The sequence below is a fragment of the Coptis chinensis genome, chromosome 6 (assembly GCF_015680905.1).
Source record: "Coptis chinensis isolate HL-2020 chromosome 6, ASM1568090v1, whole genome shotgun sequence".
Classification (NCBI taxonomy): Eukaryota; Viridiplantae; Streptophyta; class Magnoliopsida; order Ranunculales; family Ranunculaceae; genus Coptis; species Coptis chinensis.
The window spans coordinates 20,944,320-21,088,498 of NC_141461.1; the positions used below are offsets into that span (position 1 = coordinate 20,944,320).

General features: G+C 37.2%; 10 protein-coding genes, 2 long non-coding RNA genes and 1 pseudogene across 14 annotated transcripts; 5 read left to right on the plus strand and 8 right to left on the minus strand.

Annotated features, from left to right (window-relative positions):
- Window positions 1–32,086: 32,086 nt before the first annotated feature.
- LOC147492047 (uncharacterized) lies at window positions 32,087–38,121 on the minus strand. Its single transcript, XR_015198055.1, has 3 exons — window positions 38,024–38,121; window positions 37,861–37,909; window positions 32,087–32,439 (listed from the first exon to the last, which is right to left on the minus strand). It is a non-coding gene; the product is annotated as an uncharacterized LOC147492047 (long non-coding RNA).
- Window positions 38,122–38,785: 664 nt separating this feature from the next.
- On the minus strand, window positions 38,786–40,742 carry LOC147492048 (uncharacterized). The gene is made up of 3 exons (XR_015199237.1): window positions 40,659–40,742; window positions 38,923–38,976; window positions 38,786–38,841 (listed from the first exon to the last, which is right to left on the minus strand). It is a non-coding gene; the product is annotated as an uncharacterized LOC147492048 (long non-coding RNA).
- Window positions 40,743–45,622: 4,880 nt separating this feature from the next.
- On the plus strand, window positions 45,623–47,882 carry LOC147492049 (cytochrome P450 93B2-like). 2 transcript variants are annotated; one of them, XM_086566117.1, is made up of 3 exons: window positions 45,623–46,183; window positions 46,303–46,649; window positions 46,987–47,882. In XM_086566117.1, exons 2-3 carry the CDS (start codon window positions 46,317–46,319, stop codon window positions 47,290–47,292), a joined length of 639 nt encoding a protein of 212 aa, XP_086422243.1. In that variant the 5' UTR covers window positions 45,623–46,183; window positions 46,303–46,316; the 3' UTR covers window positions 47,293–47,882. The 2 variants fall into 2 exon arrangements, with proteins under 2 accessions (XP_086422243.1, XP_086422242.1); XM_086566116.1 differs by having other exon boundaries at window positions 45,625–46,649.
- An 11,156-nt stretch (window positions 47,883–59,038) lies between these two features.
- On the minus strand, window positions 59,039–75,486 carry LOC147492050 (caffeic acid 3-O-methyltransferase 1-like). 2 transcript variants are annotated; one of them, XM_086565627.1, is made up of 5 exons: window positions 74,396–74,955; window positions 73,987–74,297; window positions 73,782–73,846; window positions 73,283–73,669; window positions 59,039–59,067 (listed from the first exon to the last, which is right to left on the minus strand). In XM_086565627.1, exons 1-4 carry the CDS (start codon window positions 74,821–74,823, stop codon window positions 73,370–73,372), a joined length of 1,104 nt encoding a protein of 367 aa, XP_086421753.1. In that variant the 5' UTR covers window positions 74,824–74,955; the 3' UTR covers window positions 59,039–59,067; window positions 73,283–73,369. The 2 variants fall into 2 exon arrangements, with proteins under 2 accessions (XP_086421753.1, XP_086421754.1); XM_086565628.1 differs by lacking the exon at window positions 59,039–59,067 and adding an exon at window positions 75,347–75,486 and having other exon boundaries at window positions 73,285–73,669; window positions 74,396–74,726.
- LOC147492051 (uncharacterized) lies at window positions 59,182–59,586 on the minus strand. Its single transcript, XM_086567384.1, has one exon. It carries the CDS (start codon window positions 59,584–59,586, stop codon window positions 59,182–59,184), a length of 405 nt encoding a protein of 134 aa, XP_086423510.1.
- Window positions 62,137–62,667, minus strand: LOC147492052 (uncharacterized). Its single transcript, XM_086567385.1, has one exon. It carries the CDS (start codon window positions 62,665–62,667, stop codon window positions 62,137–62,139), a length of 531 nt encoding a protein of 176 aa, XP_086423511.1.
- Window positions 64,968–68,257, plus strand: LOC147492053 (uncharacterized). Its single transcript, XM_086567386.1, has 5 exons — window positions 64,968–66,668; window positions 66,770–66,900; window positions 66,973–67,006; window positions 67,147–67,685; window positions 67,877–68,257. Exons 1-5 carry the CDS (start codon window positions 64,982–64,984, stop codon window positions 68,255–68,257), a joined length of 2,772 nt encoding a protein of 923 aa, XP_086423512.1. The 5' UTR covers window positions 64,968–64,981.
- Window positions 75,487–75,775: 289 nt separating the features above from the next.
- LOC147492054 (SUMO-conjugating enzyme SCE1-like) lies at window positions 75,776–79,514 on the plus strand. The gene is made up of 5 exons (XM_086565629.1): window positions 75,776–76,346; window positions 76,414–76,497; window positions 78,697–78,849; window positions 78,970–79,083; window positions 79,184–79,514. Exons 1-5 carry the CDS (start codon window positions 76,275–76,277, stop codon window positions 79,244–79,246), a joined length of 486 nt encoding a protein of 161 aa, XP_086421755.1. The 5' UTR covers window positions 75,776–76,274; the 3' UTR covers window positions 79,247–79,514.
- A 2,978-nt stretch (window positions 79,515–82,492) lies between these two features.
- Window positions 82,493–83,455, plus strand: LOC147492055 (uncharacterized). Its single transcript, XM_086569259.1, has 2 exons — window positions 82,493–82,768; window positions 82,846–83,455. Exons 1-2 carry the CDS (start codon window positions 82,496–82,498, stop codon window positions 82,984–82,986), a joined length of 414 nt encoding a protein of 137 aa, XP_086425385.1. The 5' UTR covers window positions 82,493–82,495; the 3' UTR covers window positions 82,987–83,455.
- Window positions 83,456–92,036: 8,581 nt separating this feature from the next.
- On the minus strand, window positions 92,037–93,776 carry LOC147492056 (UDP-glucosyl transferase 73CC6-like). The gene has a single exon (XM_086565693.1). It carries the CDS (start codon window positions 93,650–93,652, stop codon window positions 92,165–92,167), a length of 1,488 nt encoding a protein of 495 aa, XP_086421819.1. The 5' UTR covers window positions 93,653–93,776; the 3' UTR covers window positions 92,037–92,164.
- A 1,516-nt stretch (window positions 93,777–95,292) lies between these two features.
- Window positions 95,293–97,356, minus strand: LOC147492057 (scopoletin glucosyltransferase-like). Its single transcript, XM_086566571.1, has one exon. The coding sequence runs from the start codon at window positions 97,270–97,272 to the stop codon at window positions 95,818–95,820; it is 1,455 nt and encodes a 484-aa protein (XP_086422697.1). The 5' UTR covers window positions 97,273–97,356; the 3' UTR covers window positions 95,293–95,817.
- A 15,044-nt stretch (window positions 97,357–112,400) lies between these two features.
- LOC147492058 (ethylene-responsive transcription factor ERF010 pseudogene) lies at window positions 112,401–113,125 on the plus strand (annotated as a pseudogene).
- A 1,778-nt stretch (window positions 113,126–114,903) lies between these two features.
- Window positions 114,904–125,320, minus strand: LEJ2 (Cystathionine beta-synthase (CBS) family protein). Its single transcript, XM_086565647.1, has 8 exons — window positions 124,982–125,320; window positions 123,982–124,069; window positions 123,831–123,895; window positions 122,575–122,623; window positions 120,862–120,914; window positions 115,717–115,832; window positions 115,549–115,606; window positions 114,904–115,447 (listed from the first exon to the last, which is right to left on the minus strand). Exons 1-8 carry the CDS (start codon window positions 125,198–125,200, stop codon window positions 115,373–115,375), a joined length of 723 nt encoding a protein of 240 aa, XP_086421773.1. The 5' UTR covers window positions 125,201–125,320; the 3' UTR covers window positions 114,904–115,372.
- Between the last annotated feature and the right edge of the window lie 18,859 nt (window positions 125,321–144,179).

Consider the following 144,179-nt stretch of genomic DNA (forward strand, 5'->3'; position numbering starts at 1 on the left):
CCACAATTCTAATTTAATTATGGATAAAATACAACATAGACTTCTGTAATTATGTCAAAATCCCATGCGATCTATTTTTTGGTAATATTACAAATTTGTCATTTACCCCATCTTCGCCAAACATGAAATCTAAATAGATCGAAAACTTCATCAAAACAAAAAAAAGTTCCCCCAAATTGAATTGCAATGTGGAAATCCAAAATAAAGAAATTAATGACAATTCATCCGATTTTGTGCAACAAAAATTGAGATCTATTCAAAACAAACGACAACCAACTACTAAAAAGGTGAGAAACTAAATTTTAATCTTCATACATACGTTTAATTTCATTGCATTTAGTTAACATTCAACCCAGTGATAATTTCACACTCTACGGTTTAGATTAAAGCAACACTGCAACAATGAGATAGTGATGAGAGTGTTGGGTCGAATGCAACATGAGTGTTACACTGAAAATCAACACTACAAATTGGAAATATATTTACACTAGTCTAATATGTTGGTTTATGTTTAATTTTGTGCTTTGGTTGAACTTGTTACTTGCGTAGATGAACATGAGGCTTAATTGTACATTTATTCTTGTTGTTTGATTTTATATGTTGTTTTCCACTTCAACATGATGTTGCAGTGTGTCAATTATTACTACAACTACTACTGTTAACTCCCACTGCAACATGGATGTTGTACTATCTAGTATACTGCAACATGGATATTGCAGTGTCAATTACTATTGCTACGACCACTGTTAACTCCCACTGCAAATGTTGCAGTGTCAACTCTACTACAACATGGATGTTGCACTATGAACTGCTATTGCAACATGGATGTTGCAGTGTCAATTACTACTGCAACAACCACTGTCAACTCCTACTGCAACATGAATATGGCACTGCCAACTCTATTGTAACATCCATGTTGTATTGTCATTACTACTACAACAACCACTACAACATAATGTTGTACTGTCAACTCTACTACAATATGGATGTTGCACTGTGAATTACTATTGCAACGTACATAGATGTTGTCTGTAACATGGAGTGTTAATTACTACTACAACAACCATTATCAACTCCCATTGCAACATGGATGTTGCACTGTGAATTATTACTACAACATGGAAGTTGTCGTGGTATATCTAGTTATATTACTTTGTATTAATTTTTTTTATAGGCATTGTTTGATGGTTGAATGAGACAAGGGTTACTCGTGCCCTAGAGTAGTATATATGAATATGTTGTACTAAATGTTTTTAAAAAAATTATGTGGCAGGGCTGACTGTTCATTCTACGTTTGTCTCTTCATGGAAGTTTTGGCAACCAAGGCAAAAATGTCAAATGTGTTAGATAAAAAAGGCTATGGGATTATACTTGATGTTATTATGAAAATGAGCTATATATATGTTGCTGATTCATACTTACGAAGACCCCCACCACACACACAGACTTGAGGAATTTTGATTATCTAATTGGAACGTTGATACATATTGAGCAAGAAATGAAATTAAGAACTATCAATCCCTTGATAGTAAATGAAGAATAACGCTTTGATAAGAACAAAAAGAAAATTATAAAGGTCAAAGATCTAACAGATTTACACCATGATTCGATACATATCTTCCAATAATACAAAGATAACCATTAAACTATATTTATTTTTTTACCTAGAACTCACATTGACTGGATCCAGATGGATTCGAACCATCATATCAGCCTCTCACTTAATGAGCGCTCTTCCATTTTAAGCTTATGGATCATTTAATTAAAACCAAATACTCTGGATATCTATCATCTAATAATGCATCTTCAAAAACTTATTACGAACCACAACTCAAATATATTTACTCTTTACCAATTACTAACAACAGTACAAACCTTTCTCTCTTTTGTACCAAGTATGAAAATTTCAATCTGAGCTTAGTGAAGATTCACTATGTCCTTAAGACAGATTTTTCCCTTCACGGTGCTTCAAGGTTGGATGAGAAACTATCTCCCAAGATAGAACGGATTTTTCCTTCTATGGAAAGAAGCACTTCAATTCCACAGAATCAGCAAACTCAACATTGTGTTTTGACTAAGAACAGGAGAGAGTTTCAAAGAGATGTCTCTTTATGCAAAAATGATTGATATTTATGTGAGAATGGTGCCTTTTCGAAACAACATAGTGAATGTTTGAAAAATCACACTTTTCGAAAAGACACACCTTTTCGTCATAATGCAAAATTTCAAACCATTGCATCTTTCGAAAGGTCGCATCTTTTTGGCATAATGCAATGTTTAGAACCGTTGCACCATTTCTGAATGATTTTTTTCTCTTTATTGTTTCAAGTGAAACTGTTAAGCCTTATTGGCCCAAACAGATTGGGCATTGTTAAGAAATTGGTTATCCAAAAAGAATATACACTACACACCACCTAACCATGCCCATGCCCAAGCCCGGCCGGTCGGACGGATGGCAGCAGCACGCGCGCATGTGTTTCTTGTTGAGTTTGATTGTATTCTGTCTCCACAGAAAATTAGTGGTACCCCTTGGGGCCTAACCCAAGTAGCCACAATTAGGCCTTATAAACTCAACAACTCTTTGGTGTTCTTCCCATGTGGGACTAAGTGTTTTTCACACTCATTTCTCAACCATTTCATCTCAAGTGGGATAATTTGGGAGACAATTCAAATTACTTATTCATTTTTTAATGGATTTGTGCAAATCCAAGTTCCATGTGTTCACTACACTTTGAACTTTCAATTGCACGTCCATTTTTTCTAACAAAACTCTCCGCCATTGTTGTTGTCTCCCCAAAACCGTAAGTTGAAAAAATCTCAATAATTAACTCAAGAGTGTTTGTTTGGACAAAAAGAAAGTGTTTATTCTTAGCTGCAACACCAAAATATATTTCAGTTCCAACGTGTAACATTATAGAGTAGGTAGTAACAATATCAAATATTCAAAACAAAGAACAAGTAATCATATATTAAATTAAACAATTATATTAATATATAGAAGCCGCTTAGAATCATAAGAATATATGCAATAAAACTAATCCACACAAAAAAGAAATGTTTCATTTGTAATGAAATCCAAAAGGACAATCAATGCCAAATTTTAAAGGTTATTTTGAAAACAAAAATCATAAATAATAAAAATAATAATAAAAACACCCATTTTTAGGAATAATTAGAGGAAAAAAAAAGAATGGGAAGAAAAGAAGATGAAGAGGCAAGGGGATTACCTTGATTGTGGGAGATGCGAAGGTGTGTACGTTGGAGTGCGGTGAGGAAGATGTATTTTGAGAGATGTGCTTGTGAGGAAAAGCCCGAAAAGGGTAAAATGGGTATTTTGAATAAATGAAATACAATAAAAGACTTCAACTCTAAACTTACCGAAACAAGTAATTGGGTTGAGAGCCCAATTTTCCCAAATATTTTCACCCTAAGTCCACTTCAATTTTAATTTTGCCATAAGTCTTATGTAAATTTAAATTTGCATATATAAATTTATATTTGCATATGCAAATTTAAATTTACATATGAAAAGAAAACTATGTAAATTTATATTTTCATATGTAAAGTTAAATTTAGATAGGACTTGTGGCGAAATTAAAATTGAAAATGTGTCATTGAGCCGAAATTATAAGTAAAAAATGATGACGTCAGCCCAGTTTGAGACTTATGGCGAAATGAAAAATCAAGGTGGACTTATTGTGAAATTATTATTGGGCTTTGTCCTTTGGGCGTAATCTATGTTACCAAAACCAAATCCTTTATTTCATATTTTGAAAAATCTGGTAGGCTTTAGCCGTAATTCATAAAATCAATGGGTTTTAGGTTAATAAAGACCTGAATCAGGGTTTTGAACCTAGTTTTATGTTGTTTTCAATTGTTGCAATGTTTTAGCGTGGGTAGTTTGATGTCAATTGTCAAATGGTGTTCTAATTATCAAGAGGTTCTAGATTGATGATGCTCTTGGAGTCACAAAGAGTCCTCGAGACACAAACACCATTTAAAATAAGCATGGTATTAAGTTTTAAGTTTTAACCACAGCTCGTCAAGTTTTAAGTTTGAACTGGCCTATTTAAACTGCAGTTAAACTGCAGTCAGATCGGAGCTCCTGATAAAACAAACTTTCATACACATTTATTGGTTTTCAGTTACTTATTTTCTTAAGTCCGAGGTCCACAGTCCAAAGACCCAAGTCCAAAGTCCAAAGACCCAAGTCCAAAGTCCAAATTCCAACGTCCGTATAGTCGTACGTTTTAGTCAAGTTACCTTACTCACGTGGGTTTGGTAGGATAGGTCGAGTAAGGGATCGTCCAAACCTTAGGGCTCGGATAGGTTCACAACTGGAATTACAACTTTTGGTGAGTAGGATTTTTAGGTTTCTTTTTAGTTGGTTTTAATTAAATTAACGGTAATGCAAATAATGTAAATTACTACGGCGATTATATGTAGGTAAACAAAAATAAAGAAACAGGGAGAGAATTAATCATATTCATACAAGAATCATTTTTTAACAGTTATATTACCAAGTCACTACATCTCTACTTCGTCTCGTTTTCGGAGACGACGTCGAGTATTGATCCCTAGCGCATGCCCACATCTCTAGGTTGCATTTCACTAGCATAAGGAGTTTCAATAATACCTCATCTCTGGTATATTATTTCAGCTCCTGGCTCGATTTCACATCAGCTGGACGAATTGGAGAGTTGTCGACACTGAGAGTCGTCGCCAGATATATTTTGGGTCACGCCAGACCGTCCCGAGCATCAGCAGTCTAACTTTGTACAGTCTCAGTCATTTTGGGACCGGATGTCAATTCTATGCCTAATTCCTAAGTAGTGATTCTAGAATATTAACGAGTCAATCTGGATTTTCACACGAGCAGCATAACCCTCCCCCTGAGGGGGGGGGATTAGCTCATGGTCATAGAAGGAATAATAAAACTTGCTGTATACATTAAGTAAATAAATGCAGGGGCCAGAATTAAACTAGAAAAGAAATGACTGTTATTAAGGGTAAAATAACTTACGATATTTAAGTTCTTTGGAATGGAAATGAGAATGTAAATCTTGAAGCAATAAACTAACTAGGCGGAAGCTAAAGCATTAATATCTTTGAAGGGGTAATAATGAAAGCCCCCCCTCATATATATAGGGTGGAGGAGACTGAAGACCCATTTAATTGAGTTTTGTTCGGTAGCTAATTGATTTCTTCAAAACTTTGAGAATCAAAGTTTTGTTTTGATCTTTTTAATTTTTGTCTTTTGGCGATTTAAGGTTTTGTTTGTTAGCTCATTTCAATTCAAACCACCGGGTTTGAATTGGCGATAATATCTCTCTCTTGCCGGGTGGTATCAAATTGAAACCATCCTTTGCCACCTGCCTATCTTTGACTCATCATGCCTTCGGGCCCGCAGAGTGGATCCACCTAGTGTGTCCGATGGGTCCAGCTGCCGCCCGTTTTGGCGTTTTTACGACTTTTTGTCCTTTATACCGAAGTTAAATTCGCCGGTCGTTATGGCAACTTCACTAGCCAACGTCGGCATCTAGATTTATCCGATTTGAGCTTCGAAGTTTGCTTGCTTCTTTATATGTGGACCCGCTCTGCACCGGTTTTGTTCTTTTGGAAACTTCGGCTCTAGTCAGGCTTTGTTGGGCTTCACGGGGATTGAGTGGGAAACTCCAAATATTCCCGTATTCCTGTACTTGGCAGCTTCACTAGCCAACGTCGGCATCTAGATTTATCCGATTTGAGCTTCGAAGTTTTGTTGCTTCTTTATATGTGGACCCGCTTCAAGACCGGTTTTGTTCTTTTGGAAACTTCGTCTTTAGTCAGGCTTTGTTGGGCTTCACGGGGGTCGAGTGGGAAACTTTAATTATTCCCGTATTCCCGTACTTCGATGCATGTTTTATCACTATATTTATTTTAATTGTGGAATCCTGCAAAAGTACGAAAATATAATTATTACATGATTATTAAACACATAATCGACCAAAATGCTATGTCTCTCGGGGTTTAATATTACAGTTTTGGGTGCTTATCACACCACCCCCAAACAGCACTTTGCTTGTCCTCAAGCAAAGAAGAGACATTAAAATGATAAATGGTCAAAAATGTGTTGTCCTAAGCTAAATCTCATTTCGCAGAGTGCGGTTACATTGACCGTATGCAACAAGGCCTTGAACCACTAGGAATTCCCTAGTGGATGAGTTATAGCCTCGTGAGAGTTTTCCAGAGAAGATACTCACAAACTTCATTTATACTACAACGACTTCAAGAACAAAGGCTTGTTTCCTTAATTAATCTCAGGTATCTAGACATCTCACTAGCAGGGGAAACAAGGATTTGTCTTTCGAAATTCAAGTTAATATACATACAATAATTGAAACATCTACGTATGAGTATGCATGCAGTAATCTAATAATGAAATGTACGAGCAGGGCCGTTTCTGGATCCTTTGGATAGCGTCCTTAATTAGGTTCTCACAGGTATGTGTCGAAACACAATTTCTCTCTTATTTTTCCACTCAAGCTTTGCTATCTCCAGTGTGCAGTGGGCACACGTTTCCTCACATACACAATGACAGTTAGAGGAGCCGAGGTCGAGAAGTCACAACTACTACTTATTATCACACTATCCTATTCCTAATTGAGCTAGAGGTCTTTATTAGGTGTTATGGGGCTTAGGTGGTAGTGTAGAAGAAAATGGAATGGAAAGTTCAAAAATGATAAGTATGAGAGAATAAGGTCTTCGAGATATTTATACTAGAGAATCCTTATTTTCTTTCTTGCTTCTAACATGGGTTTCCATACTTTGAATTTTCAAGCTTTTGTATTCCCTTTTGATTTGATTTTTTTTGGGGGGGAATTCTAAGCTTGACATTTCTTTTGATTTTTGGAAACATATTTCCATATATATATATATATATATTTAAACTGAAACAGATAACTAAATTTGATTTGTGACAAGGTTTTTCTCTTCATTTTTCTGCACTTCATCCTATTTCTCATACTCATCATCTAGGTAGGCTTATTTATTTGTGGTTACTAGATAGGTAATGATTTTTTTTTGGTGAAGTAGAAAGGATTAATGAAAGGTTCAGTGGGGCGACTAGCGGTAAATTTTTTTTTTACAGATGTGAATTTTTGGCTATATCGATCCAAAGAAGGCCTAAATTTTCACCTAGGATTTGGGTAATGATCAAGTAAGTAGACATGTGAACTTCTCTATTCGGAAGAACTACTCCTCTGTGTCATTACTCATATATCATACATTTTGAGGTTTTTGGTTAGATTCTTACAGGATATGGAAACTAAGTTGTCTAACCGTGGGTCCCAGAAACTTACTGTTGTGTACATTTAATGATAGTCAGTGCATGAATGCTCATGAAAAGATGTAAAAACTATTTTATACGTATTAAATTAAGTTTCTAAGAACAAGTCCTAATTTTGATGCTAGGGTGAGATTTCTAAATATTTTTCATCATAGAAAGAGAAACGAGAATTTGTCACTAAATACGTTTATTTAGACATTAAGTAAACTATATACAACTATGCATGCCTAATTTTTGCAAAAGGTTCTCACCACCCCAAACAGGTCGGACAATTGTGTCCTCAAAGTGTTAAGAGGAAGAAAGAGTATACCGAGGGCTTTGAGCAAAAAAATAAAGTGACATTTTCCACAGAAATTTATTGTAACACACTATATATTATACATCATAAAAGTAGAAGCACACTGTTAGGTTATTTATTTATTTCACATCAAAACATAAAACAAATATGTACATGCATCAACTCACATTGCCCCATCCTTGAACTGGGGGATAGTCCCTCCTTGCCTCGTCCCTGTAGAAATGACATTCCTTTGCATCCCGCCAATCTATCATAGCTTTCCAGACTTCACTCCACTTCCTCTTCTTTGCATTGTCTAGATGAGCTATCATTTTATCATCATCAGGGAAAGAACGAACTTTCTTAAGATACCTTGCAGGGCGTGTCCATGTTCGAAATCGCAAAGAATGAATTATCTTGTTTGTTGGACCCATAGAGTCGACCTTTACCCAGTCCTGAAGGTGGCCGCAAACTTCGAGGAAAATACGTCCTCACTATCACGCATCTTTCTGTGCTGGCGGGGGTGATATAGTGTTGCCGAAAAAGACCGAGCCTTCTTAAGATTCTCAATTACTAGTTACGTAAATGTCGAAGGTGGTATGTTCTTTGGGCCAATGCATGGAATGTCTTACATGCTGATTTTGATGCGATGGAAAAATGCCAATCCCCATGATGTTGAGAAGAATAAATAGCATGGCGGTTCCAACATTCATGGTCATCTTGGCTAGTGGAATAGTGAATTCTGGCCATCGGCCAGCTTCGACACGTTCTTTGACGTGGGCAAGGCCATCGCCATACCGGGCAACAAAATCTTCCCTAGAATAGTCATTAAGGTCATTCTCTATCATGTATTGAATGGGGAGATCTGGCTGAAGAGGCGGAAAGTCTAGAGCCATAGCCACCGTTGGCTCATAAAAGCGTGTCGGGTGTTACCAATACGTAGTGTAAAACCATTTAAAGGGAAACCCTGGACAGCTGGTAGATCTTCCATGTTATCATAAAAATAAATTGCCAAACCTGGGGAGTATGTCTGCTCCAGGTGTAGAATGAGAGAGTTCCAACCAACTTGAGTGATGTAGTCTCTGAAAAGATGTCCATATGCCGGAGAATTCAGCAATGAATGGAAAGATTGTTCTGGAATCATCTTTGGAGCTTCCATTGTGAAAAAATTGTGACCTGTTTAGACAAGGATAAACAAATATTAGAGTATGATGAGAATAATTAAGTAAAAACAAATTACCATACAAAAATTAAAAACTAAAAAGAAAATGATAGATAATATAAAATTGCAAAATTTAAATGGTTTCATTGGCCCAAGTAACGGCGAGGATCCTTTTGTGGGAGGGATCCGTTTATAAGATTTTCTATGCCGTCAATCCGTGCAACAGCCTGTTGCAACATTTTGTTTTCTATCTGGTAAATCTCGGCATGGTTCTCCATTATGAGAGTGTGATTTGCCAAGAATTGGTTGTGGCTGTGCAAGAATTGTGCTTGTTCCTCTTCGTTTATTGTCCGCAGGTCCTGAAATTCAAGAAGGCTGGTGATAATAATGTTCTGGCATTTGAATAATGTCATCAGTCCTTGTTGAATTAAGCGAAGCCCTTCCATGGGATTAAATACATTGCATAATGCATTTTCAGTAAAGATGTTGTCGATGGAACAATCTTCGTTTGGTCCTGTACCGACATGGTTCTTTGCAACGTCGGGGTTCCAGAATCCGTTCCTACATACTGAGTGAATGGTAAGAATGTTAGCTGTTCAAAGAGGTGTATGAGGAGAAGTACTAGAAAAACCCCAATGTATCATGATAAGTGTCACAATGGTTGGTAAAGGAGCTGCCTTTTTCCTGGCACGTGCGATCGCATTCCAGAGAAATTTAATAATGCAAAAATCATTGCGGTTACTCTGCAAAGACCCGAGAAGTAAATGGAGGAGGGTTTGGTTATTTCGAAGTCTTAGACGTGCCTAGGACATTATGAGCTACCCATTGGATCACAGATAATTGGTTCTTTTGTAAAGATCGCTGATAAACAATACGGTTTTCGGTTGTATTATTCGCCGTGAAGGATAGTTGCAAACATCAGATGCCGGATATTATCGAAAGGTGAATCCTGAAGGTGTAATCCTTGGTTTGTAATAGGAATTTGAAGTACCTCAGAGATGATTTCCATAATCAATTCATGTTCGCATCCGTTAGCACGGACAAAGAATTGTCCGTTTTGGAAATAACCGCTTTTGTAAAATAACAAAACCAATTCTCTTGAATAAAATGCTTGCTTATGGTATAAAAGAGGGTACCATCCTCGACATAATATTTCAGTGTCAAAAAAAGGATGAAAAAGACCATTTTGGAAATTTTCCATAAAATTTTGCTCGGGCACGAAACTTCGAGTGAGGGCCATTAAAGATGGAGTGGTGAAAAAAATGATTATTTTGGAAAAAGGGAAGTTAAATTTTTGAGGTGTCTATCCTTGTTATAAATAGGCACCCATCCGAAAATGTAAAAGATACGTTTCGAGGTGTCACAGGGTAGTTAGACCACGTGTATCTTCTAAGATATGCACAAAAGTGGATGTAGTGTGGATGAGAAGAATGGGGCATGTGACAAGGAGTGCACCCTTTGTTTTTTTTTTTTTTTTAGAAAAACGTAAGTAGAAGGACAAGGAAAATGTAGGTATACGATTACAATAAGATGTAAGAACGTACAACGGTATGGAAACACAACATAATGATACGATGACTTAATTACAAACCTAAATGTTAGATGGAACTATATGCCACATGAACAACATGACTATAATAAAACAACCGAGCATGAAGACTTGAGTAGCATATTCAATCTGCTACTGCTCAAACTTTTCTAGTGCATCCATGAATCTTGAGCTTGGAGTGATCTAAAAACGTTTTTTAGAATAAGAAGTGTAGAGGGAAGAATATGAAATGAGTGAATATGGAGGAAGAGTTGAACTTATTTATAGAGAGAAAATTGCCATTTTCTGACCGTTTTCTAGATGTGGTCATGACCATTTTCTGACCGTTTTTTAGATGTGGTTCATGACCGTTTTCTGACCATTTTTTAGATGTGGTTCATGACCGTTTTTTTATGCGTTTTCATTATCGGTTTCTGAACGTTTTATAAAACGTTAGTTACGTTAAAATTTGTTGTCTAAGTATGACCTATAAAATATATATTTATATATGTATATAATTTATTATTACCAATATATGTTCCTACCTATATACTATAATATTAGATATAGCTAATATATCAAGATAGAAATATTTAGGAACCATCTACTATTAAGCTGGAAAATGCAAACACGTAAATAAAATATCTGATATAAATATTATACAAGACCGGAAAAAATAAATCTAGCTCTCGATGATCCTCGGTCTTTGTAGCGAGAATCCTCGGGGGCTGCAGAAGAAGAACCGAGGGAGTCTGCGCGACGTCATGCAATCCGAGCTCCGGTGGAGGCTAACTGCTCTGGATATCACCAAGAGTATCCATCACCGAGCACGAAATCCGATCTTTGGCTCGCCATGAACATTCGGCTGAAACTGGTTACGGCGAGTAAGCATATTGTCTGAAATCACGATCATGGAGGCTCTCATTTCCTGTTGGAATTAAGCCCATGTTGTCGTCATCATCGACTTCGTGGCGAGTGGTCATATCTGTCCTTAACTTCGCCCAAAGTGCGTCTCATCGATACCGGGCGAGTGTACATGTCTCTCGGACCGCTCCGCGGCACGTAAAAGGCCTCTATGGGTTGGGTGATCTTACTCATGGCGTCTCATCAAAGTATGGTGGGTGAGAGGATCCTACACTAAGCGTGCTTTCGGCAGCCCTAGGTGCTTGTGGGTTCCCAAGGGTCCTGTATGCATTTCTTGAAGACAATCATATTCTCATATTGTGGTATAGGGAGTAGTGGGGTGGCGCATGAGAAAACCCAAATTAATCATGACTTGCGTTTACAAGAACGGCAAGGGGCTGACCTAAGAGTGGCATGTGTGATAATATCAAAAAGAAAGGTAACGATGCGAGAAGTTACCCTTTCGCTCTGGAGGATCCGAGAGAAGGTGGAGGAAGGTCTTGTTGATGTCGGAAGGCTTCGAGGTGCCAATGACGCGTTCGATCCCGACCATTGAGTCACTGCTAGCTGGTTCTCGTCGCGACCGAAGTTGTTGATACGCGCATTTCCGTCGATGTTGTACTCTCCCTCGATTAGCGTGTCGAGCATTAGGTCATAAGTCCGTGGGTACCGGGACTGCTGCCGAAATCGATGCATTGGTTCGACCCGGAGGAATGCCCGTGATCCCGGGAGAGCAACACAGGTGTGACTTAGGTGGCGCACACCCTCGACGGTGACCCAAAAATGGTCGCCATTAAAGCTCCCATTGTCGTAGAATTTCAACACCAAATCCTTGGAATAAAGCCCTCCATTGGCATATAACAAACTCTCCCATCCTCTGGAATGAATTTCGTGATCAAAGAATGGAGCAAACATCCCGTTTTCAAACAAATTTCCAAAATTTCTTTCCACACAAATCCGTCTGTTTCCGGCCATTGCTGGTCTTAGAGAGAGGATGGCTATTGATTACTGATGAGGGGAAGAAATGGGATGATCTGACGGAAGGAAAACTTGGTCGGAGATGTGAGGGTCTCTCGCGAGACCTGGTTTTAGTGTGGGCCTGTCTCGTGCGAGACTAAATCGAAAGGGGGCAAGATCCGGTTTTTTAGGAAGAAGAGTAATGTAAATGTGACGCGTGTTATTGGTTTTTTTGGGTTTAAATGGACCGAGAAATCGATATTTTGGTTGGGCCAAAAAATTTCTCGAAGCCCAAATCAAGCCTAAAGCCCGATTTAAACCTAAAAAATCTAAATGCTTACCCATGACTCGTTTGGACTCCGAATTGGACGAATGAGATACCGAAACGATCGGCACAAAAAATTCTATCCAATTGTATGAGTCATTCTTGAAAGTCACAAAATTTTTTTTTTTTTTTTTTTTAAAGAAGAAGAAGGAGAGTGTTTTATTTATAAACAAAGGTTTTATTTACATACAAGGGAGATATACGTGAAAAACACTGGATGTCCAGGGGAGTCACCATCTTAAATCATAGACAACTGTCATGTCGGCTCTGGAGCGAACCCAATCCAGCCAGACTGTGGCTTCACCTCTATGTATTATGGGGTTAGGGGCAGGACGGTACCATCCTAGACCGTGCGCGCTACGGTCTAATAAAATTGCCCTTATTACATACGGCTATCCTTAAACCGCCCCAAGGGACTCAAAGTAACCAATTCTAGGGTTGGTCTGGTGGAATCCATTGCTCGTTTGTGTTCCAAGTATGCAACATCTGAGGTTTGACACGAATCCCATGTGCAAAACTTAATGCAAAGGGAAAAGGCAACAATATAAACATATTTACAAGGTGAGTCTTTTAACGTCAGATCCTCAAGACGAGTTGAGTCTTTTAACGTCAGATTCTCAAGACGAATCGAGTCTTTTAACGTCAGATTCTCAAGACGAATCCCAACCTGTGGGAGAAACGGCGCGGCGACAAAGATTATCTGCGCAGCTGGTGTTAGACAAAAGTATACCTTAAACTGGCTAGTATCGGATAGGAAGTCAGAGCCTAGACAGAAGGGTGTTTGGCAATGCATACATCAGCCCATCCTTCACGCACGTCATTTACAAGCAAAAGAACTATGACCATTCCCTATTCGTGATGAGTGAGACTTACACCAAATAATTAGCTGAAGTTTGCGAGGTAGAGAGTAGAAAAGGGAAGAGAAGGAAGGAGGTGAAATTTTAGGTACCCATCGTTTACCGAAAGGTACGTTTGCTTGTGTTGTAGAAGACATTTATACTCAGTTCTAAAAAAGAGTTTTCGTGGACTAAGGTTCCGGCGCTTGCAACCACACACTTCAAAGAACTTTGGAGATCATAAGATAGAAGATGGCCCGACTACCAAAATGGCGTACCCTCTATAGAAACAAGATTGAGTGCGCCAACGAAAACATCTAGTCGGTGTATCTTTGGATTATGAAGAAGAGTCCGCATTCAACATCGGTGGCGTAATTAATTGGTAATGTTTTAGGCGTTGTCCATTGACTTGAAATTCAATTGTTATCTTTTGGATTAAGCAAAGAGATTGCCCCATAATGTTTCACAGGTGACACAATGAAAGGACCGGACCATCGTGTTTTCAATTTACCGGGAAAAAAATGTGTAATCTGGAGTTGTACAATAAAAACTTTTTGGCCAATTTTGAAATCCTTACGCAAAAATGTGCTTGTCGTGCACTCTTTTCATATTAGCTTTGTAGGATTTGAGAGATCATAAGCATCACTCGAATCTCCTCCGGCTCATTTAATTGCGGTTTTAAACTTCTGCCTGCCTCGATGATATTGTAATTGAGGCTTTTGATGGCCCAAAAGGCACGATGCTCAAGTTCAATTGGCAGATGACAAGGTTTTTCAAAAACAATGTGGTAAGGAGACATCCCTATATGTGTCTTAAATGCTGTTCGGTATGCCCACAAGGCATCCGACAAGCGGAGAGACCAGTCCTTTCTTGAGGGGTTGACAGTTTTCTCCATAATAGACTTTATCTCTCTGTTGGAGACTTCCACTTGGCCACTCGTTTGTGGGTGGTATGGAGTAGCAACCTTGTGAGTAACTCCATATTTCTTCATTAAAAACCCAAAAAATTTGTTACAAAAATGTGTACCCCCATCACTGATGATAGCTTTGGGAACACCAAAACGAGAGAAAATGTTTTCTTTTACAAATCTCACGACAATCTTGTGGTCATTTGAGCGACATGCGAGTGCCTCAATCCATTTGGACACATAATCTACAACGACTAAAATGTATAGAAAACCTTGAGAAATAGGGAAGGGTCCCATAAAATCAATGCCTCAAACATCAAAAATTTCCACAATCAAGATAGGATTTAGGGGCATCATATTTCGTTTGGTAATTCGACCTAGGTGCTGACAACGAATGCAAGCTATGCAATGTTCGTGCGCATCGCAAAAAAGGGTAGGCCAGTAAAAACCACATTGTAACACCTTGGCCAGCAGTTTTCTTCCCCATGAAATGACCTCCATAAGATTGTTCATGGCAAAGGATAATACGTCGGTGTGTTCCCGGTCGAGAATGCAGCCACGAATGAGTTGGTCGAACAATACTTAAAGAGGTAGGGTTCATCCCGAAATAATATTTTACAGATGGATAAGAACTTTTTATGATCGGGGCGTGACCAAAAGGAGGGGACTTCCTCAGTAACTAGGTAGTTAACGATATCCGCGTACCATGGGGATGAGAAAATAGAGTACAAGTATTCGTCCGGGAAGGAATCACCGATAGCTTCAGAATCACTATCGATGTCACCAACCAATCTTGATAAATGGTCGGCTATGACATTTTCGGTTCCTTTCTTGTCTTTGATTTCCAAGGAGAATTCTTGTAAGAGAAGGATCCAGCGGAACAATCGTTGTTTTGCGTCCTTTTTCGCGAGTAAGTACCGAATTGCTGCATGGTCAGTATATACGATGGTCGATGTTCCATCTAGGTAGGGGCGAAACTTATCCAAAGCATAGACAACAGCTAGGAACTCTTTCTCAGTTGTGGTATAATTACGTTGAGCGTCGTTAAGAGTTTTACTAGCGTAGTAAATGACAATGGGTTTGTTGTCACGTCGTTGGCCTAGCATGGCACCAATAGCAAAGTCGCTAGCATCACATATCAGTCCGAATGGTTGAGACCAATCAAGGGGTTGAATGATAGGAGCGGTAGTCAGAGCGGTTTTTAGAGTATCAAAAGCTTGTTTGCAATTTAAATTGAAGTCGAATACTGCATCCTTAAGTAGGAGATTGGTTAAAGGGTCGAGCAACTTTAGAAAAATCTGAATGAATCTCTGTAAAACCCCAACGCGGCCTAAAAGGCACGGATATCCGCGAACTATGCGTGGGAAAGGTAGCGAAGAAATTTTAACAATTTTAGCTTTATCAACCTCTATCTCGTCTTTTGAAACAATATGACCTAGAACAAGTCCTTTGGTAACCATGAAATGACACTTCTCCCAATTGAGTACCAGATTTTTCTCTTAAACGCGTTAATACTTTAGAAAGGTTGGATAAACAGTCGTTAAAGGAATTTCCGTAAATAGAAAAGTCGTCCATGAAGACTTCCATATAACGTTCCACCATATCACTAAAAATGTGAAGCATGCAGCGTTGGAAAGTGCCTGGCGCATTACAAAGACCAAAAGGCATTCATCTGTATGCAAAGGTTCCAAAGGGACACGTGAAAGTTGTCTTTTCTTGATCGGCGGGATCAATGACAATTTGGAAGTATCCGGAATAGCCATCAAGAAAACAGTAGTAAGCATGACCGGCTAAACGTTCTAGCATCTGGTCAATGAATGGGAGAGGGAAGTGATCTTTACGGGTCTGGCATTAAGTTTGCGATAGTCAATACAAATTCTCCATTTCAAAGGAATGCGAGTGGAGATGCACTCACCATTTTCATTTTGTACAACTTGAATCTTTGGACTTTTGGGAACACCGTGGACGGGGACTAACCCGATCACTATCCGAGATAGGGTATATGATACCCACATCAAGTAAACGTAAAACTTCCTCTCTCACTACTTCCTTCATGGCGGGATTAAGGAGGCGTTGTGGTTCTCGCGATGTCTTTGTGCCGTCATCAAGATGTATACAATGCATGCATATTCTAGGGTCTATTCCCTTGATATCATCTAAGGACCATCCGATAAGCGGGCGGTGTTCACGAATGACATGAATCAAAGCGTGCCTCTTAAGATGCGTAGTCAAGTGAGTAGAAATTATTATAGGGTGACTACCATCGAGATCGAGATGCGCGTCTTCAAATCGGAGGGTAGAGGTTTTAAATCCGAGTTTGGAGGATTGGGGATCAAGGATTCGTGAGGGATCATCTCTTCAATGGAAAAGAGCGAATCCGGTTCTTACGAATCGGTTTGCACCCGAAGCATTAGGGTCAAATAGTGGTCTGCGACTCTAATAATGCATGGACATCCCTTATGTGCGAGTCATCGTCAAACTCCGGATTATCAAAAGAAAGAAATTGGTGTATCTCGTCGAGGGAAAAGGGTTTGTGAAATAATCATGTTCCGGACTATCAACCAAGCTAATCTAAGCCCTCCATTATAGGATCGGAAACTGTTTCATTAATTTGAACCGTTGAGTTAAATGAGAAAGGTTCCCCGAAAAGACAATGTCATTGAACCGTCCCGACAATTTATGAGAGTGTTAGCAGTTGCAAGGAAAGGATGTCCCAAGATGATAGGGATAGAGTCACAGGCTACTTCAGTATCTAGAATGACAAAATCCACTGGGTAATAAAAATCTTGGATCTTTACTATAACGTTCTCTACTATGCCTTTTGGGTACTTGATGGAGCGATCCGCGAGTTGCAAAGTCATATTGGTAGGTTTTAATTCATGAAGACCTAACTGCTTAAATAAGTAGTAGGGAAGTAGGTTAACACTGGCACCTAGGTCTAAAAGTGCGATGCTTGATATACTTGTCGCCCAACGTGCATGAATACGGTTAATTCGACACTGAATCCTGTACATTACCACACCATTGGTAGTGGTAATCGAAACCGCTTTCGATGAGGAATGCTTGTTGAGGTACATTACATTAAATGCGTCGTTTGGTGGTGCACATGTCCTTCAAAAACTTGGCATGCTTAGGCAAATGCTTTAGCGTATCTAGGAAAGGTAAGTTTATGGTCAAATTTTTGAAGGTTTCACGGATCTCATCAAAATGTTCATCATGTTTGTTCTTTACCAAACGGGCAGGGAATGGAGCTTTTGGACGAGAATCACGTATAAGGATCGATTAAAGCGTCTTTCCCTAGGGACGTAGGTGTAGATTTTGAAGGTACAACTTCGTCCGTTATAGGTTGCGAGGTAGGAGTTGGAAGGACATCAGTCGTGACTTTCGTCGATTCCTCGTCTGGCATACGTATATTATTGTCGATGGTTCGGCCAGAACGAAGAGTGGTAATGGCATTTACCTCACCCTGGATTGGATTACTAGGTCCTGGTGCATTATTGAGTTCAAAGGCGGTGTTTGTAGGCTTAGGGTTTGAAAGCTGCTTGGCGGGGAACACGCCCTTTAGACTTTTATCTTGAGCTAACAGCTGAAGAGACTGTTGGATAGAAGCTAGGATTTGATTCTGTTGATTCATGTATGTCAGGAAAGTTTCAGCCATTTTATCGGCTGTGGATTGTACCAAGGGAGTAGTAGGAACTAGTTCACGGTTATTATTCACGGGTTGATTTTGGTAGCCATATCCTTGATTACCGGGAACAAGGTTGCGGTTGTTTTGGTACCCTATATTTGCATTGTTGGGAAAATTACTTTGCCCTTGCTGGAATTGTGGAGGATTTCCTTGACGATAGGAATTGTAGTTCGCGGGTGGTCGTACATGAACGTTGTTGCCACCTGAAGGAGCTTGTTGTTGGACAGGGGGTGCCCAAGCTAAATTCGGATGTTGTCGTCAAGGTGCATTAGGGATGTTGAAAGCACAAGCCTCTTCAGAAGGTTGGGGAGGACACTCGTATACCAAAGGACAATAAGAATCGGCGTGTTCAGGACTTAAACAAAGAGGGCATGGGGAAGCGTTGGCAGCCATGACCTGTTTAGGTTTTTGTTCATTTACTTGTACCGAAAAAGCATCGACCTTTTTGTTTAGGGACTCGATTAGAGTTTTTAATTCCGGATCGGGTTTGACCTCGAACATAGACGTAACTTTGGTAGGAGTGTCTTTAGAAGATCTAGAAGAATCAGTGTTTCCCCAATGGGTGCCATTGAGGCCCTGTTTCTCAAGAAAAGTATGCTTCAAAGAATACCCTTGTCCATGAAACAACCGCCGTTCATGATATCTAATGTTTCCTTTTGATGGTCAGAGAGACCATTAAAGAATGAACGGACTAATACAGCGGTGTCGAGTTGATGATGGGGACATTCAAGAAGTAGATCAGTAAATCTGCTTCCACGCTTCCGAAAAGGATTCCTGGGGGTGTTAGCGAAAGAATTGAATCTTTTGAAGCATTTCTGTAGTTTTCTTCTGAGTATAGAACTTTATCATGAATGCTTGTACGAGTTTGGCCCATGTGTCAATGGATTGCGGCGCTTGTCTGGCGAGCCAAACTGAAGCTTTATCAGCTAAAGTGAAAGGAAACAACCTAAGCAAGACTTGTTCGTTGGTAACGGTCGGATGGCGGAAAGTGGTGACTACTTGTTGCATCCGACGAAGATGATTGTACGGTTTTTCATGGTTGATAACCATAAAAATGATAGAATCCAAAATATTAATGTTAACAACACTAATACGTAATCCTACCGTTCTTACGTTTAAATCAATTCTTCTTACTCTCAAAACATATTCATGCAATATAATGAGTAAGGATTCGTCCACTCTTAACTCTCTAGACTTAAATCGAATTCAACTAATCAAACCCAAAAGGAACAATAGTGAGAGTAATGATTTGATGTGAAATTTCTATACTACCATTCCCAACACAAGAACAATAATAACAATAAGACATAATTAAATTAAACTGAAATTAAAACTAATTTAGAACTAAGATTGTGAATAACTAATTATGAATTTAAGACAACTAAATCTAAATAAGAATTTAAGAAATAATCTAAATTGAAATGAAGAACTACTACTTTATTCTAAAAAATAAAATATGATTCTAAACTAACTAATTGAATGAATGTAAAAAAACTAGATCTAGATCTAAAAACTAATCTAGATCTATCTTTTTCTAACCCTAAACTCTATTAACATTAGCTTCCTAACCTAACTGCCATTAACAAAGAGTAAAGCTTTTGTTTTTATACTTTCAAATCCAAAAATCGTGCACGGGCTTGGAGCCATGTTTTGGGCGGAAAATCGGAAAACCCAATTTCTTTAGTCCAAAATGGGCTCTTCAGCTGTAGTTGGCTTCGACAGATGTTTCGTTCACTTTTGCTCCTCTGATTGGGCCAAGGCTTGGACCATTGGAAAGCTCTTTTCGAGCTGGTCGTTTTGACATAAGGTAGGCCCAATTCCGAGGTCTGAGTCCAAAGATATGGTCTTCGGAAGTTCTGCTGACTTTGTGCACTGTTTCTGCCCGCGTGGACTTTGACTTTTCAGCTTTTGACCGGGCTTTACAAAGGCTTTGTCTTCTTGAAAATTGGCCTTTAATCACAGAACTCCTTAGCAACCGACTTTTGCTCTTTTATCTCGCTAAAGTGGCACATTTCTGCACATAATGGACTTTGAAGCCTGAAATGCATAAAAACACATAATCAATATTAACTCTTACTTATTATTTACATAATTGGTCTAAAAGTACGATTGTTAAGGGGTTAAAACTAGAGTTTTGGGCTCTTATCAAACCACCCCCAAACAATATTTTGCTTGTCCTCAAGCAAAGATGAGAAATTAGAATAAGTGACCAAAAATGGAGTTCTATCTACTCTCGTTTCGCTGAGTGCGATTGCATTGACCATATGCAACAAGGCCTTAAACCACTAGGAATTCCCTAGTGGACAAGTTATAGCCTCGTGAGAGTTTTCCAGTGAAGGTACTCACAAACTTCATCTATACTACAACGACTAAGAAATAAAACTATTGTTTTCTTATTTATGTCTCAATTATCTATACATCTTACTAGCAATGAATACATAATAATCATGTCGAAACCTAAGCTAATATATGCATAATAATCAATCATCTACGAATAAACATATATACAATGAGTAATGCTATGAAATGCAGTAACATGTCCGTTTCTGAAACTTTGGAATAGCGTCCTTAAGTAGGTTCTCACATAAAAGTCAAGACAAAAATCACTCTTATTTTTCCACTCAAGTTTTGCTACTCCGATTATTACTTTGGGTATACTTTACCTTACAATCTCAATGACACACAAGGAAGCCGAAGTTGATCAAACACATCTGCCACTTACTATCCCACTAACCTATTCCTAATTGAGCTAGAGGTCTTTATTAGGTGTTCATGGGATTAGGAGATGGTTTAAGAAGGAAGGAAATGGATATTCAAAAGGGACAAGTCTGAGATAATAGAGTCTTCATATTATGTAACTAGAGAAAACCTTGTTATTTACTTTTGCTTCTACACTTTGTTTCCATCCTTAGCCATATTTTTTTTTTCTTTTTCTTTGGCTTTTGACTCCTTTTATTTATTTATTTTTTTGGAGTTTTTATTTTATTTCTATTTTTCTTTTTCTTTTCTTTGGATGGAAACTTCTTTTCTTTATTTTCTGAAGCAATTAACTAACTTTTGTTTACACAGGTTTTTCTCTTCTTCTTTCTTCCTTATTCTATTCTCAGACTTATCTAAATTGGGTAGGTTGAATTTTTTTTATTTTGTTTTGTTTTGTAACGGGGTAAAGGATTTGTGGTTTATGAAAGGGCTAATGAAAGGCTCGATTAAGGCACTAGCGAGAAAAATATACTTAGGTCGAATTTCTAGCTATATCGATCCAAAAAGGGCCTAAATTCTCTCTTAGGACATGGTATAGTGGTCAAGCAAGTGACGTGTGATTTCTCTATTCGAATATACTTCTCCCTTGTGTCATTTCTCAAATGTTTCACTCATATAAGGCTTTAGGCTATATTCTCACAAGATTTGTAGAATAAGTACTCTAGCCTAGATTTGAAACTTACTTGCCAAACAATCATAGATACTCATGTAATATATTTATAGATAGATGCAAAGATTATTACCTACATATTAACCTAAGTTTCTAAAAACTATTCTAATGCAAAAGCTACATTGAGACTTCTAGATTATTAAGAGCATAGAGAAAGAAACAATACCAATATTCCTAAGTGTATAGCATAAACTTTTTATTTTTATTTTTATTTTTATTTTTATTATTTTTAAGACAAATAATACGTAATATACAACCTAATATGTGCTTAACATTTACATCGTGTTTCTATACCACCCCCAAACAATTTGGGAGAAGGGGTTCATGAAACAATTCAATAGCACAATTAAATTATGTAACTAACTAATTTTTATAATTTTTAACATTTTATAAATAAAAGTGCGTAATTTACATCCTAAAAGTGTCTAATTTTTGCAAATGTTTCTATCCCACCCCCAAACAATCGAACGCTTTGTCCTCAAAGTGTAAAGAGATAAAGAAATAATTTACCATAGAAACGTGGCAAAACTTGGCAGTACCTGTAACAGAAATATTATAAAGATGATATGATAATATGAAGCACAATTAAACTAGTACGTACTAACTAACACAAACTCTACTGAAGTAAACATGACAAGCTTAGGGTGGCAACATGATTTAAAATGAATACCAAAATACGCCACCCCCAAACAAAATTGGAAAACTCTTTTTAAGTTTGAAATTTTGTTTGGCCTATACTCGAAAAGTTGGTATTGTACGAAAACTTGGGTCTTTTAAAGTCAGATTCCCTAGACTTACTAATATATATGTATTAAAATGCAGTTTACCATATATCAACAATCGAAAAAGTTGTGGGTCTTTCCACAAATAATTAACATGGAATGCACCATCAAACAGAATTAAGCACCAAGATTTCCTATGACGTAGCTTAGTGGAATGAGAGCAAAGCCTTATAGATCTAAAACCTAATTGAGCATACAGTTTCTTCTTTGTCCTCTTATGAAGGGGATGCCAAGTAAAGGAACGTGGGAAAATTGATGGTTGTGGAAGATGCGTAGGATGTGGATAATTTTGAGAAGGAAAAAATGGAAAAAAAATGAAAATGTGTCAGGTGGCTTGTCCTTGGGTGTTACTTCTTCACCAGTTGGTTTTAGATAGTTATGAAGCATAGGAGAAACGCCAAGGTCAAGTACAAACTCAATGGTTCTTTGAAAAGGTAGAGGGCGAAGAACATTCGTGATGGAAGGTGAATGAGTGACATGAGGATGTGAGGTGGGTGAATGGTGTTCAACTAGTGTTCTTAGGTCTATATCATCAGAGGCCTTGAGATATGCAAGACATTCTGCAATAGGTGGGTAAGAAGAATCACCGGGATAGAGGCTTAAAAATTCTTCTTCCGTCATGGCGTCCAAGAGATGAATGGATGTCAATAGGAGAGAACTTCGCTGAGAAGCGGACAAAGAAGGGTTGCAAAAGAGTCGAAGGAAATCCTCCTTGATGTTATCTACGTCTAGGGAGTAGAAATTGTGATCCTTGTCTTCTTCCATAAGAGGGGTATCTACTAGTGTGGGGACTAAAGTGTCACCCCGCACTAATGTGAGGTACAAAACTCTCAATGGACTTCACTTCCCCCTACAGGCAAACCTAGTTGTCCCTGTTTTTGTCTAAACATGTTAACTTCTACAGAAAGATTTCCAAAAGAAAGAGTCATTGAGCCATCCCGACAATTGATTTGGGCATTGGCGGTTGCCAAGAAAGGACGCCCTAAGATGATGGGAATGGAATCATCAGCAACTTCTGTGTCAAGAATAACAAAGTCGGCTGGATAGTAAAAATCCTGAACTTTAACGAGAATATTTTCAACTACACCCTTGGGATACTTAATAGAACGATCGGCTAACTACAAAGTCATTTTGGTTGGTTGAAGTTTTGTTAGACCTAGTTGTTTATATAAATAAAAAGGGAGTAAGTTAACACTTTCGCCCCAGTCTAATAAAAGCGTTATGAAGGTATCACCTAAGGTGCATTATCTGATAGGGGACGACCGGGTCCTTGTACTTAACAATTCCGTTATGTTCAGATAAAGAGGGATATTGTTCAGTTAAGAATGTTTCGTGGGGTATGTTGGTTTTCCTCTTCTTGGTGCACAACTCTTTTAGAAACTTAGCGTGTTCAGGTAGACTTTTTATAGCTTCTAGAAAAGGTAGGTTTATAGTCAAATTTTTAAACACTTCCCTAATCTCATCAAAATTCTCGTCCTTTTTAAACACAACTAATCTTTGGGGATATGGTGCTTTATCGCTATTTTTAGCAAAAGGGATAAAAGTTTTATTAGTCTTTGTTTTATCTCTATCCGTTTTCCATCTAGGTGTCCATATTGAAACCTCTACAGGTGTAGGGTCTTCACTTTCTATTATTGGGCCTTGTAATGTTTTCCCTTTTGGTTGTGGTTTAACTGGTACTTCTACAGTTGTAGGGTCTTCAGTTTCTATTATAGTATTTGGTATGGTATCATTTTTAGTTTGCGGGTAATCTTTAGGCATAGTCACTTGGTTATCAACTACTACCTCTGACGAAGGGTAGTGACTGCAGTAGGTCCCCTGGTTTATATTACCATTACAAGAAATATCTTTTTATTTCAAAGGGGTGTTTGTTGACTTAGGATTAGGCCTTTGCTTGACTTGGAAACACGCCGGTTTGGTTATTATTTTGGTTAGAAGACATGTCAATAACCTTTTGGCACAAAGACTGCATCATTTGCATTGTTTGTTTCATTATATTAGAGTTTTCATCATCTTTGATCTTTCATCAAGTTGGAGTTTTGTTGCATAATTTGATTTTGTTTCTCCAACAAGGTCACTACTACTTTGTCTGTAGATGGTTGTATTGGAATTAAAGCTTGTTGGCGTTCATGTCTTGATGTTGGATAGTTCTGGGTTATGGGTACTAAACCTCTATTCTGGTCACCTAAGTTCCCTTGTCCTTGATGTTGAGTTAACTGTTTGAAGTGTGATGGTTGTGGTGGTGTTTGTGCATAGACAAGAGGACAATAGAAGTCGGAATGCTCAAGACTACAACAAATATTACAACGAGTAGAGTTAATGTTCATGACTGGAGTGGGTTGTTGTTGAACAGAGATGGCATCTACCTTTTTAGTAAGGGCATCGATAAGAGTTTTAAGCTCGGGATCATGTTTAACCTCAAGAGAAGAAGGAGAGGAGCGGGAGGAATCGTTACCTCCCTAATTGTTGTTCTTCTTAGATTGATCTTCTAAGAATTTATAAGCCTCCAAGGCTCCTTTACTAAGAAAACTACCCCCAGTCATGATATCTAGAACCTCCTTATGATAATGTGAAAGCCCCTTGAAGAAAGCACGAACAAAGCGTGTCTTTCGCAAAGATTATGATCTTGGCATTCATTGAGAAGATCGATGAAACGTTCCGTGCCTCCTGAAAAGGATTCATGAGGATTAAATTTGAAGAAATGAATCTTGTGAAGCATTTCATCTGTCTTTAGTGGTGGGTAAAATTGTTCCATGAACAATTGAACAAGTTGAGCCCATGAGTCCACAGAGTTTGGCGTTTGGGCAGTTAACCAAGATGCCACCTTGTCGGCTAGGGTGAAAGGAAACACCCTAAGTTTAACTTGATCTGGACTTACGCTAGGATGATGGAATGTAGTGAGAACTTGGTCTATCCTACGCATGTGCTGGTAAGGCTTCTAGTGGTCTAAACTATGAAAAACCGGTAACAAGTTAAATATATTAGGGGGGATTCGAAAATCCCCCACTAGGTCTGCAAGAACGATGCACGACTTAGGGCCATTGTTTAGGGCTTTATAAAAATTAGAGAGATGAGTCTCTTGTTCTTTAGCCATTGATGCAAGTGTAGTGTGTGAAATTCTAGATAGGCGTGTTGTATTTATTTCTATGAAAAACAAGCCTGATTATACTAGAATTAAAACTCCTCTGACAGAAGAGGCGAGGAGTGGAAGAAGGAGTACCTGAATGCCTCCTTGCTTTGCAGCGTTTGAATAAGCGTCTTGTATCACGCAATCTCAGTGTATTTAACAAGTTAGAAACACTGAATAACTTGAAGAAATAGAAATTTGAACTAACCTGTGAAAATTGGGCTGTTCACGCTGAATTTTCCTTCGAGGGCGCGGGTGCCCTCTGTTTGGGCGCAGGTGCGCTCAGGGTTTTCGAATGTCCAGTGTTTTGGGCGCTTGATGGTCAGCTTTCGGTTTGGGTCTTGGTCGTGCTTCAGGGTTTTCGAGTTTTAGGGCTTTTATCGTACTCCAAAAAATTTGAAATTTTTACAGTAATTTTCTAAGACATCTATCAAGTAGCCTATAAAATTTCAGATCAATCAAAGCTATGAAAGTCCCTCTACTGCCCTACAAAGTTTGCAAAACAGTTTTTAGACACAATACAAACAACCGAATGGTTAACCCATCAAAACAAAACCAAAAATTGCCAAATTTTTACTGGAGACTCCTGACAGATCCTACTTGTTCCTGTAAAACATTTAGAGCAATTGGAGTTCTACAACCTCTCCTTATCGGCTGGTGTTCCAGATATTAAGTGTTTGCAACACTGCAGAAACACACTGGAAACACTCTACTATTTAGGTAGTCAAAACAAATCAAAAACTCGTCAAATTTTTACTACAAACTCCTGACTTAGGATACATACTCCTGTAAAAATTATAGAATTTTTAGAACTCCCTAAGTAACCTTACTCGTCTGTTTTTCAAGAACATACGGTGTGAAAACTGAAATGCAGCACTGTAAAGATCGTATTTTTTTCACAAGGTAAACCAACTTTGAAAAATCTGAAAATATTCCAATAAATCAAAAACACATTAAATATTATGTCTGAAAATTTTCAGAATTTTCGAAAATTTAGAAATACCTTCACCGCAGTGTTTTTCTCTGTGAATCCGCAGCCCCTATGCCTAAAACAATGAACAGTTCCGAAAATTCAAGAAATAAGAATGAAAAATTAAAAGGGTGGGTGGGTAGAGAATGGGGGATTGCCCCTTGGATTCAAGCAATTGAATTCTTGTCTAGAACGAGATTAAGATGGCAGCGGCGCCATTTGATAACCATAAAAATGATAGAATCCAAAATATTAATGTTAACAACACTAATACGTAATCCTACCGTTCTTACGTTTAAATCAATTCTTCTTACTCTCAAAACATATTCATGCAATATAATGAGTAAGGATTCGTCCACTCTTAACTCTCTAGACTTAAATCGAATTCAACTAATCAAACCCAAAATGAACAATGGTGAGAGTAATGATTTGATGTGAAATTTCTATACTACCATTCCCAACACAAGAACAATAATAACAATAAGACATAATTAAATTAAACTGAAATTAAAACTAATTTAGAACTAAGATTGTGAATAACTAATTATGAATTTAAGACAACTAAATCTAAATAAGAATTTAAGCAATAATCTAAATTGAAATGAAGAACTACTACTTTATTCTAAAAACTAAAATATGATTCTAAACTAACTAATTGAATGAATGTAAAAAAAACTAGATCTAGATCTAAAAACTAATCTAGATCTATCTTTTTTTAACCCTAAACTCCATTAACATTAGCTTCCTAACATAACTGCCATTAACAAAGAGTAAAGCTTTTGTTTTTATACTTTCAGATCCAAAAATCGTGCATGGGCTTGGAGCCATGTTTTGGGCCGGAAAATCGGGCCCAAAACCCAATTTCTTTAGTCCAAAATGGGCTCTTCAGTTGTAGTTGGCTTCAACAGATGTTTCATCTACTTTTACTCCTCTGATTGAGCCAAAACTTGGACCATTGGAAAGCTCTTTTCGAGCTGGTCGTTTCGACATAAGGTAGGTCCAATTCCGAGGTCTAAGTTTAAAGATATGGTCTTCGGAAGTTCTGCTGACTTTGTGCACTGTTTCTGCCCGCGTGGACTTTGACTTTTCAGCTTTTGACCGGGCTTTACAAAGGCTTTGTCTTCTTGAAAATTGGCCTTTAATCACAGAACTCCTTAGCAACCGACCTTTGCTCCTTTATCTCGCTAAAGTGGCACATTTCTACACATAATGGACTTTGAAGCCTGAAATGCATAAAAACACGTAATCAATATTAACTCTTACTTATTATTCACATAATTGGTCTAAAAGGACGATTGTTAAGGGGTTAAAACTATAGTTTTGGGCTCTTATCAATGGTCTAACCCATGGTAAACAGGTAACAAACCGAAAATGTTTGGCGGAATACGAAAATCATCTACAATCGCATCGAGTTTAATGCGAGAAGCGTGTCCTTCCTCAGTAAAGCAAGATATAGAACCGAAAGGGTTTCTCGATCATGAGATTTTCCTCAGCCATAATTAAAGGAGATAATGGCAACGGAGATATTTGACGAGGTTGATTTACGGAGGAGGGACTATGTCTAGGATATAACATAAACAATTGTTTCTTGTATTTTCGACGATGATATGTAAGTTCTAATTCCTTATGTTTACCGGACCGTAGTCTCATACAAATATAAATTTTAATTTAAGGCTCATAAGGAACGAACAATGACTGGAGGTTTTAGATTTTAGGAAGGAGGGAGTTGAAACACGTCTTCCCCGAAATTTGCTAACTTCGGCGGGGAAGCTAGGATAACGGAGAATATTCCAAAGAGCGAGTCACCGAGAAAATTGAGGGAGGTTGTTCGTGCTAACACATTCCTTAATTAGGCAACCTCAATTTTTTTTTTTCTTCAAGTTTCCTAGGCACTGATGGAATAGGATGATGATTTATGATGGTGTATTATGCGGGGTGTTATTAAGATGATTTAGATGAAATTTTTAATTACTATGATTTTTTTTTATTTTTTAATTTTTTTTTTTTTTTGTTTACGTAATTAATGTATTATGGAGACGTGATTACGAAATATGCAATTAAAATGATTGATGCCAAAATAGAAACTAACTAACATATACTGGTTTACGCAGAAAGTCTACCCATGCAAATCTATATTACCTATCGTGCAACTATGTGTAAGTTATACGTGAGTTAGGGGAATGTCGAGAACGAACTCATGCAATTGAATACCGTGTACGTAAATTGATGTAACATACACATATAAAAATATTCTAAGCAGATGGTTTGACGCTACGCATATATCAAAATATGTTTGAATCATATTGTGTTAACGTGAATATGTAATGACGAACCACCTTTACATGCAAGGAGTCCTCATGCCAACATACAAATATACGAGGTAAAACAGGTTATAGCAAATAATATCCTCGACAAAGTTTGAGGAGTTTAAGAGTTTGAAACCTCAAGGCCCCGCGATTCCTCGTATAGCGATCGACTAACTCGAGCTTACGCTTACTAGAAAAAGGACCGAGAGCCCAAAAGAGTAATCGAAAATGAAAGTGGCTCAGACTAAAAACCGGAGTGTTGATACTCGAGGTTAGTCTCAGCGTGCTACTAATTCAGTCTCGTCCCGAGACTTTTTGTCTGTTTCAAGATTTCAAATTCCCTACGAGTACTTAGACGTGCTAATGAAAATAAACAAAACTTGGTTCACAGATATTTGTTAGTAGAAAAAAAAATTAAGGTAAACTGTTTCGTAACTCGTTAGTATTGTAACAGAAATGAAAATTAAAAAGATGAGGTAGGGGAGGGGGTTTTTATGGATGTATTCCAGTTATTACGTTAAGTCCAGAGTCTTTCGGCGTGCAGCGACGCCATTTGATAAAACAAACTTTTATACACGTTTATTGGTTTTCAGTTACTTATTTTCTTAAGTCCGAGGTCCACAGTCCAAAGTCCGAAGTCTAAAGACCCAAGTCCAAAGTCTAAATTCCAACGTCCATATAGTCGTACGTTTTAGTCAAGTTACCTTACTCACGTGGGTTTGGTAGGATAGGTCGAGTAAGGGATCTTCCAAACCTTAGGGCTCGGATAGGTTCACAACTGGAATTATAACTTTTGGTGAGTAGGATTTTTAGGTTTCTTTTTAGTTGGTTTTAATTAAAATAACGGTAATGCAGATAATGTAAATTGCTACGGCGATTATATGTAGGTAAACAAAAATAGAGAAACAGAGAGAGAGTTAATCATACTCATGCAAGAATCATTTTTTAACAGTTTATATTACCAAGTCACTACATCTTTACTTCGTCTCGTTTTCGGAGACAACGTCGAATATTGATCCCTAGCGCATGCCCACATCTCTAGGTCGCATTTCACTAGCATAAGGAGTTTCAATAATACCTCATCTCTGGTATATTATTTCAGCTCCTGGCTAGATTTCACATCACCGGACCGAATTGGAGAGTCGCCGACACTGCAGAGTCGCTAGCAGACATTTTGGGTCGTCTTGCGAGACTGTCCCCGGAGCATCGGCCATCCAACTTTGTGCGTCTCGATCATTTTGGGACGGATGTCAATTCTATGCCTAATTCCTAAGTAGTGATTCTAGAATATTAACGAAGTCAATCCGATTTTCACACGAAGGCAAGATAACCCCCCGAGGGGATTAGCTCATGGTCATAGAAGGAATAATAAAACTTGTTGTATACATTAAGTAAATAAATGCAGGATGTGAATTAAACTAGAAAAGAAATGATCATTAAGGGGTAAAATAACTTACGATATTTAAGTTCTTTGGAATGGAAATGACGAAATGTAAAATCTTGAAGCAATAAACTAACTAGGCGGAAGCTAAAGCATTAATATCTTTGAAGGGGGTAATAATGAAGGCGACCCCTCATATATATATATAGGCCGAAACCCGAGACCCATTTAATTGAGTTTTGTTCGGTAGCTAATTGATTTCTTCAAAACTTTGAGAATCAAAGTTTTGTTTTGATCTGTTTTAATTTTTTGTCTTTTGCTAATTTAAGGTTTTGTTTGTTAGCTCATTTCAATTCAAACCACCGGTTTGAATTGGTGCGCGTCTCTTCTCTCTTGCCGGTGGTATCAAATTGAAACCATCCTTTGCCACCTGCCTATCTTGACTCATCATGCCTTCGGGCCCGCAGAGTGGATCCACCTAGTGTGTCCAATGGGTCGCTACCGATTTTGGCGTTTTATGACTTTTGTCCTTTGCTAAGTTAATTTGCCGGTCGCTATGGCAGCTTCACTAGCCAACGCGTCGGCATCTAGATTTATCCGATTTGAGCTTAAAGTTTGCCGCTTTTTATATATGGACTGCTTTCTGCCTTTGGTTTTGTTCTTTTGGAAACTTCGGCTCTAGTCAGGCTTTGTTGGCCTTCACGGGGATTGAGTGGGAAACTCCAAATATTCCCGTATTCCTGTACTTGGCAGCTTCACTAGCCAACGTCGGCATCTAGATTTATCCGATTTGAGCTTCGGAAGTTTGATGCTTCTTTATATGATTTATCCGATTTGTGCTTCGGAAGTTTCCTGCAAAAGTACGAAAATATAATTATTACATGATTATTAAACACATAATCGACCAAAATGCTATGTCTCTCGGGGTTTAATATTACAGTTTTGGGTGCTTATCAGCTCCCCAACTTTTTTATCAACATAGTGTTGTTTCATCACTGGTTTGAACCATCCGATTCAAGTTAGAAACCGGTACACTCAGTGGTTCAAGCATAACTAGTAGTTAAAAAATCGGTTCAACTCGGTGATTTTTACTCAACTCTTGTACATATTTTTGATATATTATCAGATATATATGGTTGTTTTGGTTTGAGGAAAGACGTATTGTGGTTGACATGTACTGTTTATTTAGATTTAAGGTTCCTTTAGCTCTGTGTAATGTTAATTATCCAATCTGGACTTAATAGTTGTTCCATATCATGTCTCAAGTTTTCAAGTTTTGTAAAGACTGGAAATGCCACGTGTTATATGCGTTCAGTTATTATAAAATTTGGGGTGTGATAATGTCCTCGTTTGGTACATTTTCTTTAATGATGGACATACCTGAGTAAATGTGATAGATTGGTGAGTGCACTCGTAGATTTATATTAATACCCATTTTATATGTGACTTTAATGTTATATAAAAAATAATGTGTCAGATGATCTAGGACATAGTACAAAATATTAGGATATGGCAAAATATCAACCTCTAATTTATAGATATGTATCGGGGATATATCCCCCTGTGTGGGGATATATTATATTAGGACATCTGCAAATATTGTGGATATATCGAGATATATCGACAAATATCGCAAAATATCGCCCGACTCTGTGTGGGTATTGCTAATAGCAAATATCGTGGATATATCATATCGTGATATATCGACAAATATCGCAAAAAATATCCACAAAATCATCTCTATTTACTTTGAATGTGGTCATACTTTTAATATGAACTACTCTCTAATGCTCAAAAACACTAACTAACTTATTTGTACATATTTAGGATGGTTATATGTCGTTATAAAGTCATGTTTGAAATTTCAAATATTTAAAAAGTCACACAAATTACTACAATGGTTGTAACGCCTCTGGATTAAAGAAATATTACAAGGCGTTAATAGGACTACGTTCAATTTTAATTAATTAAAATCAATGATAAATCATCATTTTTTTTATATATAAAATCCGACAGAGTCTCTTTTGTATTTTCGACATTTAAAACACGTAAATTCTGTTATAACCTGAAAATCAAAATAATACAATTCTCATTGATTCAACATTTCCAATATATGTATATATATGTTCCACTACTCCACTTTAATAACAAAATACATATTATATATAACATATCCACTTCCAAGATATTCAACAAACACATTAAATAACATTACATATCCACTTCCATAACAAAATACATGAAATATAATAAATGAAAGTTACACAAAATGAAATTACAATAAATGAGATACAACAAATTACTACTCTGGTGACATTCTGGACTCACATGTGGAAGAGCTTGAGTCTGTGCCTTCATTATGGATTGCTAGCCTTTGTTGAATGTCTTTTACTTTATCTTCCACAATGTCAGAGTTAACGCATATTTTCTCTATAGTATCCTTAATACGTTGTAAGATATTGTTTCCTTCATTTCGTAAAACATTACCATCATTTGATGTATTTATCTTCATAGTTGTGAATAACACCGCGATCTGTACATTTAACACGTTCGTTTCAAAATGTAAACTATTCAAACTCCTGTTGATTTCCATGAAACCATTATGAAGGACGAGTTGGGAATGATCCATTGTAGTTTGTTAACAAATTCAAGAATACAATAATTAGAAGTCAATTTATGTACGTATTAAAATGGCAATTGAATAAAAACAAATCTTTATTAATTAAACCATTAAAACAAAAACCCTAACATGATAAAAAAAAAACCAATAACCAATACAAAGATACTCAAACTTTATTCAAAACCAACAGAGAGGCTGACACTCCAAACCATTAAACATGATAAACATCCAATACAAAAACACTTTAACTTTATTCCAAACCAACAGAGGCTAACACTCCAAACCATTACAAAGAAGACTACTGTCAGAATGATTTGCGACCTTCTTGAATGCCTTTGACACCATGTAATGCAAATTCAAAAAGAAAATCATTACAATACTGGTTCCAAGTAAGGGTTTGGCCGAACCAATTCTTAAAGTTTTCCATGCGTACAAGTCGTACGCTAACTGGTCAAAGTTCTTGCCACACAATTTAAGGTAACCAATAATCGGATACCCAGTTTCCTCAACAATGGGTCAACTCGGAGGTTCCCATATAGTTCCCCATGCAGGTGGAGGCATGTCCACACTATGCTCCGAGAATGGCTGAACATCTTCCATGCTTTGGTCCCTTTCATTCCATCCTCCATAAGAATGACGAGGAGGTGCATATTGTTCTGAAGGTAGCACAAATATAGATTCAGTAGAATACTCGCGAGATGGAGCATTCCAATCTTCATAAGACTGAGGGGACGCATATTGTTCCGAAGGAGAAGCATAGGTGGAAGCAGTAGAGTATGCTTGAGGATCATTCCAATTTCCATAATATTGAGAACGTGAATATTCTTCTGGAGGATTTGTATATGAAGAGTCTGTAAAATATTCAACCATATTTGAACTAGTAGAAGAATATCCATAAAGGTTGATCGCAAGAAAACAATCCTCCAAATTGGCCTGCCAATGAGTCCACAGACATCTCGACCCCAGTAGACGACCCTATAAAAATAATTGCTGGAGTCCGTGCTCTGTGTAGGATCTGCTCTCCTTTGTCGACCTTTTCTTTGACGAGATCCTCGTTGGGCGGAAGCACCATGGTCAGAGTCTTGAGTTGCATGGTCAAACCCATCCTCTTCAGTAAAGTATACTCCTCTATTATCACGGCATTGTAAGGAACCACCAGTTGCTTGTTGAGACCTAACAACAGTGCATCCACCCCTACCACTTGGTGGGCGCTGTGAGGACCCTCCCCTTGATTGTTGTGAGGATCCACCGCTTGACTACTGCATTGAGGACCCACCCCTTGACTGCTGCATTGAGGACCCACCCCTTGACTGTTGTGACCTTAGTGCTGTCACCCATTGTGACCCAACACCACCACCAATGGAAACTCTACGTTGTTGTGACTGAACCCCATCATTACCATCAAAACCTAGATGACCACCACCACCTACTCGACTCGGACCACTGCCATCTCCACGACCACCACCACCTCCTCAACTTGGACCACTGGCATGAACCTGAGCATGATCATCATCAAAACCAGGAGGACCACCATCACCTACTTGACTCGGACCACTACCATCTCCACGACCACCACCACCTCCTCGACTTGGACCACTGGCACGAACTTGAGCATGATCATCATCATCACTATCATTATTGTCATCAACAACATTGTAAGCATTATCGTGCTCCCCATCACTAGGCATTCTCCATGCATCATAATATGTTTCACCATCAAGTTGAGTGTCATTAGGAGATTGAGCTGCTTCAAAGTTATCCTCAGGATTAGGATTCGGAATAGGTTCCCAATTTCCATCTATTGGCAGACCAGATGGCTCTGCAATGTATGAATTAGGACGACCGCTTTCATCTAATAATGCCTCAAAGGTTCTCTCTTTGTCATCGATCCAATCAAAAATAGGACAGTCTGAGTCATTATCGACTGGGTACAATGATGTGAGGTCCAAGATCTTCTTCTCTTCTTCGAATTGGTTCTTTAGTTGGACATGCTTGCTTTTCAGTCGAAGGTTGTAGTGGACAAAGACTCGATCCTCTAGTGACTCGGTTATCGAGTTACAACGTTTAGCCGAGTGTATGAATCCAAATGTGCTCCAATTCCTCTCACATCCAAATGATGAGGTAGTTTGTGAGAGGATCGGTATAGCTAACGTTTTCAAGTGGTCGACATAACCATCTTCAACATTCATCCACCAATCAGCTGCGTCAATGACAAACAATGTAGACCATATTATATAATTTTGTATGGACTAAAACTAAAATAGGTCAGTTACAAGTTCGTAGTGGGTTAACAATGAAACTAACACGGCATGACTTTGGTTCTTCCATATACAAGAATTGGTGCAGAGAATACCCCATAAGCCTCTTGATAAACTTTACATTCATTTAAGCAAGCCAATTGATCTGATAGTTCTGGGAACAACTGGTTAATGACTGTCTGCATTGCTGAGAGGAACTCCCCATTGTATGCAACATTTTCACTATCAGGGTCGTAAATCACGGCAGGATTAAGGTAGTGTGCTACAAGCAAATTTGTAGCATATTAGTTTACAACAGTTATGGTACAATTAAATAAACCTCAAGTTAACAAAAATATTACCAGCTTTGTGTAATAGGTGCCCCAATTGGTTGTTCCACCTCCTCTTAATGATTCCAACAATTTATTCAGGCGAGCGAATCTTCCTCCGAACTTGCTCAATTGTTATATCTGCCCATCTATGTAAAAATGGCATAGTCGGTTTATCATCCCTATCCACCTTCCGTAATAAAACCACAATGGGTTCTAATATAGCTACAATCCCCTTCACATTCTGCCAAAATTCTCGGTCATTTATAATATCCTCGACCATCATCATCTGGACCGTAGGATTATCATTATTGATTTCAAGATATCCTTCAGAAGTAAACATTGACTAGAGCTTGTTCTTTTTTTTCAGCAAACTTTTCAATGCCATGTAATTACTGGCAAATCTAGTTGGACCAGCTTGGACTAAGTCTCCACCACACACTTCCCTCATAAGGGAAATAACTCGAGAGTGGTTATAAATGAAAGACGTGGTATCCTTCGCCTTATCAAGGATTGCTTTCATCGATGAGGCTCGAAAAAATTCTTTCAAGATAAGGTCTATAGAATGAGCCGCGCATGTGGTCCATAAAAAGTTATACCTTGTTGTACATGAAGTAGTTTAGTAGATAGTTCATACAAAAAACCTATTTGCAAAAGGAATCTAAAATGGGAGAATAAAACTTATTTGTAAGCATACCATTTTCTCTTGCAAGCATCTCTCCAGCTTTCTTAAAATTTGCCCCGTTGTCCATTACAATCTGAACAACATTCTCCTTGCCAATTCAACCTTGTCAACAACACGTCTCATGTGTTTTAATAAGTGGTAGTGATCTTTCTTGTGTTTCGATAGATCAACGGATGAATCAAAAGTCATGAGCCCATCACAATACACCATGAAGTTCATCAAGCACTGTCGCGTTGGACCAGTCCAGGAATCACACATAACAGTGACACCATATGTAGACCATTTTATTTTCATATGGTCAATATGCAATTTGCACTCTGCCTTAAGCTTCTGCAACTCTGAATTTAGTAGTTGATAGGCTGAAGGAGGGATCACTCCAAGACCGGTGTGACATGCCTCATCGAACATCGGCTTGTAATACGGGTTGTTGGCCACTGCATTTGGAGACAAGTTTCCCTAAAGTACAAATCTAGCCACAACTTTTCTAAACACCCCAGCTTTTAACTTACCGACTGGCGTCATCTGGTGAACAGATGGTTGATTAACATCAGGCCTTCTCGGCGAATCAACATCAATAAGCTCGAGATGCCTAGTGCTCTTCGAATGGGAGAAGAAAGACATAACACCTTTGCCTTTGTGAGAGCTTGTGCTTGGAACATTGGTATTCTCTCTGGTTGGAGCCCTCCTATCCCACGAGCCCGTCTCGCAGAACCTCTAGTACTCATCTCTAGATTGTTGTCGAGCCATCGCGAACTCGTTGTCATCCTCGTCTGAGTCTTCTCCAGGAGGGTGTGCATGCATGGCAGCTCTATAATGTTCTTGAGCTATGTTTTTTCCATTTCTTTTCTCAATTCTGGACTCAATTATTTGTCGGAACATGTCTCGAATTTCCTTTCCACACTTCAAGCATTTCTCAACATTTTTGTTCCCTTCGCCAAGATGTACTTTAAGCCTTATAATGCTACCTCCAGCTAAAATCTTATCACAGTATTTGCATTGTGCCCCATTTTTATTTCCAGGGATACGGATAGCGTGGTCCCACCCGATATCAAATCCTTTTGGCATTTCTATCCTCATTTATCACAAATTAATGAGAATAATTTAATATATACATCAGACCAAAACATAATTAAATTTGATGATTCCTATTTAAAAATACGTGGATCAAGTACGTGGTCCTATAACTCAAATTCCAATGTTGCCTTAACTGTGTCTCGCGCTTTTTCTACATTTAATTATAATAGTCAAGCATCCAAATATTAACAATATCAAACAATTACAGTTAAGTTTGAAACAAGCATCTGGGTTTGTGATCGGAATTAACCAATCTTTAAACAAGTAGGAACTCTCAGATCACCCGTAGGTGCACCATGTTCTGGAACCAAACTGTACTTTGAGTGATATCAAGAATATTCCAATGCTAACTGTGTACTTTTATTGATATTCCAATGTTGCCTTAACTATGTCGGGCACTTTTCCTACATCTAATTCTAATATTCATGCCTCAACCAATACTAATCATATTTTCCATGTACTTAGAAATAACGGTATAAATCATTTAGACAATTTTACCATTGCATTATATTTTTAACACTAACTTGCTTGTTTATAAAACAAAAGAGCTAAAAATATTTTGACAGAGTTTTCTTTGTTTACTCAACTTTTTGACCACATGTATTATGCCTAAAATACTCATATAGTAAAAAAAAAAACAAAAAAAAAAAAAAAAAAAAAAAAAAAACAAACAAACAAACAAACAAAAAACAAACAAAAAACAAACAAACATAAATTCTATAACTATCAGTTCATCCATAGAATCTGAATACCAAGTTAAATTACATTAGCCATTCAAATTAATTTAAAGCCATGCGCAAATAAAATATAAAAAATCTATAACCTGCACACTTGATAATTAAACCAAGAATAAATCCTAACACTACCTAATATACAAACCAAATGACTTTACCATAGCACAAAACCAAAACATATCCCTTATATGCATACAAACACCCACAATTTCAGTTGTTGCAAAAAACAACAAGCAACAAATAAAACTAGTATACGAAATGGGTAGAAGTTTTACCTCAAGAGAATCAGAAGCCAACTCCACTACTACAAATCAAACTCCACTACTACACCAACAATGAGCAGGTTATTTGAATCATTCTTACTAATAAATGCTCGACTTTCTTACTCAAAATACTAGAAAAAATGATATTTGCTGGGGGAAAAAAAACACGACGTACCTAGTGCGCAACAACCAAAAGTGGGAGAAAAACAAACCACTAAGACAACACGACATACCTAGAGCGCAACAACTAAGTTTTCAGTTGTGCTTATGCTGCAAAATAGAAAAACAAGCAACCACTGAGAACATACTTGTATTGCTAAAGTTTTTTAAATTGTTGTCTGACAATTGCTTTAAGGCTTCAGTAAAATTTTCATCTCAATTACTATAATATGTTCACATCTACCCCTTTGGATGTAGCTTGGTACATATCAGTTCATGGAAGAGTTTGCTCTACCCTCAAAGACAAAGACCAAAGATGGGTACAATCCTCTTCTAGGTGACTTCAAGAATACAAAATATCTTATAATATACATAACTCAAATATAAAACCACCACTTAACATCACATTCTAAAAAAAATTCGGCAGAGTTTCCTTTGTATTTTCAACATTTCATAAATGTAAAACCTTTCATAACCTGCATACTTGATAATTAAACTAAGAATAAATCCTAACACTACCTAAATATACAAACCAAATGACTTTACCATGGAAAACAACCAAAACATATCCCTTATATGCATGTTACCTTATAAAAATATTTATTAAGTACCTATGTTATTGCTTCTTTGACTTCTTTGACTGAATAGAATTTGGGTGCGCCTAGGAGAATCTTTGACTGAATAAGTAAATATCATTGAATAAGTAAATACCATTTAATGTTGTAACAAACAACTAGGAGTAAATAAAACTAGTATACGAAATGGGTAAAAGTTTTACCTCATGAGAATCAGAAGCCAACTCCACTACTACAAATCAATGTATGAAATGGTAACCTAAAACGGATAAATGTACAAAGTGTTACTCAATTTTTGTTTTCATTACAAGAAAAAACAAAGATAGGGTCATATATTAACCTCTTCTTCGGAAATGCGTCTCACAGCAATAATAGTTGCTTGGCCACCTCTATCCTGCAGTGGGACTCAAATGATTTAAGATTAGTAGCACAAGATAGATGGAGCAAAAGCAGACATTTAAGGAGTCGTGGAGAATTATAGCAGAATTGAAAAATATTTCTAATGGATCTCATTTAAAATAGGCTTGCCAATAAAAATAAAAAAATTCCAAGGACTAATCTATACTATCTACCAAAAAGCGCGATGTTCCTTATCGTCTTCTCGTCTTATTATGTCATAAATGAAATTCATATCATATTTCATATAGCAAGCGGTACTCGAACCTACCAAGCAAGATACAACCTTCTTTTATTTATAGTATCGCTTATCGTGGGACTGGAATAAGGCAGTTCAAACAGTCGCAGTAGCTTATCGTAGTTCCCTGTTCGCATATGCTTGGCTTGGAAGTAGTGTAGTTGCTTATCTAGTGTAGTCCCTTATCGTAGTGAACTAGGATAAGCGCATTCTTCACACAAGATAGAAGGAAGCAGCAAAGCACCCGTAGAAACCTATGTGGCAAACTGATTGGTAGGGGAGAATATTGTGGGGAGGAGTGGGGAGTCTCGATCCGCGTAGCACCAATAGCGGTAGCCATAGGGGCGAGATCCCGACGCTCGTAGCGTGATTCCGACTTCCAGTGCATGGACGCCCCACCCTTCCAATTCGAGAACAAATAGCCCCTATACCTATTCATTTCGGCAAGATTCGAGGTTTATGCTTCTCCCTGCTTGATAGAGTAAAACCTCTCTGCCTCTAACTAAAGCCTGGAAAACTACTGCTTTTAAAGCCTTAAGCTAGAAAGTCATGCCATCTATATTCAAGGGAGCACCCTTCTTTACAATAACAGGAGACATTGCTCGTCCCACTACTTGATCACACACAGGTTTCTCTACTGTTTTATTGTGCACTATTGTTAGCTAGCCGGTAAAGATATGGTTGAGTTGCGGCTAACGCCTTCTGCTCATTCCATTATGTTTGATCGAACAAACACTACTATCACAGTGCCCCTTCACCCGAATTGTAGTAGTTTTAGTGTGCCCTAATGAATGGAAAAAATCTAGTAACCTGGGAAACTCCTACTAGTTCGTTTAGTTTCTTCTTTATCGCTTGTCTGAACCCAAAGGGGGCTGAAGGATTCAATATCGAGTTGCAACCCCTCTCCAACCAAGTATGGTGATCCCTTTACCAGGAAAAATATATTGAGTTATTCTCGACCTTTACCAAGTGTATCGAGATATTCAATATCGAGCTATTCTCGATCCCTTTACCAAGTATATCGAGCTATTCTCGACCTTCTGGGTCTCCGTTTGTCCCAGCCCTTATTACCCAGTAGATTCATAAGCTCTGTTTGTTTATTCCAAAGTTCATATCTATATTCATTTTCCGTGATGGTCCTTGTATCATTTGGATTCAGTAAGCTATCTCACTTGACAGTTGATACCAAGGAAGGGGAAGGACCAACATACTAGACGGATAAAAAGTTGTTGATCGATAACGTATTAGACTGAAAAATAATACAGAAGAATGAAATATGTTCCTAATCACATAATATCATGTCAAACAAATATATATATTTCTTTTTAAAATAGAAGTCATCAACTTTCCACTTTGCTGGAAATTCTAATTTAAAACTTGTCATTGTCCCAAAGTAGATAGCACTCTAGGCTAAATACTATATACATAATATTTTCTATTACCTCCTCTCGTTTAAATGCTTTGGCATTAGGACGATAGGAATGGTTCATACAGCTCTACAAAGGAAAGAACGCGGAGCCTGAAAAATGAGATTGAGACCAATGTTTATACATGATTCAGTTTAGATCTAGAGCATTTGTACGCAAGAATTGGAAGCACTACTACTTCAAATGTAAATGTCTATTAGCCTACGACATCATGCATTTTCACCCAAACGAAGATCAACTTGAATCCACACATTGGAAAACAATGAATAAACAGACAAAGACAACAACATGTCAACATAAACCTAACATCAAGTCATAGTAATTACATTGATAATCTATTTTCAAAAGAGTTACAACTGGAACTGATAAAAGATTGGATTTTCCTAATGTTTACATGTGACTGAAACCTCTCCATCTCGATTACAAAGATTTTAAGCTTGAATAGTATATCATTTTTTATTTTTGATAGGTAAAGTACACATCGTTGTCCAATTTCAACAACAATTTACCTGAGATGAGTTTAAATGCTCATCCACTTTTGTTCCATGAATTTTTGTGCGGATGCTGGCTCAAAAAGGTACATTACAGTAAAGATAATAAGAAAGTTCATCCTAACTACACAATCAAAAGCATACAATAGGACCTTAAAATCTAAACTGATTTGAACACTCTATGTATTCCGTCTTAGAGATCACAAACCTATGATGGATTTTTATAAAACATTTCACGGTATAGTAATCATCACAATTTCATCTAAAAAGTAAGTTATTCTAGTCAATAATTAGTGACACTTTTATTTGATGCTAAGCCATACCTTGGCAACACATTGAATATTCATCACCAAGAGCATCCAAAACTGGTTGTGTAGTCCTCTCAGCTTGTTCCTACCAGTTATTTGATGAAATATACTAAGAATATCTCTCCAGGAGTTAATATATTGAGAAGTGTGCGAGAGTGGAGAAGAAGGAGCTTTTCTAGCCATCAAAATTCGTGGGCTGGCAAGCTTGCATGGAAGAGGGTAGAGTAGCTCGCATGGGAGAGGTAGGAGTAGCCTTTTTTTATTTTGTCCGTCGGTTTGCAATAATTCTCCACTTTCTTTCCAATCAAATCGCCACTAGCACCAATTATCTCCGACAATATCGTAATTAAAACATATCGTCGAAATATCGCGATATATCAACAAATATCGTCGATACTTATACTAGTATTTATCCAAATTAATATCACAACATTTATATACCCATCTCTAAAATCTCGATATTTATTGCGATATTTTGTACTATGATCCAGGAGACTCTACAATGCCTCAATATTATCCAAAAGAGAACAATGATGGGTTTATTCTTAAAAAGAGGAGCCATGATCCAAAAGGATTTAGGTGTTTTTTGTTGGCTTGCACGTTTTGCCAGTTTGGCGTGCGCCTTCTAGTAACAATCTTTGTGCTCGAAACGCTCAATGCGCGGGTTAGGCCAGTAGGCCTTGAGTTCATAAGTCTTTGGATCAAGTAAGGTCCCTTAACTTGATTTTGTAAACCCTAACTTTCTAAGAGCAAGTCCAATCGGGGGCTATATGGGCTGCTAAAGGCAAATATAGCATCCCAACCACAAAAATGTCATTCCAATGGGCAGCTAAAAGGGTCTTAAATTTGGAAGGAGTCAAAAACCCGGCCAAAGTTAAGACCTTCGCTAGCAACTGCCATAATAAGTTCGGGAGACGGACGGCATAGTTTATGCCGTCCGTGTGTTAAATTTCGTCGGACGGCAGAAACTGTGTAGTCCGTCCAAAAAACAATTCAACTTAAGTTACAAAATAATGGACGGATAGCAGAAACTATGTCGTCCGTATCATTTAGCACTTTAAAACAGAAAACACGATTAGATTGGTTTTTTTATTTTGGGGTGCCAAATTTGGCTAGGCAAGCTAAAAAGCCTATGTGGCGCCTTTTAGCAACCCAATTTAGCAGCTCTCCATTGGACTTGCTCTAAAATATATATAAAGGAGTTACGAGAGATGGTTTTAGAATGGCAAGACTGATAGAATGAAGGGTTTTTTAGACATACACTCCCCCCCCCCTCCTACTTTAACGCTTGATGCCGATCAATTAGGTTTGACTCTTATTGACCGTTAGTCTAAATTTTCTATTTTCTTCCAATAAAATAATAATAATAATAATCTAAAACTCCCATGGTGAAATACCGAATATGCCCTCAATAGCCATCAAATACATGAATTAAAACTTTAAACACCCGTTCAGTAAGTTCATCGGTTCATGCTTGTTAAATAGTAGAATGGAAATACTTGATTTTAAATAGAAAATTGCATACGAAATAGAAATCATTGAGGGCATATTCGGCATTTCATTATGGGAGTTTTATTTATTTTTATTTTTTTATTGGAAGAAAATAGAAAACCTGGACTATGGTCAATGAGAGTCAAATCTAGTTGACCGGTATCAAGCGTTAAATTAGGGAGGCATGTCTAAAGAAAATTAGAGTGGGGGGTTATGTCTAATACCCAATTATAAATGGAGGTATGTCTAAAAAAATCCTAGAATGAATAAGCAAAGAATCTTAGACATAGAGGTTAGAGAGTTAGAATCTCTAGAAAGAGGGATGAAACGTGAAATCCTTATTTTGTGTATATCAAATTTTGTTTTTCGATTGTTCTATTGGAATAATAATCGAAAATATGGATAGTCTCAAAGAAAATCTATATGGTTCTTTTCTATTAAATTGCCCGAATATGTGTTCTTTAATCTTCTTTTTGATCATCGGATGACTGGTGGCCACTCTTGATAATTTATTTTTTAATAGAGTTCACCACTCACAAAAAATTAGCCCATTTCAAAATGTCTAGCTTAGCTAGTAAGACGAGTAAGAAAAATGATTTGTCATTAAGAGCATCTTCAATGCTACTCTATTGTCCTACGTATAGAGTGAGCAGGTCAAATTTTCCACACCAACACAAATTCTATATCAAGTTGACAACTCATCATACTCTATTTTGGGGGTCAAATATAGAGTGAGCAGGTCAAATTTTCCACACCAACACAAATTCTATATCAAGTTGACAACTCATCATACTCTATTTTGGGGGTCAAATATAGAGCTTGATTTGCTTTATCAAGTGTCACTTCATAATAGCTACCCAAACTGCCCAAGCTGCCCCAACTTGCCACATGTGCAAACAACCAAATTTAATTACTTTTCAATCACTATGAATAATTTCTAATTCAAGGATGGTGTGTTGATATGTTAAAAACATATGATTCTCTCTGCAAGTGTGTGCTTCAGTTGTGGACGGACTTATACATTGTCGTGCACAGCTTATACATTGTCGTATATAAGCTTATATATTGTCGTATATAAACTTTTTCTGTTATATAGTGTCGATGCCTTTACGTTATACTGATGTCATGCATTTTTATACATTGTCGTATATAAACTGCCCCAGAACAAAGTTGTTCAAGACACTATATATAAGCTGCCTTCAAACATGTCCATTAAAAAGAAAGCCCTCGAACAAAGCAATACTTCACATTAGATAGGTGTTTGCGATTAAACGAATCCGAGAAAAATTTCATACTTCAACTAGCTTTCATCAGAGTTTTTAGGTTGAAAAAACCATTTCACATTCAGTTCAAAATAACTTACAACAAAATAATAAGTGAAACAAACTTACACCAAAATAAGAAAGTGATATAGAGCAGCACATATCAACCATTGCTGAATTAATTTTGCCCACGCAATTCCCACAAATGATCTATCAAAGCAGCCTGAAAAGCTATATGAGTCTGCCTACAACGAATTTCGTGATGCTGACCAAGGAACTATTGGAACCTTTCTTCATCGTTTTCATTAGCCTCAAATTCCCAATTATCGTGTGATTTATTTGAATGAAATGAACAAGTAGTATTTAATCTTGATTTGACTCATCCATCTTAATTTCATGAAGAGATGAATTTACACAAAAAATTATTGTGCTAAAATTGGGATTAGAAATGGGTGGAACTAAGCTTCTTCTTTTATCTGTTGAAAGATGTAAGGTAGAGAGGGGTAAGGTGTATAGACGAGATATGGGGTGGTGGAAAGGAAAGAGGAGTCGTAATATTTTACGGTAAGTGAATTGTGTCTATAGAATATATTTCATTATAAAACAATAATTTGGAGTGTGGTGCGTTGGTGCAGAAAAAATTTCATACTTCAACTAGCATCATCTTTTAAATGGATGACATCACTTTGCACTCCAAATCAAGTAATTGCGTTGAAGATGCTCTAACCAATCAAATCTACAGACTTTAGGTATAAAATAGAGCCCAACACTATACGTGACTACGCAAGGTAGGTGTGTGATTTTGTCAACTAAAAATCTAATTTCCTTATGTGCAACTCTGCTTGTCCTACAGCGCATGGTAGAAACTCATCCTACATTAGCTAGGTGAAGAGTTCTGAAAGTGATGAGAAGCAAGCCCTTTTTGTGATCTAATCGACTTTCTAAGACAATCTTAATAAACTGGATTTGGCCAAAAAAAAATATAGACAATGAACATATGAGAACAACCTATGGCCTGCTCCAAGCCTTACGGTCAATATTCACTTTCTTGCATTTTCATTTGTTCATGAAGTCCTGTCTATTCTATAATTGGCGTGTTTCAATATGAATCATATTTAACCATTATAGCCAAAATTACTAACAAGAAAAAATTGAATATATATAAAATACGTAAAGGTAACAAAGATCAAACCACCTACATGCATTATAAAATACTATATATTTAACATATTTAACGTGAGTTGTTCACAATACCCAACAATCTCCATAAGATTTAACCACCCATTCGGCTTAGTACCGATATTGTCCCCACTTAACCATCTATTGGGTATGAATGTGAGGTTTTATCCGAAAAGGCCTTAATACTAGTTAGTGAGCTTTCCACTTTATCAACCCATAATGAACTCATTTCTTCTCCCATGTGGGACTACAAGATTTCAGGTTCACAATACCCAACAGGCCAACAGTACAATCTCATCTCCCCCAATCGATTCAAGTAATCATCGTAAGTAAGTAAGCAAGCTTGAGTTGACACATTTTCTCCTTTCATACCTTGGTACTTGAAATGACATTGGTCTATACCGTTACTTTTATTCTCTGCGCGCTTCTGTTTACAAAAATTCAATCCAAGACCCAAAATGGCCTCAGCCGTCTCCCACCTAGGCCAACAGGACTGCCAATCATTGGACACCTTCACCTCCTCACCAATCTTTCCACAGTCTATGCCCTCGGTATGGTCCTTTGATCCATCTTCGCCTTGGTTCAGTCCCCTGCATAATTGCATCAACGCCAGAACTTGTGAAAGAGCTCCTAATCACCAACGGGCTCACCTTTGAGTAAGTATCGTAACTGATATCCTTACTTACGATTCTAGTGGCTTTGGTTTTGCCCCTTACGGACCTTACTGGAAGTTCGTAAAAAAGATCATCACTTCAGAGCTACTGTGTGAAAGAACTCTTGGGCATTTACGACATATTCGCTTTGATGAGGTATCACAATTAGTACGCTCCTTATCTGACAACGCTCATAGTGGGAAAATTGTGAATTTATCCCAAGAAGTTATGAAGCTTTCGAATAACATAATTTCTCGAACGTTGTTGAATATTAGGTGTTCTGCAGAAGATGAGGCAAGCTAAGGAGATTAGAAGTTTGGTTCGAGAGGCAACAGAGATAGTTGCCCAGTTCAACTTATCAGATTTCATTTGGTTTCTTCGAAATGTTGATTTACAAGGAGTAAAAAAGAGGGCGATGAACATTCACTCGAGATTTGACGCTTTACTTGAAAAGGTCATGAAAGACCGCCAAGAAAATAGAACTAAGAACAAGGAGAAGGTGAGTGGTGAAGATGGAGGTGATAATGGGATATTCGACTTCCTCAACATCTTGTTGGATAGAACAAATGATGAAAGGTCGAAATTTAGACTAACCAGAGAAAATATTAAGGCTCTCCTATTTGTAAGTCATCATCACAAATTTAGAATCATCATTTTATATATGCAGTAGAATTCCTGTACATATTCTCTTCTTCACCAACATGCATTAATTATTTTGGACAAGAAATCCTCAGGAACTATCGCTCTCATACAGAGTATTAGTATCAAAGCTAGGTCTAGCTCCTTCGCGTTTCTCAGGACTTAAACTTCAAAGGAACTAACAACAGACTGCTATTTTGTCAAATCATACAGATACTTCAATTCGAAGTAAATTTGTGACGTTAAACCTATTATCACTTGCAAAATTTTAAGAAACTGATCACTATAATTTACTTATATTGTTACGTACCTTTTTGTAGGATTTCCTTACAGCTGGAACAGATACATCCAATATCGTTGTAGAATGGGCACTGTCTGAACTTCTAAACCATCGAACTACATTGAAAAAAGCAAGAGAAGAAATAGATTCAGTTGTGGGGAAAAACAGGTTGGTTAAAGAAAGTGACATGCCAAATCTTCCGTATTTACAAGCCATATTCAAAGAAACACTTAGACTGCATCCGCCTATTCCAATATTTGAAAGAGAATCAACTCAGGCATGCAAGATTGGAGGCTATGACATCCCAGCAAAAACAATTCTGTTTGTAAACAATTGGTCTATATGAAGAGACCCAAATAATTGGAAAGACCAACTTGAGTTTCAACCAGAAAGGTTCATGTTCAATGGCGAAGGCGACAATAATGCCAGTGTGGCTGATGTTAGAGGCTTACATTTTAATCTTCTACCATTTGGTACTGGGAGAAGGGGGTGTCCAGGAGTTTCACTTGCTGTGCAACTTGTCCCGACAGTACTGGCTTTGTTGATTCAATGCTTTGATTGGAAGGTACTAGGCAACGAAGGAGAGATGATACCTACGCTTGTCGATATGACTGAACGGCCTGGATTAACTGTTCCCAAGGCTAAGCCTTTGATGCTTGTACCCTCAGCTCGCTTGAATCCATTTCCCAAGTCTATGGACTTCTAAGATACGATCCAGGCCGAAATATTGTTCAAGTGTGTAAACATAACATAGAGTCTATGGTTATTGTTTTGATTGTTTTCAGTAAACTTGAAAACAAGCTAAAAACAAACTATTTTCGTTTTTATTATTTAAGCATAATTTAAAAGTGTCTATATATAAATCTAATTTATGAGTTCTAGTAGTCTTAGAAGGTTAGCAATATAAAGAGTTTTTATGTCGAAAATTCTAATCAATCATCCAATATTATCTATAAACTTATGTTTCAATTCATCTCTTTATGTTCTATTGAACTTTTAATATTGTTTCCGTTATTAAGGAGAATGCTCAAGCATCTAGTTAGCAGTCTAGTTAGCAAATAAGTCAACAAAGACTATAACTAATTTATGTTATGCTAGTGTATTTGTTGTAATTGATTCTGTTATTCTGTTAGTGTCTCTAATTCTCTCTAATGTATGTAAAGTATAAATAGATTCATGTAAGTTCATTTCATTCTCAAGTTAATAAAATCAGTTTATTTCCTTTATCTCATCTTTTCCAAGAATATTTTCATGGTATCAGAGCACAATGCCTTGCGGCACCATTAATGGCGGTTGTGAAAGCTTAGTGGTTCTTATTCTTTAATCATCTTCATCTTCTTTAGTGAGGTAATTACTCAAATAGTTATCATTCATCAATCTAGTTTAATTCCAATCGAAATTCGAGTATTCATCTCAAAACTCAATTTCTTAGTTTATCAATTATCAAATCTTGATCAATCAATCAAGTTTTCAAATCTCAATAATGGGAAATCAAAATTCTATTGCAATTGAAAAACTAGTTGCTCAAATTGTGAGTCTTCAAGCTCAACTTTCATCACAAACTGCTCAAATGAGTCAAAACCAACAACCGATTGTTTCCAATCTTGTTCACATTCAAAACATTCATAACTACATTCCAATGAAACTGAATCGTGATTATCTACCCTGGAAATCACTTTTCATTCCATTTCTCAAAAGATTCAATCTACTACCTTATATTGATGGTTCATTATCATGTCCCTCACAATACATTCTTGATAACGAAGGTGTATCTACAACCACTATCAATCCTCTTCACAGCAAATGGTTGAAAAATGATCAAATGTTACTAATTTGGATCAATGCGACAATATCAGAAAGCCTGTTACCATACATTGTTGGTTTTCCAACTTCAACAGATCTATGGTGTGCTTTGGAATCGAGGTTTGCTTCAGTATCAAAGGCTCGAATTCATCAGCAAAGATAATCTTCAAGTTGCCAAGAAGGACAGTCTCACAATGTTAGAATACTTACAACATGTGAAATTAAACAAATTGCAGATGGCTTAGCCGAAGCTGGAAATACTATCTTTGATAGTGATTTGGAATATCATATCTTTAAAGGTTTACCTTCTGATTATGCACCATTCATTACTTCAGTCAAAGTGAGATCAGAACCTTTAACAACTTATGAGCTTCACGGTCTTCTTCTGAGTGAAGAAATATTAGTTGAAGAAAGGTAAAAAAGCACTCTATCTGAACCAACAAATCATGCATTTGCTGCATTCAAACAATGGTATGAATCAAATTCTGGTTCTAACAACGTTAGTGTTCAAAGACAAAGAGCACAAATAAATGGGCAAAGAGGAAGAGGCGTTTACAATAATTTCAGAGGAAGAGGCAGAGGCAGAACAAGCAACTACAAGGGCAATAACTATAATCTAAACTATAACAATGCTTCCAGTTTTGCATCAACTACTTCTTAGTCACTACCAATGTCAACTCAACCTCAATGTTAAATATGTGGCAGATATGGGCACCTTGCTCTTGACTGTTATAATAGAATGAATTATGCTTTCTCTGGAAAACATTCACCTGCCAAACTTGCAGCTATGACCAGCATTCCTTCAGTACCATCAACATCTTATTCTACAACACCAGCAGCATACAGTTCTACACCATACAACAACACCTCCAGTGATAACATATGGCTTGTAGATTCTGGAGCTAGCAATCACTTCGAACTTTCTAATATATCTTATCATTCTGACTATACTAGTGCTGACAAAGTTATGGTCGGAAATGGGGAAGGTTTGTCTATAACTCATTCTGGAAATTCATTATTCAACACCTCTACTAATCCCTTTAAGTTGAACAAGATCTTGCATGTTCCCAAAATTGCACATAACCTACTTTCAGTACATAAATTTGTCTCAGATAACTTCTGTTCTCGAACTTTTACTCCAACATCTTTTTATGTCAAGGATCTTACCACTGGGAAGATTCTTTTGCAAGGACCTACTAAGGATAGCATGTATCCTATTTCTTTTCAAGCATATTCAAATTCCCACATACCACCAACATCTTTTCTCTCTGTCAAAGCTCCTTTCTCTATATGGCACAAAAGTTTGGGGCACCCAGCTCAAGCTACTCTCACCAATGTTCTCAGAATAAACAAACTCTCTCTTGAAGAACAAGCTACATCACATTTCTGCTCATCATGCCAACTGGGCAAAATGCACAAGCTTCCCTTTATCACTTCAAAAATAAAGTCAGCCACTTCACTACAGTTGATTCACATAGATCTTTGGGGACCTTCTCCAACTACATCAATGTCTGGCTTCAGATACTATGTTAGTTTAGTGGATGATTGTACTAGATTTTGCTTGTTCTTTCCCATAAGTAATAAATCTCAGTTCACTCTTGTATTTGTTCAATTCAAAATAAATGTTGAAACTCTTCTTAATTGCAAAATTAGATCCATAAGAACAAATTTTGGGGGTGAGTTCACAAGTTCAAATTTTGGGGGTGAGTTCACAAGTTCAAAGTTTGATTATTATTTGAAACTCAATGGTATTACACACTATTTCTCATTCCCCTACACTCCTCAACAAAACGGAGTGGTAGAGAGGAAACATCGTCATATTGTAGAAGCCTCAAGAACTCTGATGGCTCAATCTTTCATTCCTATGACATACAGGGTAGAAGTTTTTCAAACTACAGTTTACTTGATAAATAGATTGCCTTCTGCTAAACTTAACAACATCTCTCCCTTTCAACTTTTATTCAATCAAAAACCATATTACAACTTCTCGAAGGTCTATGGCTATACTTGTTATCCCTTGTTAAAACCATACAATAAGTCCAAACTTGATTTTAAATCTAAACCGTGTGTGTTTATAGGATACAGTACAACAACCAAAGGTTATAGATGTTTAGATTTATCCACTAGGAAAGTGTATTTGTCTTGACATGTAGTTTTTAATGAAAATGAGTTTCCTTTTCAACAAAGTTCTAGTACAATCACTACTATTCCCAGCAGAGAAGCTACTCAAATCCAATTCATCACTCCTCTGCATAATAAAACAAAACCTTCATCTATTCCACTTCCATAAAATCAATCTTCCGATCCACTACTCCGAACACTATAGAATCAACTGCTTCACCAAATAGTACTCTGATGTCTCCAGTTTCACCTACTTCACCAAATCCAACTTCACCAATTCTTATACAAACACACCTCTTACTCATAATACCTCTGTAAATAAATCAAATCCTTTACCAGACACAAACATATCTTCTTCCTCAACAAATCATTCACACAGAAATGTGTCACCCATACCATTTTCATTATCAAGCAAGTCACCTTCTTTGCCATGCCAGAATCTCACTACACAAAATCACACCATGACAACAAGATTCAAAAGTGGTATTCTCAAACCTAATCCCAAGTATTCTCTCTCTGCTTCACTGTTATCTCAAGTCCAAACCATTCAATCTAGTCCTACTTCCTATACTCAAGCCATAAAGGATAAAGGATGGAGAGAAGCCATGGCTTCTGAATTTAATGCTTTGATTTAGAATGGAACATGGACTTTGGTACCATATACTGGTCAAAACCTTGTTGGAAACAAGTGGGTATTTCGGATAAAATACAAAGCTGATAGTACTCTTGATAAGCTCAAAGCCAGATTAGTTGCAAAGGGCTATCACCAAATGGCAGGTATTGACTACTTTGAAACCTTCAGTCCAGTAGCAAAACCTACTACTATAAGGCTTCTTCTTGCTATTGCTTTACAACATGATTGGAAAATAAAGCAACTTGATGTAAGTAATGCTTTTCTCCATGGTACTCTCAAGGAAACTGTCTATATGTCTCAACCACCTAGCTTCATTGACCCAACCAAACCAAATTTTGTATGTAAACTTCATAAATCTTTGTATGGATTTAAACAAGCCCCTCGGGCTTGGTATGAAAAGTTTGCTCAAGCTTTATACTCTCTTGGTTTTGTTCCTTCTCATGCTGATAACTCTCTTTTCATTAAACATCACAACAACAATATCACTCTTATTCTTGTATATGTTGATGATATCTTGATTACTGGAAGTTCAAGCTCTATCTGTGACTTTATCATTGAGCAACTAAAACTTCCTTTTTCTATGAAAGACTTGGGATCATTGCATTATTTTCTAGGTCTTGAAATTCACAAAAACAAAGACTCCATCTTCTTATGTCAGACTAAATACATATATGACATACTCAAGAAAGCTAAAATGATAGATACCAAACCAATCTCTTCTCCTTCAGTAAGTACAAAACTTGAGTTAACCACTCCTCTCCTTAGTGATCCTTCAGAATACAGGACATTGGTTGGTTCTTTACAATACCTGATATGGACAAGGCCTAACATATCATTTGCTGTTAATAATGTATGTCAACATATGCATGCTCCAAGGGTACAACATTTAACTGCCGTAAAAAGGATCCTTAGATATTTGAAGGGAACTATATCAGAAGGTATTATTTACAAGAGAAGTTCACAGAACATTACAGATTTCTCCGACTCAGATTGGGTAGGATGTCCTAGAGACAGAAGATCTACTACTGGATACTATGTCTACTTTGGCTCAAATTTAATCAGCTGGTGTGCAAAGAAACAACAAACCATTGCTAGATCTTCTGTGGAGGCAGAATATAGAGCACTTGCTCATACTGCATCTGACATTTCATGGATTTGCAAGCTCTTAAAGGACATTCAATACACACTGCAGAAACCTCCATTTATACATTGTGATAACATTAGCGCCATTTCTCTCACAACTAATTCTATTTTTCATGCTAGGACAAAATATGTGGAAGTCGACTACCACTACATACGAGAACTGGTTCAAGCTAAACTGATCAATGTCAACTATCTCTGCACTCAAGATCAAGTGGCAGATATCTTTACAAAAGGGCTTTCTGCAATCAGATTCAATACACTTAAGATTAAGCTTTCAGTCCAACCATCTCCCTTCAGCTTGAGGGGGTATACTAAGGAGAATGCTCAAGCATCTAGTCAGCAGTCCAGTCAACAAAGAGTATAACTAATTTATGTTATACTAGTGTATTAGTTGTAACTGATTATGTTATTTTGTTAGTGTCTCTAATTCTCTCTCTAATATATGTAGAGTATAAATAGATGCATGTAAGTTCATTTCATTCTCAAGTTAATAAAATCAGCTTATTTCCTTCATCTCATGTCATCCAAGAACATTCTCATCCGCTACGTTAGTATCATGAGAAGAAATAGCGATAGATTATAGATTATCTGACATACGTATTGTTAAAAAAATGGTTGTAATTGAAAGTTCAAAGTGTAGTGAACACATGGAACTTGGAATTACTCAAATCCATTGAGAAATGTAATTCAAATCTGACTTTAGTCTTCGAACTCCTCTAGATTTTGGCTCAATCAGCATAGCAACGTGCATACAGAATTACAGATGATGTACAAATAATTATTGTTGTGAATAGTACAATACAGAAACAACGTTATCCACAACAAATAGATCAACCCTACACAAATATCGATCCTTCTCACTAGACAAGACTTCAACACCCTCCAAGTACTATCCCAACGCTTCTCATTAATAATTTAACAAGCATATAAAGTAAAGATAATAATGTAAAAGAGAACCAACCACAAGACAAGAATATGTCGTGGTTCGGCAATTTGCCTACGTCCACACTAGTGAGTTCCAAGCTTTACTAGATGTCTAGAGTAACAGATTACAAGAGCTCTCAATTCACTCACAAAGAATGAACACTCAACTCACTAAGAATTTCTCTCTTACAATCTTTCTCTTTCTTTCTTTTGGTTAGATTAGGTTTTTACAGAAAAAACTTATATTTATACTGTTTCTGAAAACTTCCGAAAATAGTCGAATTCGTGCTGAAAAACGGTGGAGCGCGGGCGTGCCCTTGGCCAGGCAAATGTCGAGCATGGGCGCGCCTAAAGAACTAGAAGTCGCCAAAGACATGAGCGCGTGCGTGCCCTTGTTCAGGCATACATAGGGCGCGGACACGCCTAACACCAAAGAGAGAAAAAAACATTCTCCACCTCGGTGAGGTTTTAACACATAAAACCGAGCCGAACACATCCATCCAAAACTCGCAGTCAACCACCCCGCCATGCCCACAAAGAGCCACCCACAAAGAGTGTCTTGCTCACGAAGAGCCACTCACACAGAGTGTCTTGCTCATAAAGAGCCACCCACAAAGAGTGTCTTGCTCATGAAGAGCCACCCACAAAGAGTCATGCCCACGAAGAGCACGTCATGCCCACAAAGAGCTATCTTCACAGAGAGTCATGCTCACAAAAAGTAATCACACCCATGAAAGGTCATGCCTATGAAAGGCATCAATCAACAATGCATGAGCCTCCACCATTTGTGGAGTAACTCCAACCAATGTTGGAACTCAACTCCATAGAGAACCTTCTACAACCCAAAGCCCTCTTGCCCTTAGGCAATGAAACAAATTCCCAAGTACAAAACTTGTCATGAGCCTCCACCATTTCTGCATATCCACCGACTAATTTTTGCAATGACCATCTCTAACAACTTCTTTGAAGTCGTTTGATTTATCACCCTCGATATTCAGTGCGTAGGCAACCAAGTCCGATTGACCATAATGCTTCACTGGCTTATCATGCCCATACTTCATAACTTGTTTCACACTTCTCTTTGGCTTTGATCTAGCCAAAGCTTGCTGCTCAGGTTGTTGTAGCTCTACTTCTTGTTGAATAGTTCTTTCACTAAAAACCTCACTCTCTTTAGCATCCTCAGATGCTTCTATCTCAATCACTTGAGATTCTATAGAATCACCACTATTTCCAAATTCTCCGCCCGCTAAAATGTAGCAGCACCAAGTCTCATCAAAGGTAACCTCACTGCTGACCAGGAACTTGTGGTTCTCAAGATACCACAATCCGTATCCCTTTCCTCCCTTTGCATAGCCCAAGAATATTGCTTTCTTAGTTTTAGAATCAAGCTTACTATCCTTCATGTGGTAGTAAGCACTAGATCCAAACACGCGCAAAGTATCATAATCAGCTGGTTTTCCTATCCACACCTCATAAGGTGTCTTGCAGTCTATCGTCAGAACTGGTGATTTATTATACAGGTAACACGTCATGGCCACTGCATCTGCCCAAAACTCTTTGCCAAGATTGGCATTGGAAATCAAACACCTAGCTTTCTCAAGTAACATGCAATTCATTCTCTCTGCTAACCCATTATGTTACGGCGTGCCCCTCACTGTCCAGTGTTTGGCAATTCCCTGTTGCGCACAAAACTCTTGGAAAGGCCTATAGGTATACTCAGTACCATTGTCAGATCGTAGAGTCTTCACCTTCCTATCTGTGTGATTCTCAACCCTTGCCTTCCACTTTTTAAATGTCTCGAAAACTTCATCCTTGGACTTCAAGATATATACCCACACATAGCGTGTATAATCATCGATGAAATAGACATAATACCGGTTACCTCCCTTAGAAGCCACTCTAAAAGGTCTCCAAACATCCGTATGCACATAATCCAGGATTTTGAGTTGGAGGTCTATGTCAGAGGAAGAATCATTTGTATGGAGAAAGTGATTATATGTGGTGTGAAGAGAGGGAATAGAGATTGAGCCTTTTCTCCATGGAGCACATAATCCACTCTTTCAATTCGATTGAGTATTTGTGCTTAAGTTGGTAAAACAACTGATGAGAACCATTACCTACCTAGTTGTATATTCTAAAACAATTTTTTTCTAATCTCGTAGTAAACGTTCCCACACCTACACAAGTATATTCAGAAAGCTTACCCAGCAAAAAAAAAACTTTAAGAAAATTAGGGGAAGCAAAAACGAAAACGTCCCCAAGATTATTGGATTGTCCTGAAAGAAGATGAACTTAGAGCATCTTTAGCAGTGATATCAACCTAGCAACACCAAATTCTTGAGAGAATTTGGTGTTTTTTCAACTTCAGCAGTACTACATGTTGATGAAAACACCAAAAAAACATCAAACCAAACACCAAATCGACCAATATTTTGGTTCCGTGTTTGATGTCAGATCAAATAACTCACGCAGTTTGAGAACACCGCGCGTTTTGGCAAAACCGCTGAGGGCTTAAAGGCTGCTAAATGGGCTTCTATGGCGCGGTTTTGGCAAAACCGCATGGGCTTCAGCTTCAATGGGCGCTGTTTTGCCAAAACCGCGCTTTTTTCAAAAATTAGAACCGTGGTGCATAGAACTTGAAAAATTATGAGTTGTGCATAGAAGTTAAGAAATTAACAATTGTGCAATTGAAGAAATTAAGAATTGTAATTCAAAATCAAAAAATTAAAGAAATTAAAACCTATGATTATGATTATGATTATGATTATGCAGTCCAAAAATCTATGATTATGATATAATCATATAATATCTAAAATAATCCAAAACCTATCATATTACATCAAATTTATTTAGCTCTCTTCTTACGCCCTTACCACTCGATCCTCTCTCCTCTCTATTTGACATTCCGTCGCTCCTTTAAGTTCCTAATGAGATCGATGATCTTCTATGTCCGCGACGGAGGTTAACTACTTCACCAAGTTCCTCATATCCCTCGATGTTGCTTCGCGGTACACTTGCTCGCATATCCTCATACGCTTTCGAAGTCTTGTCATACGCGACGGCGGGATTGCCGATATGTCCGAGAATATGCCTCCTCTCTTCTTGGCTATAATGATACAGGCAGTCCTCATCCCATCAAACATGAGATCCTCGGTTCTCATATCTTTCCCCTAACCTCACCCTGAAAATCTAAGAAAATACAAAGGTGAGTACATATTATATATATAATGAAGAAGATAAATAAAACAATTAAACTCACCATGGTATAATCGATCAATATGCGCTCTAACTCGAGAAACGATCATGAGGCACCTCAGAATGGAAATATAAGTAGGCTCCCCATCAGTCCACACACGGCAAACATCCGAGGATTACCGCGCATTACGTGAGCCGGGCTTATATGCATTCGTGAGGTTGTGGTTGTAAACAGTCGCGGGCGGATGAGGAATACGAGCTCACGCCTCATCCCTTCCAGCCCACAAACTTCGAAGTTGCTAGCCCGACCAACAGAGAGACAACAACGGACCCATGGAGACATGGTTCCACCATCTATAATAATCGACGCCAGCCCGCTTCAACAACAAAAGAAGACGATCCGCCAAGGACCACCACCGCATGAACTTCATGAACTTGAATTCTACCCCACGACTTTGCATCACTAACATCCGCATGGGAGCACATGGAACTCCATAACGCCCCAATCATCCCGCCTCCAACATCCGGCCACCACAAGCATCAAACCCGATACCACGCGGCAAAAAACAACTCGCGGACGGACAACACACAAGCATGTTGTGTTGCACCGATCGATCAAAAGGCAAGAGACAAACGCCAAGGTCTCCACTCAATAGATGACAATGATCTAATATCAATCGAAAGCACGAGCCATATAGATATTATTCCTAATCTGCCTCTCCGTTACGAAGTCAAGTGAGGCCCCGACCAACTAGCAAATCTAGGGTGAGTATCGCAATCATGTCTATATTAGGACAAAGACATCGAAAAGTACTCATAAAACCAAATCTCTAAAAGTCCCGTGAATCCCGCAACTGAGGACTTCTACTTCGAATGTCTTTGAAGCTTTATCTAACGCCGATATCAATGTGGCATATACCGAGCTACCCAGTCAATCCCTCATAGTATGCAAATCAAATACATAAGCATAATATCCCGGCCGCATCAGAAATGACCATTGGGAAACAAAACATGCCCAATAAAAATATCAAAAAGCCCTAACATACCGACAAGACCCTCACTACCCTAGAATACAGTCAAAGCTAACTCCGCCATGTATCGATGCAAGAGGGGTTCCATATATGCAGTCTTAATATGAGATAGCTTAATCCCAAATAATCATAAGCATCCGCACTCCAAACGAGGAAAACTCATAAGCATACTATCCATATTCTCATAATGTGTATGAAAAGGTATCGGTTGGCCTATACCGATACTCAACCCAGAAATCATAGTGAAGTCTAGTGGTGTGAACCCTAACTCCGCACAAGGAAAATGAAATGTATGAGTTCTACTCCACCATCTTTCTACTAAAGCTATGACCACCCCCAATCAAATTTCTCATAATCCAGATCAATCAAAATACCCAAAGGTGTATACAAAATACTATCTCTAATAAGTACAAACTCATCCAAACTCCTAATAACCTTCCACCACTCTCTAACACCAAGTAAAGCCGATCTAACTCGGTAGTCAACAACATGTTGATATTATAAAAAAAAAAATAATGCGTATAAGATAAATAATTAATTGGTCCAACTCAACTAATTAATATTCAAAATATTTAATCAAAACTAATTAATTACCCGAAAGTATTAGCCACTACACTTTCGACCGTGTTTTGTATCACGCGGTAGAAGACACAACTTCCATATCAAGTGCTTCTCTAGGTGTAAATTGCCAATCGGGTCGCTTATCCGATACTCCAAAGACGCACGGATGTCTATCACCGACGCCGACATCCTCGGTTCTTCTCCCCAATCGCCTTCTCCCCATCACCAATGTCATGTATGTACCGCCAATTATCATCGCCGAAAGGTTCAAAGGGATCCATATAAAATTTCAAGAGTTTAGGTAGGTTTTGTTTTTTTTTAACTAAGGAGAGGGTTTTATGATTGTGAGAAGAGGTGAAAATGACCAACTACGGCTTTGGAGTCGCTTATATAGAAGTAGCACGCTGTGTTCTCGAACAATCCGTTTTTGGCAAAACCGCGTGGGCTTGGGCCTGTCAGTTGGGCTTCAATGGCGTGGTTTTGCCAAAACCGCGTGGGCTATATGGCACGGTTTTGGCAAAACCGCATAGTTGCTTGGTGTTTTTTTGATGTTACTCCTGAAGTTGTTTGGTGTTTTTTTGATTTGATGTTTTTTCGTTCAAAATTTTGGTGTTTTTTTAGTTGCACTGCTAAAGATGCTCTTACAAACTTACAATAACCTACCATCAATCATCGTACTATTGCATTTGAGATACAACAATTTATTAAGCTATTTTTTTTATTTTTTTTTTCGATAATAACTTATATATTTATAGAACTAGATCATTACAGGGGTAATCTTGTTTGTTAGGATACAAAATGGTAGCTGCTCCCTTTGTTGCAGTTAGGAGGCCCATTTTGCTAACTGATGAGCCTCACCATTAGACTCCCTGTTTATCCACTTAAATTTACAGAACTCAAAAGCAGAGCTTGACTGAACTACATAGTCTCTCAAGCTCTCATACAACCATGAACACGACTGGCTATTTAGTGCCTTTATAACCTCTGAACAGTCCCCTTCTATATACACTTCAGTCCATCCAAAAGCAAGGGCCAGTCCTATAGCCACCTCAGCTGCAACCATCTCTGCTTCCTCTGCAGACCTGGCTTTGAATTTCCTAGTGCCTGCCCCTATCACTTTGCCTTCCGAGTCCCAAGCTATTGTCCCAGCTGCTGCCTCTCCTGAGCAAGCCTGAAACGCAGCATCAAATCTTAAGTTAACACAATCATTAGGAATCTCAGGGAACATAGCATCTAAATCATAATTAAATCTATCTAAAGTAAACTCAGGGGGGTTAGAGATCTCATTCTGTTTTTTGCTATCTTCAAAGCTATTGGTGCAAATGTGCCTCCAAAATCACTTCTTCTAATGGTTCTTTCCCTGCTTTGGAACCCTTTGTTCAAACTTGGCTTCATTTCTTGTTTTCCGATGTTATTAAGCGGATAGCAAGCCCGACTCCTCGCCTCGAGATATGTGTTGGCTCTTTGCTATTACACCAACTAAGAAACTTAGTGATCCATACTTTGGCATTGTTGCCGCTTTTGTTTTCCATTCTCGACCCTAAGCCCGAGGTGAACCACGCCAGCCGGACCATTCACAATCAAAAAATAGATGACTATCTGTTTCCATACTCTTGTAGCACAAAGGACAGGAGAAATCCCCCACCATATGTCTAGCCTCCAGCCTATCCCCTATTGGCAAAGCATCCATATACACTTTCCATAGGAACAGCTGGAGGTTAGCTGGGATTCTAGCTTTCCAAATGTGCTTCACAGTATGTGTATTTAGATTAGAGCTCTGCCCTATATCCTTCTCCATCGAGATGTGTTTATAGGCAGATTTCACTGTGAGTTTCCCTGACTTCTCCTCACTCCAAACCATCTTATCCTTCCCTTGCCCCAAAGGTCTGATTAAAACTTCCTTGATCCTTGTAACTAAGAAAGGAGGAAAGAAGGCATTGAGCTTTGCTTCATCCCATCCAGACTTGTCCTCTTGGAACAGGTCTGCCACATGGAGATCTTCCAGTCTGGGATCTTCCACCCCTAGCTCTCTCAGAGTCTTGGGTTTCCCATTACAGAGCACCCAAGGGTCATCCAGAACAGATGTGGAAGTCCCACTATGGATCCCCCATATCAAACCCCCATTAATCAGATTGAAAGTTTTGTGTATGCCTTTCCAAAAATAGGAAGCATACCCAGGTGGTTTCCATACTTCCCCAATCCAATTCTTTCCATATATACTTGCAAGAGTCTTTGTCCATATTGAATCAAAGTCAGTAGCTGCTTTCCAAGGAAGCTTGGCTAACATGGCTACATTGATGTCTCTCATCTTTCTAAAACCCAAACCCCCTGCAGATTTGGGTTTGCATAAGTTGTCCCACCCAATGGTATGGACACTTTTCGAATTTTCAGTGCCATGCCAAAAGAACTCTCTACATGCTTTGTCTATCTTGTCACAGGTAGACTTTGGAAGCATATAAGTTGACATATTATAGAGAGGAGTGGCTTGTACCACAGACTGGATTAGGGTAGCTCTTCCAGCCTGTGATAGCACCTTAGCCTTCCAGCCTTTAATCTTATTGTGGATCTTATCCACTAAGAAGTCAAAATCCTCTGCCTTCCTTTGAGACAGCATAATAGGGATCCCTAAATACTTATCCTTTGGATCAAAAAGCCTCATTTTCCAGAACTTTTTTAGCTTTATTTTGTTTCTAAACTTCAGGTTCCTACTAAAGAAAATGCTTGACTTATCATAATTAATCAGTTGCCCAGAAGCATCACAGTAGTCTTTCAGGATGTCCTTGAGGTGACCCCCATCCTCAAGATTACCTCTTGTGAACAGGATTAGGTCATCAGCATAGAGAAGATGGGATATAGGAGGAGAAGCTCTCCTAATTTTAATCCCATGGATTTGCCCCTCCTCTTCAGCTTTGGCAATCATCCTTGAAAGAGCCTCAGACATAATGATAAATAGATAGGGGGATAGAGGATCCCCTTGTCGCAGGCCTCTTTCAGGGATGATCTTATCAAGAGGATTCCCATTCAAAAGGACTTGAAAGGAAACAGTAGATATACATTGCTTAATCAAGCTTCTCCACCTTTGGCTAAAACCCAACTTCTCAAAAATGTTATCCATCAGAGACCATTCTACCCTATCATAGGCCTTAGCCATATCCAGTTTTAAAGCAACCCACCCATTCTTCTTGTCTTTCATGTTTTTCATATGGTGAAAGAGCTCACAAGCCAACCCAGTATTATTCCCTATATTTCTCCCTTTTATGAAAGCCCCTTGAAAGGGAGAAACAATCTTGTTTAGGTGCCTCTTTAATCTATTGGCTAACAACTTAGAGATAACTTTGTAACAAAAGTTGCAAAGACTAATAGGTCTAAAATTAGCCACAGTCTCCGGATTATTTATTTTAGGAATAAGAGCAATATAAGTTTCATTAAAAGTGGGGTTAAGCTCCCCCTTAGTAAAGAAATCTTGTACAAAAGCAACAATAATCACCCCCACAATATCCCATGTGTTTTGATAGAAACACCCTTGGTGGAACCCATCAGTCCGGGGAGCTTTTAGGGCTGCCCCATCTTTTACCGTTCTCCAAATATCCTCATAAGAAGGGATGGCAAGAAGGCTCTCATTTTCCTTTGTCCGTGATACGTGGTTTGAACAGATTTAGAATACTCTCATTTCTTTGGGGATTATCAGATTTGAAGAGAGCTCTAAAGTAGGAGTTTATATTCTCCCCTACTTCAGTTCTCCCTACACTCCATCCTCCCCTTTGCCTCTGTAGCTTTTCTATGCTATTTTTCCTTCTTCTGAAAATGGTTGAAAGGTGGAAAAACTTAGTATTCTTCCCCCCTCCTTCAACCAGTGAATAGTGGATTTCTGTTTCCAGAAGCTTTCCTCCTTAACCAACCACTCAAACAGCTCAGTTTTTAAACCCTTTGTTGTTTCATAATTGGATATAGAGAAAGGTTTCTTCAACACATCTTCTAGCTTTTTATTGACTTTTTTAATATTGGTAAAGATATTGCCAAACACTTTCTTGTTCCAAATGGAGAGATGTTGTTTTGTTATCTTGTGTTTAAGAATGACATTAATATCCGGCAAATCATGAGAAATAGAATTCCAAGCAGTAGCAATAACAGGCATGCAAGTACTATCAGTGAACCACATGTTATAGAATCTAAAAGGTTTTTCATGGTCTCCTCTACTCTCATCTTTGTCATTTAGATTTATCATGATGGCCAGGTGGTCTGAACTAGCATTAACCACATTGTATACATGCATGTTAGGAAAAAGAATAACCCAAGCATCAGTAGCCATAGCTCTATCCAAGGCCGAAAATATCGGTCGATTTTTCGAAAAATCGCCGATATATATCGTTTTTTCAGCTATCCGACTTCGAAAAATCCGAAATTTCGGCTCCGAAAATTTGATATTTTTTAAACCGATATATATCGGTAAAACCGATATATATCTTTATATCAACGACATATTCGATATATTCGATATAATTGATATATATCTTTCTGATTTTTTCTCCGATAATATGTATTAAAATTGCGATTTAAACGATATTTTCCAATATATTTCGGCGAATTAAACGATATATATCCGAAAAAAATGAAATGTGCGTAACAAAGTTTACTTGGTTCTGACGTTCCATCATTTCTGTAATTCTGTGTACATTCAAATTGAATAAAGTGAAAACTATTCTCTCACATTCAATAAAGTAAAGTGATAAAGTGATAAAGTGATCTGCAGTCTGCACATTCTGTGTTTGCTAAAGTAGTTGCAAATAGCCTAATAGCCTAATACTGTGCACACGTGAATGATCACCCCGTGATGACTCGACCCATTGTAACATTATCTATCAAGTGAAATGAATACAACTATATAAGTATATAACTCAAGAGCTACCAACTGAAATGAATCATCTCAAAATTCGCCCAATCCATTGAAAGATAGCACCACTTCATTAGTTCATTTCATAATTCATATTACCTTGGTTCCCTTTAGTCATTATCACGTATAGGTCTTGGACGCTCACATCACTCTCATAATTTATTACTTGGTTATCCGATATGTCTTCGATCTTCTCAATTGGTTGTGTGACTTTATTGTATCTGTGAGAGTCTCACAGGACTTATCATAGGCGGAAATGGTGTTTCGGGCCTCTGGACAAATGACTTATCTGTTTTATCATATGAGAACTACTTCTCAGGTATGTATTTGGTAAAAGGGAAAAAAAAAATTGAGACTAACTTTGTAGTTGTAGCTCAGTTATGTTCTTCCATATCTAGTTATGCATAGGGATTATTTGGAGCCTGATATTATTATTATTATTGTTATAAATGAAGATAATCTAAATGGAGGTTATGGAGCTAGTATATTAAGTCGGATTATAAGGGTTGATCATGTAACTAATTAATATAAGATTTCTACTTTCCTTGGTTACTGCATGAAAATACTAGTTATGCATATCTAGTTATGTATAGGGATTATTTGGAGCCTGATATTATTATTATTATTGTTATAAATGAAGATAATCTAAATGGAGGTTATGGAGCTAGTATATTAAGTCGGATTATAAGGGTTGATCATGTAACTAATTAATATAAGATTTCTACTTTCCTTGGTTACTGCATGAAAATACTAGTTATGCATATCTAGTTATGCATAGGGATTATTTGGAGCCTGATATTATTATTATTATTGTTATAAATGAAGATAATCTAAATGGAGGTTATGGAATATGGGTTATTTGGAGGTTATTTTCATGAAGTTAAAAGTACATAGTACGTACTATACAATTTGTCGCGAAACTCCTACAGATACAAACAGAAACATATAATACGTAAGATTGACATTGGTGTCTGACATTTTATATATACTTCAAAATTAAGAAGGATTTTTGTCTACCCATACCTACATCTTTTTTTTTTCTTTATGATAAAAAATAACTCATGGTCATCAGCATCTTTTTTTCTTTTTTGTTCTTGTTCAATACGTGAACAGCCCTATAACACGAATCAATTTTGTCAAACATGCAGAAAAGATAAATGAGCACGTGTGTATTTGAAGTTTTTTTTGCTTCTTTCTTATTACAAAGCATGTGGCTTTACGCACACTGGCTCGATCACTTTACATGAAAAAGTCCAATTTTCCGAGTTAGGTGTTCTACACACTGTTCTCATTAAGAAGGAATAGGGATTATTTGGAGCCTGATATTATTATTATTATTGGTTACTGCATGAAAATACTAGTATCGGGATAAAATTATAACTGGGGATGACCTAAAAAATAGTCTGTTTACAATATAGAAAATCCAAAAAAATCCGGTTCGTGGGGGGCTGGGCTACGTGTCCCACCTGTCACTGCTTACAAGAACTTTAACAATATATATAATAATAATTATTATTATTCAAACGTGTCCATGACGTATCTGTGTCGCGTGTCGGTGTCCGTGCTTGATTAGTGTTGATTGCTTTCACCGGAATAGATCTGATTAATGTAGACTGACCATGTTCTACTTTTATGTCATACATATTTTTTTAAATGCATGTCTTACATTTTGATTAATTAGTTATATTTGTCTACCTACAGATTCTAGGTTATATATTTGTCTAAGATCAAAATGGTTAGGACACCAGATATTGGTTGGTCACATGGTACACCATTGGATAGCACCAAGGCAAAGTTTAGATGTAATTATTGTCAACTTGAGTTTCAAAGTGGTGGGGTTAGTCGACTTAAACAACACTTAGCTGGGGTTGGTAACAACATAGCAAAGTGTCTTCAAGTCCCTGGAGAAGTAAGAGTTGCAATGCGAGATCTAGTAAAGGAAGGCATAGACAGAAGAGTTAAAAGACGGCAGCTGGAGACTCAAGTCCAAGACAGAATGTGTGCAAATTTTGATGATGATTCCAACGATTCTGTCGCAGAAGAAGAAGAAGCAAGAGCATACTCAAGTAGGGGTCAGGAGTTTCAGGGCATGCAACGTGCACGAAGAAACTCTGTAGCTGACCAATGGGAAGAGAGTCAGCTAGGAAGGGAAGGTAGTGAAGCTAGAAATTTTCGGCATCGACCTACTTTTGTGTCAGGAGGTGGTTCTGGAGGTGGTTCTGGGGGTGGTTCTGGATCACGTAATAAAGGAAAGAGTTTCATGGGCTTTCGGAGGTCCAAATCCATGAGACAACAAACAATTGATCCATACACTGTTAGACAGTCGGGACATGATCAGCCTAGTGTCAAGAATATGGGTAAAATGAAGACATGGAGGGAGAAGTTGGGTAGACGCTTAAGTACATGGTTCAATTTTGCTGGAGTACCTCCACATGCATTAACGTCGAACAATCCGTATTACCAACCAACGATTGATTTTATCACGACGTGTCCTACTGGAGTGAAAGGACCAACTGCTCAAGAGATAATGGGAAAATATTTAAAGATGGAAAGTGATGATATCGACCAATTCAGTCGTGAAGTGGCAGAGAAGTATCCAACTTATGGATGCACCATCATGTGTGATGGTTGGTCTGGGACAAGAAAGATGTCTCTCGTTAACTTTATGGTTTATTGTGATGGAGAAACAATTTTTCGGAAGTCTTTTGATGTCACCATTGATCCGAAAGATCACATAACCATATATAATTTAATGAAGGAGGTTGTGGATGAGATAGGTGCACCAAATGTGGTGCAGATAGTAACTGATCAAGGTTCTGCTTACAAAAAGGCTGGAAAATTGTTAATGAAGACACCAGGATACAATTTATTTTGGGCACCATGTGCTTGTCATTGTATAGACTTGATGTTAAAAGATATTGCCAAACAAGAAAGGGTGGCCGGGTGTATCAGTAAGGCTCATGCGGTTACAAAGTTTATTTATAATGCATCTAGGGTCTTAGCATTAATGAGGTTGTCATATGGTGGTGATATAGTTAGACCTGCAGCAACTAGATTTGCCACAAACTACTTGGCTCTCAGAAGTCTCCAGCAGAAAAAGATATTACTCAGGCAAATGTTCGTGTGTCAAAGATATCTCGACACCGCATCCGCTAAGACTGTAGAAGCTATGATGATTGTGGAGCAAGTCGCTCAAGAACACTTTTGGAATGATGTTAACTATGTTTTACAAATTCTTGAGCCCTTGTACAAATGCCTAAGGTTGTTAGATGGTGACAAAAAAGCAACAATGCCATATGTTCATAGAGCTTTTGATGTAGTGAGGGAGAAGATCTCTGAAATCCCTGGATGTGGTTGGGCCCTTGATATTGTCAACAAAAGATGGACAAAACAATTATTGCATGTGCTACACACAGCTGGTGAGTTTAATTGATTCAATTTAAATTAATTAAATTATTACTATTTCAAATATTCCTAAAAGAGAGGTTTTTTTTTTTTTTTTTTTTTTTTTTTTTTTTAGCAATGTATTTGAACCCAGAGTACCAGTACACATTAAACCTCGGATTCTCTCAACCCCACATTGATGCAGTTACGGCAGTAACAAAAGTGTTGTTTGATGATGGTGAAAAGCAGGCTAAAACATTGCATCAGGTAAAAATAAGAATATTGATATTCTCAAGTTAGAATTTAAATTTTACATTCACTAACACTTTGGTCTATTAGATGATTTTGTTTCGGGATCACACTGGGGAATTTGGCACACACTTGTAGCTGGAATGACAATTTCGACCCCTCAGTAAGTAATTAAAATTTGCTTGGCATACTCTCAAATCTCAATCACACTAATGCTTGGACCATAACTAGTTAAGATTTGCTTTTTCGGTTTAAATAATACAGCTGAATGGTGGGAGTTGTATGGTGGTGACACAAAAGAGCTAAGGGAGTTGGCGATAAAAGTTCTATCTCAAACCGCTTCATCATCTGGGTGTGAGCGCAACTGGAGCACATTCGGCCTAATTCACACGAAGCTTAGGAACCATATTGGCGCGCCAAAATTGATGATGTTGGTGAAAGTTCACTATAATTTACGTTTGAAGCTAAGGCGTGCACAAAATGCAGAGAATGACCAAATTATTGACCTCACTCAAGTATTTATGGATAGTGAACAAGTTGATCCCTTGGCTGACTGGGTTATTGATAAAAATCTTTTAGCGCCAGTGTTAGATACTGAATCAGGTAGGCCTGACCCATATGTTGAAGATCTCATCGACAGAGTAATTGAAGAAGGTGGTGATGCACAACCTAGTTTTAGTTTGGGTCCCGAATTCGACACACCTATCTTTACAGAAGATAATTTACCTGAAAATATCTCTGATGATGATGAGACACAAAACCTTGATTCTGTTGATGATGATGAGACACAAAACCCTGATTCTGTTGATGATGATGACGACGATGACGACGATGATAGTGGTGGTGGTGGTGACAACAGTGGTGGTGGTGGTGGAGGTGGAGTTAATTTAAACGTTGAATTGCATGATGAGACTGATGAAGAAACTCCACTTGACCCATATGTATATGAGGTTACATCCAGAAACAACCGTGATAGAGAAGTTCTTAATGACAGTTCCCAAAGAAGGTAATGAAAGCAAGGCGTGGAAGTGTTGGTCAAAGAAGACATGGAGGACACATTAGACGAGCTGATGTTGATATTGATTCAGTTTCATCTAATTTTGAAGCAATGAGTATGAGTTCAGGGACACACAACCAATCAAGAGAGAATGATGGTTCTAGTGGCATGTTCACTCACCCTGCGAGTAGTGGGTCATATGGTTCCAATTTTGGACAAGCGCCACAACCTCAAACTATTAGTGGTCCTCCTTCATATGGATATTGGATGGGGGTTCATGAACAACCTTATGGCCCACCACAACCTGAAGCAACATTTGGACAAGTCTATCCAAGTTATGTACTGTTGAACTCAAGACTGATATGTTGCGTGGCCTAACGATATTTGCACCAATACTCCTCGAATTGGAATCATGTTACAATTTCCACCAGAAAAATATGAGAGGCACGTTCGCCAATTTCTTGACGGTGGGTTTAACTCTGTATATACTTGGGTACAATATTGTGAAGCAGTTAGGATTCAAGAAGATGGTATGCGAGCTGAGCAGCCACGTCACTCATTTATGTATTGATGCAATCTATTTCTCATATGTTTTGTAATTTCTCATATGTATTGATGCAATCTATTTTTCATATGTTTTGTAATTTCTCATATGTATTGATCCAATATTTCTCATATGTATTGATGCAATCATCATCTCTGTATCTTGTTTTTCAACAATTTCACTTTATGGGCCAAATCATTACAAAAAAGTAAGGAATACATACAGCTGTAGTGAGTTGTCAAAAGATTACACAATTTCAGTTCCGATATTTCCGATATTCCGACTTATTCCGATATTTCCCGATATATCCATATATAAGGCCTTGTCATCAAAAACCGCAAAAACGATTTATCTCTCCGACATATCGATATATCCGATATATATCTTTTTTTGGCCCCTCCGATATATCCTAATATCCCGAAAAATTGGGCCTTGGCTCTATCAAGTCTTTCTATTATGTGACTTTGAGGGGCTCTATTATTGCTCCAAGTATACTTAGGGCCCTTGAACCCTAGGTCGATCAAGCCAAGCTCATTTATCAAACCATTGAACTCCACCATACTCTTGTCAAAAGTACTTCTTCCCCCAATTTTTTCATTGAGAGAAGTAATGGCATTGAAGTCCCCAAACATACACCAAGGTCCAGGGATCAGGGCAGCTACATCCCTGAGCTCCGACCAAACTTTATGTCTATTACATGCTAAGGGTGCCCCATAAACAAAAGAAAAAAACCAGGGTTCAGTGCAATAATAATTATTTAATTTACCTGTCACCTGGTTCCTAGTAGCCCCCAGGATAGTCAGGTCTACCCCTTCCTTCCAGAGAACAGCAAGGCCCCCACTTCGACCCTCAGCTGGAACACAATAGCAGCTTCTGTACTTAATCATCCTACTTATCCCTTGCATCCTTTCAATACCTACCTTTGTTTCAGACAGACATATAATATCAGGATCAAATCTACCTATTAAGTCCTTTAGATTCTGAATTGCCGTGGAGGAGCTTATTCCCCGGCAATTCTAGGCTTGTATCATATTTGTCGAGGCAGCTGTTGTGGGACAGCTACCGCGAACCCTGGAGGAGACACCAGACCCCCACTGCTTCCACTACCTCTAGACTTACTCTTGCCCTTAGCAGTTTCCTCTTTATCTTTGCTAACCTTACCTAAACATTCCCCCTTATACTGTGTCTGCTCTATACCGGATCCCTTTTTGATCACCCAGGAATCATCCACAGCTATTGGCTTTGGTTGTGGGAACCTGATCTGAGTAATGCTATCCTCAGAATCATACTCCCCTCCTTCCACACTGCCTTGAGCAAGGTCCATAGGCATGTTCCCAACAGACACTTCCTCTTGCCCCCCATTATTCTGAGCAACCAAATTTGCTCCATCCTCCTGATAGTTATAGTCTTCCCCATTCTCAGTAAAAGCATCGGAGGAATTTGATCCTCCTCGATTGAGTGACCTGAGTCATCAGATGGGATGGTAGAGTCCAGGGATCTATTAGATATCGATGGTTCAGTGGATACCTTTGAATCACTTGAGATGCTTATCACTGGTGCTTCGTCAGGAATGAGCAAATGCCCCAAACCTCTAGCTCGCCAAATCATCGACCTCTCTTTTTAAGCTTTTTTATTGTCTTACTACCTTCCTAATACAGTATCTTTCCCATTCACCATCATCCATGTTTCCAAGCTTTCTCCCAGAGCTATCACTGAGTTTTCTTTTTTCCCCCACTTCAACCCCTTGTATTGATTCCACACTTCTTTTAGCCAACCCTTTACCTTTACCTCGAGACACCAACGTCTTAAAACCCCTGCCACGTGCAAGTGATCCAGAGAACCTAAAGGGGGTTGGTGCTGTTTCAGCTGATGTGTTGATTTGCAGCAACCCATCTTGTTTGATATTCTCAAGATATGGCATGAATGTCTCGGAACCAGATGAAAGAGCTTTCGGCGAGGCGTGCTCCTCTCCAGATCTGTTGTCTTTTTTTTTTTTTCGATAAACCAATACTTTTCATTCATGAACTAAAACGATTACAGCAAGCACACAAGCCAAACAAGTTACAAGGAACAAATAACATAAAATACATTAATTGTACAACCATGTAAACTTCTCCTAACCGCATCACATCTAATCCGCCACCAACAAACATGGGATGTTTTAGTCAGATCCACCTTACTACCACCACTCCGATCCATTCAATGCTCAAATCTCCAAACGCATCTTCAAAACCAAGACCGAAGGTCCTAATTGCCGGATTGACGCTTTCCATAGAAAACGCCCCACCAAGTGCACTACTCTGGCGGTGGTGGCGGCCGACATTAATCCTTGCCAAGGCATCAATACACCGAGTTGCTCGGAGAAAAGAAAACCGAAACATTCGACTTGAACGAAGAAATGATGAAGGGGATAACTCAATGAACACAACCTTAACACTACATGTTTCCAATGTTGAATTTGAAGCAATAAACTCTTAGAAATCGACTTGAATCGGCAGAAAAGCATATTAGATCTGCAAAAACAAAACCAAAACCGAAAAATATTGAAACCAAATGAGAGATCCAAAATGGGAAGGGTTGGGTGAACAAAACCCTTCACTAAGACTCTTATTGCACCTTTGTCGATCTATAGATCTTAGACGTAATACTAACTACCATCACGTAAGGAGAAAAAGAAGAGTTTTTTCGTTTCTTCTTCTTCATAGCACACCGAAGTTGTAGTTCCGGGACAAAACAAAGAAATTGGGGTTATAGAGAGTAAGGAAGATGGGAATGATTGAGTGATTTGAGTGCGGAGGTAAGAGAATGAGAGCTTGGGTGAGGGAGAGGGTGGAAGGACACTGCTTTTCCCCGCAGGAGAGGGTTTCCCTACTCCCTCAAGTTGAGAGAGATCGAGTAATGGCGGCCATTAGAGAACCTTCACTATTACCACTCTTCATTCCAGATCTGTTGTCTATTCCCACAGATCCACTTCTCAGAGCTAGCGCCCCTAGGCCTCCAGCTGTATCTTCCAGAGAATTCGATTTGTCCACCCGGGCTTTATCTGCCCCATCTACCCTATCCACCTTTTGTGTATCCAGATCCATTTCTGAGTTATCCAAGCCCCAGATTATTAGACCTTGTTCCTTTGATGCTGGCCCAAGGCCCAAACTCAGACAGTCCTCCTGGGCTTCTTTATGTCGAAACTCCAGGCCTTTGGCCCAAACTACCAATTGGTTGTTTCCCCCACCCTCCTTCTGGCCCTCCATGTCTGCTCCCCCAACGGCTACTGACTTAGGATCATTCAAACCTAATCCATCCGTTCTGACTCCTGTCAGACCAGTCCTGTCTTCCTCTGTCTCCCTTGTCCTGTCTTCCTCTGTCTCCCTTGTCTTGCTCTCCTTCCCAACAGCCCGGCCAAGCCCCTTGGTGGAGTAGAGAACGGCCCCATCCCTTGCTGTCTTGTCTTAAGGAGACCTCTATTTCCGGCTGGAATCGGGTCCAACCTTGGTTTTGGGGGTTCCCGGGATAGTGATCATTTGTCGGGGAGGAGGAGGTCGCTCCATTGTAAAACACATTTGCCCTCAACACAAAAGAAAAGTTATTTTTTATATCTTTAGGGGAACCTCCCAGTTTCCTTATCTCTGCACTGTGCTTGTCTCTTATGCTACAGAAATGCAGATCATGCCCAATACACCCGCAGAAGTAACAAAAGATGTCGAGCTTTTCGTACTTGAAGGTCACTGGAATAACTTCCCCCATCTCCGTGCATAGCTCCATACCTTTAAGTAGCCGTTCTTTGATGTCCATACGAACTCTTACCCGCGCAACAGGTTTTTTGAATTCAGATGAACAACAGATGTCAACCCCTTTCACTTTCCCAAGATTCATCCCAATGATCCTAGTATTCTCTTCATTTATCCGATCCCTTGGGAGCCCATGTATTTGGACCCAGAAATCCACTCTGTCAAACTTCCTATCTGCTTCCAAGATTTCTGAATATTTACCTTTTTTGATGGATAATATGAATCCTTGTATAACCCAAGGTCCATTCTGTTTTACATGATTATACTCCTCCACATTGTCAAACACCATCTTGTAAAAGCCTTTTGTGATCATTTCGATGTTTGTTTCTCCCTTTGTTTGCCAGCACCTATGTACCTCTTCCGCAAAATCTGTCAAGGCAATATGTTTTCCCCCATACAGCTTCCCAACTAACGTTTTGTGTGCTTGTGGATCTCCTACCACGTTTTTGCAACCAATATTAACTTGTTTCTTCTCTTTTGAAAGCGTAATGCATTCTTCATATCGGCTTGGAGTTTTTCTATATTTGTTTTCTTTTGATTTTCCTGTAGATCCTCATCCCTCACATCTCTCCCTTGTACCCACACCATCACATTTACCAATTGATCCGGTTAGCGGCCGCTACCCGTGAAAGATTGGGTTCTGTAATCGAGAAAAATCAAGGTGATAGAACCCAGATGTAGAAATGGATCTGTATCGGATAAGAGATGTACAATTCGAAGCCTTAGATAATCGTTTCTACCCTGGCCTGATAGATCCCTTTTTATTCTCTACTCAGGAGGAGAGAAGAAAACAGGACCCCCCAGTCAGATATTGTTAGTATACCCAAGCCACTAGGATTCCCAGTTTGAAATTTGAACAAGAAAGAGGGGGAAATTAAATGAATAAATCAAGAAAGCAAAGCTGCTTTAAGCCGCAGAAGAGCTCTTACTAATCACTTTCAAAAAAGTTCTTAAGATGTATTTCAATGTTTGACATATTCGAAAGAAAAGAACCCATTCTAAAAGGAGCTGTTAAAAGGAGCTGTTAAAGGATGCTACGTTAGTTTTTTTTGGCTTTTTGGTAGTTTATTAAGCTATTTTATCATGGCATACAATAATTTATACCAAAGTATTAACCGGCCTATACCAGATGTGAGATGATCAAGTAGTCTTACATCATTATCATTTTATTAACTCCATGACCACCCAGTACTTGAATGGACGTAATGCAATCTCAGCACTAGCAAACCCAGCTTTTTTGGCAATGGCCTTGAACTCCTCTTCTGTTCTTTCTTTTCCACCATGGTGATGTACCATCATCATAAGGTCGAATTGGAATAAGCCTTTTGCTGCACTATCAGTTTCAACGACTGTTGGAATAATTCTATCCACAATGATCACCTTTCCGTTTTCAGGCAGTGCTTCATAGCAGTTCTTCAATAACTTCATGCAATGTTCATCATTCCAATTATGAAATATTCCCTGTCAAAATCAACAATCAAGTGACCTTTTGCATAATACAAATAATACTTTCGTAAAGGTTCATCGGAAGAAAAAAAGGATAAAGTAAGTGTTCAAGTCAAGATTTGCATACTTTCATAAAAATGGCATCGCATTTGGGAATGTTTACAAACATGTCTCCTCCAACTTGTTCAACCCCTGCAATTAATTTCTTTTTGAAACAAATTAGTACATTTTAATACTGATTGGATCATCTAATTTTTCAGTTGAACAAGGTTATATATAGATGTCAGTGAAGTAATATATATGTCCTTTCAGATGAGAAAACAAGATCGTACCCAGATAAGATGGTGCATTTTGGACGACGTGGGGTAAGTCGAAATTAACACCCTCTATGGCAGGATATTTTGACACAACGATGCTAACTGCGGTTCCAATTCCGCCTCCAACATCAACTACACGTTTTACATCATCAAACCCCTTGTATGTCTCAAGAATCTTTTTCATGACTATGGATGTGTAATTGAACATTGCTTTGTTAAAAACATGATTAAACCTTGGATCGGTACTCGGGTATTGGTACGAGTTCATCCCATGAGCCTTGTTAAACGGTATCCCACCATCAAGAACTGCATCTTTCAAGTGATACCTAAAATGTATTCAATGTCAAAACATGTATGAGTAGCGTGTCAATTACCACATTATTATTAAACTGAACTTCAACGAAAATTTCTTGAATTGCCTGACCAGCTTTCCATGAAGACCTTGTCAAGAATCATCATCATCATAGGAGACATGGAAACTCCATCCTGATCTCGCACAAAATACTTGCACATAGATGCTAAGCCATAGCACCTTTCAACTAGGCCATTCTCAAGAGAAACGTTAGAACATGTAACCAATGAGTGGCTAGCCATAAGGCGCAACATACGATCCAACATCATCGAAGCCTCTACTGGGTTTTGTGTGGGAAGGTGAGAAGCAATTTGTGATGGTGAAAGTTGAGCATTAGGACCAGCACTTGCTATGATATCCAACACATCAAGCTCAATCACTGATCTCATCACCATGGGAAGGACTGAAAGAGTAGTCAAGTACAAGGCAGGTGAGTAATCTTCTTCCCCTTCAACTTCATTTATGGTTTTCATATTGACATCAGAATGGCTAGAACTCATATTGTAGTATGTAATGAAGTACGACAGCTGATCGAAATTGAACAAAGTTGAGAATGGTGGACAGAGTATATGAACAGAGTAGTAGGATCACCTACTATTATATAGCTAGAGAACTAGCGGTCTTGCGTTGGATTAATCCATCCCAAACAAACAAACCATAATACACCACGTACGCACACGATCATGGAAGAAGGTTTGACCACTTTTTAAAATTGAAATTTCTTATAAGTGGATATGATAGTGCAGATGAGACGATGATGATGGAAGAGGAAATGTGAACTCTATTCCTTCTCTGTTCATATTGGCATTAAAATCCAAATCAGCCATGCATTATGGCAACTCATCGAATCTTTCCGTTACAACTCAATTTATCAAAATATTTGATTACAACTGCCACAACTCCATATAAAAACATGTTGTAACCAAACAAAGTAAGCACTAAGCAGGTATTACAAGTTGATATTGCACGAAAAGCTACTTCAAGGAATCATAATTAGGTGGATATATATATATAAAAGCATACCTCATGCATGTCTTGTTTTCATGCTTAAAGAAGCATTCGTAAAAGTGGCTTTCTGAATATACTTGTGTGGGTGTGGGAACGTTTACTGCGAGATTAGAAAAAAATTGTTTTAGAATATACAACTAGGTAGGTAATGGTTCTCATCAGTTGTTTTACCAACTTAAGCACAAATACTCAATCGAATTGAAAGAGTGGATTATGTGCTCCATGGAGAAAAGGCTCAATCTCTACTCCCTCTCTTCACACCACATATAATCACTTTCTCCATACAAATGATTCTTCCTCTGACATAGATTAAGGGATTACAATTTTCCACGTCACTTTTTCACACTTCTAAACAATGTTATGATTAATGACACACCATTTCTATATCTTAATATTTCTATTATCTAAAAAAAGGTATTTTGATCACAAATCATAACATTGTTTGGAAGTGGGAAAAAGTGACGTGGAAAATTGCATTCCCTAGTAGATCAAATGTGTAGTTATTATAAGGTTCTCTTATTATAAACCTAAAAAATTGCACAAACATAGAAAGACCTAAAACATTGCAACAATATAGAAAGTTTTGAAATTGGATTGATGCAACTGTTTGAGAGAACGAGGTTTCACGCTGTTGTTGGTTTTGGATTTTATATTGGTTAGTTTTAATCACAGTAATTATACACAGATCCTAACGTACGTTTGTATCTCTGAAAATAATCTTATTTGCTTGAATTTCTAAAAAAAAAACTCATCAAAATTCCAAAGATTTCAATTATTGCAAAAATGAAAACATAAAATATCAGTCTTTTACAAGTGAAAATTACAATTTCACCCTTGTGAATCTTCTTCTCCACACAACTCCTCCCTCTTTTTCATCATCCCCAAAAAAAAAAACGAGTCCACCACTCGACCGACGACCATCTTAACAAAAAAAAAGGAGAAGATGTCTGGAGGTGGTATAGCTCGTGGCCGTTTAGCTGAAGAACGAAAAGCTTGGCGTAAAAATCACCCTCACGTACGCACTATCTCACAAACCCAAGACCCTTTTTTTTTTTTTTCTAATTTAATATTTTTTTTTATAGGGGTTTGTTGCAAAGCCAGAAACTGCTGCGGATGGTTCTGTTAATTTAATGATTTGGCAGTGTACCATTCCTGGTAAAGCTGGGGTAATTTTCTCACTTGTGGTTATAAAATATTTTTTGGTGTGATTTTAAATTTTGGGGTATAAAGTTAGAATCTTTGCATTTTTCCCTGTGGAACATTTTGCTTATAGCTCATTTTATGCTGTGATAGATGCCCAGAGGCACCAAATGTAGTGAAAATTATAGTTGGGCCTCGCCCCGAACAAGGTAGAGTGAGAAGATGAGGTGTAGATAATGAAGGTATCATAATTGAACAAATCAAATAGTAGTTGGTGAGACTACCAAGAATGCAACATATACCCACTCTGCCACTCATGAAAGTAATTTCACAGGAGATGGTTATGACCGCTAATGAGATGGAGTTTATGTGAGTATAGTGAGGAAGGGGAAATGTGGTTAGAGTTGGCTAAAGCATATGACTAGCCATAGCTAATACAAAAAGGAGAGGAATGTATTACGAAATAAGAATGTTTGTGGTGGGGCGGAGGTAAAACAAAGGATACGATCATACGACTAAACATTAAGAAGTTTTTTGAGGTATGACTGTAAAGTGGACAAGGGGATGACTTAGGACTAAGAAAGTATCAGAATGAAAAATCTACTAATGATATGGAGCAAATAAGATTATTGCACTGCAGTTCCAGTTGGGCTTTCTTAGTTACAAAGCAGATGCCCATGGACGGCTCTTTGAGCACATTGCAACCATCTGATTTAATTGATTAAACGTAATTTTATTGATAAAAGAATGATTTTTACAGTTTCTAAATTTGGTTGACACGATTTTCACGTGGCCAGAATGTTAAGTTACATATCCCCGATCCATGTGACCAGTGTTATGTTGCCTGGCATTTTTTATTTGAATATCTAATTTAGCTGGCTTTGCGTTTAAGAAACCAACTGGTGCTATGTCGCACTGGCTTAGTAGTCACAACTCACAATATATTGTAGAGGATTGGTTTAGCTCGTGCGGTAGTGCGTCTTCCATGGATGACTCATTGCTCTGAAATTTGATAGTGACGACTCATGGTGATGTTAAATGCACTTTTTGTAAGGACTTGGTTGTAAAGATTCATAGCTGAGTGCCTGAATTAAAAAAATGAATGCTTAGTGAGGGTTGTGAACTTATCTTAATGATACATGTTTCTATGGACCATAATACAGATTGACACGTGAAAACATCCTGGGGCCTCATAGACATACATGAGGACCATGGAATATTTTTTAAGCACCTTGTGACTCACATGTGACGCACATACGGTTCGCATTCAGAGATGTGAGGTTCAGGTGTCAGTGCAATTCAAGGTGGAATTTCTTCGGAAATCGGGAATGACCCCTTAAATTGTTTAAAAACTTTAGTAAGTATTCCGTTATGTATATCATTAGAACCGACATGTAGAATTTCTGGCACGGAGCTCTTCAGATTTATAGCATTGTTCTAGGGGCTCATGCTGAACTGGGCCTTAAAGGCTTCCAAGTCCACACATGCTAATTATTCACTTTTTCCATAATAATTGCACCATGTTTACCAAAATGCGTTATATATTTATTTATTTTGGTTTCAAAATGTTACTGTTGAATTTAGGGAGGTTTAGTACTTGAACATCCTTTCCTTATTGTTTTGGTATATTTGAATTTGTTGATAATGGTTCTGACAATTCCTTTTAATGTTCATTTCAATTAATGCCAAGTTATGTGTCGGGTGGTCTATACATACTCCAGTTATTAATACCTGTGGTTGCTCGTCAGTGACCCGACATGAAAGTTGTATAATATGCTTTACTGTATTCATTTGCATTGTCCTATATCAGTTGATCTCCGTACATATTGTTTAAACAATAAGATGTTTAAGTGACCCAAAAAAGGACTTGTGTACATCGCACGTTTGCATTGCTGACACAGTGACACTACATCTTTCTTTTATTTTTTTTCACTAATCTTGCTGACGCTACATCATTGAGAGATGAAAGTTTGATATCCTTGAATGATTTCTTTGTTAATGTTAAAGACTTCATAAGACTTTGAGAAAGAAACGCAAGTTTTGATCTCATCGTGGCAACATGCTTTTTTTCTTTCCAATTTGTACTACTATTATATTCATGTCTAAGTGGAAAAACAAAACGGACTGGGAACAGAAATCAATTAGTCTAAAAACAAATAGGGTTAGTAAGCCCCATGTTGATGGTTACGGTACATGAATGATCTTACTTTTGTTCCGTGTTGCAGACTGACTGGGAGGGTGGCTGTTATCCGCTTACACTCCATTTCAGTGAGGACTACCCTAGCAAACCTCCCAAGTGCAGGTTCCCTCAAGGTTTCTTCCATCCAAATGTGTATCCTTCTGGAACTGTGTGCCTTTCCATCCTCAATGAGGACAGTGTAAGTGGTTCAGCATTGCCATTTTTAATGCTGATCTTCACAAATCTCGTTACTAACCTTTAGGGTTTCAGAGGAAAGAACTTTAGTCGGCCCTAACAGTTATGGTTTTCCATATTTTAGGGTTGGAGACCGGCCATCACAGTTAAGCAGATTCTTGTGGGCATACAGGATTTACTGGACCAGCCAAACCCTGCGGATCCTGCTCAGACAGATGGGTATCATCTCTTCATCCAGGTACTGTGCCTTTCTAGTAATTTTTTGCTTTGATATATCTGTTGATCCTGGTTCTAATATTCTGGTGATTGTGTGTGTTTTTTTTAAAAAAAATATGCAGGAGCCTGTGGAGTACAGAAAAAGAGTTAAGCAGCAAGCCAAGCAGTACCCATCTATAGTCTAAAGCAACATTTGATTTTACTCGATCTCATTGGTACATTTATTCGTCACCCTTGTGTAGTGTAGTGTTGTTAGTAAGTGGTCTTTTTAAGGTGATCGGCACAGAGTGGATGTGCACAAAAAAAATTAACCCGAGAAACTGTATCTGGTTTCTTTTGTCGGATTTGATATGTCAACACCGTAGTGTAATTTCGTGAACCAAACAGAAGTATGATTACTCATCTTGTTGATACTCATTTGGCAATTTCCATCAAACATACATTTATAACTTTTGTTTTGCTTGCTCAATTTCGTAGTTCTACAACTTGCTACTTCTACTCCGTGAAGCCAGCTAGGCTATACATCCAGAGCAATTTACTGGATCAAGATGTTCCATAGTTCCATCTTTGTAGTAAAAGGCAGATTTGTTTCTGTTGACAATAACTTAATAAATCTGTACGATATTCTTAAGAAGTTTTACCTCCCATCACCAATGTCAGTCTTTCAACATGCTTAATTTTAGTGCCCGTTTTGTCGCAAGATTATCCAGGCATTCAATTTCCCTCTACAGTATGTGTCTGGAGCCATTAGCCAGTAAATATGGACATTCCATTGTGTTTGTTCCCACCTTCCAGAAGTAGAACGCTGGGCTTCCAGTTAAGGTGAGAAACTGTCAATTTGCAGGTTTTAACTTTTAGGACAACTTTTAATTAAGAAGCTTAGCATTACAGGATACATATAACATATAAACTTATATTCATGTACTCGTGTTAAAACTTAAAAGTTATAGCAGAGGAACAAACCATAAAAGCATCTAAGAAACTGTTTATTGCTGGTGCTTAACCTAACAGAAATCAATGATGCCAGTCTACAACACTTACAGTTAGTTGAATGATCCTGCATTCCACTATTTCTAGTTAACTCCACAATTAGTTCAGCGTATATAGTTTCCATCTCGCTTAGTGCATCAGCCTCAAAATTTTGTCTCAGATTTAAGTTGTCCTTGATGGATCCGAGCCTACTCAAAATGTTGTCCAATACTTGTTTTCGCCACAAGAGTTGCACGTAGCTGTACCTTCAAAAACAAACCTACGGGAAGAATAAACGAATTTTGGACTCCCAAAGACCGAACTAATTTTGTTTTATGTTTGGTGCATCTCGTCCCTGGAGTCGCCTGGATCCAGGAGCAGTTCTAGGACACTGCCATTCTAGGTACTGCGAAATTGATTATAGAATTATATCGTGTCGGGATAAGGGTAATCTTATCTTGAACCGAAGAACCGGAACATGTGCGTGTGTTGATGTGGATGACAGTTACAAAGATTTTTGTCAAAAGACCATTGCTCCAGTATTAAATAAGTAGTTCTATAAGAGCATATTTTGAGCTATCAAAAAAACACTAAAATTTTGAACCAAAAAAACACCAAACAACTTTAGGAGCAACATCAAAATTTCACCAAGTAACTACGCGGTTTTGTCAAAATCGCTATATTAGTTTACGCGGTTTTGCCAAAACCGCGCCACTAAAGCCTAACTGATAGGCTCAAGCCTACGCGGTGTTCAGAACACCGCGTGCTACTTCTATATAAATAGCTCCAAAGTCGCGCGGTTCAGTCACTTTCACCTCTTCTCACAATTATAAAACTCTCTCCTTAGTTTTAAAAAAAAAAAAAACCTACCTAAACTCTTGAAATTTTATATAGATCATTTTGAACCTTTCGACAGTGATGATTGACAGTACACACATGACATTGGCGATGGGGGAGAAGCACCCGAGGAAGTATAATACGGTGGGAGAGAAGACAATGGGGGAGAAGAACCCGAAGATGTCGCGCCGACTGATAGACATCCGTATGTACTGGAGTATCAAATGAACGACTTCGATTGCCAATTTGCATCTGGAGAAGCACTTGATATGGAAGTTGTGTCTTCTACACGTGATACAAAACACGTGTTGAGTGCAGTGGCTAATACTCAGATAATTAATTAGTTTTGATTAAATATTTTGAATATTAATTAGTTGAGTTGGACCAATTAATTATTTATCTTATACGCATTTTTTTTCATAATATCAGCATGTTATTGACTACCGAGTTAGATCGGCTTTACATAGTGCTAGAGAGTGGTGGAAGATTATTAAGAGTTTGGATGAGTTTGTACATATTAGAGATAGTATTTTGTATACACCTTTGGGTCTTTTGGTTGATGTAGATTATGAGAAGGCTGATTGGGCAGTGGTCATAGCTTTAGTAGAAAGATGGTGGAGTAGAACTCATACATTTCATTTCCCTTGTGCGAAGTTAGGGTTCACACCACTAAACTTCACTATGATTTCTGGGTTGAGTATCGGTATAGGCCAACCGATACCTTTTCATACAAATTATGAGAATATGGATAGTATGCTTATGAGTTTTCCTCGTTTGGGTGTTGATCCTTATGATTTTTCTGATATTAAGCTATCTCATATTAAGACTGCATATATGGACCCCCTCTTAGATCCTGATACACGAGCGGAGTTAGCTTTGACTGTTCTACCTGGTAGTGAGGGTGCTGATATATATGTTAGGGCTTTTTTTATGTTTTTTATTGGGCATGTTCTGTTTCCCAATGGTCATTCTACAGTACGAATGGGATATTATGCTTATGTATCTGATTTGCATGCTATGAGAGATTATAACCTGGGTAGCTCAGTATATGCCACATTGATAGTGTCGTTAGATAAAACTTCACAGACATTCGGAAGTAGAAGTCCTCAGATTGCAGGATTCACATGACTTTTAGAGATTTGGTTTTATGAGTACTTTCGAACTCTTTGTCCTAACATAAACATGATTGCTGATACTCGCCCTAGATTTGGTAGTTGGTCAGGGCCTCACTTAACTCGTAACAGGGGGCAGATTAGAAATAATGTCTGTATGGCTCGTGCTCAGATTAATATTAGATCACTATCATCTATTGAGTGGAGACCTTGGCGTTTGACTACTACCTTTGAGGATCCAGTTGTGCAGCATGTTTGTGTGTTGTCACGTCACAGAGTTGTGTTTGCCGCACGTGATTGTATGGTTTGGTACTATGGCGACAGATGTTGGAGGCAGATGACTAGATGTTATGGAGTTCCATGTGCTCCCATGGCAGATGTTAGTGATGCGAAGTCGTGGGGTAGAATTCAAGTTCATGAAGTTCATGCCAGTGGTGGTCCTCGCCGCGGATCGTCTTCTTTTGTTGTTGAAAGCGGCATCACGATCGGTATTATAGATGGTGGAACCGTGTCTCCATGGGTCCGTTGGTGCCCCCTGTTGGTCGGGCTAGCAACTTCGAGTTTGTGGGCCTGGAAGGGATGAGACATGAGCTACATATTCCTTATCCACCACAGCCTGTTTACAACCCACAACCTCTGAATGCATATCATCCAGCTCCTGTGTCTGCCAGTAATCCTCAGATGTTTGCCGTGTGTGGACATGATGGGGAGGCTACTTACATTTCCATTCCTGAGGTGCCTCGTGCTCGTTGCCATGAGTTAGAGCCGCAGATTGATCAGTATACCACAGTGAGTTTAGTTATTTTATTTTTCTTATTAATTATATATATAATATGTACTCACAATGTATTTTCTTGGATTTTCAGGCTGAGATTCGGGAAAGATATGAGAACCAGATTTGTATGTTTGATGGGATGAGGACTGCCGTGTATCATTATAGCCAAGAAAGGGAGGAGGCATATTCTCAGACATATCAGCAATCTCAACGTGCGTATGATGAGACTTGAAAAGCGTGCGAGGATATTCAACAGGTGTACACGCAACAACATCAGGGATATGAAGAACTTCAGGCTGAGATAGTTAACCTTCGTGCAGACAAAGAAGATCTTGATTCTCAAGTTAAGAACTTAGAGGAACAGCTTAAGAATATCCAAATAGAGAGAGGAGAGGGATCGAGTGGTAAGGGGCGTAAGAAGAAAGCTAAATAAATTTGATATAATATGATAGGTTTTGGATCATTTTGGATATTATATAATTATATCATAATCATAGATTTTGGACTGCATAATCATAATCATAATCATAATCATAGGTTTTTAATTTCTTTAATTTTTTCGATTTTGAATCACAATTCTTAATTTCTTCAATTGCACAATTATTAATTTCTTAACTTCTATGCAAAACTCATAATTTTTCAAGTTCTATGCACCACAGTTCTAATTTTCATAAAAAGCGCACGCGGTTTTGCCAACACCGCACCCATAGAAGCTCAAGCCCACGCGGTTTTGCCAAAACCGCGCCATAGAAGCCCATTTAGCAGCCCAAGCCCACACGGTGTTGGGAAAACCGCGTGAGTGATTTGATACATCATCAAACCTGGAACCAAATATTGGCCGGTTTGGTGTTTGGTTTGGTGTTTTTTTAGTATTTTCATCAACATGTAGCTCTCCTAAAGTTGAAAAAACACCAAATTATTGGTGCTAGGTTGATATCACTCCTAAAGATGCTATCTTTAGGAGAGCTACCAAAAAAACACCAAAATTTTGAACCAAAAAAATACCAAACCAAAAAAACATCAATCAACTTTAGGAGCAACATCAAATTTTCGATATCAAACTACGCGGTTTTGGATAAACCGCGCCATATAGCCGGAAAAACCGCGCCACTAAAGCTCAACTGAAAAACACGCAGTTTTTCCAAAACCGCGCCACTAAAAGCTCAACTGACAGGCCCAAGCCCACGCAGTTTTGAGAAAACCGCGTCATGTATCGCACATAAACTTTTTTCTTTTTTTTTTTTCCCAATCTCTGGCGCGCCATATAAGCCCAATTAGAATCCCAAACCCACGCGTTGTTGGCAAAATCGGCGATTTTGGCAAAACCACGTGAGTAATTTGATACAGCACCAAATCTGGAACCAAATATTGTCCGATTTGGTGTTTGGTTTGGTATTTTTTTTTTATTTTCATCAACATGTGACTCTCCTCAAGTTAAAAAAAAACACAAATTGTTGAAATTTGGTGTTTGATGCTAGGTTGATATCACTTCTAAAGATGCTCTAAGGACCTATTTTTTAGATCTACCATGCCGACTCACGAAGTCACTATTTGGATAAAATTAGTTTGCATTGTGATATAGACGGACATAGATCTCTATGTAAATCAATGATTAACACTTTTGACACATAAGTAGCATAGTTCGTGATTCCGAACGAAACTTTGGAACTCCGCCTCGAATTTTGGTTTTTCAAAAAAATGGAATTCCAAATATAGAGTCGAAATATCCGAAATTCTGAATGTGATAGGGGTCGAAATTCCGAACTATGATTAGTAGGTCAAATAAGGGTGTGTTTGTTATGATGGAAACACTATGAAAAGGAAAGAAAAATAAGAGTGATCCACCTTTTCTATAGTTTTTAAGGTGTTTGTTTACCCATAGAAAGGAAATATGTTTTTCCATATGGAAACAAAATCATGGAAATGGAAAAGGTTTTGTGTCCTTAGCTAACCCCTGAAAATTTTGTGGAAAGGAAAGGAAAGAAAATAAATAGATAGGGACTTACTACTAATACACCCATGACCCAACAATACAATTATTCCTTTCCATAGCTTTTGCAAACAAACATGATTATTCCTTTTCCCAGTTTACCAAACACATACCATTTAAAATTATTTCCTTTCTATTTCAGCAGTAAACTGCTTCAACACAACGAGAGCAATGGTAAAGAACACACTAAGAAACAGAGGAATTTGATGTTGGGGGAGATGAAACTGAACCAAATAATGGCTGCCTACGTACCCAAGATCTATTCTCTAGGGATCAAGTTTCAACGTAGTTTCTTATGAAAAATAGTTTGGTATTTATAGAGGTAGAGTAGAGAGTCCTTGTAGCTCAAGTAATCTTGTTGCTTGAGTAATTGTGATAGAATATAACTGTCAACTGATAATTATCTTTTTGATAAGAAATGAATCTGGACATAAATCAATGTATATTAGTGGCAAGCCATGTGGCTAAGGTTCAGCCTTAGACACATGAGTTAATGGGCCTGTACATTGATCCATGATATTGCGAATTGGGTTTTAGCCCTGTTGATTAAATGAATAAAATAGAGACCCCTACTAATGGACGTTTGCCACGTAGGTGGGGGTCGAAACACCGCCCCCTCTATGTCATGCGAACAAAGTTCACATGGCAAAGAAAAGAAGAAAAATCAAGAAAAACTTGGAATAAGAAAAGAGTAAGCGGAATGTATAACAAGGTGTCGTGTGAACGTAAACGATAGAAAAATGGACATTCGGAAAAAATTCGTGAATTATCGGAAACGAAATAATGTCAAATAAATGTAGACGGGACGCAATGACGTAGTTAAAGAAAAGATGGCCGAAAATGTACAGAAAAAATAAAAAATGCACATAAATAAAATTGCAAAAGAAATTGATTGGCGAAAACTGTACCGAACGCGTCACGTGATAACGCGAAATCTGAATTCGACGAAGTGTGCCAACGGAATAGCGATATTTGGATTATACCGTTGAAAATTAAACGTAGGGGCAGTATAGTAATAATAATAATAAAAGGAAGTTAAACAGTAATTGGACTCAAAGTGTTCGGATGAGATAAGAATTGAGAGTAGAGATGAAGTCATAGTTGGAGAAGAATTCCACCAGCACTGGAAAACCCGCGCGTAATCCTATATAAGTGTTGGGCCGCATATCCCACTCCATAAAAAACACTTTACACATACGTAAGGAAGAGAAGTTTAGATGAAGAAAAGTTACGGGTTTTGAAGAAAAGGTTAGTATGGTGTTTGTTTAGTTAGGATAACTAAAAAATCAAAATGTTAGAATATATTGACATCAATGTCAAGCTCAAACCCGGCATTACCATATTCGGGCCGTGATGTATCACTTTGTACTGTACTCTAACTTTATCCATAAGGTCCTGATTATTTTCTTAATTGATGAAGATAAAATTTTAATGGATGGATGTTTGGTCGTCCTTGAATTGCTGAATGCCCAGAAGATGAGTGTCACCCAAGAATAAGCTGGTCCCATTGGGAAGGGCGATCCGCGTGAATTATTATCATATAAGATTATGAGATTTTGGTACTGTTAATTACACCGGATCTTGTGAACCCGATTTTTGAGCTAGCTGACTCGGTTTTTGACCCATCTGACCCGTTTTTCTTGTTTTTTCAGGTAGTAACTACCGTACTATACGGGCAAAAAATACTCGAGAAGAAAACTCAATGACGATCGCAGACTTGGTGAGGTGGAAAGAAGGTGACAGATACAGCGACTACCTGGAACCGCGTCGATGGTAATTAAGAAAATAAAAAAATAAAAAAATAAAAAAATACTAGGACTCGATAAATTTGAAATGGAGGAAGTGTACGAATTTGAAACAAAAATCGAAAAAGATGAAGTAATAACGGCTTACTCACAATTAAGTTGCGGGAGTACAATTTAATCAAAGAAATTGAGCAATTATTGAGTTACTTTGAGCTGCCGAAGAAGACGGAGAAAAGTTCGGAGAATATGACAAAGCGGTGGCAAAAAATTCGACAAAGATGAAACAGTATGTCAGTATTTTATTTTTTCCAGTTAGCTTCAAATTTTGGTTAAGTCTGAAAGACTAACAAAAAAATTTGTATTTGCGTCGCAGGTTGAAACGGCGGAATTACGAGCAAAAGATATTGACGAAAAGTTTCGAACGGAAAGATCACAATGCCGTAGAAAAAATAATAATAAAGAAGCTGAATAAAGTTTTCACTTAGAAAGTTAACGTAATGCGAATTTTTGCCGCACGGAGAAACAACAGTTGTACGAGCCTCGAAAGTTTCGCTCAGAAAGTTCGGCTTAATGCCTTAGAAAAAATAATGAAGCTGTCAAAAAATTTCAGTCGGTAAATTTCTCGTAGAAAGATCGGCAGAATGCCTTAGAAAAAATAATGATAATGACGAAAATTTTTAAAATTTTTAAGAGAAAGATCGGCACAATGCCATAGAAAAAAATAATGAAGCTGACGAAAATTTTCGCTCGGAAAATTTTTCAGAGAAAGATCGGCACAATGCCATAGAAAAAAATAATAATAATGACATTGACAAAAATTTTCGTTCGGAAAAGTTTTCGTAGAAAGATCGGCACAGTGCCTTAGAAAAATTAATGAAGCTGACGAAAATTTTCGCTCGGAAAATTTTTCAGAGAAAGATCGGCACAATGCCATAGAAAAAAAAATAATGACATTGACGAAATTTTTCGCTCGGAAAATTTTTCGTAAAAAGATCGGCACAATGCCTTAGAAAAAATAATGACGCTGAACGAAAATTTTTGTTCAGAGAATTTTTCATCGAAAGATCGGCACAATGCCTTAGAAAAAATAATGAAGTTGACGAAAATTTTCGCTCGGAAAATTTTTCATAGAAAGATCGGCACAATGCCTTAAAAATAATGATCAAGGGAAAATAGTTAACCGAAAGCACTAAGCGAAGCGAATGCAGATTTTGAATAAGAAAATGAAGATTTAATCGAACAACCGTAAGACAATTGACAGAGACAATTGACAATTGATTAGGTAATTGTGTGAATGTAATACTATAGAGCTAAAACTTCTTTTGATGAAAAATAAAAATAAATATGGGTTTATTATTTAATATTGTTGTTGTGTCAGATAACATACCTGCGGAAAACTGACAATGTTGTAGATTTATTCAGTTGAAATGAAATAGAACGAGACGCCCCCACGTAGAGAAAAATGCCCCCAATGCATACTTAACTCGGCAAAATTAGACTAAGCGAGTGTAAAAACGTTAGAACTTCGATTGTCAAAACGAAACGCGGTGACTTAGTCGGATATTGTCGTAGTGATAGTAACGGACTAAGCGAGCGTAAAAGCGTTCAAACTTAGATTGGTGAAGTTAAACGTAGTAACTTCGTCAGATTTTGTTGTAGCGATAGTAATGACTAAGCGAGCTTAAAAAGCGTTCAAACTTAAACTGACAAAGCTAAATGTGGTAACTTCGTCAGATTTTTTCGTAATGATAGTAATGAACTAAGCGAGCGTAAAAAGCGTTCAAACTTAAACTGACAAAGTTAAATGCATAACTTCGTCAGATTTTTTCGTAATGATAGTAATGAACTAAGCGAGCGTAAAAACGTTCAAACTTAGACTGACAAAGCTAAATGTGGTAACTTCGTCAGATTTTTTCGTAATGATAGTAATGAATTAAGCGAGTGTAAAAACGTTCAAACTTAGACTAACAAAAAGATGACTGCAAAAGTGATGTGTCAAGCCCTTCGCTTCTAACGGCGGCAGAGAGATAAGCTAATGAATCTGCATGACGTAAGTCATTTCGGGGTCTTTGAGTGATAGAGATGCTAACAAATTGTTGAGCAAGACTATGTATCAAACTAAGATAAGCCGCTATACACTCATCTCTTGCTTCAAAAGACCCACCAAACTTGATTTGCAACAAGGCGAGAATCCGTGTATAACTAGAGCTTTCGCGCCCCCAGTGTCAAAGCTATTCTCAAGGCACAAATGGCAGCCTCATACTCGGCTTCGTTATTTGAAGCGACGAAGCCAAGTCGCACATATTTCCCAATCTTTTCTCCGCCGGGTTTAACAAAAAATGCATCCAATTCCGACCCGTGATTTACTATGGGAGCCATCTGATTAAACAATCCATAGGTCAATGGGATTAGGAATTACGTTTTCATGTTGGTCTTCGTCGCCCCGCTTATTGGCGGCAAAATGTCTTCCATAGATTTTTCTTGGCGCAAGACATCGTTAATAGAAGAATCATCAATCGAAAATCAGCTATCAAAGACGCTTAGAGCATGTCCTTTTTCAAGAGTACGACTTTCAAAGACAATGCTATATGCACTAAGATAACTTTCCCATTCGAAAAGATGATCACCAGTATACTTCGATTTAACGACTATATCATCGATATAAGCTTCCATTATTTTTCCCAGCAGATCGGAAAAAATTGTATTGACAAGCTTTTGGTAGGTTGCACCGGCATTTTTCAGACCAAAAGGCATAACAGTGTAGCAGAAAATGCCTTGGTCGGTCATGAAGGTGGTGAACTCTTGGTCATCCACATTCAAAGATATCTTGTAGTACCATGAAGAAGCATCCATGAAAGAGAGGCGTTGGAAGCCCGAAGTGGCGTTCACTAGTTCGAAAATTCGTGGCAATGGATACGGATGAATCGGACAAGCTTCGTTAAGGTTCGTTAAGGTTCAGATGAACTTTACGATGAGTGGGAAGTTACATCAAAGGGACTTCGTGGTAAGTGGGGTGAAATCCATTTTATTCAGAAGATTTAAACAAACAAACGCCCCCGGTCGAGCCTATGTGGAAGATGACACCTGCTATTACCTCTTATAAGAGTTAGAGATTTTAAGCGGTACACACTTTCGGTCCCGACTGGAGATTGACTTTTTCTTTGTGTGTAACCAACCTATCTAGGTCGGTAGTTTGTCTGAGATTGTGGTCTTCCCTCTAGTTGCTTCTGTGACACCTTTCATCCCTGCCTGGTCGGACCTGTCTGGGATGGCAGTTTTTCTCTAATCTGCGAGGTCGGCCTTCCCTGTCAGGTCGGTCAAGTCTATGATGAAGGTTTTCCTTATACTTTCTTCCGAGACGCCTTTTTTCCCTGTCTGGACGAACCTGTCTAGGATGGCGATTTTTCGCAAATCTGCGAGGTCGGCCTTCCCCGCCGTCGGTCGGTCCCGGATGAAGGTTTTCCTTATACTTTCTTCCGTGACGCCTTTTTTCCCTGTCTGGACGGACCTGTCTAGGATGGCGATTTTCCTCAAATCTGCGAGGTGAGCCTTCCCTGTCAGGTCGGTCCAATCTGGGATGAAGTTTTTCCTTATACTTTCTTCCGCGGACGCTTTTTTCCCCGCCCGGATGCGGGCGGACTGTCTAGGATGGCGATTTTCCGCGAATCTGCGAGGTCGGCCTTCCCGCCGTCGGTCCAAATCTGGGATGAAGGTTTTCCTTATACTTTCTTCCGTGATGCCGCTCTTTCCCCTGTCGGTCGAACCTCGTCTAGGATGGCGATTTTCCTCAAATCTGCGGTCGGCCTTCCCCGTCCGTCGGTCCATCACGGGATTAAAGTTTTCCTTATATTTTCTTCCGCGGACGCTTTCTTTCGGAGGCATTTGTATCGCCGTTTGTGGTAGCGACGGCAGCGGTGCTGCTGCCTTCCGGAATCTAGTAACAAAAGTACGTAACTTTTCGTCACGTTGTTGCTTGATGTTTAGAAGTGAGTCGACATCCTTTGGCGTCTTGCAATTGTGGCGGAAACGATTAACAAACTGATTTTCTAGTTCATTGAATTGGTGAATTGATCTTGAAGGCAACTCATTAAACCAGTGTAATGTTTCTCCCTTTATAGTTGATGGAAATAGCTTACATATGAGGGGATCATCTCCACCCCATGACACCAACTTATTTTTAAACGATAGAACATGCAAGCCAAGATCTCCTTCCGACTCATCATAAAGTTCAAAATCTAGTTGTTTGAAGCCGGGATGGTGGTAAGCTTCTTGAATGTCGAGCGAAAACTTATCAAGTACGCCATCATTGACTGTCAAGTTTTTCATTTTTACATCCCTTGACTCTCTATCGTTAAGTTCTTTTGCAATCAACTCTTTCAACTGTTGTTCTATTAGAGTTAAAGTATTGGATCGAACAACTGGACGCCCCCGGTCGTGCCCATGTGGAGAAGGATACCTTCCATTATCTCTTATTAGAGTTAGAGATCTTTGGCGACGCGACGATCATCGACTCCGGTGATTGCCTTTGTCTATCCTCTCAGAACCGACCGTTTAGGGCGGTAGTCACCCTCGCCGGTGGTCGGTATAATTATACCACTTCTCCATGTTTTGTTGCTCTTGTATGGGATGCCCGCCTTCCCAGTCATGTCGGACATATCTCGGATGGCGGTCTTCCCTGAAATTGCTTCTCAGAGGTAAATCTTCCATTTGAGATCGGACATGTCTAGGATAGTAGTTATCCCCGCCAATCCGATTCTCCCATAAGTACGGGATAATAGGGTCATTACTCTTAGAGTGTGCACCGGTCATGACTCGTCGTAACTCACACGCCAACCGTATTAGGAGTGGGCGGTAATGAGGCGGTGGTGGTGGCGGTGGCTCTGCTACGGTTGGATGTTGAGAATTGATCTTACCACTAGGAGCAATTTGATTGTTCAACGGTTCTTGCATTGGCCGATTTGAATTTCGAGGGTTGCGAGTGTTATTAGCAGGAGGAATATGTCGACTATTTGGTCTGCTTCTTGTGCTTACCATCTTGATTGTTTAATGTGATAATGAATTCTAAAATCCCCACGACGGCGCCAATTATGTTTCCGGGAGTAAACTGCTTCAACACAACGAGAGCAATGGTAAAGAACACACTAAGAAACAAAGGAATTTGATGTTGGGGGAGATGAAACCAACCAAATAATGGTCTGCCCACGTGCTCCAAGATCTCTTCTCTCTAGGATCAAGTTTCAACGTAGTTCCTTATGAAAAATAGTTTGGTATTTATAGAGGTAGAATAGAGAGTCCTTGTAGCTCAAGTAATCTTGTTGCTTGAGTAATTGTGATAGAATATAACCGCTAACCGATAATTATCTTTTTATAAGAAATGAATATGGACATAAATCAATGTATATTAGTGGCAAGCCATGTAGCTAAAATTCACGCTTAACACGAAGTTAATGGCCCGTACGTTGATCCATGATATTCGCGGGGGTTTTAAATTGCTGATTAAATGAATAAAATAGAGACCCCTACTAATAGACGTTTGCCACCTAGGTGGGGGTCGAAACACTTTCCATTCCATTCCACAGTTGACCACCTATTTTATAAGTGTTCATAAACTAACATCATACAATCGAGATCTACCTCATTTATTCATCTATTATTTGAAGAAAACGACTATGACATCATCCTACCGGCTGTACATGACACTGCATAAGCCTGAGTTTGTTTAGCAAAGAGGTGATGTTAACATGAGATGAGCCACCTTCTTCCACAGCCCTCTTGGCCATCTCTCCAAGTTCTTCTGTTCGCTTTCTCCTCTCTTTTGCTTCTTCATTCACACCCATCAACTGAGTCACTGCCTTCTCTATCTTTTTCCTTGTTACTAAGTAACCATGTGCTTGAATCAATGGATGCCATTCCTCGACACCCACTTCCGCACCAATCTTTAACACTTTACTAATAAGCTTTTCATTATAGAACTGCTCTGCTGCAAGTGGCCAAGTAATCATTGGCACACCTGCCGTTACACTCTCAAGTGTAGAGTTCCACCCACAATGTGTCACAAAGCCACCAATTGAAGGATGCTCCAAGATGAGCATCTGGGGTGCCCAACCTCTTATTATCAGTCCCATTTCATTTTCCATCATTCTCTCCTCGAACCCTTCTGGTAGCCACATCTCATCCCCCTCCAACGGCATTGTCTCTTCCTTCCTAACAACCCAAATGAATGGGTATCCTGAAGCTTCAAGACCAAAAGCTATCTCGAGAAGTTGAGCTGAAGTGAAGTGTGTCAAGCTCCCAAAACTGACATATAAAACGGAATTTGGCTTCTTGCAATTAAGCCAAGTCAAACAGCCATGTTCAACAACATGAACTTCATTCCCTCTCTCAGCTTTATCTGCTGTATCTCTCTTTATGCTTTGATGCAATGGACCTATATGCCATGCCTTATTTCCTGTTACATTTGTGTAATGATCAGCATAAGCAGTCTCTAACTCATAGAAACTGTTCACCAATACACCAAAGCTCCTCTTATCTGCCTCTCTGATATGATCCAACAAGAGGGTGTACCCACCTGGGGTTCTAACATAGTCAGGAAGCTGAGATGCCATTATCTCTATCTCATCCGGAAGGCCTGGAATCAAAAAGCTCTGGGCCTCACCTGTAACTTTGGTGTGGGGAGCATAACGCTTAATGGTGTCCATACAGCAAAGAGCAAAGTAGCTACATCCATGAAAGACTAACCTTGGTATTCCAAGAGAGAGAGCTAAATCAACCGTCCAAGGGAAGTACATGTCGGAGACAATACAATGGGGACTTCGTTCTTTAATGAACTGCTCTATCTGTGGTTGGAGCTTTGTCATAGCACGAAAGAGATTTCCTGCCATGGCTAGAGAAGAAATGGTTGTGAAATTCTCTGTCCCTTGAGGCAGAGTAGTTTCTTCAGAGGGTAACTCAACTGTATGAATTGCGATTTTATGACCGGAATTGATGTCCTTATCGATGGCCTTAAGGAATTGGGCGGCATTGAAGGTGGTAGTTATAATGGTGACTGTTACGCCATGAGAAGAGAATAGTCTAGCCATGTCTACCATTGGTAACATATGGCCTGGTGCTAGGAATGGAAGGAAGATCATTTCAAGTTGAAGAGATCCTGATCTTTGAGCCATATCAACTTACCAAGGCTTGTGTCAACAGTTTCTGTATGTCTGTATGGCTATATGCTTTAGAGGAACTGTGAGAGACTATGCTCTTTGTATGCAACTATGCAAGTCATATTTATCTTTCTTCTACGAAATAAGATCAAGTTACATTTAAGAGACTTATACGTGTAATAATTTGCGGCAAAGTTCTGATAGTGATAAGTTTCTGTCGAGAGAGGAACTAAGATACAGCTATTTGGTTCAATTACCAGTAGATTTCTGTAGGAGTAAGTCAAGTTTATTGAATCTAATGTTCATATAAGTCAATTTTTCATGTGTAACTCAAATTTGTCAAGAACCACATATGGACTTGGGTGAAATAGTGGACCTTACAAGTGCAGATTGCCTAGGGACAAAGCAAATTTGCCCCCTTAATCGGCTACTGCCTTTATGGATCATCATAAATACATACAGTGTGCACTTGTTTTCTAATGGACATGGTTGCTAAAATCCATGGAGAATGTGTCCCTACCCTCTGTCTTGAGGGGGGTATGTCTCGTTGCCATTGTATGTCATGAACTCATGATACACATGGCTTTGAATAGTTGGACATGAATTTCACTCTATTCCACATTATGGATGACATTGATTGTTCATATCTATTAGTTTATTCTATTTCTTAAAATTGATAAGATCACATACTTCCGGGAATATTGATTATGGGAAGGGCTGCTCTAGTCGGTTGTTGTGGAAGTTTTTATTCATAAAGTACATCCCTGTATTGCGCAGATCGGAATGTCCCACGTGTTGCCCTCATTAGTCATTACTATCCATGGCGGAGCCAATAACTCATTCCAGGGTGAGCCGCTGAGCACAGTAATAATGCGATAACTGCAAAAAAATTGAAGTGCCAAACTGACAATAACCCCTATTCAAGAACATAAATGTAGAGAAAATTAATCAGATTCAAAACGAACCCTTATTTTGCGACATGAAGCGAAGTTATAATGAGTGTCAATTATAATTATTATTATTTTGCTGGAGAAAAGAAGAAAAACATGTTTTTCAGTTGAAAAGAAGAAGATAGACGTAAAAATAATAATGATTTTATGCTATGATTTGCTTTGTGGTGCACCGATTTTGCTAATTCGATGATACTTTACTTTTACCTTTCTTGAGTTGAAAACTAATCGACATCGACAGTCCGACAGATAAACAGGGGTTTTAGCGAGTCTAAAACATTTTAGAGTGAATTTAATTAGTCTCCATGTTATCATTTCTTTTTCCCGTTTGGTATAGGAATAATTTCAGATTTTCAGTTTACCTAAAATCCAGCATCAGCAAACCACTATCAACCCCCGTGGCTTTGCCAAGTTTTCAATCTTTTTATACAGTAGTTGTCGATTGGCCGGTGACATCTTTAATTGCGGTGTGATTGTGTGAATCATTTTGCTGAAAGTCCACTGGTGTAGTGCAAAATGCAAATTACACCACAACACGTATGTTACACACTTGCAATTTCTGTGTTTTCTTTTCGGTAACCACTTGCAATTTCTGTTGATGATGCTATATCGAACGCTTCTGCATGGCAAGTTGGCAACTTCAGTTTTAAAGTTGCATATATAACACGATGTAAGAATATACAAAAATACTTCCAAACTCCAACATGGTTAAAGTGCTCATTTCTTTTTCTTTTTTGTAAAGATTAAAGGGCTCATTTCTAACAATGATTTTTTCTCGTGATTCAACAATCTACATCAATTAAAAATTGTCCACAAGAATGTGATCTTTGTAAGATCTCTGCAAGCGTGCGGATGTGCCAGAGTTCTATTTTCGACCAAATCTCGTGAAAATTTTGTTGCCATTGTGAAACTGATAGCTATCTTCTTTACAATCTTCTAAAAACTTACACCACTAGCACTACAATTCTGCATAATAATTTGCTCCGCGCAATTCTGCATAGTGATTTGCTACGTAGCCGCACTGGACACTTGTCTGTTTTGAAGTTGCGTAAAATCACATAAAAGAGCCAAAATACTCGATCAACTTTCATCGAAACGACGTCACATATCATATGTTGTTTTGGTACCATGTGCAACAGAGGATTGTTCGTGACATCATATCAATACATACTTTAATATTGCATAGCTTCACGCAAAATACCGTTAGAATGGTCAAAAACTTAAACATAACTAAATTCGATCTAATTTCTCTTTCTTTTTACTCAAGAGGTCTTCAATTAAAAGCCCCAAATTAACATAAGATGAGCCCCCTTCTTGAACAGCAGATCTTGCCATTTCACCTAGTTTACTCGCCAGATTCTTAATTTGTTTAATCGCTTCATCCCCATCACTCATAAAACGAGTCACCACATCTTTCACTTGTTCCTTACTCACTAACACACCAACCAAGTCCTCTTCACCCCACTCAAAACCACGTTCCACACCGATTCCAACTCCGGTTTTCACATTGTCCAATACAAACCGCTCATTATAAAATTGTTCGGCAAAAAGTGGCCATGTAATCATTGGAATACCAAGACTCACTGATTCCATAACTGAATTCCACCCACAGTGAGTCATAAACCCACCAACCGATTCATGAGAAAGAATCATAACTTGGGGGGCCCAACCCTTAATAATAAGTCCTCTCCCTTCAACTCTCTCCTCAAACCCATCGGGTAACCCATTATCCACATCTTTAATAACCCAAATAAACGGGCAACCCGATTCCTCGAGACCCGACCCGATTTCAAATAACTGTGATTTTGGAAAATAACACAAACTTCCAAAACAAACGTAAAGAACTGATTTGGGTTTCTTTGAATCAAGCCAAGCAATACATTGGTGTTCATCAATGGCGGATTTATTCCCTCTAATGGACTTACTAGCAAAATCTTTATTAACAAATGAAACGGGTCCAATGGTCCAAACCTTTTTACCCGTTAATTTCTCATAGTGTTTAATGTAATCGGGTTCAAGCCCATCAAAGCTATTAACAACTGCACTCAATGTTTTCTTATCAGCTTCACGTACTTGTTGGAAAAATTCATGCAACCCCATATTCTTCATAGATCGTATGGGTAATTGGGCCTTTGTTACATAAACCGGGTCGGGTAGACCCGGAACTAAGAATGGCTCCGAGTCAGAAGTAATGTTAGCATGAGGCATAAAGTGATTTACACTAATTGTAACCGATAGAGCAAAGCAGCATGTACCGTGGAATGTGATACGTGGGATATCGTACTTACGAGCAATCTCAGCCGTCCAAGGTAGATTGAGATCTGAAATGACTGCATCAGGAAGGTGGGCCCGGACAAGATCATCAGTTTGGGCTTGAAGTAAAGTGGTGGCTTTGGCGAAATTTGGTGTTAAATCTCGAGATGGGAGAAGATCAACATTTTCACAGTTTTCCGGAAGTTGGGTTTGGGATGAGGGGGGGAATTGGATAGTTTGGGTTCGAATATAGAGGCCCGATTGGGTTTCTTGATTGATGATGGATTGGTAACGCGATGCGTTGAGAGGTGTGGTGATTATGGTGCACTTGACCCCTTGGGCTGCAAAAAGCCTAGCCATGTCTATTAATGGGTTCATATGGCCTGGAGCCATGAAAGGTATGAAGAAAATGTGGAGGTTACTTGGTTCCATGGTGAGAGAGAGAGAGAGATTGAAAATAGTATGAAATGTGTGTTTGTTTATAGAATTATAGAGAAGGAAATGAGAAGCTTTTTAGTTGGTTAGTGATGGGTCAAGTCAACAAGTCCATCGATGGTTCAAAAAGATCATAAATAATGGAGAAAAGTCTTGCAAAAATAGTGGATCTCCCATCTCGCCATCTCGGATTGGTTATGGGCTCATGCCACTTTTTCCCGAAATTTTGATTTTTTCCAATTCCGATTTGAATTTTTTTCGGATTCGATATCAATATTCTCGTCTGATTTCCAAAAAGCCGATTATTTAAATCGGATGATTTCTGAAATTCTGATTTTCTAAATTTTTTGATCTGAATCCACCGAAATATATCCAATCCGATTTTGTCGAATTATTATTTGGAATTACAAAAAATATATCTAAAATTATAATGTAATTAGAATTGTTTTAATATAATCCCACTTTTTTTTGCTCATTTACATTGGATTAACTTGCATTAATCAATATATAGTACACACAAACTAAAAACTATAGAATTAGTATTTATTGTACAAGTTATAAAATATATTTAATATTAAGATATTTGAATTTTCAATAATTTTTTATTTTTCATCCGAATTATTTGATTTCCGAATTTTACGATTTTTTCCGAATTCCAATTTTCATCTGATTTCCGAAAATTCTAAAAAAAAAATCGAATCGGATCGGATTCGGCACAATATATCAAATTCTGAAAAATTCGAAACCGAAAACCCAAATCCAATCCGACTGAAACACACCCCTAGTTGGATCTCTTTAGGAGATTTGTTAGTTTTTAACCTTTCTATGTTTGATTGTCTAATTTAAGGGTCGTAGTATTTACATCCTATTTTATGGAATTGGCACCATTTTGGCAAAAGAATACATAAATAATGATTATTCACTATATATCTTTTACACCTCATATGCCCAATAATTCAACGGCTGTGAGTTGCTGCGAGATATCACATTTCACAACATCGAGTTGCGGTGCAGCGAGATCCTATAATCTACGATGGGTTGTTGTGAGATCCCACACTTAGTCACCAGATTGTGGAACTTAACGGGAGTGAAAACGAGAGTGAGAACGTTAAAGCGCCAAACTTCATAAGCTCCCAATTTAAGAGCGCTCTAGGAGTGCCTATAATATAATATTTTTAATAATTAATTTATGAAATGCTACCTTAATAATTACAGAGATAGGTATTATAATTGTTGTGTTTGTAATATTAAGCTAATTAATTTTGTGTTTTGCATAAAAGAAGCGTATTGATTAATAGAGTGACAAAAGTTTGCTACTTGTCTATCACTCTATCCACGTATTATTAATTGGAATTTTTGCTTGCCAAGTGTAAGCTAAAGACTATATAGCCTAGACTAAAGACAAATATGATAGCCTTAAAGTTATTTGAGATGGGGAGCATAGTACAAAATATCTCGATATTTGCCTATTAAAAAAGAAATATTAAATATCAATGATGTTGGAGTACATGATAAATGCTATTTCGTTGGTCTATATTTACCATTATATTTCAAATAAATATAAATAATGAATTATGATATATCCCCACAATATCCACTGTTGATATTTTGAATATATCCAGATATTTGTATGTGAAACAATGTCAAATATTCCAAAGAAAAATATATATCCACGCATATCCGAAATTGAATATCGATCATATCCCGAGCTTTACCTATAAAATATATTGAGACCAATCCACCTGTGTGGATCAAATTTCATATTATTCACACTTTAAACCTAATCGTAATTCTTTGTGGATATTTATCATCGATATATCTATATATCTATATTTCAAAAATTTAAATACCAACATTTGATATTTGTCGATATTTATCGATATATCTCGATATATCAAATGTTTATATTTCATAGATATCCCAATGTAATATATCCCCAATTATATCCATGATACATATCCATAAATCGGGGTATTTTGCCATATCAATTTTGTACTATGATGGGAGTGATAATGCTGTTGGTTCCTTCTATATTTTTACCTTCAAATAGGAAAATTAGTTCAATGGGCAATCAAAGGAAAGTCAAGAGTTGAGACCAATCCACCTGTGTGGATCAAATTTCATATATTGGGTTTAATAATCGTAATTCTTCATCTTCTATTTCTATGCCAATTTGTTAACACTTCACCTTTTATTTCTATGCGAATTTGTTCAAATGGGGTGTCAAAAGGGTGATTATTTCCTTCAAATAGGGATGTTTGCTCCTCAAAAACTGAAATTAGGATTTATTCTAATCGAATTTTAACACGATTGAAGGATAAAATTAGGGAGGGATCGGGTCGGATATGGTTATATCCGAAAATAATTTCATAATATCCGAACCCGAACCCAATTATATTCAAAATTTAATATCTGAAACCCGACCGAACCAAACTAACCCGATTGGATAACACTAAAAATTCAAAAAAAGTCCAAATATTATATCCGAATTCGAATCCGAACCTGACATATCCGAACCCAAATCTGATCCGAATATATAAACGGATATGAAAATCAACCCAAACTCAATATATTCGGTAATCGGGTTAGGTCGGATTCAGGTCTATCCGACCCGATTCCCTGCCCTAGATAAAATATACATCAAAAGCTTTATCTGTGTAGAGCGCGATCTGCGATAATCTGAAGTGCAGTTTTGAAAATTGAGAATGCGGATTTAAGGAGCTTTTGGTTTAAAATCATCAATATGCGGTTTTAGAGCGGGAGTGAAAGACCATATGCACGGTTTGGGTGACTAAGATCCCACATTCCCACGGCAATGAGTTGTTGCGGAGGATTTTTTTTTTACTTAAAATTTTAAATACACACGTCATATGGATATCTCATCTTCTTTAGAGCTTCTTCATGTGCTCCAAGAACAACACCAAATCCATGAAAAGAAAAATGTACAATCGAGGCACATAGTCTTGCTATCTCGTGGTAAAAAAAATCATACGCTCTAAGAAAATTTTGTGATCAAATTGATAAAGAAGAATTTTAGTAATTAATACAGGCAAAAACTCTATTTTGGTGAACACAATCATCTCACAGCAACTAACTTTTCCAATAACTTTTCATGTATTTGTCATCTCGCAGCAACTCCTTGTTATAGGCATTACCTTTTCACGACAACTTCTTGTTGTAGGTGATTTTTATATGATTAATAGAGGGGTGACAATCCCATAAAATGGGTGTAAATACTGCGATCCTAATTTAAAGCTCATTTGATCAGTTTCGAAACGAACATTGGGTCTCTTATTATAATGACCACGATGTGGTACTATTATACTATTATGCTTAATTTAATTCTGGGCTTACTGGCTAAAAAATTACTTTGATTGTTGATCAAACAAAAGATATACATTATTCCAAATAGTTTGGAGTTTGTTGTTTTTTTCACTCTTGAGATGGTGAAGCAATAGAAATATCATATGGGGTTGAGTCTTACCTCATTACCTGATGCCAATATTCTTCTTTTGTTACTATTTCGTATCGGGTTTCAAGTTTCTAATATGAACTGCTATAAATGGTGTTTGTTCATTGTATGCACTGTGTAGTTTCTGGACTTATTTTGTTACCATTTTGTAAATTTTGAGGAACATATCCTTAGTATTATCTATGGAGTCCGAATTTGTTCACCAACACTTTTACTGGTGGCCCCATGTGTGTCCAGTCAACAACTATTATTATTATTTTTATTTTTATTTTTATTTTATTTTAACAAATCAATTAGTTAATAATTGAAATAAAAAGAAAAATAATTTTTTCCCAAGAATCTCTCCTGCCATTCTCTGTTCCAACTTCTTTCTCTCTATTTGTTCCTCTTCTTTGTGGTTTAAAACCCCAAAAAAAAAAAAAACCTTGATTGTCTAAATAATGTTAATTGATGAAAAATAAGAGAATGAAAAATTTGTTTGTACTGAGCAAAAATGCAAAATATCTAGGGAAAAAAATTGGTTTGTTAAAATAAAATAAGAAAGGAAAAAAGGAAATTCATGATAGGTTGTCTGCTGCAAAAACCAAAATATCGCCGATATATATAGTTTTTTTTTTACACTGACATCGATATTTTCAACATATATCCACCGAATATTGAATTTTTTTCCCGATATATATCAAAATTTCCAATATAAAACTTTATATCATCGATATAATTGATATATACGATATATGTCGTTTGACCTTTTGACCATTTTTTAATATAAATTTGATATTTCTGATATATTTCCAATATTTCCAATATTATATTTCTGATATTTTAAATAGTTTAGACTAGTCACAAAAAAAATAGATATATGATATATCCGATATATATTGGTTTTTGGGTACACTTATATATTCACCGATATCGATATTTTGGTCCTTGATTTGCTGGACATGTGAGCTACTAATGTGCTGGTAGATTCTCTAGCAAAAATATTGGTGAACAAATTGGAACTCTTATCTATGGGTTTAATGTGAGTGGAAAGTTAATCCAGAAAAAATAATAATAATAATATACAATTGTCTAGTGCAATAGAGGTTGTGGGTTGAACTTTGAAGCACTCAAGTGACCTAGTAAGCTAGTAAGGCACTAACGCACATCTAATTCACTATCCATTATTAGTGGCTTGCCCTAGCCTCCGGGCAAAGTACCTGACCTTGGAGTCTTGAACCCTCGGTAATTGCCGGATGTGTCAACTGTCAAAGTACTCAAGTCACAAGTTTCCCAAATCACAACTCAAAGTGCATACAAATTGGAACCATCAGATTATAGGGGAAGCCCTTCGACGGACTGATTCATCCCATCATCAAAAGGCCCGAATGACTTTAAGTGTATGTACCCGGCCAGGCCTCTGGCCTAGCCCATGATTAGGTATTTTATATAATGGCCCGGGCTGTCAGGGCAGAGCCACTGAATACTTCCAACGATGAGTCCAACCTGGCCCATTGGCAGCCATAACTTACTGATGAGGATTGTTTCCCTGACCTGTGTCTCTACATATTTGAACTTTTGAAGTAATTTAGAGCATCTTTTGGAAAAACCAAGAAAATTCCAAAATTTTGAACCAAACCAAACATCAATCCAAAAAACACCAATTTCTGGAAAAATATTAAATATTTGATATCAAATTACGCAGTTTTGGATAAACCGCGTCATATAGCCCATACGGCTTTCTCAAAATTGCGCCACTAAAGCCCATCTTAAAAGCCCAATCCAACACGGTTTTCCAAAAACCGCGCGATGTGTCGCCACATCAATTTTTTTTCTTTTTTCTCTTTACAAATCTCTCGCGCGGTTTTTGCAAAGTCTATACTCTTGCCCAAGCCCATGTGGTGTTCAAAAAACAGCGCGGGTTTTTCAAAACCGCGCCGCGAAAGAGATTTGATACAGCATCAAAGTTGGAACCAATTTTTGGTCGATTTGGTGTTTGGTTTGATTTTTTTTTTTGTGTTTTCATCAACATGTGTCCCTCCTGAAGATGAAAAAACACTAAATTACTAATAATTATTAATAATTTGGTGTTTGATGCGATGATAGTATCTCACCTAAATATGCCTTTTTTTGTGTATTAGTGCGTGGTCCGTTTAAAAGAAAGAACTTACCAAATTTCCACTGCAGAAAAGTGAGAAAACACTTATTTTGCGAAAATTTAGTATGTGGGTCTTTTTGTATGTAGGCATGTGGGTCAAATAGTATGTCGCCATGTGTCCACACAAATTAACTATAGTTAGTGAGAGTTTTAGTTTTAATAGGAAAGTAAAATATTGAAAAAAAAAGAAAAAAAAAATGTGACATTTATCTAGTTTGTTTAGAAAATGTATGATTTTGATCAAAGTGAAAAGAATTGTCCCTCACGATTTTGGACATGATAGTTATTATTGATAATAGAATATTTATCTAATTTTTTTGTCATTGCATTTTTTGTCATTTTTTTTATTTGGTTTGGGTATTAAAGTTTTATTTTTCTTATTTTGGACAATATATAAACATTTTAATGGAAGTTCTCTTTCCGATGAGATTTTTTTACCCTCTTCAATATATACTATATTTTTTAAGTCACTAGATTTTTGTTAAGACAGAGAATAAAATGATAGAAAATTTGTCAGGAAGAGAGAGAATAAAGAAGAGGGGAAAAATCTCGGAACTATTTTTTCCCCTCATATTTTAGTTTAATTTTTCTTTCCATTTCCTTAAAATATAGCAATGAAACTCTACCTTATTTACTTTCTTATTAAAACTAAAACTCTCAAACTAACCTAAAATACTTTAAAGATTACGTCTTTCATCTACATTGGGGCAATAATATTTTATTATTTTTTTATATATCTCTTGGTTATTTGGTCATTTGTTATTTGCCCCTCTATTTTTTTTTTTTATTTACCTAATTTACTCTATTTAAAAGAGAGAGAGAAAAATTGTTGGACATAAAATAGAGACATATGGTTCGATGAAAAGAGAGAGAAAAACGTGTATAACCATTCTAGTTATGATTAATTTGTGTAGGTACTTTATTAAAAAAAATTAATTTGTGTGGACACATGGTGACATACTATTTGACCCATATAGCCACATACAAAAAGATCCACATACTAAATTTTTTGCTTATTTCGAGATGTTGCAGAGGCAACTGCCTAGCTAAACCCAAAACTGTGTTCATTTCATCCTTCTATGTACTGACCATATCAATGTTGACCTTGTCTCCAATTATAAGTGAGCCGCTAGTAATGTTTATCGACCAGATACTAGGTATTGAAATTTGATATTTGACTTCTAAATGGAACGCGGAACGCATCTAGCACTAATTGGCACATGTGCTATTGTCCTGCACATCTAAATAAATATAACCTATGAACAATTATGTTGAGGGACGTTTGGATTGTACTTTCTTTATAGTTAATTTTTTTCAACCTTCGCAACTTATCTGCTCCATATTCGGCTCTAAGGATTGTTGGCGGCACTTGATGCCGGTGTGCTTATGGAAATTGGTGAAAGTCTATGCTTGTGCAAGACTTAAGAAGTGTTTGGATCTTATTTATTTATTATTAATAAATATTTATTAGTGAATTTTTTTTTAAAATAAATATATTTGGTCGCTATTTTATTAAAAATTAGTTTTTCACTCAAAACTTATTTGATCAAAAACTAATTAAAATTTGTTTTTTTTTTTTTGGGTTTTACTTTGGGCACACAAAGCAAATGGATTGCCATGGATGTATTAGTACTAAATGTCGTGATATGTCGAAATATTTTGAAAAATATCACGCAAAATCTATTAATTTGATAAAAATAGTTTTAAAAAAAAATCACACCCAAACATATTTATTCAAAAACTGTTTTTAGAATAAATATTTTATCAGAAAAATAATCCAAACCATCCTAACCCATTACAGACAAAAAGATTGTACTTGTTCACCTGTTTCAAAAGTTCAACTTATTTACTTGACATTGACAAAAGAAAATCAAATCTGAGTTGACTCACTTTCCTCCCATTTTCAATTAATAACCAACCAAGTCCCAATGAGCCCTGCCACCCATAACTTCGGCTACTGGATTCCGATCAAACGAGTTTTTTTATCCATATAATACTATTCATTTGAAATTATAGCATCAAACTAAGATATCTACCACCAAATTGAGATGTAAATCATTAAAAAAAAAGTCAATATATTTAAAAGTAACAACTCTCTTCATTTTGAGCTACTTCAAGTGAGTTTTAAATCTCAAAAGCAAAGCATAGTAAGAACACAACTAAAGAAAACCCTTTCATTGAGTTTAGAGCAATTAAACCATTAAGAAGCTCCTATTTTTTTTTTTCAATTTTGGAATCAATCATCTATGATATTGGCAAGTGGTGGTGGTGGTGTGGAGATGGAGAAGAGTGGTTGAGAGGGAAATAGGGAAAGTAAAATCAAAACAAAAAGGTGAATAAATATATATATAAAAGTGAAAAGAAACAAAATAAGAGAGTAGCTGCAGGTGGTGATTGATGGCGGCGGGCAGTTGTGGACGGTGGCAGGTGGTGGTGGTGGTGCTTGAGGGAAGATGTGTGAACTGGGAATAGACTTAACTTGATTAGTTTTAACTCTATAAAAGTTTACAAATTACAAATAACTGGTCGGAATGTCTTGTCCTTTATTGGGTTAGGATGGTCCTACCCTTTTAAAGAGGTAGGACGCTAGGAATTCTCGGTGAAATATATGTTGTATTTTTGTAAATACAAATTGATCAGCATATTAATCATTGTGAATTATCCACATTTTCACCCTACAATCGCCTCGATTTCTTGAAGGTGGTTTGTGCGAGTTAGACACTTTAGAGCATTTCTAGGTGGTGTAGTATACTCTTCAAATTTGAAAAAGAAATTTGGAAAAATTGGTCGCAAATTTTGACCAACTCTAATCGGGTCGCAAATATCGACTGCAAATGCAATTGTAGACCCTACCACGCTCGCTATTAGTACTGACGCAATGACACTATTGTTGCGCGACATTACCACTGTCGCCCCCAAGTTGAAAAAAAAAACTCATGCAACATTCCCACTGTCACACCAAATTGAAAAAGTAAAAAAAATAACTTGCACGACATTAGTAGTGGCACGCCAGTACAACTAGCGCGTGGTGCTGGTCAAAGTCAAAACAAAATTTTAGGCGACATTTGCAATGTCGCTTTGCATTCGCATCCAAATTGCCAAATTTGCGAATAAAAATGTAAACGGACAGGTAATGCGACCGAATATACTACCACCTAGAGTTGGAATTCCGAAAAATTTCAATTTTTTTTTTTCAAATTTAAAATTTTTGACAGGTGATACTACTACCTAGAGATGCTCTTAGTTAGTATATATTATCGATCTCCAGTCTTCAAGTGCTCTTGTGTACATGTATTTACACTTTTATTAGCTGTAAATCTTTATATGTGCACTAGCATGTGTCCTGTGCTACGCATCAGTTCGCCAAGTTGTAAAGAACTAAAATAAAAACTGTTAAAAAAACTAAAGAGAAACAATTTTTTGTGAATCTCTCACTAAGAAAAGAGAAACAATTTTCTAAAAATGGGGAAGATATACAATTTCTATACATAAATTTTAGCTTTTAAATTAAGAAGACTATCTTACAATTATTGAAAAAGGAGGTGGTTCAATTTTAATAGAGATCAGGGAGCCAATTGTAATTATTAATAAATAGGAGAGATGTAATTTAAATAAACGTAGGGAGGTGGTTCTAAAATCTTAAAATTGAGAGATTAGAAATACACTGTTCGGTTGAGAAGTGTGGTTCCTACAAACCCGGCTATCATATAGTGTAGAGATAGAAACTTTTCACCGCCTTCAAAAGTTTTATTTATTTATTTATTTTTCTATTAGAAAAGTTAAGATTTTATTAATGTCTTGAAGTTACATTATAGACATGAACTCCTATCCATCCCTATCCATCTGACAATCGTGACAGAAAGATTAGCTACACTTACCTAAGCCGAAAAAACATGATATTAGGATCAACACACACCATCTGGGAAAAGCAATGAGAGAGGTCCTCATATGATCACAGCCACATAAATCTAGCAAAGCATTGAAGTATTGAACTACATCACTAGTTGATACCAAGACTTTAACCTCCAGACCATTTGAAAACTTAGATAAAGAAGCATATAACATACTGGAACCTTCCAATCAAAAGCCAACTCAGAGAAATAATGATCTTTTCTCTCTTCGTCAAAAGCTTTCACGAAAAATTCCCTCCTATTATCTTTCAGGTTTTTCCCCAACAAAATAGTTGTTGAAGGTAGTGAGATGACATTTCCTTTCACACCCACGAACTCGTGAGTCCTGAAATTTTCTGTCAAGTGAGTGTTACAAAAGTTTCGATTTTAATTTGGCATTTGAATGAGATGAATCCTTCATTTCTCAAATATTGGGTTAAATTGATAATGTTGTATTATTTTTCTACCTAAAAACATATGTATTATATGCATTTTATTATGAAATCCGTAGATTTATATGGATGCCCACTATTGATATGTGTTTATCATGAAAATCTTCTATCTTGGTATTTATCATGATAATCTTTTATATTGGAAAAGAAGATTAGCTAGTTGTATATAAAGATAACTTCTTTCCATTAAGACTCGTCTCAATGAATAAGAATTCTCTCTATCTCATTCTTTCAATTCAATACATATTAAGTTAGTGTTAAGTTAGTGTGGTGTTCTCTAACTTTGGATTAAAGTTGAGCATGTTTCAAAATTGAATACAAAGAAATGTTAAAGTTTGTTTATCGGTTTTCATTTGTGGTTTAAGCGATTAAGAGGTACGTTATTGCATTATGTGTATCGGTATGTCTGTTACATCTATTTCATAACACATTTTGCATTTTTGCACATTATTAAGAATTGATTTTGCAATTGAAAACCATTATCTTAGTATCCTACTCGTAAAACTACGGGGTAACAAATTGAATTATGATATCAGCCGACACAAGCCACAATTGGCAAGAAGTGGGCCGCCCGCCACAATTGGCAACCCCAAATACAAGCAAAAGCGTGCATCCCTTTCTAACTTTCCAAGTAAAAGCAGGAAGCCACCAGCCGTTCTATTGATCTTCTATTTGAGATGATTAGTATATGAGATAAGAATAGGTTCTGTTTTTTGTTAATAATACACATTGTAGTTTGGTTAGTCAATTATCTTTATCTGCTTCCACTTCAATGGTAACGTCATTTGGTTGGACTGATCAAATGCCTTTCTCTATCATCACTAGCTTTGTCCTCCCTTTTCAATTCACATCCACCACCGACCTAACTTACCAACTCTGTTACTCCCCCACAATAAGACAATGGATTTATGAAATCAACAATGTTGAATTACTGTTTGGTAACTCATAAGTCATAACCACCACAGGTCCACAACAAGTATTATGATGTGATCTTTTAGTTAAGCTTTAGGTAGGTGTTGCGTTTTTTTCGATAATATAGTAGGTGTTGCGTGGCAACGTCGTTAGGACATCTGTCTACTCTCCGTAGGATTCACCCTTCCCGGGCCAATTAGCTCTGAAAATCAATATTAACTGTCATAGAACAAGTCCAATGTCCAATCCGAGTGTTATAGAGGCTGATAAAATTGCACCCAACATTTCAACTTTCAACGGGACTGTTTAGAAGAGTTTTAAATTTTGCTGGTGTGATAAATCCAGTTAAATTTGTTGCTTTATCTAGTAACTGCCATAATTAATTTCAAAAGACGAACAAAACAATTTCTGTCGTCTTTTAACAGACACAAAAATTGTGTTATCTGTGGTATCTATTTCAAATAAATGGACGGACGATAGAAATCGTGTCGTCCATATAGATTTAGCACATCAAAGTTAACATGCCTGTTGAAAAGATCTTTTTTTATGTTTGGTAGGCCAAATTAGGCTTGGCAAAGTAAAAAAGCTAAAAATCCTACATATCGCCCTTTTAGCAGCTCCCCCATTAGACTTGCTTTTAGCATCGTATGAAGCTATGGACACATGGTAAAGTAAAATCTTTTTAAAGCCGTGCCGGCACCCTCTTATCTGGCCAATGACATTTGTGTTTGAGGTTCTAAATCTCAAATTTACCATTAACCATTTGAGCGTTTATACTCAGGCTCCCTCTCTCTTGGGACTCTGTTTCATACATAACATTCAAATCCCATTTTCTCTTTCCAAAAATAAATAAACAAATATAGAAACAAAATAATAATAAATAAATTACCAACCCAATACTAAAACCATAAATAGTAACATGTAAATCAACAAACTTACCAATATTTTCATAAATAAATAAAAAAAAAAAAAAAATCTTAACACAAAAAAAAATTGAATTAAGTTTAATTAATTTTCTTTTCTAATGTATTTTCATCTTCAGTCACACCATTTTCATATTTAGACCATTTATTTTTCATGTCTAATTCATCTTTCTCCAAACATTTGTTCAAGTCAATAGATAGAGAACATACGCATTTTTTTTCTCTATTCAAAATTAACATAACTAAAATGATAAAAAATAGATAAAGAGAGAGGGAATAATGAAGAAGTTGAATTTTTTAGGCATTCAAAAGTAATTCTCTCAAAAGTAGCTACTTAAGTTAACTTAAAATAAGTACGTAAATAAAATTTCACCTACAAAATGAACTCAAACCTAATTTTTTGTGTTTATGAAGCACTCACCATAATGATTATCTTCTCAAAATTTTAGCTCATTTTGAAACCTCTAACATAGATAAAAATTGTTGTCATCTTTAAAAAGAAATCTAACTTAAATTTCTAAATTTTGGTAAAACCTTTGATGATCTCTGATTTTTCGTAATTGTTTTTATTGAGTTCTTGATCTCTTTAAAAGCAGGCTTGCTTCCACACATTTAATGTTAAGAAAATTGTATATGAAGATGCTTCAATAGGAATATGCAAGAATGTAAAAAGCTCTTATTATTTTATTTATGAAAAGGGGTAAGGGACCTCTCTAAAACCCCAAAAAACCTACCAAAAAAAAAAAGAAATCTAACGATTAAATATTGAATTTTTGTAATTGTTTTTTGTCAATGTTAGATGTTTCCAAATGAACTGAAATTTTGTAAAAAAGATTTTAATATTGAGTATATCATATCCACAAAAAATAAGTTTAAATTCATTTTGTAGGTGAAGTTTTATTTATATATTATATTTTAATATAAATATATATATATATATATATATATATATATATATATTTATTTATTTATTATTTATTTATTTTTTTTTGTGAAAATACAAATAAGTTTTTTGTTATTTATTTGTTACTATATTGGGTTTTAACTATTTAATTGGGTAAGTTATTAGTTATTTATTTGTTTCTTTTTTTATTTTTTAATTGTTAGAAAAATAAATATAATTTGGATGCCCACTTAAGATATAGAGTTCCCGAGAAATTATTAAAAGAGTCTAAAATAGAATTTTTTTTTGTAACCATTTAACTTTGCCTTTTAGTAAATTTGGAAAGGAGTGACAAAAAAATTTCACCAAAAAAAGAAAAATGACAAAAAAAATGAAAAAGTGAATCCACATGTTGGTATCAGAAATTAAAATTCTCAAGTCCTTTGTCGGCCCGATTGAGCTTCTTAGAGTTTCTCAAAATATTTTGCTGTTTGTAATGCTGAGCCAGTTGATTTATGGGGTCAGTCTTCAGAGTGACTTCAGCCACAGCATTGATATGCCAAGATATATTTGCCAAATGGACCCTTTTGCCCATGGCAGATCGTTTCCAAGCAACGAAGTTGGCAAGTTCCAACTAGAATTCCTATGATGGGCTCTTGTTGGCGCCACGTTGTTAAGTCCATATCATTCTTAGAATACCAACACGTGGAGGAAAAAAGAGGAATAGAGGATAGCACTATAGCAGTCGGCTAAGAACATTCATAAATATCACTTCTTTTCTGTTCATTTTCGTCTCATGCAGCCGAGAACATTTACTATAATTTCGAGGGCCGGCTCTGAGATTGTTGGGGTCTATGCGAGTTTTTAAAATTGGACTTTTATAAAACCCAAAACATCTAATCATATGCATATTGTTGATCTATATTGGTTTTAATCTTTTTATTCCAGTCCAAATTCAACTCCAAATAAAGGCATTTTTCACAAATTAAACACAAAATTAGGCCTAGCATAATATTGGTCACACAAATATATTTCGGGAGGAGAGGAGGGGGCTGGTAATTTCCATGGAATCTCATGGACAACTAGACCAGTTTAGAATTGTGTTTTCCTATTCCAAATTTTTTTATGTCAATCATTACTCATATATATATATATATATATATATTTATTAACAAACATGTTTTAAACGAAATCAGTAATTCTTTGGTGCTAGCAGGGTTTGAGCCCCAAATCTCTAGTATCATCACCCAAAATTTTTACCAATTTTGCTAATTGACACTTGCAAATCACTACTATGTGTAGAATTTAGGCTGATAAAAGTAAAATATTGGGATAGTTGTTACTTATTAGAAATGATCCCTATTACTAGTGGTAATTGTTTGGGGAATTTTAAAATAAAAATATTGATTCAAAATGTTTGACAGATTTTAGTGTTTATCCAAAAAAAAAATGTAAAAAAAAGACAGATTTTAGAAAAACTTGGTCTCCATAACAAAATAGGAACAACAAAAAAGGACAATAGTACATTAGTTTACGTTTTTTTCTTCTTTCAACCATTGACTGAAATTCATCGCGGCACAAAATCATAAAAGACATCTAGGTTTCTAAATTTTCATTTCCCAATGCAAAGGGATTAATTTGAAGAGCGGAATATTGGTCATACCACCACTCTAAATAGATGAAGTATGTAGATTCTCAATTCAAACGCGATCTATTTGTTTACTCAAAGTAAAAATCATTATCTTTTGACACAGAGAACTATTATTATTCTTTGGGTGAGGAAATGAGGAATGCAACATTTATGTGTAATGATATTTATGGACGAAATTATAATTCAACGTCTGAGCATACAAGAGCTAATGGGCTTATAAAAAATTTGGACGTGTGAATCGTAATATATAGTTTGGATATTCGTCTAATTATTTAGTAATGGAGCAACGGCGTTCTTCCTCGTACCACACATACTCCGCTGGGTAAATCAGTAGATCAGTAGTAAAGTTTTTTTTTGAATAGATTTGAGGTTGATCAGTAGTCAAGTTGATAAAAGCGATTGTCTAGCAATATCTTTAAATTGAGGTGGGAACTTACAATATGTGTTAGTAAGGACGTGGATTAATACTTGGCTAGTTACCATGTGGCAGCCTTTCTACAGAACCATATCAAAAGCAGGTCGGCAGCAAGTGCACTCTCTCAAATAGCAAAACCAGACAAAGGATTAACCTGAGGACAGAAAAAGTGTCCAAGTGGGCAGCTATTGCGTGCTGCCTTATTTAAAACCTTCATCATCACAACATGATACAAGTCATAGAACAACAGATTGACACATAAACTATCCACAACCGTCCTTACATGCCTTATTCTTTCCTCTAACAAAAAACCTTATAAAGAGCTGAACAATAGTCAGAGAACGAAAACAGAAGAGAGAAATAACTAACAGAAAATCAGACGATACTCTTTTCTTGCCATCAACTTCTTCATATTGGGTATCCCTAGTTTTTGTCAACTTAGTGCTCTTTGAGGCTGTTTCACCACCTTATATCTTTTGAGCATCTTCATTTTTGTTCAAAAAGTTGGTTTATAAGGAGTTCATATGATGGAAGGAGAGTATAGTTCTTCAAGTAGTACAGAATTATGTAAGAGTAGAAGACAAAGAGATAAACCATATAGAGGTATAAGGATGAGGAAGTGGGGAAAGTGGGTAGCTGAGATAAGAGAACCAAACAAGAGGTCTAGAATCTGGCTTGGTTCTTATTCAACACCAGTTGCTGCAGCAAGAGCTTATGATACGGCTGTTTTTTATTTAAGAGGTCCATCCGCAAGACTTAACTTTCCTGAATATGTAGTGGAAAAAGATAGACTTGATGATATGTCTGCAGCTTCAATAAGGAAGAAAGCTACAGAAGTTGGAGCAAGAGTTGATGCAATTGAAACTGGTTTAATATCTTCTGAACTGAAGAAATCTTCTAGGCCTAAGAATCCAGATTTGAATGAAAAACCAATGCCTGAAAGCTCAGATGATATGTTCTAATAAAATACTTCATTTCTTTCGTAGATGTTTCTCTCTTTTGTAAGATTAGAGGTTAAAAGAACAATTCACATAAGATTTTCTAAGTTGTTAGTTTATGTCTTTTTGTATTCGAAAGACGAAGAGATTAAGATAGAAAATGTTTGACTTGGTTTTTGTCTCTTTGTTTATGGTCTGTCACTTTGTCCTCAATCCTCATAGCGAAACCGTTATAGATGACATGCTTGTGGACACAAGAGAGAGACAAACACAGAGGTGATGTGTAAGTGGTCCTGGAAATTTTCTTGAAGAGGATAAAGTGTAGACAATGGTGAATTTTAGTTAGCTACGGTTGTTTTGATTACTAAATATAACTGTGAATATATGTAAACAGAATGTGTGTTTTTCTCTTGCACGGTACTTCTAACTGATGTTCTCATTCCTACGGAGTTGTGGAGTATAGTCTAGTCAAGACAGAAATAGAAGTTGAACAATGATATGCTGACAGCTAACTGCAGAATTAGAGACTGGAAAAATTGACATCAATACTCGATTTTTTTCCTTCTTATCTGTGTCTTTAATGTGTGCGTTCCAGACTTCTACTGCATGCATGAACCTAGCTTGGTGTAAATATCAGATTATTATGTAAATAATTTGAAGCATGATGAATATCAAAATCAATAAAAGATATGGAACTTCGTGAGGTGAATTCAGTTTCATATCCTATGTTGGATTGGATATTGTGAAGCATGATGAGTACAATACTACAATGAGGAAAAAAAGTTCCAGGTTGCAGCCCTTTGATTGTCCCCTTTAATCACAACAGATATCTTGGAATGGATCAGAGGGAGTAGTAAATGTTACGCTAAGAAAGCAACTTTGAAAAGATATATGCAAGTATACGTTTAGAATCTAGTAATGGAGATTGTTCAACTTGGTTTAAGCAATCCAGTTACAAATTTAACAAGAGAAGCTGCTTACAAGTTTAGCAATGCTTCCAGTTCTAAATAACTCTAATCTTGGGATGATCACAGAATTTCTTCTTTCAGAGTTACCTATGGCAAACACATGCAATACCAACAGTCTTGTAAGGGATTTGGCTAGAATTTAAAAAATTAAAACCACAAACACTTGCTTATGTGATGTTAAGGTGATGAGTGCAGATCGTTTCTATCTGTTTGAGTATGCCATGCCATATTGTATCTCTTTCCTTTTACTGTACTATTAACGATGACACACAGATACCATTATATCGGATGTACGAGTATATCTACTTTGTTCTGAAAACATGGACCAGAGTATTAATTTTATTCCTATAAAAAACACATAATGTTTATACATTAGCTATTCTGTGTTAATTCCAAGTTTCTAACTGTTAGTGATATATATATTAGAATAAATTATGCGAGATCAGAGCTGGTCAACCAACTCAATCATGTGGCTGTATATTGAATTACACCATTCGTGATCGTTGACTTCATTGTATCTAAAGATACTACGTAACTACGTTAAAATATAGTGCTATAGTGCTATCAGTGTCAAGAATCAAGAAAGATGGATTAACTAGAAAGATACGGGAAATCCATCAAAAACATAAACTATTATTCAACTTTGCCTAATTTCCATTTCAATTTCACCCAAGAAATTAAAAACCAATAACTACACCTTAGCACAACCTTTATGATGAACATCCTAATAATCAGCGTACATTGGATAACAGATTGGTTCATCGCCCAGGCCTCACTGTTGCCTTCTAAATGTTAGTAACCTTGATGAACGACAACAGGTAAGTAAGTAACTTACTGTGTTACTTTTCTATTTATGATTAAACATCCAGCTCTAATCATTTAGGAATATCATATAAGTAGCTACTTTTCTCTTTTACAGATATCATGTAGGTGCTTATCAGTTCAGTTAGGAGAGTGAGGTATCATTGTCTCAAACCTCCCCAATCATATTTCCAACCGCCACAATAAAGATTATGAGGGCTAATAGCAAAAAGTCCATAAGTCTGGTTACATCACCTGATGGTGTAGGTTTTTGACTTTCAGGGGATTAAGCCGTTGTAATATAATCTAGATGTTCGTGTATGACTTTCAGACGCCAACAAGCACACTCAATCGAACAAAACAATTTTTTCTCTTACCTAACTTCAATTTCACAGGTACGCCAAAATACAGAATTAGAATGTATATTCTATGCCACTTGATTTTAGCTCTGACCGGGATACCTTCTAGTAGGAACCAGATTCATGTGTACAAATAGTACCCAGCTGAAACAAGTGGAACAGTATACCTCTTCTCATCAGATATACCATATATAATTAGCCCAACAAAGTGATTGGGTTAATCGTCTTCATTTGGTAAGATAATCGTGCAACAGTACGCAATTCAATCAGCAATGATGCTTCTCTGTAGATCGTATTTATGGCATTTTTTCAATTTCACGTTTAATATGAAGGGCAGCTCTAACCACATTTCCTCTTGTTATGATTCCAACCTATTGAAGAAACCGGGAAAAGAATATCAAAAGGGACCAATGGAAACGGATGAAAGGAACCAAAGAAGAGAACTTAAGGGACATGCACTGAATGTAATTACCAGCTTCCCATCACTGTCCACAACTGGAAGTCGGCGGTATTTTGTTTCAAGCAACAATCTGGCATCAGAGTAAAGAATTGAAATCAAGTAAGCCCTTGAATGAGTTTGAAGCAACACAAGCATACTATGTAATGTGCAGAAAGTAATAAGCAATAACAATACGCAAACCTTGCAGCATCTTCAAGGTTGGTGGTTTCGCGAACAACAAGAGGTGCAGCTGTCATCACATCAGCAATAACTTTGCCATTTGTCTTGCTAAGTAATTTTTGTATCTCATTGAAGGTCTGCAAAGTTTTCCCATTAGACATATAAGCAGATAGATATCCAAACACAGATAATATAAACGCACAATCATAACAAACATAATGCAATAATTAATCTATGACAGGAAAAGAGCAGTATACCAAGTTACACATTCTTCTAACAGATCAGATCACGCACAAAATGATGTGAAAGAGCTAGAGCTGAAGCTGCTCTGAGATGCAGCCTGAGTTATGCCATTTAATTCAACAACCGTGGCATGGGTTGTCACATGTACAGATAGTTTTGATCTATGTTGACAGGTGCTAGGCTTCCCAAGTTGGCGCCTTGAGGGTGCCCCAGACAACAACCACAACTATTCTCACAAGCAATAAACTATCATATGGATCAGATATATTTTATTTCTATGTTCTCAGGTCAGGTGAGGAGTTGAGCATCCCAAATCCTTGACAACTTATTCATAAAAAGTATCGCCTTTTGACAACATAGATCGCATCACATAAACATGAACACATTAATGATAAGTTACATTGACACGGATACGTGTCTGTATCAGACATGGATACGGAGTGCTTGACATGGCAAAATATAAAAAATTGAGGTATATCACATACAATATGTGTCCTGTGTTGGTCCGGACACGCAGATACATATCCGACACGGATTATTTTTAAAATATGGCATGTCCATGTAACATAGCATTATTGTGGTTTTTTTTTTTCATTCATTATATACTTCATTCGTTACAAAAATTAACAAAAGTACAATAAAGATAACCCCCACTTAGTAAGGCACAAATTTATGAGGTTACACTCTCCCACCTACAAGGACATCAACAACATTACATTACAAAACAATGGAATTTCATTTTTGGTTAGTACCATGATTTAACTATGAACCCATTGTTCCTATCCCACACCCAAATAAGCCCATCAACTTACCCAAAATATTCTCCTCGATTTTTTATTATTTTTTTTTTTTAATTTTTTTTTTATTATTTTTTTTTTATCGATAAAATCCGAATTTAATTAATAATCAAGAAACAATTACACGAAGGATGAGATATCCTACATTTGCAAGAACCAAAAAGAAAGACTAAAATTGATGTAGAGCATGAGTTCGGTGGTCAAGCCCATGGGCCATGAGCCCACTAGTTTAGTTGCTGCTTTATTATTATTAGTATAAATAAAGGCTTATGGTTAGGGTTTCTGAGAGTTGTTTTAGTTGTGTTTATGTGTGTTATGAATTATTGAGTGATTATCAATAAAGACAAGACTTTTAGAGTTTTACAAAGTGTAGATTTTGATCAAGTGTTGCTTCCGCCATTTCAATCTATATTATCTAGTATCGGAGCAGGTTAAGTCCGGGGTTACTATTCACTGAAAACACTGTTCACGACGAATTTTTTTCCTGAAAAGTTAATTTTTTTTGTGTTATTATGGTGAATAACAAAGCAACTCAAAGTCATCCTCCATCCATAGATACTCGCATGTCTCGTTTAAAAGAAAACATGAAAAACATGACACAGATGTTCCAGAACCTGATCGAAACAAGATTTCCAGTCCAAAGAGAGGTGCAACAACCACCTCCACCACCACAGAATAATGGTTCGGTGGCTAGTACTGATGATGTGTCTCAGGTTGACGGTTCAATCCTTCTTTTGACGGCTACAAATCCAGAAAACGATAGAGATAACAGAGTTGGTAGAAAAGATAACACCAATAGGGGATCCTTCCCTCAATGGGGAACGTGAGGGTGTACCCCTCAATAATGGCGCCGCTCGGCTGCTGGCAGGTGTTGAAACTCTCCTATTTGGCACTCCACCAATCTTGATAAGTATGAAGATAAGTCTAGTTTTGTTGAGTATGTTGATTCGGTTTGGGAGGGTTTTGATATACAGTATACAAAGCTCTTTAGTTCTATGCATCTAAAGTTACAATTGGAAGTATGTGTATTTTCTATTTTGGGATGTTTTAGTCAGGGGCGGCCCTAGGCGAGTTTCGAGATGGGGGCCTATGTAATATAATAAAAAGAAAAAAAAAAACGATCTCAATTTGATGGAGAAAATGATCTAGTTGTCGTTTTGCACTGTTTAAAAAAAAATAATAATCTTTATTTATGGTTTGAAAGTATAACATAAGCACTATGGGTAACTTTTAGTCAACCATGAAAACTGAAGTACAGTACAAATAAATGTAACTATAAAAATAATCACAATTAAATGGCATATCAAAATTGTTATTGGTCCGGTTTTATTACATGTAGACATATGGCATTAGAGTAGAGACTAGAGAGTTAATGGGACTTGGTGTGGCACAGGGACCAATTTTGGGCCTAAAAGTATTGAAAATATTGAATAGACTTGAAACAGGCTTTGAGTTGGATAGTAGTATACTTGAAACGGGCTTTGAGTGGGATATAGTTGGATCTGGGCAAGTTTGATGGATTGGCTGACTGGGGCTCTATTTTGGGCTGAAAGTTTGGGGCCCAGTCAGCTGCCTGTGTGGACTGTCCTCAAGGCCGGCATTGGTTTTAGTATTCCCATAGAGTAGAGAAATCATGTTGGTGGCTTTAGATCTTTCTTCTTACATCGCTTTGCATATAGTGATTTCGCAAACTTGCAGACATTATAGTGCATTCTTCTTCTTGTGAGTAATTATTTGGGTAAAATTTGAAGTCAAATTCGTTTGAACTGCGAGAGAGTGATGGGCATCAGCTACAGTGAATTTCATCAGTCAATCGCGTATACAAACTTCGAGACGAGTTCTTTTCAAACTGGAGAGAATGATGTAGAACATGAGTTCGTTTCTTTCAAGGTTCGGTGGTCAAGCCCATGGGCCGAGAGCCCACTAGTTTAGTTGCTACTTTATTGTTATTAGTATAAATAAGGGCTTATGGTTAGGGTTTCAGGGAGTTGTTTTAGTTGTGTTTATGTGTGTTATGAATTATTGAGTGATTATCAATAAATGTGAGATTTTTAGGGTTTTATAAAGTATAGATTTTGATTAAGTGTTGCTTCTGCCACTTCAATCTACATTATTATACATAAAAGATTGTTCCATAGGGGATACACACCTCCAACTCCTACTATACCCCACAAAGAAAGAAAAACTAAAAAGAAAACAGATGAAAGGTTCCTCCACAAAACACCTCCCACTCAAAACATGAATAATTCTCATCTACACATAACATGCTCAAACAGAATGTCTCGTGTCTCCTCATACACCTTAGACCAGATAAATAGAGAGCCTTTTATGACCATAATGACATCCTCCAAAGATGCCCCAACCCCATCAAAGTGTCTTTTGTTTCACTCTACCATCATCCCAACAAGATGGCAAAAGGAGCCAAACTCCAGATTTCTCTTCTTGACAAATGGTGGCCATCATGTCGGTGGAAATATTAACTTCCCAACTATTAAGTCCCCTTCTCAAAGTTACTTCCCATACATTTCCATTCTCCCCTTTTACCATATAATCACCAACTCTTGCATTTTTATTGGATGCCATCTCAAAAATAGGCGTGTATTGTTCTTTAAGTGTGCCCTTGAATTCCAAAATAACTATGTTTACTTCCTATTTTCTTGTTTTCAAATATTCCTTGTTCCAAAGAACCTATATAATAGCTCTAGGTAGATGCTCCATTTTGCCTTTGGGATATAATATGTCCAATAATGTCCCACCAAGCACATACTAGATCCTATCCATTTCTTATTACCAAATTACAAAGTCTATATAACCCTATTTTAGCATTTAGAAAGTTAAAACACTTCTCTGTCTCTCCCTAACGTGAAATTATTAAATCATTTCTTCTATATTGAAATTTAGAACTTCCCTTTCAAAACCATTACTATTGGAGAACAGGTAAATGGAATAAAGTGAACTATTAATTATGTTAACTCGGAGTGGCTGCGAAAGAAAGCCCTAAATGTCGGCCAATATATGATGATATACAAGATTCCACTCCGAACCGTTCTTAATTGCCAATAGACCAGATTTCAACAACATGTACGCCATCTAAATCACTTTGGGAGATCAGTACATATGCCAGGGACCACTTCAAACTACGACAGGATGAACCCCAAGTCTAAAGCAAGGATGAAGCCTGAATAACAAAAGTTCTATTGGAAACCGGCTGGGATAAAACCGACGCCACAAACTAATGCAAATAATAATTTAAATAAACTTTCGATTTTCAATAACTAAGTAGTTTGTTAGACCCCTTACACGGAGTTGTTTATTGCTATCTTCCTTTGGCATAAACAAGCCCTAGCTCCGCTCCACTCCACAAGACAAAAACAGTTTTTATATCAAAGAGCACAACGAAGATCTATATCAAAAATTTAGGAACAATATAAAACAAATACCCGTTCTGGGAGACTAAATTTTTTTGGGAAAAGACACCTACAGGCAAAGATCTAACGTGCGTGTATCCTTAGTTTCTATACCAATAGTGTAACCCGTTATTCGGAGTCTTAATCACTGGCCTAGTCCTGCTAAGTACAACGCATTTGATATGAAAACAAAATAATAGTAACATCCACACATGGTGGAATACACGACGAAGAAATATATTCTTGCTTCTCACGTTATATTTTCACTTTGCAACTTCGAGAATGCAAATAACCTTTGACTGCAAAACGGATTTCTGATAAAGTTAGCATTGTTCGAAAACCATGACCAGAAACAAGGCCCATATACAGAACAGTATGTTTTATCAAAGGTATTATCACTGCTAACTAACATGTGAAAGGCCTCAAAGGCACTAAACAAAAACCAGAGTTCCACATGCACCACTTATATATCACAGGCATGCCAAAATACGTTTCACAAGCAAGTGGGGCATGTCAAAGGTACACGGTATCAGACTATATTCCGAAGGAAACCACCAACTTTTGTTAGTGGGACGTGTTGAGGGTATGTCAACATGTGACGAAGTTTGGCATGTAGGGTAATAGGAACGAGCAACCACTAGTTAAAACATAAAGTACTTAAGTGACACCCACTTGTAGTTTAGAACAAACAACTAGAAAGCAAAGAAGAGGTTACATACTTTCCAGGAGCTGTCAGCTTCAGGAAACATACTTGTGTCCGCATGTCCAGTACCTTATCATCAGATTAGAAAAACTTGTTAAGTACATTAATATTGCTAATATTGATAACTCAAGTGTCCTATGCAACAAAATGAAACTTGTTTTTCCATTAAAATTAGACAGTCCACAGTCTTACTGATTGACTTGTAGGCAAACTAGGCATGACAACTATTAAAGAAGACTAGAAATAGTCCAATACCGCATCAAGGAACTCAATGATGTCTACATTTCAAACGATAAAAACATGAATAACAGATCATGCACAAGCTTAATGAAGCACATTCTGATATGTCAAAAAAAGTGTCCAATAGTGATAACCTCTATCAAGGAACTCCGACACGGATAATGATATGCAATTTGGATTTCAATACATGATGCGGATCTGAAAAACATTTTTTTTGGAACTTCAACAAAAAAAAAAAAAAAGTGAAATAAAATCAAGATAAGAAGAGATGCAAGAGAATAAAGATGAAGTGAATTAAGATGTAGAAAATGACTTAGTTGAAGTTGGACAACTTGATTGACAAATCCATTGTATTGTTTTGAACTTTTTGTTGGCATTTGCTTGCGGTGATACACTTATACAAAGTTGCTTTTAATGTGTTTGAATTGGTCATTTTATGAAGTATTGCCATTTTAATTTGAATTTGGTGATAATATATATATATATATATATATATTAGTCATCCATGACGATCCAGTGAAAATAACAGATCCGTGTCGCACAAGCTTAAAATCCGTTATCCGTGCTTCCTATATAACTGATCATGCAACTTTATATAAACCGATCAACTAGAAAACCGTACACATAGGATAGTTCACCTTTCTGCATTGAATTCCTTAAATGTCCTAATAAAATTACAAATTGTTGGCAGCTTGATCTGTACAAATACAATCTTTCAGAAACTCACTTATCATGTGAATTTCATGAGCAGTTCATGCATTTAATAGCTAACAAAGTTTAGATTCGGTAAATTCTAATGACCTGCCATTGGAAAAAAAAACAGAAGAATTGGTCTTTTGAACCGAACTGACTGAATGACTATCCCTAACGTATGGCTCAGCTCACGAAGAAGAAAAGAAGAATCTATTCTTTCTTCAATAGAAAATGATCATATAATCATGAGAAAATATGCTGACAAAGATCATAATACTGGTGTTTTTTATTTTGTCTTATTGAAGGCCTTTGTAATCGTGTCAGGTATAACTTATGTGTCACAGTAGAAATGGACAGTCTACACTAGGGAAAAAATACTTAAGAAAATAATAATAAATAAAGAAATAAAAATAAATTGTCAAAGAGAAGTATGGCCAAAGAGTTTGTTATACAGATTAATGTAAAATTCTTCATATACATTTTAAGTGAGCTGGTGAATGCATCATTCATACAATCTACCACGCAAACAACTGCTCAACATAACTAGGTTTGTTATTTTTCTGATCCAAAAGAAGAAAAAGAATCAGCTTCCGACATATGTCGGAACACAAATTACACAATTACTCATTAAGATAGCAAGAATGATGAGTGAAAATATCCAGCTGATTCTTCCATATTAACTAATAACTAAGGTAAGACTAGTGAACCAGAGAATAATCGAAAATAAATTACAATAAGGATAAGAGGCAATTGTTAATGAATAGCTTCCTCAAAATAACATAGAATCCTTTTATACCTGACACAGAATCCAGAGCTAACAGATCATAGTCGGACACAAGACCAACCTACAAAAAGATTTGGTTTAGGTAACTGAAAAGATTTTCAACTTCATAGATAAATTACTTTAACAGAAACATGATAAAATCTGTTAAACAATAGGCATACCAATATAATGGGTAGGTTTTAGATCAGAACAGACACACACACACAAAATACCAGGAAACAAAAAATACACACATATATATACAGACAACACTTTCCCTGGGAAAAAATAAGGAATTAAGGGTTTAGGAGAAAAAATTTGTAACTACCAAAAAAATCTAATAATATTAGTAATAACATAGACAAAAAGAGTCGCACAAGCATACTACTGTTTTCAAAGAGTTCACAAGTATATAGCGAATTACTGTTTTCCGAAAAAATCATGTTGACATTTTGACAATACATATACTTTACTGTTTTCATACTGTATGATTGTTACCGAAATTCAGAAAATAAATCTTGTCCAAGTAAAGACTGTGTTTAAAGTTACGAAAAAAGGTTGGTCTCTCATTGGATATTGGTATATGAGGATGATGGGTGAAACATATAACAATTAATGAAGTATTTAATTGATGAGAAAGTACTGCCGAAGAATATATTTTCTGGATTGTGCTACTAAAAATAGGATCTCCTGAGCAAAAAACCTTTTCAGGAAATCTTTTCTAGCAATCAAACATGCCTTGAGTGTACCCAAGAAGATGTTAGGAAGGTTCCCATGCATAATTTGTAACCACTGGCAAGTTTTGTGTGTTTATCTTAATCGGCAGATTGGTAATCTAGTTTGTTATGTGCTAATTGAATTTATTAATTCTGCACCAGCACTAAAAAATTTTCATTTCCCAATTGGAATCCTATTGGAGTCCTTTATAGTAGACCGCCACCATTCAATATCCATCATAATCATTAGAATTTAATAATACGGTCCCATTCTACAATTGTGTTCTTAATAAATTTCAAAAGTAACTAAACTAGCTATTAGCATGTCTCGGATCACTTGAATAATTATCTTTGGTATTGGCTAGAAGAATATATCCAAAAATTTCAGTATCATATGAATATATCATCAAGTATATTAATGGAATGTACAAAATCAAATTGATTTTATGCATAAAAGAACCAAATAGATATCATTTCATTAAAACGTACAAATAAAATGATAAGCTTTTCATATGTAAGCATAACATTCGATTTTCCAAAGCACTTAGTCACAGGAGGTAAATGAAATAGTACCAATTTCCAGTCCTCGTCAATTACTGGGAAACCAGTAATTCTGTTTTCCACGAGGATCTCCAGTGCTGTTGATACAAAATCAAACTGGTAAGAAAGACAAAAAAAAAAAAAAAAAAAAAGCTCGCCAAAACAAAACTATGTATCTCAATACCTTCATCAATGGTGGTTGTAGGCTTTACCACTTGTAATAACTCTTTTGTAGTCATAAACTCACCAACCGTATATATTCCACTTTTTGGCTGCAAAACCATGCAATTATGCAAACAGGAACACATGACAGAACATGAAAAGCAGCACCACATAAACTAGAAGGCATCTCAAGACCACTGAGCAAGTAAGTAAAGAGTTTCTGAACCGAAAGCACTAAATGCACAAAGCACCATGCCACACCACATGCGCCCATGGTTCATGCTGTTATGGATCCAACCACGATCAGTATCTGTCTATCTTATATTTTTCTAATAAGGAGATGTTTGTTAATTTCCACTTCAAATCTTACTCCAAATCTCTTCATCAAACGAGTTCACCAAAGAGAAAATATATTGAATACATTAGAGTATTAGACCTATAAAATTATAATATACTACTTCGCAACATTATGCAATGAGTCTGGGATTTAGGTAGGTTAAGTCATTTTTTCATTATTATATCAGTATTTTTTTAGTTAAGAGGACATTGCATCGCAGTTACACAGTATGCACTGGGTTTAGGCAATGCCCCATTTTGAGTTTGTCATTAAGCAAATACTTGCTTTGTCCTCTGATTTCAAAAGAGGAAAACATTGAGATTATTCCACCCCAATTTCTAGTTTTGTCCTACCTATGTTCGCTCATATTCATAGAAATTTTCCCCTCTACATAAATAAGTGCGAGCTTATGCACAAATTGGCAATTTGACATGGCATAAGAGATAAGGTTCGCCCTGAGAGGGAGTGTTGAGATTATTTCACCCCAATTTCTAGGTGTATCCCACCTATGTTCTCTCCTATTCATAAGCTTAAAGAGAAATTGACAATTTGACAGAAAACATGATTCGAGATGTTCTAACAAAGATAGATCAGCATTAATCAACTCAACCCGCAAGACACAATATATTGTCAGTTTAACAAATTAGAAAAATTGGACATAATGATTATAATTGAAGTGACTAACCGGGAAAGAATTGGACATCAAAGCACCACCATTAGTACTAGTAGCAGAAAAACGATCTGAGAATCGAGAAAAGGAACAAGTGAGAATTGAAGGCGGCGGTATTTTTGGTGAAGGTGAGAAGAAACAATTTATAGAAGATGAAGGTGTCGTTGTTATCGATGATGAAGAGTTAGAACGTGTGTTGAAGACAAGTTCGGAACGAATAATAAGTGAGTCCATTGTTTTGTTATTGTTGTAGAGGCCTCACTTTACTCGCTTCTTGTGTCTCAGTTTTGTGCGTAAAAGAATTCAAGGAAGGCGTGTTCGGTACGGCAAGTTGTAAGGAACTTAATAGGAAGATTGCCACGATTATTCCCTACTCCGCGGCTTTTTATTGTTTTCCTTACCTCGTCTCCTATTTTTCTGCCATCGAGCTCATATTGTAGCAAACACCAATTTGTTGACGTAGCACGTTTTTTTTTCCCGCTAATCGTTGACGTAGCACACTTAAAGTCTTAAACAGTTATAAAAAATGAAACTGATGCTACTAAGTTTTTTTTTTTTTTTATGGAAATTTTATCGATAATAATTATAAACATTTAACAAGCGAATTTTTATCCTAAATAATTCCGCTTTCAAATGCTTAACAGCCAATCAAGAAAGTTTTTAAAATAACCTATTAAAAATCATTTCTTTTATTAATAAACCCCGAATTTGGCCTCAAATTTAATATCAATCCTAATTGTCCTTTCATGTGTTATTAAAACAAAAACAAAGCTCGTTATTTCATTATTTCAAATAAAGTTTTTAAAAAACAAATTCAAAAACAATTTGAAAATTATTATTATTGGATTGCCTTAATTTTAACTATGGATATGTTAAACAATCTTTTTGTCTTTCAACAAACCGTAGTCCTAAACCAAAAAAGTTTAAAACAAGAAACCAAAAAATATCAAAACCGGAATGAAAACAATCTTTGGTTAGCTTAATTATATATATTGGTTTTCAATTATTCCTACCGATTTGTATTAGTTAACCTCGAAGACTCTATTTCCAAGCCCTACCAACGGAGAGGCTCTAGTTACAACAACACATGCATATCTCTCCTCAGACCAATTGTAGATCAATACATCTGCAGGCCGAGGTGTCGATCTTCCCTCATTCGGATTAGTGAGAAAATTCACGGAAGCCTCCTTCTTCACTGATCATGTCGGTATTTAAAACCTGAAAAATGTCTACAATATGCTGCATGGTCCCCAAAAGCATCTAGTCTACTCTTTTTGCAAACGGGGCATAAACTACCATCAGAGTACAAAGGAATCATGAGACGGTACCGGAGAATAAAACGATACTCCACCGGCGACATACGCTGTCCAAATCTCTCCATCGGAATAGCAAGTAGAAAATCATTTGCGTGTTCTGACTGCAAGCATCCAATAACTACTTTCTGATTAGTAGATAACACAAACTTCCTCTCAAGACCAGCAACAATCTTACCATAGAACGCTTCCGCCAATTTTTTTTGTAGTTTTGAGGGGACGATAACATTCATAGCCATAGAAGTGAGGTCAAAATTGGATAGACAAAGACTCAATGCACTACTAGCAACATCAAGAATCTCGTCCAAATGCACTAGGCCACAACTCTTAAAAATGTGGTTCTGAAGCTCAGACGTTTGACAACTAGAGGCCACAAAAGCAAAAATAGAGACATCAGTGGCACAATAAATACCTAACCCACCAAGACGTAATGGGACTGTAGATAAACGCCACTACAAATCACCGTATATATATATTCCACTAACAGAACATATATTTATGTCTACACAACACTTCGGCAAACAACTAATGTCAGAGGACCTGGCAACCCATTTGGCAAGATCATGTGCCTCTCTGTTTAAAATTCTACTTAACCAACTAAAACAAACATAATTAAACCTACTAGAGTTTTGAATAATGGATCTAGCAATATTCTATAGGGGCCAAGCAATACTAGATTTTGGGGACTTTAAACAGTTGATAACAGTTGCATTATCTCCTTCAAAGACAAAGCTTTCTGCTCCTACATGTTGTGCCAAGTTCATTGCCACCTAAGCTGCCAAAATTTCACTTTCTTCTGATGTAGTGGCTCTGAATCTTCTTACTACAGTAGCTATTAGGTTCCCATCTTCATCCCATGCCATAGCTTCTCTTGCTCCTAATCAACATTCTTATCAAAGGCTCCATCAAACCTGACATTTATATAAAAACACAAATGAGTTTGGGAACTTTTCATATCCTGTACTATATTATTATTCCTACTACTATTATTATGTATTTCATTTGAATGTAAAACAGAAGAAGAACTAGTGTTATTAACATTTATAGCTATAGAATTTGAATCCTCCCTTTCGAAAGCCTTTAGTATTTTTTCCCGATTGAGCCTCGGCCCCTTCAAAAATGCCTTCTCTCCTAGTTGCTCATTTGTCAAACCTTTCCAAGTTTCTATTGTCCCACAAGGCTTACAGAAGAGTACAAGCATATACCCCAAGGTTAGCTATTTATGGGGTCATCTCTGCTGTTACACCATTCCATTATTTCATCTAGCCATCTTTATGTCCGGCCAACATGGAGCTGGGGCCCGTGGTACCATGCATACTCTCACCAAAAAAAATATATAGTTTTCCTATTTCCAAGTTAAAGACCGTGAAATAGTGATGGTATTTAATAGCATGAGTTACAGACCTGTTCTTTTGCCCTACTATTGGTGTCAATGAATGGGCCGAGGACACGGCTTATCGTGTTGGGTAAATAACTTAATATTCTCACCGATGGATATGTTAACTTGGTTTATGGTTTTTCTTAAAACAAATAATTATGTCAAGGTATTAAATCTCAACTACGAACTATTTTTTTAAAACTAAATTCTATAATTGCAACAAAACATGTAAATTGTTTTTCATTGACATGGACTCAATTAGCATCAAACTAGGCAACGGTTGTATCGATGAGATACAAGATTTTGGGGACTTTGGAACACCTATGTTCACAGATAACAACTTCATATCGCGTAAGCATCCCTAATTTGTATCTCCTTAAACAAGAAGAAGAAACCAGTTTGGATAAAGATATATAAACTGTGCAATTCATGTTACTGGGGGATGAAATTGTAGAGGTTTATGAGGTGGAGAAAGATGCTATTACTAAGAAAGATGAAGGTTGGGAAGAAGCACTCATTTAGGCCTAAGAAAAAAATAGATGATAAGGTAGCTAATAAGGAAGAACAGGTTTTATTGGATGGTACTTCAAGAGGATACAAGCTAGTGAGACAAGTCCAAGAAGGAATTCAACATAGTACTAAGCAAAGGCACTTCTCCATCAAACCAAGAATCCAAGGTAAAATGGCTCATGTTCCTGTTTGTTTTTTTGGAAGATTTGAAGATTAAAAAATGTTTTATAACTTTTCACCTGGTAATGGCTCATGTTCCGCCTCTTTAAATTCTAAATTGTATTAGTCACATGATAAATGTCTATGACTTGTCGTAACCAAAGTTAAAGCAAAAGCGATATGCACTATAGATAGTTGATCCGAGACACTATAATTTGGACCTAATGATTGACTTGTAATTTAGAGATGATGATTGAAGTTCCAAATTACTATTTATGACCTCATTTTTTTCATGCGTATATAATTCCTCGAAGAACTTGGAATAATCTCTATATATAGTCCCAATTCAACCAAAAACAAAGCCCCCTTTAAACAATTGCATCACTCTATGTGCTCATTAGTAAAACCTAATCATATCTAGAACACCTAAGAGTTAGGAAATAAAAAATGTAGATGCACAAGAATTGTTGAAATTATTCATAAAAAATCTAGACATTAGTACATAATAACATTAATGGGTCTAGAGATTTGCACCCCAAGATTTTTTTTTTCATTTATGGGACAAATAATAATTTCAAATAAGAGTTGTGAATAATTCCATTGTTTGGTTGGGTTGGGGTTGGCTCATCTAGCCATCTTCGGTGTCCAAAATTTTATGCTTCAGTTCTTAGCCCCAGTGGTGATGCAAACCATAGGGTTTTAGCTCATTCACACTCAAACAAGAGATGCTCAATAGTTTCCTTCTTATTAAAGCAGAAGCCACATATAACATCCTTGTTTTTTATTCTTTTTTCTATTCTTTCCCCAGTAGGAAGAATATGCATGTACATTTTCCATAGGAATAACTGCTATATAGCAGCAGCCTTTGCTTTCCAAATCCTTTTGATGGTTTTAGTTTGGAAAGTAGAATCACAGTTATCCCACTCATTTGTTTTTAGCAGGTGGAAAGCTGATTTAATAGAGAAACCCCCTTTACTACTTGGCCACCATATCAATTCATCTGCCTCTCCATGAGGTCTGACATGAATTCTATTGATGAGCCCAGTAATAATAGGGTCAAAAGTATTAGTTAATAACTATTGGTTCCATCCTGAGCCATCCTCTGTCATAAGGTGTGACACCTTCCAGTATTTTTGAGTTCCTACTGGTGGTTGTAGATCTTGCAGGAGGATGGGTTCATCATGAAGCATTAACCAGGGATCAGTAAAAACTAAAGTATGAGCCCCATCTCCTATTTTCCACAAAGACCCTTTATGGACTAGCTCCAGATTCTTTTTAACACCTCTCCAAAAAAAAGATGCATTGGAACTAAGATTGCCTGGTTTCTCAAACCCTCTTCTTCCATATGCAGCATCAAATTTTTTGTGCCATAAGGATTCTTTATCCTTAAGAATTCTCCAGCTTTGTTTAGCTAGGAGAGCTTTGATCATATATGTAAACTTCCTAAACCCCAGTCTACCTAGGGTTTTTGGTTTGCAGAGGTTATCCTACTTAGTAGTGTGGATTCTTTTTGAATCCTCATGCCCATACCACCAAAACTCCCTACACACCTTGTCTATGTTATTGCACACAGAAGCAGGCAGGGAATAGGTGGTCATGGCATAAAGAGGAGTGGCTTGGGCTACTGCCTGTATTAGCACAATTTTCCCAGCCTGAGAGAGAAGTTTTGCCCTCCAACCTTTGATCTTGTTGTGGATATGATCAACCAAGTAAGCAAAGTCCTCACATTTCCTATTAGTTAGAATAATGGGTAACCAAGGTACTTATCTTTTATTTGTGAATTCTTTCATTTTCCAAAACTTTTTAAAAATCTTTTTATGTTTAGCATATACATTTTTACTGAAAAAGATGCTGGATTTATCCAGATTTATTTGTTGACCAAAAGCTTTGCAATAATCATGAAGGATGTCTTTCAAAGCTCCTGCCTCATTCAAAGAAGCTCTTGTGAAAACCAACAAATCATCAACATAGAGTAAATGTGTAATAGAGGGGGCACATTTTCTAATCTTTATGCTAGAAATCATTTTTTTTGGCTATCTGGCTTATTTATCATGCGAGAAAGAGCTTCAGAAGTGAGAATAAAAAGATAAGGGGACAATGGATCTCCTTGTCTCAGTCCCTTTTGGGGGATGAACTGTTCCAAGGGAGATCCATTTAAAAGAACTTTAAAAGAAACATATGAGAGCCACTGATTTATAAGACTTCTCCATTTGTCACAAAACCCTAGGTTTTCAAAAATATTATTAAGGAAAGACCACTCTACCTTATCATAGGCCTTGGACATGTCTAGTTTTAAAGCAACCCACCTATATTTTTTTTCTTATACATCCTATTCATATTGTGAAAAATCTCACTCGCTAGCCCTATGTTATCACCTATGTTTCTGCCTTTCACAAAGGCACCTTGAAAGGGAGAAACCTAACAATTTTATGAATATGACACTTCAATTTGTTTGCTAAATTTTTTGAAATGATTTTATAAACAAAATTACAAAGACTTATAGGCCTAAATTTTGAAATATGATAAGGAGAGATGATTTTAGGTATCAAAGCTAGAAAAGTTTCATTAAACTTTGGGTTGAGAACCCCATTGTTAAAGAAATCTTGAACACAACTTATAATGTCTTGGCCAACCACATCCCAACATGATCGAAAAAAAATCTTCTAGATATCATCACTAGAGGGTATACTAACAAGCATGTCATTTTCTGTACTAGTAATGCAAGGAGTAAACAAAGCAGCAATATTAGCACCATGAGCAGGCATAGCAGAAGTAAAAAGCTCCTTGAAAAAATTATTTATGTTGTTTCCTACATTATTTCTACCCACCACCCAAGTGCCAGCATTATCTTTAATATTATCTATCTCATTATTTCTTCTTCTATATATAGTAGAAGTGTGAAAGAACTTAATATTCCTACCATTTTCTTTGAGCCAAGTGGCAATGGATTTCTGCCTCCACATATCTTCCTCCTTGTCCAGCCAGTCATTGAGTTGGCATTTAAGGTCTCTAATCTCCTCACATATAGAGGCATCTAACTTTTTACATATCAGTCTCTCAAGTTTATTTTGGATCCTTCTAATGTTAGAGAAGACATTACCAAAGACCTCTTTATTCCATTTACCTAATCTAATTCTAGTCTCAATGATCATTGTCAAAACATTACAATCAGGTTTTACATGGTTAACAACCTTCCATGCCTCCTCAATAGTGGGGAGGCATGTATTATCCTTAAGCCACATGTTGAAGAATTTAAAAGGTCTATAAATCTTGTTAGCAGTACCACACAGATTAATATTTAGAGCAAGATGATCAGAGGTTGCACACACAACAGAATTCACAGCAACATGTGAAAACAAATCGAGCTAGCATGGAGTAACTAGAACTCTATCAAACCTTTCCAAAATATGGCTCTTAAACTTACGAGTATTTGACCAGGTGAATTTTGGCCCCTTGTTACCAACATTAAGCAGACCTAATTCATTTATAAAGGAATTGAAATCTAACATGCAATTACTAAAGACTGCTCTACTCCCTGATTTTTCATCTAGTGATGTAATCGCATTAAAGTCCCTAAGTAACATCCAGGGGCCATGAATATTAGGAGCTAACAAACGGATATCATTCCAGACTCTAAGTTTATTGTGGAGATAGGCTCCCCATAAACAAAAGTAAAAAACCATGTTTGTACCTTTGGGTAGTTAGTAATTTTACCTGTCACATAGTTTGGATTAGCTCCCAAGATTTCTAGCATAACTCCTTCCTTCCAGAATATTGCCATACCTCCTTTCGAGCCCACCGCAGAAAGACAAAAACAACCTTTGTAGTTTATATCAGAACTGTCACAGCCCGAATTTCTAAACAATTAAAAAAAATGAATATTTGAAATATAAATATCTCAAACATCACTAGGTTCAATTGTCTAAAAACCCAGGCTATGACGGGGGATACAACACATGTCAAAACCTAAAACCCACATCATAAAAGAATCTTAACAACAAAAATAATCTCCAAAAATTCTCTTTATTACTTTATGCAAGTCTATCTTCCATAAAAAATCATCAATATAACATTCTAAGAATAACATGTCCTCAACATCGTATTCTCATGTCATATGAAAAGAAAACTACGTTATTACATCCTTCCAATAAGAATCAGACCTAAAAGAAAACTAACGGACTGCTCTAGGCAAGAATCCCAAATCAAACGCCATGGTTCCACTGCCTTCCACCTATGTTCCCAAGAACACACCCATGTTGCCAAAACAAAGCAAACATGGGTCAGCAAAATGGAATTTGCTGGTATGAGTAGACTAACCACATATAAACATTATCATACTTTAATTATCCAAACAATCACTTTATATTCCCATAACTTAATCATTCACAACTTGGAAAACAGGTAGTTCCGTCATTTCAACCGGCATAACTTCTTCCCAAGCAAGACTTCCCTCTTATTAACTCATTCTAATAACTTGTTTTAATAACTAAGTCATTTAATTAAAACTTACCGATATCCACTGCTGTATAAGGGTAGGACCGTGTCCCTGCACAAAATGTTATTAAGTCCTACCCTCCTGCAAAAGAAAGTTAGAACTTCTATATAACATATGTAGATATTATATTAGGTATTCAAAAGTAACCCAAACACTCGCATAATCAAAGAATACAACTAACCCGCAAGGCGAATACCTTAGTTCCTCTCTAGGGCAGTCCAAACAATCTGGTCATTCATGGCACATTCAATGAATACCCGGGTCATTCATGACACATTCAATGAATACCCATAGATAACGCTAACGGGCCATTTATGGTACATTCAATAAATGCCCACCTGACATATGACATCAACAGTCATAAAACTCAATTCCAAAACTTGAGGCGTGGAGAGTTCTAAAAGAGGTGGTAAATTTATTTACGCATTATTGCACTTTATTACATATATTATTTCAGATAACGAAGGAATATCTTGATTTATGTATTTTTGGTTACGCGTTATTAATATACCGATGTCTAAGTGTCATAGCGTTGTATAACATAAAAACTGAAATATCACATAGTAGTTAATACACATACACACGTATATTTAAAAGTCTTAGCCTAAAGCCAAGCATGCTAATAGCCCTAGACCTATCTTAATAACCCAAATCATAATCCGAGTTAAAAGGTCAAATTAGGTCAACTGGTCAAAGTCAACCCTGGTCAACAGTCAAAGTCAACCATCATGGTCGAAGTCAAACTATCGTTTCCATGTTCAACAGGTTCAGGGTTATAGCCCTGGTTAATGGCTAAGGTCAATGTGCATGGCTCATAGCTAAGGTAAAACGGTTCAGACCCAACTGGCCAAGCCCAAACCTTAAAACCCGAAAGTCTAAGACCCAAAGTTTAATTTAAACCGGCCCAAACTAAACACAATCCGGGCCCAACCAAACATTGAAATTTCGGCCCAGCCACTAAACACAAAATCGGGCCCAACACAACACAAATTAGACCGGCCCAAGGAAAACCAACAAGTTTCGGCCCAAGGCCCAACTTGCCCAACAGGTCGTCCTCTTCCTCCAACATCTCTCCAGCAGCTCCTCTCCACCGCCAGCCACCACCGTATTTCTCCTCCTCCTCCAATTCCATCATATCGGTTTGACTCCTCCTGAAAAACCCTACATGCCGATATCCAAAAACTTAGATTTCCTTATACTGCGAAAATCTCAAACCGACGCCATTAATGGACCTCCAAGCTTCAATAGCACCTTACCACCCATCGAAACATTCAATCACCCAATCAAAAAGCAAAACCCAACATACAACATCAAGATCCAACTAATACATTTCCAAATCATAGACTGCGATTTTATTTGGGCCGCCATTAACGGTTCTTCTCCAAGCTTCAATCCGCCCTACTGTCCAGCCCCCAATCAACCCTCAACAACCAAACATCATCCCACCAACATCACAACATAATACACCTTATCGAGTTTCGATCAAAATATTTCAAGGTATAAACTGACGATTTCTTGATTATAGCTTTGGCCGCCATTAATGACCTCTTTAGAGCTCCAACAGTTCAATAAATTTAGTAATTAAGAACAAACAATCTATAACAGACAGGTTTTAACAATACTCTAAGTTTTCTTTACCCTACGACGACAATACGCTGAATAACAACAGTGGAATGAGCAGAAAACGGAGGGCAACACTGTAATACAGTAAAGTTAAAGTTATCCCGGGTATCGACAAAAAAAATGAAAACTAAACTACTCACCTGTAGCGCTCTCCGATAATCAGTCAGCTATCAGAAAAAACTTCCTTTTTCTGTTGTCAGTAAAAATCCCATTTTTCTGTATAAAACTCTCGCTATGTTTTTTGACCAACCCTATTTTGTTTCCTTTCTGTTAAAAACAAAACCCCCGAAATAGGGAAGAATGTTTATCCTATAAACCCACGTCTCCTATTTCCACTCACACTTATCCTATTTTATTTTATCTATTATCTATTATTATTATTATTAGGAAAAAGAAAGAAGAAAATACGGGGTCTTATAAGAACCTACTTTCCTAATTCTCTTTTCCCTAGCTTTCATTTCTAGCAAACAAATCACATCTGGTTGATGTTACTGGATAAGGTCCTTTACATTTTGAACCACCATGGAGGTTCCTATTCCACGACAATTCCATATCATTATTGAAAGCGAGGCGGCTGTTTGGGATAGCCACCGCGAACCCAGACTGTGGACCAGTTGTATCAGAAAGAGTAGGACTAAACTCACGTTTAGCCTCCAGAGAACCCTGCTTGCTGCCATTCTGATAACCCTTATCTCCACTCAGGATATATATGTCACCATAGATTGGTTGAGAGCCACTACCTGAGCCTATTTCAAACATCAACCTTATGTTCACTATTGAATTATCCATTGATAAGGGAGTCAGTTGATCCACACTCCCCTCAGATTATGAGAAATACACTTCTAAAACAGCATTATAGCCTTCAGCTTCTACTGCATGCACTTCCAAAACAATATTAAACCCTTCCACTTGTTGCTCATCTTTACTCGATAAGGACTCGGTATCCTCCTAAGTCCTAACTCCTTAGTAGTTGTCAGAAACATTTTTTTTTCGAAATAAAGTGTGGATGTTCCCCATGCGTGACTCGTCCAAATTAGTGTAGGTTGTAGGTAAGTGGATGATAAGAGTCTAAAACTGTAGTTTTAACCCTTTAAAAATATTACTTTTAGAACAATTATGTGATTAATAAGTAAGAGTTAGTGTTGTTTACGTGCTTTTATATATTTCAGGCATTGGAGTCAATTATGTGTAGAAATGTATTCTTTTTGTGAGATAAAGGAGCAAAGGTTAGTTGTTTAGAAGTTCTAAGATTAAAGGCTAAGATTCAAGGAGAAAAAACCTATTTAAAGCCCGGTCAAAGCTGAAAAGTCAAAGTCAACGCGGGCAGAAACATCACACAAAAGTCAACAGAATTTCCGTAGGCCATATATTTGGACTCAGACCTTGGAATTGGGCCTACCATATGTCAAAATGATCGGCTCAGAATAATCTTTCTAATGGTCTAAGACTTGACCTAATCAGAGGAGCAAAATTGGATGAAAAAGCTGTTGAAGTCATTTCTAGTTGAAAACCTTTTTGTGGACTGAAGTAATGAGGTTTTGGGTTCGATTTTCCAACCCAAAACATGGCTCCAAAGCCCATGCATGAATTTGTAGACCTAGCCTCTTCTATATAAAGAGGACTAAGGCCAAAACTCTGATGCTATCCTAGATTAGATTGATAAAATAGTTTTAGATTTAATTAATTAGTCAGTACTTAGTTTTAATACAGTTTTGAATCATTAGCCTTTTTCAATTAGATTAATAAAACAATTATTTTTCTTTTAATAATGTCTTGTTCTTATTGTTCTTATTTTATAAATGATAGTTTAATGACTTAAGGCTAACCTCCATTAGAGGGGTTTGAGAAAGCCTTTGATGAAGACTTGATTGTGTTAGTGTAGATATAATTGTGATAATCTATTCCACTCTAGAAAGTAATTAGTTCACCATGAGAATGAGTTTAATTTCTTCACATGCTAATTATTAGTTGGTAGAGATTGCCATGAATAATTAGGGATTAGAAATACCCAATCTTTACATGAAAATGTAAAGATTAGGATTACAACGAATTCTATGTTAGTTTATTAGGTCGAATCAAGGTGGAATCAAATTCCCCTAATTCATTCTCATATTGTCATCTTAGTATTGAATTGCCATAGTTTGATTTATAACATCTTGATTAGTTAATTCACCATCTTAGTTAAATTTCAAATCCATTACTCTCATCGTTTTGTTAGAATTAATTAACTAGGAAAAATTACGTTTAAATGAACTAGGAGTGGAACGAATTATGTACTCCAAATATTGTATAGATAACGAGAGTAGAACTTTGATACATTAGCGTAAAATTCATTTAGTTTTACTTATTCTTGAGTTTAATTAGTTAAGTAGGAGTAAACTATAATTTTTTACGTTTATCAAATGGCCGCTACCATCTTAGTTTTGTTTAGATTCAATTCCTTTAGTAGTGTTAATCCTACCAAAATTGCATTAAACTCATCCACCCTTGTTTGGTTCTAACTGTAGTTGTTTGCTTCAGAAACTGATTTTTTTTCGCAAAAATACACTGAGCGCGCCCCGCACCTTATTAGCCTATTTCTAAAGCGCGCCCCTCGCCAAAGTGACTAGACATCGTCCAAGGCAAGAGCGCGCCCCACGCCCTTGTTAGGCAAATTTAAAGCACGCCCCGCGCTAAAGTGCCTTGACTTCGAGTAAGGCAAGAGCGGGACCTGTGCCCTTGTTAGGCAAATTCCGAGCACGCCCTGCGCCCTTTTCTGCATAAGCCCGATTTATAGGTTAGTTCAAACTTTCATTTTTTCAAGTTATTCAGTGTTACTATCTGCTTGACTACACTGAAATCGCATATACAAGACGCTATTCAAACGCGTAGCAAGGAGACATTCAGGTACTTTTTCTTCCACTCCTCATCTCTCCTGTTAGAGGATTTATTCTAGCATATTAAGGGTTGTTTTGACTGTTGTCGTGTTTATTTAATGTTGGACTTAGCCTTGCATGAGATTAAGGTCAGGTAAGAAAAAAACGACTAACGTAATCTATCGTGAACGTCAACACACACACCTATCTAATATACCACACACTATACCTGAAATAATGGCTGAAGAAAGAGAGACTCCTCTCTTTGACTTTTACAAAGCCCTGAATGATAGCCCTAAGTCTTGCATCATTCTTGCAGACCCAGTGGGGGATTTCTAAATCCCCCCGAATATATTTAATTTGTTACCAGTTTTTCATCGGTTAGACCATGGAAAGCCTTATCAGTATATGCGTAGGATTGAATAGGTTCTTACCACATTTCACCATCCTACGGTAGGTGCGGCACAAATTAAACTGAGGGTGTTTTCTTTCACCCTAGCCGATAAGGAGGCGTCTTGGTTAACTGCCCAAACGCCTAATTATGTGGACTTATGGGCCAAACTTGTTCAATTGTTTATGGAACAGTTTACCCACCACTAAAGACAGATGAAATGCTTTACAAGATTAATTTTTTCCACCAGAATCCTCATGAATCCTTTTCAGAGGTCTAGAATTGTTTCACTGATCTTTTTATAGAGTGTCCACACCATAGCCTTGCGAAAGACACGTTAGTTCGTGCCTTTTTCAAGGGGCTTTTACACCATCACAAAAAGGTCCTTGATATAATGAATGAGGGTAGTTTCTTCAGTAAAGGAGCCTCAGAGGCTTATAAGTTTTTAGAAGATCAAACAAAGCGTAATAATAACTGAGGGGGGGGGGGGGTAGTGACGATATCCCCCGCTCCGCTAGTTCTTCTTCAACAGTTAAGGTTACCAGTATGTTTGAGGTTAAATCCGATCCTGAGCTTAAAACTCTAATTGAATCCCTCACTAAAAAGGTAGAATCTATTTCTGTTCAACAAAAGCCTACCCCTGTCATGAATGTCAACTCTATTCCATGTAATTTATGTTTGAGTCCTGAGCATCCCGACTCCTATTGTCCTCTCGCCTATGAATAACAACCATCACAACCAGATGATGTTTGCTCCATTAATAGCGAACCTAACGCACCTTGGCGACAAAACCCCAACTTCGGTTGGCGAAATAATCAACAAGTTACACCTCCAGCGATATAATAATCAAAATATTTGGCCAGCAAACAATTACAATCAAGCTCCACCGAGACAAGGATAAAGACAAGGACAAGGTAATTATAATAATTATAATAATAATAATTATAATGCTAATAGAGGTATCGTTCTGGTTAATAATAACTATTACAACCCACCTGTTAATAATCAGCGTGAGATAGTTCCTGTCACACCACCTGTAAAAACTACACATCCACAACTGGATCGTTTCGACGCCTTTATGCAAACCCAACAACAGATTTTACAGTCCATCCAACTTTCCTTACAGCAATTAACCCAAGAGAAAGTACAACCGAAAGGTGTATTTCCAGGTCAAGCTATACCTAATCCTAAAATGTCAAACACAACTTTTGAAGTAACCGATAATACTAGTAATAAAAATGGAAACGTAGGTGAGTTAAATGTCATCACCACTCTTCATTCTGGCAAAGTGGTTGATAACGCCGTAACTATGCCCGTTGTTACACCACCAGTAGTCATAACAAATGAAAACTTACTAGATACCGAACTAGAAACTGAAGATCCTACCCCTGTAGAGGTACCAGTTAAACCATAACCTAATTAGAAACAAAAGGCCAAGGTTAAACATTATGTTGATCTATATGCTAAATATAGAGAGAAACCACCATTTCCCCAGAGATTAACCATGTTAAACAAGAATACAAATCTTGATGAGATTAGGAAAGTTTTTAAAAATCTAATGATAAACTTACATTTTCTTGAAGCAATTAAAAAGTTACCACAACATGCTAAGTTTCTAAAAGAGTTGTACTGTGCACTACTAGGCATAAAACAAGTATTCCTAAAGACGTTTTTTTAACTGAACAATTTCCAACTTTATCCGAACATAATGGAATTGTTAAGTACAAGGACCCTGGTCGTCCTACTGTACAATGCACCTTAGGGGATACCCATACGACGATTGCTCTATTAGACCTGGGAGCGAGTGTTAACTTACTCCCTTATTATCTCTATAAACAAATAGGTCTACAAGAGATGCAACCTACTAAAATGACGTTGCAATTAGTTGATCGATCTATTAACTATCCTAAGGGTGTTGTTGAAAATGTGCTTGATAAGGTTAAGGATTTCTATTATCCTGCTGATTTTGTTATACTCAACACAGAAGTCACTAACGACTCTGTTCCTATCATTTTAGGGTGTCCCTTCTTGGCTACTGCCAACGCGCTCATACACTGCCGCGATGGTTCGATATCCTTGTCCTTTTGCCATCTTTCTGTTGAGGTAAATGTTTTTAAAACGATTCAACAGTTCCCAGATATGACGGTTGATAGAAAGGTTAGCATGATCGAGAGTTTAGCTCAAGATTATTTCGACAACACGTTTCCTGATAATCAAATGCACCAATTTCTTTCCTTCGAAAGTTTCAACATTGATGCCATGACAGAAGAAGAATTTTTCACCCACTATCCCAGTGATTCTTCTAACCCACCTATTGAAGAATGTCTTGCATATCTAAAAACTTCTGATGACATAGACTTGAGAGCTCTAGCTGAGCACCATTCACCTACCTCACATTACTCTGTCACGCATTCACCTTCCATCAAGGTTCCCTGCCCTCCACCTTTTCAACGGAACATTGAGTTTGCACTTGACCCTCTTGTTTTTTCTGTGCTTCATGATTTTCTAAGTTCTCCTAGTACGAAATTACTACCTATAGAGCCACCTGATACTTTCATTTTCAGTTATGTGATTATACCAACCCACTCCACTAATAAATTTTATGATAAACCCACTCTCTCAATTCTTCCATTTCTTACTTATACAATTCATCCATATCCACCACATCGTCCACAACCATCCATTTTTTCACAATCATTCACTTGCCCACCCTTTCGTTGGAAAAACAAGAAGATTTGGCATGTTAGGTTAGATTCTAGATTCATCAGTATTCTCTCCCATTCCGTTATGCCACGCCCTGGGAAATCATGGTACTTGATGGTGTTTGGATGTGTTTTCTGTGATAATTATTTATAACAAGATCTACAACTATTTTGGTTGTTGATATATGACAAACTGTAAGGTATATATATATATATATATATATATATATATAAGTTTGGAGTATTTGACTATAAACGACTCATTTTATTCTTCGGTGTACTCCATTCCAATCTTATATTTTGATAAGTGCACCATTCAGGTAACCGGGCCCTCCTATTGGAGTGTGTGGCTGTAAGTACCGGATCCTAAGTCCACGTTTAACGTAATTCACGTTTTCCACTCTCGCATGTTTTCTCGGTTTTTGAGTCATGTTTCTCTATGGTGTGAATTATGTCTTTATGTCTTTATTGTTTTCCCTTAGATTAATCTGTATTCATAAAAAGTAAAAAAATAATAAAACCATAAAAATAGTAATTTAGAAAGTCTCGGGAATTTGACTTTAAAAGACCCACATTTTAAAACAAATTTTCAAACTCCGTCGTCAAAAATTTGTTTGGGGGTGGGGTGTTGGTCTTTCCATTATTGATTGCTCATATTCTTGTTGTTTATGTCGTTTAATTGTATTTTGATTTGGGTTGATACTATTTATGAATATAGATTTTATTTGTTCGCATAACTTATGTCATTCACTCAATTCGAGGCATTTTCCATCTTTTTATATGTCAATCTCGATTAGAATAGAGTGTTTTATGGATCATTGGATTGGAAATTCTCTGATGATCGTTTTCATAGCTCATTCGCAAAAATCGGACCGTTAACGAGTCAAAAATTTCAGCTTTAAGTTTGCACGTGTAGGGATAGAATGAGCATTTTTCTGAAATTGTTTGGGCTTGGGCCCAAAATCTTGCAGTCACGTGCCTCGCATGTGAGGGTCCAAAACAACCCAAAAAACCTTCGCGAGTTGTTCATCTACTTCTCCGCCTCCATCATTAACCTATTAATCCGGGGAAACATCGCTTCTTCCACTCAAATCAAACCACCCACCCCCACTCCAATTCAACCCTTATACCAATTCATCTCCTCCACCTCCATTAAACCACCGAAAAAAAAATAACAAAAAAATTTCTCAAAAATCGCACCACTCAACCCACATTTCGTTCTTTGATCAATTTTACTCTCCTCCACCTTACCCTAAACCCATTTTCGATTTCAAACATCAATGACCCAAAAATGCAAAATCCTTCCGAAACAAGCTTTCAAATCGGACCATTTTGCACCATTTTATAATGATAAGATGCAAAGAAGGAGGTGGCAAGGGTTGTGGTATAATGAGAATGATTTTTACCATTCGGATTTGGTTTTGAATTTTTATAAGAAGCGGGAAATCGAAGGTCGGAGGATTTTTATTAAGGTGAATGGTGTGAGGAGAGAAGTGAGTACAATGATGCTGTCTAATTTGCTTGGCATTGAGGCAAACAACCGCCCCATAGTTACATTGCAGGAATCGTAGTGGGGTGGGATCGAGGCATCAATGAGAGAGACTGTTTTAGAGGGACAGCACAATCCAAAATTGCACTGCGTTCGACAGTCGTCTCTGAGAACCAACCAACTGGCTGTAGCTCAGTGGATTGGTAAGAACATCATTGGCACCTCGAAGGTCAGCGACATCGGCTCGTCTTGTCTGCACCTTCTTTGGGTTCTTCAGGAGAAGAAGTATCAGTTTTGTATCCTCGACTTTTTTATTTCTGAGCTTAGAAGTGTTAGAGAACATTTTTCACCATTCCCTGCTTTGATTACTAAGATAATGTTGCAATTTGGAGATAAAACGAAATCTAAGCGGATTATGTTGAAATTGCATTCAAATGCAAAGATTTATTAGGAATGTATTCAGAAGCCATGGCGGTTGCCTGAGGATAGGGTTGTCGATTCGGACGAGGATGAGGAAGATACGGCATGTTTTGAGGCCGATGCCTTGGAGAAGGCTACTTCTGATGGAAAATGCATGGCATTGATTCATCGGGGCCTACGTCCTCTCTTAATACCATTTGTGTGGATCTGCGGACTAGGCAGGTGAACATCCATCATAATTTTGAAGGGCTCAGTGCTAGTAACCGAGAGCTCCAGGCTACCGTGGAGACCCTAGTCCAGCGAGATAAGGAGCACGAGGAATCCATGAATGCATATCTAGAGAGTCAATGGAAGTGCTACGACGCTTGCCACCCTATCAGAGTTCTACTTCTGACGAGTCTGAGAGGCATGAGCGTCGTCGATACAGGACTGATGACTCGGAACCATCCTCGTCTCGTGGCTCGTAGTTTAGTTGTTTTGTGTTTAGGAAATTTCCCTGTTTTCAGTAGAATTTTATTTTTAGTTATTTAGTTAAGTAGTTCATTTTAAGTTATGTAATTGTTTTCGAATGTTTGGTTGTAGTTGAATTTTAAGTTAATTAAAATTTTATCCAGGCATGCTGTTGTTGTTTTTTTTTTTATTATGAATCCCACCTCCCCGATCTGTTTGGGGGTGGCATTCATTGTCCAGCATTGTTTTGTTTCCTCTATCCACCATTTTGGAAGTATTTGTTGCAAATTTGTGAGAATGAACTTATGCGAGAATGTTACTAAGTTGGTGTAACTAGGTTTAGCTATTGTTGTAGTGGTGAAAATTTTGAGGAATGGAATTGGAAAGTTGTTATTTTAAGTTCAAACCATTAAACTATTAGGTTTGTTTTTGGAATAATGAATCTAGTTTGTTTCCGTTTTGGTTTTATAAATATTCTGTTTCCATCAAGTTGCTTTAACAATCTGGGCAACTTGTGGAACTCGATTAAGAAACTAAACTTCTATAAAACCTAGGTTCACTTTACACTCCATACCACACCTCTCACCTTACACCTCTTATTGTTATCTCTCATTTTTCTTTTCCACTTTTCAAGTCAGAGCACTCTAGATATACGAAGTGTGCCACGCGCCCTAGCTTGCCTATTCCTGAGCGCGCCACGCCCTCAAGTACCTGGACATCGTCCAAGACAAGAGCGCGCCTCGCACCCTTCATAGGCAAATTCCAAGCGCGCCCCGCGCTAAAGTGCCTAGAAGTCGAGTAAGACAAGAGCGCGCCCTATGCCCTTCCACAACCATTTAAGAGCGCAACACGCCTTTGGCCTTGCAACACTTCCACTTTTGATTTTTGATTTGTGGATTCTTCCGAGGTTGTTTCTAGCAGCTCTAGCGCGTGTTGTTTGATATGAAGTCTCCTACACTCATACCGGCAGTCTTTCGAAGACTTATTTTAGAGTGACACATACGTATCTTGGTTTCGTGAAGTAATCATACAAGCAGGGTGACAATCTTTAATAGTAAGTTCTGATGAACTTTACTCTCCTGCACTTACTTCGTATTTTTATGAACATTGTAAATTTTTTTATCGGATGGACGTGTTCTCCATCACCATTGATGATGAAACAATGGACATCACCAAGTTTTTGTTGGCTTTTGCTGTTGACCTTCCTATGCCTGCCGAAATCATGGACTCATGGGGCTATTTAGTTGATAATTTCTCTGCCTACAACTATGAGCTTTTGCATGAGACTTATGGGGTCGGAATTTTCCGTGTAGAGGACCAAGGGAAATATAATGTATCCTTTGGTAGCTTGTCCCTTAATGTGGGCACAGTGATGTTCTTTATCATGCTAAACATATTAGGGGAGTGGCGGTTTTCTTCTGCGAATGA

What these genes read in the sequence shown, in the direction of transcription:
- LEJ2 (XM_086565647.1), bottom strand. Translation starts at nt 125,200, where the DNA reads ATGGACTCACTTATTATTCGTTCCGAACTTGTCTTCAACACACGTTCT. An exon ending in TTGACGAGGACTGGAAATTG is followed by an intron (nt 122,624 to 123,830) that starts GTACTATTTCAT and finishes ATCTTTTTGTAG; the next exon opens with GTTGGTCTTGTGTCCGACTA. An exon ending in AACCTTGAAGATGCTGCAAG is followed by an intron (nt 115,607 to 115,716) that starts GTTTGCGTATTG and finishes CTCTGATGCCAG; the next exon opens with ATTGTTGCTTGAAACAAAAT.
- LOC147492056 (XM_086565693.1), bottom strand. Translation starts at nt 93,652, where the DNA reads ATGGCTCAAAGATCAGGATCTCTTCAACTTGAAATGATCTTCCTTCCA.
- LOC147492053 (XM_086567386.1), top strand. Translation starts at nt 64,982, where the DNA reads ATGGTTAGGACACCAGATATTGGTTGGTCACATGGTACACCATTGGAT. An exon ending in GCATGTGCTACACACAGCTG is followed by an intron (nt 66,669 to 66,769) that starts GTGAGTTTAATT and finishes TTTTTTTTTTAG; the next exon opens with CAATGTATTTGAACCCAGAG. An exon ending in AGGCTAAAACATTGCATCAG is followed by an intron (nt 66,901 to 66,972) that starts GTAAAAATAAGA and finishes TTGGTCTATTAG; the next exon opens with ATGATTTTGTTTCGGGATCA.
- LOC147492051 (XM_086567384.1), bottom strand. Translation starts at nt 59,586, where the DNA reads ATGTTCCCTGAGATTCCTAATGATTGTGTTAACTTAAGATTTGATGCT.
- LOC147492057 (XM_086566571.1), bottom strand. Translation starts at nt 97,272, where the DNA reads ATGGAACCAAGTAACCTCCACATTTTCTTCATACCTTTCATGGCTCCA.
- LOC147492052 (XM_086567385.1), bottom strand. Translation starts at nt 62,667, where the DNA reads ATGGCTACTGATGCTTGGGTTATTCTTTTTCCTAACATGCATGTATAC.
- LOC147492049 (XM_086566117.1), top strand. Translation starts at nt 46,317, where the DNA reads ATGAGGCAAGCTAAGGAGATTAGAAGTTTGGTTCGAGAGGCAACAGAG. An exon ending in ATATTAAGGCTCTCCTATTT is followed by an intron (nt 46,650 to 46,986) that starts GTAAGTCATCAT and finishes ACCTTTTTGTAG; the next exon opens with GATTTCCTTACAGCTGGAAC.
- LOC147492050 (XM_086565627.1), bottom strand. Translation starts at nt 74,823, where the DNA reads ATGAGTTCTAGCCATTCTGATGTCAATATGAAAACCATAAATGAAGTT. An exon ending in AAGGTCTTCATGGAAAGCTG is followed by an intron (nt 74,298 to 74,395) that starts GTCAGGCAATTC and finishes AATACATTTTAG; the next exon opens with GTATCACTTGAAAGATGCAG. An exon ending in AAATGCACCATCTTATCTGG is followed by an intron (nt 73,847 to 73,986) that starts GTACGATCTTGT and finishes AATTAATTGCAG; the next exon opens with GGGTTGAACAAGTTGGAGGA.
- LOC147492055 (XM_086569259.1), top strand. Translation starts at nt 82,496, where the DNA reads ATGGGTCCGTTGGTGCCCCCTGTTGGTCGGGCTAGCAACTTCGAGTTT. An exon ending in AGATTGATCAGTATACCACA is followed by an intron (nt 82,769 to 82,845) that starts GTGAGTTTAGTT and finishes TTGGATTTTCAG; the next exon opens with GCTGAGATTCGGGAAAGATA.
- LOC147492054 (XM_086565629.1), top strand. Translation starts at nt 76,275, where the DNA reads ATGTCTGGAGGTGGTATAGCTCGTGGCCGTTTAGCTGAAGAACGAAAA. An exon ending in CCATTCCTGGTAAAGCTGGG is followed by an intron (nt 76,498 to 78,696) that starts GTAATTTTCTCA and finishes TCCGTGTTGCAG; the next exon opens with ACTGACTGGGAGGGTGGCTG. An exon ending in GGTATCATCTCTTCATCCAG is followed by an intron (nt 79,084 to 79,183) that starts GTACTGTGCCTT and finishes AAAAATATGCAG; the next exon opens with GAGCCTGTGGAGTACAGAAA.